This window comes from Pan paniscus, chromosome 20 (genome assembly GCF_029289425.2).
Source record: "Pan paniscus chromosome 20, NHGRI_mPanPan1-v2.0_pri, whole genome shotgun sequence".
NCBI classification, from domain to species: Eukaryota; Metazoa; Chordata; class Mammalia; order Primates; family Hominidae; genus Pan; species Pan paniscus.
In genome coordinates this window covers 55540816-55673729 of record NC_073269.2, presented here as the reverse complement: position 1 = coordinate 55673729, position 132914 = coordinate 55540816, and the positions used below count along the sequence as shown (strand labels likewise).

The window sequence follows — 132914 nt, the reverse complement described above, 5'->3', positions numbered from 1 at the left end:
GACCAGCCTGGCCAACATGGTGAAACCTTGTCTGTACTAAAAATATAAAAATTAGCCAGGCATGGTGGTGCGCACCTGTAATCCCAGCTACTCCAGAGGTTGAGGCAGGAGAATCGCTTGAACCCAGGAGGCGGAGGTTGCAGTGAGCCAAGATCGCACCATTGCACTTCAGCCTGGGCAACAGAGCGAGACTCCATCTCAAAGAAGAAAAAAACCTGAATAGAACGCAAATGCACAGCATTAAAATTGGTTGAGTGGCCGGAAGTCCAAGTCTAAGCCAAGACCGTGTGAGTGCGCCACTTTAATGAGCTACATAGAAATTCCTCGAGTTCTTTGTTAGGGTTCCCGGATTTTTGCCAGGTTTGAAGAACAGGAAATGCCCAGGAACGTGTCTTCCGGGCTGCAGTGTGATTAGACCCACAAAGGAAGTGCAGTTCTGTGAAAAAGTGCGCAGCACCCGGACTAGGAAAGGCGGTCAGGAGCATCACGCCCCCACCTGTGGCAGCCTGAGGGGGAAAGGAAGAGGAAACCGCGAGTGCAAAGGCCCAGAGGCAGCAACGCACTTTGCAGATTTAAGGAGCAGAGGGCGTACAGGGGAGAGTGAGGGAGCCAGGGCAGAGCGGGGACCAGGAACCAGCCCGGTGGCGTCAGACTTGACTGGGAATGTAGGGGCTGTCCTTAAGGCCTTGTGTTTAATAACCATTGAGTCACAAAAGCAGCTGCTGGGCAGTGTGAAAAACAGCACGGAGACAAGCAAAGATTAAAACAAGACAGGCCGGGTGCGGTGGCTCACGCCTGTAATCCCAGCATTTTGGGAGGCCGAGGCGGGTGGATCACGAGGTCAGGAGTTCAAGACCAGCCTGGCCAACATGGTGAAACCCCCATCTCTACTAAAAATACAAAAATGAGCCGGGTGTGGTGGCCGGCGCCTGTAATCCTAGCTACTCGGGAGGCTGAGGCGGGAGAATTGCTTGAACCCGGGAGGCGGAGGTTGCAGTGAGCTGAGATCGTGCCACTGCACTCCAGCCTGGGCGACAAAGTGAGACTCTGTCTCAAAAAACAACAATAACAACACCACCACCAACAAAAAACACAGCATTCCTGCCTCGCAGAGCAATGCCACCTAGGTTCTGTCCTTCCTGTTCTTTATGTGAGTACACATGAGGTTTCAACCAAAGTGAATCACAGTGCATGCACCATCCTGTTCAGTGAGTAATACTTTTCCACTCCCCAGGCTGGAGTGCAATGGCATGATCGAGAAGGCACAACTTGAGCAAAGTCACACGTGCTCGAGGGAGTGACAGAAGCCAGGTTCCCCCAGGAGCCAGTTTCCTCTGAGACACCCCCAGACTTTGTCCTGGACTTCCCCCATCCTTCATGCCCTCCCTCCCCTAGAGACCCACTGGCCTCTCCACCTCCACAAGCTCCCACCCCATCCCTCCATACCCAGAGTTCCATGTCATACCCTTTCCTTCCACATCCCTAATCCTTGTCCTCTTTCCCAAGACCTCTCAACCACCCGAGTCCTTCCAGCTTTCTCAGCCATCTAAGAACCCCAGTCTTGTTCATATGTTGAACAGATCACCGGTGCCCCCAGTAACAACCTGAAGGGTTTCTAATCTTGCACCTGTGTTTTCCCAAAGGAACCCAAACACCACTCTGTTCACAGACTCTTTGTGCAGTGCAGGGTGGGGAGGTCAAAGTCCTGGCTCCAATCTGTTCTGTCATTTTTTTTGTTTGTTTTGAGATGGAGCCTTGCTCTATTTCCCAGGCTGGAGTGCACTTGCGTGATCCTGGCTCCTGCCTCAGCCTCCTGGGTAGCTGGGACTACAGGTGCTGCCAGCACAGCCAGCTGGTTTTTGTTTGTTTGTTTGTTTGTTTTGTATTTTTAGTATTTTAGTAGAGATGGAGTTCCGCCATGTTGGCCAGGCTGGTTTTTTTGTTTGTTTGTTTGTTTTTTGTTTTTTTTTTGAGACGGAGTCTCGCTCTTTTGCCCAGGCTGGAGTGCAGTGGCGCTATCTCGGCTCACTGCAAGCTCTGCCTCCCGGGTTTACGCCATTCTCCTGCCTCAGCCTCCCGAGTAGTTGGGACTACAGGCGACCACCACCATGCCTGGCTAATTCTTTTTTGTATTTTTAGTGGAGACAGGGTTTCACCGTGTTAGCCAGGATGGTCTCGATCTCCCGACCTCGTGATCCGCCCGCCTCGGCCTCCCAAAGTGCTGGGATTACAGGCGTGAGCCACCGCACCCGGCTATCTAGGCTGGTCTTGAACTCCTGACCTCAAGTGATCCACCCGCCTCAGATTCCCAAAGTGCTGGGATTACACATTTGAGTCACCTCACCCTGTTCTGTCATTTAAGGTTCTAAAGTACTTGGAGAGGAAGCAAGAGCAGAACCACAGCTTCAGCCGTAGCAGAAGAAAGAGACGGGAAGTGAGACAAATCTTGTCTTTTTTGAGCAGAGTTTCCTTAGACACTGGTCTAAAGTTTAGAGCAAGACCTGGGCTTGGTGGCGCTGATGGCAGGCGTGCCTGCCGAGGGCTCCAGTTTCAAGAAGCTCACAGGCAGCACGTCCAGAAAATTACAGTTACTTGTAAAGATTTAAAAACGGGCCAGGCGTGGTGGCTCACACCTATAATCCCAACACTTTGGGAGGCTGAGGCGGGCAGATCATGAGGTCAGGAGATTGAGACCATCCTGGCTAACAGGGTAAAACCCTGTCTTTACTGAAAATATAAAAAATTAGCCGGGCGTCGTGGCATGCGTCTGTAGTCCCAGCTACTCAGGAGGCTGAGGCAGGAGAATTGCTTGAACCTGAGGCAGAGGTTGCAGTGAGCCAAGATCGCGCCACTGCACTCCAGCCTGGGTGACAGAGTGAGACTCTGTCCCAAAATAAAAATAAAAATAAAAAAATAAAAACGGGCCAGGTGCAGTGGCTCACACTTGTAATCCCAGCATTTTGGGAGGCCAAGGTGGGTGGATCACTTGAGGTCAGGTATTTGGGACCAGCCTGGCCAACACGGTGAAACCTCATCTCTACTAAAAAAAAATACAAACTTAATCGGGTGTGGTTGCACAGGCCTGTAATCCCAGCTACTTGGGAAGCTGAAGCAGGAGAATTGCTTGAACCCGGGAGATGGAGGTTGCAGTGAGCCGAGATCGCACCACTGCACTCCAGCCTGGGCAGCATGAGCGAAACTCCATCTCAAAAAAAAAAAAAAAAACTAAAAACAGGACGATGGCTGGGCCTGGTAGCTCACACCTGTAATCCCAGCACTTTGGTAGGCCAAAGCAGGTGGATTGCCTCAGGTCAGGAGTTGGAGACCAGCCTGGTCCACATGGTGAATCCCTGTCTCTACTAAAAATACAAAAATTAGCTGGGTGTGGTGGAGCACCCCTGTAATCCCAACTACTCAGGAGGCTGAGGCAGGAGAATTGCTTGAACCCAGGAGGTGGAGGCTGCAGTGAGCTGCGATAGCACCACTGCACTCCAGTCTGAGCTACAGAGCGAGACCCCATATCAAAACAATAGAAAATAAAAACAGGAAGATTTATTCTGACACTGCAAAGGCAAAACTATACGAACCAGGAACAAAGCTTTGGTTGCCAGAGTAGGGGAAGGAGTTGACCGCAAAGTGGGGAGTAGCAAGAGAGATTCTGGGGGGGTGTGAAGGAACAGTTCCGGATTTTGACTGTGGTGGTTACATGACTCTGGTTTATCAGAATTCAGAACTGTTCACCAAAAGGAGTGGATTTTACTGTATGAAGTTTTCAAATGCAGAAAAGGAGCTGGGAGATTTCATGTGAAAAACTAGATTTCCATTTCTCTTTTTTTGTTTTTGAGACGGAGTCTCGCCCTGTCGCCCAGGCTGGAGTGCAGTGGCCTGATCTCAGCTCACTGCAACCTCTGCCTCCTGGGTTCAAGCAATTCTCCTGCCTCAGCCTCCCATGGAACTGAGACTACAGGCGCCCACCACCACGCCCGGCTAAATTTTTTTGTATTTTTAGTAGAGACGGGGTTTCACTTATGTTGGCCAGGCTGATCTTGAACTCTTGACCTCGTGATCCGCCCGCCTCGGCCTCCCAAAGTGCTGAGATTACAGGCGTGAGCCACTGTGCCTGGCTAATTTTTGTATTTTTTAAGTAGGGAAGGGATCTCACCACATTGGCCAGGCTGGTCTCGAACTCCTGACCTCAAGTGATCCACCTGCCTCGGCCTCCCAAAGTGCTGGGATTACAGGCTCCATTTCTCTTTTTAAAGAGAAATGCATGGCCGGGCGCGGTGGCTCACGCCTGTAATCCCAGCACTTTGGGGGGTTGAGGCGGGAGCGGATCACTAGGTCAAGAGATACAGACCATCCTGGCCAACATGGTGAAACCCCGTCTCTACTAAAAATACAAAAATTAACTGGACGTGGTGGCGCAGCCTGTAATCCCAGCTACTCGGGAGGCTGAGGCAGGAGAATCGCTTGAACCTGGGAGGTGGAGGTTGCAGTGAGCTGAGATCGTGCCACTGCACTGCAGCCTGGAGACAGAGTGAGACTCCATCTAAAAAAACAAATCAGCCCAAGCAAGGTGGTTCACGCCTGTAATCCCAACACTTTGGGAGGCCGAGTCAGGAGGATTGCTTGAACCCAGGAGTTGGTGACCAGCCTGGCCATTGTAGCAAGACCCCATCTCTACAAAAAAGAATACATTAGCTGGGCATGGTAGTGCCCACCTGTAGTCCCAGCTGCATGGGAGACCGAAGCCAGAAGATGGTGTGAGCCCAGGAGGTCCAGCTGTGATCCCACCTCTGTATTCCAGCCTGGGTGACAGAGTGAGACATGTATAAAAGGAAAAATCAGGTTCACAATTCCCCTCCTAGTTATCTACCCAAGAAACTGAAAACAGGTCCACACAAAAATATGTACGTGATCTGGGAGGCCGAGGTGGGCGGATCACGAGGTCATGAGTTCGAGACCAGCCTGGCCAGCATGGTGAAACCCTATCTCTACCAAAAATACAAAAATTAGCCAGGCGTGGTGGCAGACACCTTTAATCCCAGCTACTTGGGAGGCTGAGGCAAAACAAATGCACATGAATGACCCTAACAGCACCATTCACCATAGCCCAGAAGTGGAAACAACCCAAAAGCCCGTCAGCTGATGAGTGGAGACAAAATGTGGTCTAGCCCGTGCCATGGAATATTACTCAGCCCTAAAAAGGAATGACGTTGGGCCGGGCGCAGTGGCTCATGCCTGTAATCCCAGCACTTCGGGAGGCCGAGACGGGCAGATCACAAGGTCAGGAGATCGAGACCATCCTGGCTAACACAGTGAAACCCCGTCTCTACTAAAAATACAAAAAATTAGCCGGGCATGATGGCGGGCGCCTGTAGTCCCAGCTACTTGGCAGGCTGAGGCAGGAGAATAGCATGAACCCGGGAAGTGGAGCTTGCAGTGAGCCGAGATCGCGCCACTGCACTCCAGCCTGGGCAACAGAGTGAGACTCCATCTCAAAAAAAAAAAAAAAAAGCAATGACGTCCTGACACGGGCTACAGTGTGGATGGATCTGGAAAACATGCTGAAAGAAGCCCAGCACGAAAGGTCACACGTATGATTGCATTTATAATGAGATGCCCAGAATAGGCAAATCCATAGCAACAGAAAGTAGTTAGTGGCTGTCCGGGGCTGGGAGTGCAGAGAGAGAGGGGATAGTGACTGCTGATGGGGCGTGGGTTTCCTTTTTTTTTTTTTTTTTTGAGACAAAGTCTGGTTCTATCACCCAGGCTGGAGTGCAGTGGCACGATCTTGGCTCACTGCAACCTCCGCCTCCCAGGTTCAAGCAATTCTCTTGTCCCAGCCTCCTGAGTAGCTGGGATTACAGGCATGTGCCACCACGCCCGGCTAATTTTTGTATTTTTAATAGAGATAGAGTTTCGTCATGTTGTCCAGGCTGGTCTTGAACTCCTGGCCTCAAGTGATCTGCCCACCTTGGCCTCATGAAGTGCTAGGATTACAGGCGTAGCCACCATGCCCGACCAAGGGTTAATTTTATGGCCTGTGAATTTTATCTCAGCTTTTAAAATATCAGAAGATCTGACTTCGTTAGAAGCTCCACCTGGCTCTTTGCTCCCAGCGTGTTGTCAACAGCATGGGGATTTGATCTGCTGATCTGCAAGTGGGGAGGTCACCAACGGAAGAACTAAAAGCAAAAACAGTTCAAAAGTTTATTCTAATAAGCGTTAGTCAGGATGTGGAGAAACTGGAACTTGTCTACAACGCTGGTGGGCACGTAAACTGGGGAAATGAATTGGCAATATCGATTAACGCTAAAAATGCGCCTAGCCGGTGCTCCACTACCTCACTCCTGTGTGTGTACCCCAAAGACATGCGACGATGCTCAGCAAAACACGAGCTAGAATGGCTGGGCGCAGTGGCTCCTGCCCATGATTTCAGCACTTTGTGGGACTGGGGTAGGAAGATTGCTTGAGCTTAGGAGTTTGAGACCAGCCTGGACAACATGGTGAAACTCCATCTCTATTAAAAATACAAAAATTAGCTGGGCGTGGTGTTACACGCCTGTAATCCCAGCTACTAGGGAGGCTGAAGCACGAGAATCGCTTGCAGCTGGCTGAGATCAGTGAGCTGAGATCAGTGGAGTGCAATGGCACAATGTTGGCTCTCTGCAACCGGAGTGCCACAGTACTCTGGCCTAGGTGGCAGAGCAAGACTATGTCTTAAAAAATGCGGGCCAGGGCCAGGCGTGGTGGCTCATAGTTGTAATCCCAGCACTTTGAGAGGCTGAGGTGGGTGGATCACCTGAGGTCAGGAGTTCAAGACCAGCCTGGCGAACATGGTGAAACCCTGTCTCTACTAAAAACGCAAAAAGTAGCCAGCCACAGTGGCCGGCACCAGTAATCTCAACTACTAGGAAGACTGAGGCAGGAGAATCTCTTGAACCCAGGAGGCGGAAGTTGCAGTGAGCTGAGATTGAGCCGCTGCTCTCCAGCCTGGGTGACAGAGCAAGACTCCATCTCAAAAAACAAAACGAAACAAAACAAAACACACACACACAAAACAAACAAACAAACCAAAAAACGCGGCCGGAAGCGGTGGGTGACACCTATAATCCCAGCGCTTTGGGGGGCTGAGGAGGGCAGATCTCGAGGTCAGGAGTTCAAGACCAGCCTGACCAACATGGTGAAACCCCCTCTCTGCTAAAGATACAAAAATTAGCAAGACATGGTGGTTCACGCCTGTAATCTCAGCACTTGGGAGGCCGAGGCAGCCGGATCACCTGAGATCAGGAGTTCGAGACCAGCCTGGCCAACATGGCGAAACTCCGTCTCTATTAAGAATACAAAAAATGGCTGGGCGCGGTGGCTCACCCCTGTAATCCCAGCACTTTGGGAGGCCGAGGTGGGGCGGATCACGAGGTCAGGAGATCGAGACCATCCTGGCTAACACAGTGAAACTCGTCTCTACTAAAAATACAAAAAAATTAGCCGGGCAGTGGTGGCGGGCGCTTGTAGTCCCAGCTACTTGGGAGGTTGAGGCAGAAGAATGGCGTGAACCCGGGAGGCGGAGCTTGCAGTGAGCCGATATCGCGCCACTGCACTCCAGCCTGTGCGACAGAGCGAGACTCCGTCTCAAAAAAAAAAAAAAAAAAAAAACACACACACACACACACAAAATTAGCTGGCATGGTGGCCTGTGCCTGTAATCCCAGTTACTCGGGAGGCTGAGGCAGGAGAATCGCTTGAACCTGGGAGGCGGAGGTTGCAGTGAGACAAGATTGCACCACTGCACTCCAGCCTGGGAGACAAATCGAGATTCGTCTTCCAAAAAAAAAAAAGACTATTTGTACATATTTGCTTAAATCTGTGTAGATTCTCCATGGAAGGAAACACTGGCTGTCTGTGAAGAGTTGAACTTAGTGGAAGGCGTTGTTTTTAGCTTGTAGCATCCTGTATATTTCGGGTTTTGCATCCTGTGAGAGTATGGCCATTATTTTAAAATAAAATATGCAAGAGTATTTTAAAACTAAAAAAATTCTGGAGAGAAGCAGTAAGTGTGACAAGATGCTGGGCAGTTTTTCACCATAAACTGTTCTGTGCAAGTAATTTGTTGCTATGTGTGGGTATTGTTTTCGATAAACAATGTTTCCAAACATGCAGCCCTCAGAGATTTACCAATATGCCCTTCCTCCCACATAAACCAGTTCTCCACATCCAGCCACTAGAGGGCAGTATGTTATCATACGAAAACGCTTGGAGTCAGACGCGCTTGGATTCAAATTCCAGCCCTCCCACACAGACAACAGCTATAAACCCTGGAAAAAACGTGGAAAACAATTACCCAAAGGCAAGGCACTGGAAGGTAAACAAAAGCAGACAGAGCAACTGGAGGGAACTTGACACTCAGAAAAAAGAAAGGCGAGTTTCTTATTTGTACAGCTTTTACTTGGGGGTGAGTTCTAGTTCATACCATGACTGGCAGCTAAAACACCAGAGGGAAATCCAGTCTTCCTAGCTTGAAGAACTACAGCAAAAGGAAGGTGAGAAGATAAATCCTGGAAAAGAAAAGCTGGAGAGAGGGTACCTTGAATGATTTCTATAAACTCTACTCAAGTATCTTTTTTTTTTTTTTTTTTTTGAGACGGAGTCTCCCTCTGTCGCCCAGGTTGGAGGGCAGTGGTGCAAACTCCGCCTACCGGGTTCACGCCATTCTCCTGCCTCAGCTTCCCGAGTAGCTGGGACTACAGGCCCCCACCACCACGCCCAAGCTAATTTTTAAAAAATTTTTAGTAGAGACGGGGTTTCACCGTGTTAGCCAGGATGCTCTCGATCTCCTGACCTCATGATCCGCCTGCCTCGGCCTCCCAAAGTGTTGGGATTACAGGCGTGAGTCACCGCACACGGCCCAACTCTACTCAAATATCTAGCTGACCCTGAACCACATCTGGCTGCATGGGTACACTCCAAAAAGCCCAGGTAAACCTAAAAAAAAAAGTGAACTGGCCAGGCGCGGTGGCTCATGCCTGTAATCCCAGCAATTTGGGAGGTCGGGGAGGGCGGATCACCTGAGGTCGGGAGGTCAAGACCAGCCTGGCCAACATGGTGAAACCCCGTCTCTACTAAAAATACAAAAATTAGCCGGGCGTGGTGGTCCATGCCAGTAATCCCAGCTACTCGGGAGGCTAAGACAGGAGAATCGCTTCAGTCCGGGAGGCGGAGGTTGCAGTGAGTCAAGATCACGCCATTGCACTCCAGCCAGGGCGACAAGAGCAAGACTCCATCTCAAAAAAAAAAAAAAAAATAGCTATTGGCCAGGCACAATGGCTCAAGCCTGTAATCCCAGCACTTTGGGAGGCTGAGGCAGGAGGATCATTTGAGCCCAGGAGTTCAAGACTAGCTTGGCAACGTGACAAAACCTTGTCTCTATTAAAAAATGCAAAATATTAGCTGTGCCCATGCCTGTAGTCCCAGTTACTCAGGAGGCTGAGGTGGGAGTATCACCTGAGCCCAGGAGGTTGAGGCTGCAGTGAACCATAATTTTGCCACTGCACTCCAGCCTGGGTGACAGAGTGAGACCCTGTCTCAAAAAACAAAAATAACTTTTTAAATTTAAAAATAGCCATTGATAGGGTGGCTGCAGAGGCTCACACCTGTAATTCCTGTACTTGGGGAGGCTGAGGCTGGAAGATCACTTGAGTCCAGGAGTTCCAAGACCATCCTGGGCAACATAGTGAAATGTCTTCTCCACAAAAAATTTAAAATTAACCCAGCATGGCCCGGCACAGTGGCTCAGCCCTGTAATCCCAGCACTTTGGGAGGCCAAGGCAGGTGGATCACTTGAGGCCAGGAGTTCGAAACAGCCTAGCTAACATGGCAAAACCCTGTTTCTACCAAAAAAGTACAAAAAATTAGCTGGGTGTGGTGGTGGGCTCCTGCAGTCCCAGCTACTTGGGAAGCTGAGGCACAAGAATCGCCTTAACCCAGGAGGTGGAAGTTGCAGTGATCTGAGATCACACCACTGCACTCCAGCCTGGATGACAGAGCAAGACTCTGTCTCAAAAAAAAAAAAAAAAAAGGTCAGGCGCGGTGGCTCATGCCTGTAATCCCAGCACTTTGGGAGGCCGAGGCAGGTGGATCCTGAGGTCAGGATTTCGAGACCAGCCTGGCCAAGATGGTGAAACCCCATCTCTACTAAAAAATACAAAAAAATTAGCTGGGCACGTGGCGGGCGCCTGTAATCCCAGCTACTCGGGAGGCTGAGGCAGGAGAATCGTTTGAACCCAGGAGGTGGAGGTTGCAGTGAGCTGAGATCACACCACTGCACTCTAGCCTGGGCGACAGAGCAAGACTCCGTCTCAAAAAAAAAAATAGCCCAGCTTGGTGATATGCACCTATAGTCCCAGCTACTCGGGAGGCTGAGGTGGGAGGATTGCTAGAGCCCAGGAGATCAAGGCTACAATGAGCTGTGATCTCACCACTGCATGATGCCTCACACACACACTGGGGCCTCACACACACACAAAGCTATTGTAAGAGCTATTATAACTATACTGAGGAATCTAAATGTTTATAATGCATAAAACGACAGGAAATGTCAGTGAATAAATAAAATAATAAAAAGGGATAACATGGAAATTCTAGAACTAGTAAGTACATTTGGCAAGTTCACAGCATATGAAGTTAATATCAAAATAATTCTTTTGTTTGAGATGGAGTCTTGCTCTGTCGCCCAGGCTGGAGTGCAGTGGTGCTATCTCTGCTCACTGCAAGCTCCGCCTCCCAGGTCCACACCATTCTCCTGCCTCAGCCTCTGGAGTAGCTGGGACTACAGGCGCCCGCCACCATGCCCAGCTAATTTTTTGTATTTTTAGTAAAGACGGGGTTTCACCGTGTTAGCCAGGATGGTCTCGATCTCCTGACCTCGTGATCCGCCCGCCTCGGCCTCCCAAAGTGCTGGGATTACAGGCGTGAGCCACCGCGCCTGGCCAATATCAAAATAATTCTATTTTATATATTGGAAGCAAAAACTTGAAATATGAAGTTAAAAAGCATTTTTATTTGCTGTAGCAGAGGAAAAAACCACGATACTTAGGGATTAACTTAACAACAACAACAAAAAACTGAAAACTACAAAACATTGATGAGATAATTAAAAGACTTAAAGCAATGTGGAGATATACCGTGTTTATAGATTGGTAAACTTAATATTACTAAGATGACAGTTCTCTCCAAGCTGTCTATAGGTTTACGGTCTAACCCTGGGTTATGTCTATCTCCTTTCCCAAGAGGGAAAAAAAATCTGTTAAATACGAGGGGATGGGCCTATGGGACTTTAGTCTTACAAAGGAGATATTTTTTCTTAGTTCCTTATGATTTTTTACATTAAGGAGCCTTAGTTTTAGACCAGTTTAGGTTAACAAAGAAGTGAGTAGAAAGTATGGAGTTCCCACGTGCCCTTGGTTTTCCTTATTAACATCTTGCATTAGTATGGTACATTTGTTCCAATCAATAAGCCAATATTGATATATTAACTCAAGTCCATGGTTTATATTAGAGTTCATTCTTTGTGCTGTACATTCTATGAGTTTTGTGTAATATATAATGGCATGCACCTATCATTACAGTATCATACAGAATGGTTTCACTACCCTAAAAAATCAGGGGGATTTTTTTAATGTAATTTTTTTGTTTTTTTTGTTTTTTTTTTTAGACAGAGTCTCGCTTTCTCGCCAAGCTGGTGTGCAGTGGCACAATCGCGGCTCACTGTGCCTGGCCTAATTTTTTTTTTTTTTTAAAAGACAGAGCTGGTGGCCAGGCGCAGTGGCTCATGCCTGTAATCCCAGCACTTTGGGAGGCTGAGGCAGGTGGATCACCTGAGGTCAGGAGTTCGATACCAGCCTGACCAACATGGAGAAACCCTGTCTCTACTAAAAATACAAAATTAGCCAGGCGTGGTGGTGCATGCCTGTAATCCCAGCTACTCAGGAGGCTGAGGCAGGAGAATCGCTTGAACCTGGGAGGTGGAGGTTGCAGTGAGCCGAGATTGTGCCATTGCACTCCAGCCTGGGCAACAAGAGCAAAACTCTGTCTCAAAAAACAAACAAACAAAAAAGTAAATTTTGAATTGAATTCTATCATGCATAAAAGGGCATACATCACATGTGGAGAACTGAATGAATTTTCATAATCTGACCACCCCTGGGAAGCAGTACCTAGATCAAGAATAGGCTATTTTCCAGCCTCCCTCTCCCAATAAGAAGCCCATGAGGTCCATTCTGGTCCCTCCCCCGCAAGGGTGAACAACATCCTGAGTTCTAATCCCCAGATTAGTTTTGCCTGTTCTTGAATTTCCTTTTTAAAAATTAATTAGTAAATTAATTTTTTTAGTAAATCAATTTTTTTTTTGAGACGGAGTCTCGCTCTGTCTCCCAGGCTGGAGTGCAGTGGCGCAATCTCGGCTCACTACAAGCTCCGCCTCCCAGGTTCAGGCCATTCTCCTGCCTCAGCCTCCCGAGTAGCTGGGACTACAGGCGCCCGCCACCATGCCCGGCTAATTTTTTGTATTTTTTAGTAGAGGCAGGGTTTCACCGTGTTAGCCAGGATGGTCTCGATCTCCTGACCTCGTGATCTGCCCGCCTCGGCCTCTGAAAGAGCTGGGATTACAGGCGTGAGCCACCGTGCCCGGCCATAAACTAATTTTTAAATAGAGATATGGTCTCTATAAATGGCGTGAGCCCGGGAGGTGGAGCTTGCAGTGAGGTGAGAGTGCGCCACTGCACTCCAGCCTGGGCGACAGAGCGAGACTCCGTCTCAAAAAAAAAGAAAAAAAAGATGCCATCTTTATAAAAGATCATCCCAGACTGGTCTTGAACTCCTGGCCTCAAGCAATCCTTGATTAATCCTTGGGATTACAGGTGTGAACCACTGCGTCCAACCCGACTCTTAAATAACTCAAAGCAGTTTATAATCCCTCCTCTGCTCATGACACTCCAGCGACTCTCATGTCACTCAGAATAAATTCTGTCTCTCTGGGTCTCTATCCCCATCTCTTTGGATCTCTGTCCCCCTCTCTCTGGGTCTCTGTTTCCCTCTCTCTGAGTTTCTGTCTCCCTCTCTCTGGGTCTCTGTTCCCCTCTCTCTCTGGGTCTCTGTTTCCCTCTCTCTCTGGGTCTCTGTCCCCTCTCTTTCCAGGTCTCTGTCCCTCTCTCTCTGGGTCCCCATCCCCTTCTCTCTGGGTCTCTGTCCATCCCTGTCTTGTGCCACCAAACAGGGACCACCATGACCTGCCTGCAGGGGCCTGCACAGTCTGGCCACTTGCCCCATCTGCTCTCAGCTCTGACCCTCTTCCGCTGGCTCATTCCCTTCCAGCCACTCTAGCCTCCTTGCTGATGCTGCCACACCAGGCCCACTCCTGCCTCAGGGCCATTTTACTTGCTCTTCTCTCTCCCTGGAATGCTCTCCCTCCAGATCTCTCCGTGGCTCCCTCCTTCACTCCATTTACCATTGAGACCTTTCCCAGCCTCTCAGTCATCAGAACATTGCCACCCTGCTACACGCTTCCCCTGCTTCACAGCGTCTGTTGCGCCGTGCCATATTTTAGGTCGCTGTCTCTCTTCCTTACAGAACTGGAGCTCTGAGAGGGCAGGGCTTCCTGTCTGGTTTGTGCGCTGCAGAGTCCAGGCTTTTTTTCCCTTTTTTTTTTTGAGACAGAGTCTCCCTCTGTCACCCAGGCTGGAGTGCAGTGGCGCCATCTCGGCTCATGACAACCTCCACCTCCCGGGTTCAAGCGATTCTCCTGCTTCAGCCTCCAGAGTAGCTGGGATTATAGGTGCCCATCACCACGCCTGGTTAATTTTTGTATTTCTAGTAGAGACGGGGTTTCATCATGTTGGCCAGGCTGGTCTAGGACTCCTGACCTCGTGATCTACCCGCCTCAGCCTCCCAAATTGCTGGGCTTACAGGCGTGAGCCACCGGGCCTGGCCCAAATTTTTTTGTTTGTTTGTTTTATACCGAGGAACGCCCTCCAATCCCTCCAACAGCCAGCACCCCTCCTTCAAATGCCTGGTCCCCTATTGCATGTCTCAGCCCCCAACTCCCAGTCACAGCCCTCAAACCGTCTCCAGGGCCCCCTTACCCTTCATAGAGACAGGCAGACAACAGACAGACACAGACACAGACACACAAGGTCCCGGCGCTGGCTTTTATTGCCTCCTGGCAGAGAGGAGGTGTCCCAGGCCGGGCCAGGCAGGAGAGGGCTGGGGCCAGGGGAGTTTCAGTCTATGTCGTGGAGGCTCAGATTTGGAGCTGGAGGGGTTGGTGGCGGTTTAGAGCTGAGCTTGGGGCCAGGGTCCCTGGGTCTGGGCTGGGAGACTCAGTCAGAACTAGGTATTGCTTATCCTCTGGGACTATGACAGCCCCTCCCTGGGGTTGGGGGTGTGACAGGGACAGAAGCCGACCCAGGGGGTCCCTGAGAGCCCAGGGGCAGGAGGATGCCTGGGACTGCATCTGCCTCCTGCGGGGCCTGGACAGGGAGGGGGCCAGACCACAGCGGCCCCTCCTCCGGTCATTGTGCGGGCCTCTGAGGCTGTGGCAGGTGCGCGGGGCTCACAGCTCGTCGTGGTGCCGGGTCAGGTCCTCGCCATAGTTGGTGGCCTGACTGCCCACAAACATGTTCCAATTACCCAGGATTTCTGCTTTGCTCAGCCGCCCGTCCTGGAGGGAGGGTCAGGGTTCAGAAGGGACAACACGGCCCTGCTTTCAAAAGCCCTCCCTGCATCCAAGCGTGTCCCGAAGTCTCTGGGACCCTTGTTCTCTAGGCCTCTGTCCCTTTCTCTCTGAATCTGTCCCCCTGTCTTGGTCCCTGTCCTTCTCTCTTTGGGTCTCTGGGTCTCTGTCCCCCTCTCTCTCTGGGTCTCTGTCCCCCTCTCTCTCTGGGTCTCTGTCCCCCTCTCTTTCTGGGCCTCCGTCCCCTCTCTTTTCCTCTCTCTCTGTCCCTCTTTTTTTATCCCACCTAAAAGGGACCCTGAGCTCCAGGCCCAGGTCTTGCTCCTTTCTGGAGTCTGGCCCGCAATGCCCACCCGCTCCTCGCTCCTGCCGAGGCCCCGTCACTGCACCTTGTCCGTGTCGCTCTCGTGCAGCAGGTGGTTGGCTTCCACCAGGGGCTGGTCCTGGGCAGGGGGCAGCACCCAGTGGCCCACCTCACTCCCGTCCAGGTGCCCATCCTTGTTCAGGTCCCGGAAGTCCCGGAACTGCTGCCTCTCCGTCTGCACCCACGCTGGTTCCTCCTCCCCGGGCTCGGCTGAGTACAGATCCGCTGGGGGCCAGGACAGAGGGGACAAGGTCAGGGGCAGCTCTGGGGGTCTAGTGGAGCTGGGGGCTGATCCTGGCTCTGATACTTCCTGAACCAGGCCCTTGAGCAACTCACTACCCTCTCTCTTGCCTCAGCGTCCTCTTCCGTTTCGATGGAATTAGTAACAGAACCTGACTTATAAGCAATCATTTGTGTTACAGGTGAAATTCATTTGATTGGTTGATTGCATGATTGATTGATTTCATTGACACACATGTGAAGTAGCGTGTGCATTGGCCAAGGCAGTGCCTGGCACATAGTAAGCAATGTCTATGCAGGAGGAACGTGCGAGGATGTTTCTGGCCAGTTAGCAGGTGACAGAGATGCCAGGTGCAGTGATGACTGTAATCCAACACTTTGGGAGACCCAGGCAGGAGGGTCATTTGAGGCCAAGATTCAAGACCAACCTGGGCAACATAGCAAGACCCTGTTTCTACAAATTTTTTTTTTTTTTTTGAGATGGAGTCTCGCTGTGATTACCCCACTGCACTCCAGCCTGGGCAACAGGGCAAGACCCCACCCCCTTTTTTTTTTTTTAAGATGGAGTTTCGCTCTTGTTGCCCAGGCTGGAGTGCAATGGCGCAATCTCAGCTCACTGCAACCTATGCCTCCCAGGTTCAAGCGATTCTCCTGCCTCAGCCTCCCAAGTAGCTGGGATTACAGGTGCGTGCCACCACGCCCAGCTAATTTTTGTATTTTTAGTAGAGGCGGGGTTTCACCATCTTGGCCAGGCTGCTCTCAAACTCCTGACCCCGTGATCCACCTGCCTCAGTCTCCCAAAGTGCTGGGATTACAGGCTGGAGTGCAGTGACACAATCTCAGCTCACTGCAACCTGCACCTTCTGGGTTCAAGTGATTCTCCTGCCTCAGCCTCCCAAGTAGCTGGGATTACAGGTACCCGCCACCACACCCAGCTAATTTTTGTAGTTTTAGTAGAGACAGGGTTTCATCATGTTGGCCAGGCTGGTCTTGAACTCTTGACCTCAAGTGATCCACCCGCCTTGGCCTCCTAAAGTGCTGGGAATACAGGCGTGAGCCATGGCGCCCACCCCAATTTTATACATTTTGATATGTTACTGGTTGGGGAGGAGTTAAGAAATAGGTGCCAGAGCCCAAACACCAAGGTTCAAATCCTAGCCCTGCCTCTTCCCATTGTCTTCAGCAGATCCCTTCAACCCCCCTGGGCCTCAGGTGTCATCTATATAATGGAGGATAGTGACAGTGTCTGCCTGGTAGAGCTGAGGAATGGAAGATGAAGTCTTAATGGGATGAAGTAATTGAGAAGATAGGCTGGGTGCGGTGGTTCGCGCCTGTAATGCCAGCACTTTGGGAGGCCGAGGCAGGTGGATAACCTGAGGTCAAGAGTTCAAGACCAGCCTGACCAAAATGGTGAAACCCCGTCTCTACTAAACATACAAAATTAGCCAGGCGTGGTGGTGCACGCCCGTAATCCCACCTACTCAGGAGGCTGAAACAAGAGAATTGCTTGAACCTGGGAGGCGGAGGTTGCAGTGAGCCGAGATCATGCCACTGCACTCCAGCCTGGGCGACAATAGCGAGACTCTGTCTCAAAAAAAAAAAAAAAAAAGAGATGGGGACAGCTGCTGGCATCTGGGGCCTGTGACCTCCTTGTTGTCAGGGTCTGTCCTGTGCACCGGAGAATGCTAAGGAGCATCCCTGGGCTCTATCCAGGAGACGTCAGTAGCATCCTCACCCCTCTAGAAGTGACAACCAGAAGTATCTCCAGAGGCCGCACTGTGCCTGGAGTCTCAGCTACTTGGGAGGCTGAGGTGGGAGGATCCCTTGAGCCCAGGAGGTCAAGGCTGCAGTGAGCCAAGATCACCCCACTGCACTCCAGCCTGGGCGACAGGGCAAGACCCCATCTCTCTTTTTTTTTTTTTAAGATGGAGTTTCGCTCTTGTTGCCCAGACTGAAGTGCAATGGTGCGATTGCAGCTCACTGCAACCTTTGCCTCCCGGGTTCCAGAGATTCTCTTGCCTCAGTCCCCAGAGTAACTGGGATTACAGGCTCCTGCCACCAGGCCCGGCTAATTTTTGTATTTTTAGTACACCATCTTGGCCAGGCTGGTCTCGAACTCCTGACTTCATGATCCATCCATCTCAGCCTCCCAAAGTGCTGAGATTACAGGTGTGAGCCACTGCGCCCGGCCCAACCCCATCTCTTAAGAAAAAAATATAAAAATGTTCTCTCAGCCAGGTGTGGTGATTCATGCCTGTAATCCCAGCTCTTTGGGAGGCCAAGGTGGGAAGATTGCTTGAACCCAGGAGTTCTAGACCAGCCTGGACAATATAGTGAGAACCTATCTCTATTTAATAAAGAGAGAGACACACACACACACACACACAGACAGATAGAAAGAAAGAGTGACAGAAAGAAAGAAAGAAAGTGAGAGAAGGAAAGAAAGAAAAATGTTTTCTCATGTAGGATGTGGTCAGAAAAAAATAAAAGAATAAACAATGTTTTCAAACTTAAAAAAAAATTCCTGGCCGGGCGTGGTTGCTCACGCCTGTAATCCCACCACTTTGGGAGGCCAAGATGAGCAGATCACCTGAGGTTGGGAGTTCTAGACCAGCCTGGCCAACATGGTGAAATCCCATCTCCACTAAAAATACAAAAATTAGCCAGGCGTGGTGGCAGGCACCAGTAATCCCAGCTACTCAGGAGGCTGAGGCAGAAGAATCTCTTGAGCCCGGGAGGCGGAGGTTGCAGAGAGCCGATACCACGCCACTGCGCTCCAGCCTGAGCAACAGAAAAAAACTCTGTCTCAAAAAAAAAATAAATAAATAAAAAATTCCTTGTTAGCATTCTCCTTGACTAAATTTTTTGCCCGCTAGGGGCAGGGACAGTGGCAGGGGCCCAGGGAGAACTCAGAACTCAGGGGGTATTGTGAGGATCCCCCCAACATCCCATGTAACAGGAAACAGTGTTTGCTGTGCAGACGCAGCTTCAAGACCAGCTTCCTGACCCCCATTCTCAACTAAACATAGCCCCTGAGCCTTGATTTTGTAGAAACTCCAGACCCCCAAGAAGGGATTTGTCTGTGTTATTGTCTGCTGTAGGCGCAACCACCCATATGCAGTAGGTGCTCAGTAAGTGTATCCTGGGCGTGACACACAGCAGGTGCTCAATAGATGCTTTTTGTGTCTGGTATAGAGTAGGTGCTCAATAAATGTTGGGTGGCTAAATGAACTCAAGCAGTGAGTGCCCCTGCCCCCATGTCTGAGGGCCACTGCTCTCTGATGATGGGCGATGTACCTCCGGCTACCCCCACCAACCCTGCCCATGCCTGAGAGAGGACAGGCATCCCAAGAAGAAATTGGGGCCCACTCACCGATGTACTCCTCCACCTGGACATAGCCATCTTTGTTTCTGTCCAGGTCCTCCAGGGTTTCCTGGGGGAGAAAGGGGCATTGAGGCTGGGGGCCGATGACCCTGGCTCCTGGGGGAGGCTGGACCCCTGGGGTAAGAGTGAGAGGTTCTCTTGGAAATTTAGCTCCGGGCAGCTGTGGGAGGCAGGCAGTAGAGCAGTCTCAACAGGTGGCATGTAGGAAATTTGCGGGCTTTCTGGGATGTTATCATCAAACAGGCACCACCTGCATTTACGGGGCAAAAGCCCGGAGGCCCCAATGTCCAGCAGTGCACAGGTTTGTTGCTCACAAGGGGAGCTGTCCTGGGTCCCTAATAACTTGCTCAAGCCCCAGCAAACACCCTCCAAGGGGAGAAGCTCCTTTATGTTTAGCAGAGCCTAGAACCTACCTCTGCTTTATGTGTGAACATGGTGCACTTTGGGGCTTCTTCTGACACACTGGTCACCTCCGCTCCTTGTTTTTGTGCCCTTCTGGAGCAAAACGACTTTTGTTCCCCAATTTATATCCAAACTCATTCACTATAAGACTGTGGGCTGGGCACAGTGGCTCACACCTGTAATCCCAGCACTTTGGGAGGCCGAGGCAGGAGGATCGATTGAGCCCAGGATTTTGAGACTAGCCTGGGCAACATGGCGAGACCCTGTCTCTACACAAAATTTAAAAATTAGCCAGGCATGGCCAGGTGTGGTGGCTCACAACTGTAATCCCAGCACTTTGGAAGGCCGAGGTGGGTGGATCACGAGGTCAGGAGATCGAGACCATCCTGGCTAACACAGTGAAACCCCGTCTCTACTAAAAAAAAAAAAAAAATTAGCCGGGCATGGTGGCATGCGCCTGTAGTCCCAGCCACTCGGGAGGCTGAGGCAGGAGAATGGAGTGAACCCGGGAGGCAAAGCTTGCAGTGAGCCGAGATCGCATCACTGCACTCCAGCATGGGCGACAGAGCGAGACTCCGTCTGAAAAAAAAAAAAAAACATTAGCCAGACATGGTGGCTTGTGCCTGGTGGCCTCAGCTTCTCAGAAGGCGGAGGTGGGAGGATTACTTGAGCCCAAGAGTTTGAGGTTGCAGTGAGCTGAGATTGAGCCACTGCCCTCCGGTCTGGGTAACAGAGTGAGGCCCTGTCTCAAAAACTAAAAAAAAAAAAAGAGGAAGGAAAGAAAAAAAAGCCTTCTTCTATAGAACAAAGCACATTTTGGGGCCAGGCACGGTGGCTCACACCTGTAATCCCAGCACTTTGGGAGGCCAAGGTGGGCAGATCACCTGAGGTCCGGAGTTCAAGACCAGCCTGGCCAACATGGTGAAATCCCATCTCTACTAGAAAAAAAATTAAAAATTGGCCGGGCACAGTGGCTCATGCCTATAATCCTAGCACTTTGGGAGGCTGAGGCAGGCAGATCACCTGAGGTCGAGAGTTTGAGACCAGCCTAACCAACATGAAGAAACCCTGTCTCTACTAAAAATTAGCCAGGTGTGGTGGTGCGCGCCTGTAATCCCAGCTACTCGGGACGCTGAGGCAGGAGAATTGCTTGAACCCGGGAGGCAGAGGTTGCAGTGAGCTGAGATCGCACCACTGCTTTCCAGCCTGGGCAACCAAGGGAGGCTATGTCTCAAAAAAAAAAAGAAAGAAAAGAAATTGTATAAGGTGGGGCACAGTGGCTGTCTGAGGGAAGGCTGGGGGCCTGGACCCCAAATGCGAGCACAGGGAGGGGGAGGCCAGACGAGGAGAGATCAGACCCCAGGGGTCTGAGATTGGAGGTGGGAAAGGTCACCGTCCTCTGACCTGTGTTTGCGGCCTGGCTTCCCCGGCAAGATGCTGGAGAGCCAGGTGACTGCCTGCCCCCAGGTCGGTGCTGGGAAGCAGGACCTGAACCGGAAGCCTGGGTCCCCGGAAGGGTGTGGGGGGCAGGGTTCCCCAGCCGCCACTCACAGCAATCACGATGTCCCGCATGTGAGGGAACTCCTCGGGGTGCAGGAAGGCTGTCAGCTCCTCTCGAGTGGCCATCGAGTCCCCATCCTGGTCGGCCACCCGGAAACGCCGCTCGTCCCGAGCCAGCATCTTTTTGTAGGTCTCTGCATCCTCCACGTCATGAAATTCTTCACCTGGGGAAGGACAGGTCTCAGTGAGATGAGCTTTAATGGAGGAAACGCCAAGCAGGTTAAAACAAAGACAAAGTAAATCCTACTGGGGTACAAAGATTTCTGTGGAGTTAATAAGTATATATCAGTAGGCTGGATGCGGTGGCTCACGCCTGTAATAGCAGCACTTTGGGAGGCTGAAGCTGGCAGATCACTTGAGGTCAGGAGTTTGAGACCAGCCTGGCCAACATGGCGAAACCCCATCTCTACCAAAAAAATACTTAGCCGGGCATGGTGGGGCACGCCTGTAATCCCAGCTACTCGGGAGTCTGAGGCACAAGAGTCGATTGAACCCAGGAAGCGGATGTTGCCGTGAGCTGAGACTGCACCACTGCTTTCCAGCCTGGGCGACAGAGGGAGGCTATGTCTCAAAAAAAAAAAAAAAAAAAAAAATTTTAGAAGGCTGGCACAGTGGCTCACACCTGTAATCCCAGCACTTTGGGAGGCCGAGGTGGGTGGATCGCCTGAGGTCAGGAGTTCGAGACCAGCCTCGTCAACATGGTGAAACTCCTTCTCTACTAAAAATACAAAAATTTGCCTGGCATGGTGGTGGGCGCCTGTAGTCCTAGCTACTCGTGAGGCTGAGGCAGGAGAATTGCTTGAACCCAGGAGGATGAGGTTGTAGTGAGCCGAGACCTTGCCATTGCACTGCAGCCTGGCCAACAAGAGTGAAACTCCATTCCATCTCAAAAAAAAAAAAAAAAAAAAGTAGGCCGGGTGCGGTGGCTCAAACCTGTAATCACAGCACTTTGGGAGGCCGAGGTGGGCAGATCACCTGAGGTCGGGAGTTCGAGACCAGCCTGACCAACATGGAGAAACCCCATCTCTACTAAAAATACAAAATTAGCCAGGCATGGTGGCGCATGCCTGTAATCCCAGCTACTTGGGAGGCTGAGGCAGGAAAATCGCTTGAACCCGGGAGGCGGAGGTTGCAGTGAGCCGAGACCACGCCACTGCACTCCAGCCTGGGCAACAAGAGCAAAACTCCCTCACAAAAAAAAAAAAAAAGCATATATTGATACTTTATATATAAGTTGTATATATATTTAAGTATATAATGTTATATAACATATTATTAGTGTGTGTGTATATCTATCTATATATATATATTTTTTTTTTTTTTTTTTGAGACAGAGTCTCACTCTGTCGCCAAGGCTGGAGTGCAGTGGTGTGATCTCGGCTCACTGCAACTTCTGCCTCCTGGGTTCAAGTTATTCTCTTGCCTCACCCTCCAGAGTAGCTGTGATCACAGGTGCACACCATCACGCCCAGCTAAGTTTTTTTTTTGTGGTAAGACGGGGTTTTGCCACATTGGCCAGGCTGGTCTCTAACTTCTGATCTCACGTGATCCACCCACCTCGGCCTCCCAAAGTGCTGGGATTACAGGCGTGAGCCATGGCACCCAGGCTATATAACATATTATATCCACCCAATAAATTAGCTAACTTGTGAGAGATTATATGCTAAGCTCTTTATGCACAATATTGCATTTAATCATCACAAAAAAGCACATACAGTGGGTTTTTCCATGTATTCTACTTTCTGAATGCAAAAATTGATTCTCAGAGAGAAGAAATAACTGATCCAAGCGTGTGGAGACAGGAATGGCCGACTTTGAGTTGACAGTGGGCCTTTTGGCCCCAGACTAAGGCTGTGATGGGGTAGCTTACAGGGACTGAGATGGCTTGACTGAGAGGAGGGGACGGGCATTGTAACTGGAGGGAACAATATGGGCAGAAGGTAGAGGTTTGAAGAGTGTGGTGAGTTCAGGAAAACCACAGAAAATCCATTTGGTGCAGAAAATGCAGAAAAACAAAGCCACAGGAGGAAACGTCCCGGCTGGGGAGTGGGACTGTCTCCTGGGGGCCCAGGAGGGGGAGGGAGGGGCAGAGTCAGTGCTGGGCATGAAGACCCCCGCCCCCGGAGCCCTGTGGAGGACAGGCTGGACGGGGAGGCTGGGGCCAGGGACAGAGAGGAGAGGAGGGAGAGAATGAGGGCTGTGTGTGTGGCAGGGGGTGGGGCACTGAGGCTGGGACTTGGGACAGAAAGGAGGGATCTGAGAGTCAGGGGCTGAGTAACTGGCTTTGGGGTTCTCAGGATGAGAGGTCACGGAAGTTAGGGGTCAGGATGACAAGGCATGGAAAGTAGGTGTCCTTGGCCAGGGATCTCAAGTACCCTAGTCATATTGTCACAGAGGTGGTGAGTCCCAGAATGAAAACCCTGAAGGGAACCTGGGTAGCTTAGTTGGTAGAGCATTGGACTTTTAATTTGAGGGCCCAGGTTTCAAGTCCCTGTTTGGGTGCGTTCAGTGGCTTTTAGCACCTAATTGTGACTTCATGTTTGAAAAAAAGATCGTTTTTAGCATGCAGCTAAATACCAGAAAAATAAGCAGACGAAAAACAAAAAAGAGAAGCCAGAGGTGAGAAACTGAAGATCTCACAGTTATGGGCTCCTAAAAGTGGGTAGAGCCTGGTTAGGGGCCAGGGACTCCGGGTAAATGGGTTCAGGGTTCTCAGAATGAGGCGGTCCAGAAGGTCAGGGTCACGGTGTATGGGGAGCAGGGTCGGGGGCTCGCCGCGTACCGGGCGCGTAGTGGCCATAGGTGGCGTTGCGCAGCTCCTCCCAACCCACACGCCCGTCGCGGTCCGTGTCGTACGTGTCCCAGGCCGCGCTCACCGAGTCCCGTATGTGCCGCTGCTGCGTGTGCGCGATCCACGCGCGAAGCTCGGCCAGCGACACCCAGCCGTCGCCGTCCCCCGCGCGGTCCATGCGGTCCACGATCCGCCTACAAGCCGGGGCGGGCACACGTCAGGCTCTGGTCCCGCCCCCCAGGCCCCGCCCCTCGCACGGGGCCACGCCCCCTGGGACACTTCGGATCCGGGGCTGAAAATACAGTCCACGGTCCGCGGGCTAACTGGGGACGGGCGCGGGTCAATTTCGGGACCAAGCCCACCGGAGGACCCTACCCCTCAGCCTAGGGTCCACCCCCAGGTCGAGTCACGCCCTTCTCCAGAATGAGCGGGCCTGCTGGGAGCACTGCGGGGGAGGGGCCTACTACGATGCAGGGCCACCCTCTCCGCGCCGGCCCCGCCCTCGGCCTGCACGTGCTGCACCTCTCGCTGGGCCGAGCTGGGGTGGTGAAGGGGAGCGCGGCGTCGCACTGTGACCCTTGCCAAGGGGGCCCTGTTGCAAGATTGACTCTGAACCCAGACAGCCACGGCCACACCCCCGATCCCCCGCTGTCTCAGGCCCCGACCCGCCCCATGCCCCTCCCCCTTACCAGGCTGCGCGTGTCAATTTCAGGCTCCTCTCCCTCCAGCCCTGCCCTGTGCTGAGCCCCGTGGCTTTCCCCTGCCTGCTCCCGGCTGAATCAGGCACTGCCTGAGGACCATCACCCGCAACCCCGGGGGCTCAGTCTCCCTCTGCCCCTCCCCATGCTCCTCCTGGCTCCTGTGCCCCTCCCTGTCGCATGTCAAGCCACTTTAGGTTCCATCTCTCCCCTTCTCTCGGGCCACGCCTATCAGCTCTCGGGCCCCTCTCCTCTCCCTTGGTGACGCCTTGCCAGGCCGGTCCTCTCCCAATCTCTAACAGAGACTACATGGAGCCCTCCTCCCTGTCACCGTCCCTAGGCCCCCGCGGCCCCCTCCCTAAGGTCGAAAATCCGAGACAGCAGAGCCCTCTCCAGGCCTGCCTGAGTCACCGCCCCACCTCCCGCACCAGGCGGTCTCTGCTCCAGTCTGTCTAGGGCCCCACTCTGTCCCCGGAATCACACCCTTCTCTGAGGTTCCTGGTGTTGTTAAGTGCTTGGGCTCCACAGCCAGACATTTTAGGTCCAAATCCAGCCACTTCCTCTTACTGGCTGTGTGACTGTGGGCAAGTGACTTAACCTCTCTGTGTCTCAGTTACCCCTCTGTAAAACGGAGGTAAAAAAAACGGTACCTACCCCAAAAGGGCGGTTGTGGGGAATAAATGAGTTAGGCCATGTAAAGCACTTAGGACAGGACAGGCGCGGTGGCTCACGCCTGTAATCCCAGCACTTTGGGAAGCCAAGACAGGCGAATCACTTGAGATCAGACGTTCCAGACCAGCCTGGTCCACATGGTGAAACCTTGTCTCTACTAAAAATACAAAAATTAGGAGGGCATGGTGGCACGCACCTGAAATCCCAGCTACTCTGGAGGCTGACGCGGGAGAATTGGTTGAATCTGGGAGATGGAGGTTGCAGTGAGCCGAGATAGTACCACTGCACTCCAGCCTGGGCAACAGAGCGAGACTCTGTCTCAAATAATAACAACAATAATAGGCTGGGCACGGTGGCTCACGCCTGTAATCCCAGCACTTTGGGAGGCCGAAGTGGGCAGATCACCTGAGGTGAGGAGTTCCAGACCAGCCTGGCCAACATGGTGAAACCGTCTCTACTAAAAATACAAAAAGTAGCCGGGCACAGTGGTGGATGCCTGTAATATCCACTACTCGGGAGGCTGAGGCAGGAGAATTGCTTGAACCCAGGAGGCGTAGGTTGCAGTGAGCTGAGATCGTGCCACTGCACTCCAGCCTGGGCAACAGAGTAAGACCTTGTCTCAAAAACAAACAAACAAACAAACAAACAAAAAACACTTTGGAGGCCGAGGAGGGCGGATCACAAGGTCAGGAGATCGAGACCATCCTGGCTAACATGGTGAAACCCCGTCTCTACTAAAAATACAAAAAATTAGCCGGGCGTGGTGGCAGGTGCCTGTAGTCCCAGCTACTCGGGAGGCTGAGGCAGGAGAATGGCGTGAACCTGGGAGGCGCAGCTTGCAGTGAGCCAAGATCGAGCCATTGCACTCCAGCCTGGATGACAGAGTGAGACTCCGTCTCAAAAAAAAAAAAAAAAAAAAAAAAAAAAGGCCAGGCGCCGTGGCTCACGCCTGTAATCCCAGCGCTTTGGGAGGCCGAGGTGGGTGGATCACAAGGTCAGCAGATCTAGACCATCCTGGCTAACACAGCGAAACCCCGTCTCTACTAAAAATACAAAAAAATTAGCTGGGCATGGTGGTGGGCGCCTGTAGTCCCAGCTACTCGGGAGGCTGAGGCAGGAGAATGGCATGAACCTGGGAGGTGGAGCTTGCAGTGAGCCGAGATCACGCCACTGCACTCCAGACTGGGAGACAGAGCGAGACTGCGTCTCAAAATAATAATAATAATAACAATAATAAAGCGCTTAGGACAATGCCTGGCATTGCCATTAGTGCTAAGCTAAATGTGCTAACCTGTCACTGCCCTTCTTCCTCCATTTCTCCTTCATGCATGCCCATCCAAGCACAATCTCCCAGCCAGCAGTCCTGGGGACCACCGCCACTGTCTCCACCCTGATCTGACCACCAATCTTGTCTTGTCTTCCACCTGGACTATCGCAGTCACTTCCTCACTGGGCTCCCTGCTTCTTGCTCCCCACAGTCTGTTCCCCACCTCGCAGCCGGCAGGATTCTCTCAAAACCTAAGTCAGCTCATGCCCTCCCTCAGTTCTACTCTCAATTGGAGAAAAGCCTAAATCTTCATCGTGGCCTAAAAGGCTTTGCATTGCATGATCTGACCCCCTTTGCATGGTCTCAGGCGATCCGCCTGCCTTGGACTCCCAAAGTGCTGGGATTGCAGGCGTGAGCCACTGCACCTGGCCCTCTCTCTTTTTGAGACAAAGTCTTGCTCTGTTGCTCAGGCTGGAGTGCAGCGGCATGATTTTGGCTCACTGCAGCCTTGACCTCCCAGGCCCAAGTGATCCTCCCTCCTCAGCCTCCCTAGTATCTGGGACTACAGGAGCACGCCACCATGCTGGGCTAATTTTTGTATTTGTTTTGTAGAGGCGGGGTATCACTATGTTGCCCAGGCTGGTCTTGAACTCCTGGGCTCAAGTGATCCCCCAGCCTTGGCCTCCCAAAGTGCGGGATCACACACATGAACCACCATGCTGAACCCCTTTGCTCCTTCTCTGCCCTCACCTCCCACTCTCTCCCCTTTCTCACTGAGTTCCAGCCACACGGGCCTCAGAACTGTTGTTCTGACACTCCAAGCCCACTCCTGCCTCAGGGCCTTTGCACTTAACTGTTCTGTCTGCCTGGAATGCTATTCACTCCGATACCCACATGGCTCAAATACCACATACCACCTTCTCATGGAGGCCTTGTCCAAGTTCCCTGTTTAAAATTGCAGCTCCAGCCGGGCGCGGTGGCTCATGCCTATAATCCCAGCACTTCGGGAGGCCGAGGTGGGCAGATCACCTGAGGTCAGGAGGTCGATACCAGCCTGACCAACATGGAGAAACCCCATCTCTACTAAAAATACAAAATTAGCCGGGCATGGTGGTGCATGCCTGTAATCCCAGCTACTCGGAAGGCTGAGGCAGGAGAATCACTTGAACCCAGGAGGCGGAGGTTGTGGTGAGCCGAGATTGCGCCACTGCACTCCAGCCTGGGCAACAAGAGCAAAACTCCGTCTCAAAAAAAAAAAAAAAGAAAAAAAAAGAAAAATTACCTGGGCCTGGGCTGGGTGCTGTGGCTCACACGTTAATTCCAGCACTTTGGGAGGCCAAGGCGGGCGGATTGCCTGAGCTCAGGAGCTCGAGACCAGCCTGGGCAACACAGTGAAACCCCGTCTCTACTAAAATACAAAAAAAAAAAAAAAATTAGCTGGGCGTGTGGGCGTGCACCCATAGTCCCAGCTACTCGGAAGGCTGAGGCAGGAGAATTGCTTGAACCTGGGAGGCAGAGGTTGCATGAGCTGAGATCACGCCACTGCACTCTAGCCCGGGAGACAGAGTCTCACTCTGTCTCCAAAAAAAAAAAAGGAAAGAAAAAAAAATTTGCTGGATGTGGAGGCGTTCAGTTGTAGTCCTAGCTACTAGGGAGTATGAGGCAGAACAATTGGTTGAACCCGGGAAGCGGAGGTTCCACTGAGCCGAGATCACGTCACTGCACTCCAGCCTGGGTGACAGAGCGAGACTCCATCTCAAAAACAACAACAAAAAAAATAAAAATAAAAAATAAAAATACAAAATTAGCTGGGCGTGGTGGCTAGCACCAGTAATCCCAGCTACTTGGGAGGCTGAGACAGGACAATTGCTTGAGCCCAGGAGGTGGAGGTTGCAGTGAGCCGAGATCGCACCACTGCACTCCAGCCTGGGTGACAGAGCGAGACTCCATCTCAATAAGTAAATAAATAAATAAATAAAAATTGCAACTCCCCCCCCCCACCAACAACCTCTCCCCTCCACACTTTCTGACTCTCTTGCTTTATCTTTCTTGGATGCATTTATCTCTATTTGAGCCACTTTCTACTTATTGACTTCTTGCTGTTTCCCTCACCACAGTGTAAACTTCAGGAGGACAGATGTGTTAGCTGTTGTGACTTCAGCACCTAGAGCAGTGCCTGGCACATAGCAGGTGCTCGATAAACCTTTGCAGGCTCAATCAGTGTCAGGAGGATGCACAGAAGAAGGCGGCTGCTCCCATCGCGCCCCCCTGCGCTCAGGCCCGGACACAGAGGGTGGACAGGGCTCCATTCCACCCAGCTCACCCTGAAACTCAGGGCTCTGCCACTCTCCTGCACTGGCCGGGCTCCTTAAAGGCCAAACCTCATTTTCCACACCAGTCCCTGCCATTTACAGAGCAGGAAACTGAGGCTTGGGGAGGGGAGATGTCTGGGACAAAAGAATAAGGAGCGCTTAGGAGGCAGAATCTAACCCAGATTTTGCTGCCCTCAAAGGTCCTCTTTTTTATTGTTGTTGTTGTTGTTTTTTAGACGGAGTCTCACTTTGTTGCCCTGGCTGGAGGGCAGTGGTGCAATTTTGGCTCACTGCAACCTCCACCTCCCAGGTTCAAGCGATTCTCCTGCCTCAGCCTCCCGAGTAGCTGGGATTACAGGTGCCCACCACCACGCCTGCCTAATTTTGTATTTTTAGTAGAGACGGGATTTCACCATGTTGGCCAGGCTGTTCTCGAACTCCTGACCTCAAGTAATCCGCCTGCCTTGGCCTCCCAAAGTGCTGGGATTACAGGCATGAGCCACCACGCCCGGTCTCAAAGGTCCTCTTTAGGCCTCAATTTTAACTTAATTTCTTTTTCCCAAGGAGAGAAGGTAGAATTTCATTTCTCACAAAGAACTGAAGTTCAGTCCACGCCATTTCTCTAACCCCTGGCCATTTCTCTGACCCCTGTCGATACCCCCGCGTCTCTCTCCTAAGCCCCACCTCTGGACACGCCCCAACCGAATGTCTCTCTTACCCCAGACGGGCCTGGCTTTCCTCTGGGGTGAGTTGGTCGAATTCTTTGGCCACTTCCCGTCCCAGGAAAGCCTCATGGTCGTACTGGAAGTTCCCGTGGGCGTCATCATGGGGAGCGTCGCTCAGGGGGGCCGCCAGGTGCACCCTCCCCTGGCCATGAGGGCCTGCGTCTGGGGATGGCTTCCCCTGGGCCCCGTACCTCAGTAGCAACAGAAGCAGCAGAACTGATGGTCGCCACATCATCGGTCCCTGGGGAGTGGCAAAGGCCAGGGGTCAGGGGTCACAGGGATGGGGACAGACACGGGATAGGAGAATGGCAGGGTGGAGGGGTTACCTAGGACAGGACAGGGAGTTGGAAGTTGGCTGCAAGCTTTCGGGCTCAAAAAGGGCGGGCGATGGGGGAAAAGAGGGCGGGATGCTTAGAGGTAAAGCCACCTATGGGGAGGACCGAATCTTCTGACGGAGTCTCAGGGGGGTCCCAGACCTGCCAGGGGGAATTACAGAGACAGACGTGGCGCACATCCCACGCAAGGTGCAGGGCATAGTTGTGGCCAGCGAGAGGTCAGGCAGGCTCCCCGTCATTGCTCCCAGTCCGGACCCTGGTCCTCGACCCGAGCCGCCCCGAGCCGCCCTCCCTGGACAGAGGCCCCCCACCCACTCCCTTTACCCTGTTATCCCACCCACTCCCTTTACCCTGTTATCCAGCTTCGCTCCGCTCTCCACGCTCCGCTCTGCGTTCCCGCAAATGTGCCCAATTCGGCCGCTCTCCAGTCAGGCCCCGCCTCTGGCAGCGCAGAGCCCCGCCCCCCGCCCAATGAGCTCGCACGAGCGTCTCACGGGGCGGGGCCAATGAGTGCACGGGGTGCCGCGGGCACTCCTCGCCACGTCCACAAAGGAAACCGCGGCCTGCCCGGGGAAGAAGGGTGGGCGACGCCGCAGTGACGCGGCCGGGGAGAACTACAACTCCTGGCAGTCGTCGCGGCACTCTGCCGTCCACCTCCAGCTGTTCTAGTCACAACGCCTCACGGGAAATGTATTTTTCCCTTTCCCTTTGTCAGGATGGTTTAAGAAAGAGGTGTACGTTTCAACACTTCTATACCAAACAAAACAACAAAACAAAAATAAACAAAAAGAACGAAAGAAAAGAAAAAAGGCCGGGCGCGGTGGCTCACGCCTGTAATCCCAGAACTTTGGGAGGCCGAGGCGGGCGGATCGCCTGAGGTCGGGAGTTCGAGACCAGCCTGACCAACACGGAGAAACCCCATCTCTACTAAACATACAAAATTAGCCGGGTGTGGTGGCGCATGTCTTTAATCCCAGCTACTTTGGGAGGCTGAGGCAGGAGAATTGCTTGAACCTGGGAAGCGGAGGTTGTGGTGAGCCGAGATCGCACCATTGCATTCCAGCCTGGGCAACAAGAGCGAAACTCCGTCTCAAAAAAAAGAAAAGAAAAGAAAAGAAAAGAAAAAAAAAGGGTGAGCAGAATCAAGGGGCCAGAGGAAATATCCCATTTCCTCCAAGAGTGAACAGTGCTCCTTGCTCCTCTTCGGCTCCAAGGATTCAGGTGGTCAGACAGTAGCCAAGAATTCCTCAAAATGCCTGGCATGGCAGTCATCCAGTAAATATTTGTAAAAGTTATGAATTAAAAATACATGACCTCAGGTTGAGCACAGTAGCTCAATGCCTGTAATCCCAGAACTTTAGGAAGCTGAGGCAGGTGGATCACCTGAGGTCAGGAGTTCCAGACCAGCCTGACCAACATGGTGAAACCCCGTCTCTACTAAATACAAAAAATTAGCCGGGTGTGGTGGTGCATACCTGTAATCCCAGCTACTTGGGAGGCAGGAGAATTGCTTGAACCTGGGAGGCGGAGGTTGCAGTGAGCTGAGATCACGCAATTGCACTCCAGTCTAGGCAACAAGAGCAAAACTCTGTCTTAAAAAAAAAAAAAAAAAGTGACCTTAGGCCGGGCGCGGTGGCTCACACTTGTAATCCCACCCCTTTGGGAGGCAGAGGCGGGTGGATCATGAGGTCAGGAGATCGAGACCATCCTGGCTAACATGGTGAAACCCCGTCTGTACTAAAAATACAAAAAATTAGCCAGGCATGGTAGCAGGCGCCTGTAGTCCCAGCTACTCGGGAGCCTGAGGCAGGAGAATGGCGTGAACCCAGGAGGCAGAGCTTACAGTGAGCCGAGATGGCGCCACAGCACTCCGGACTGAGCAACAGAGCAAGACTCCGTCTAAAAAAAAGAAAAAAGAAAAAGAGAAAGAAAATACATGACCTGATGTATAAAACTGGCAGGTTCCCCTGTGGCAGCATGTTACCTGTAGGAGAGATCCGAGGCCCAGCCGCCATTCAGTCCCCCAACTCATTCCCTTACCTCCCCTGCCTGAAAAATGATGAGAACACACTGATTCGGGCCCAAACTCGTGTTATATTATCGAGGTGGAAAACAGCCATATGTATTAGGAGGGGAAACTGAGGCAGACCACAGGACGGGGCTCCAGAGGGAGGACAACTAGGCCCAGAACCCCTTCTGGAGGCTCAGAGATGCCAGTGTTCCAGGAGGTCTCACAGCATGAAAGGGGCCTGACTACATTCGCTTTTAGCAGTCGGAATGGCGGATGGTCAGGCGGTGGCTGGAATCACATTTACATCCTTCAAATCAGCATCCTGGGCCTCCCCCGGGGTGGGCAGGAGGACCCCGGTGTCGTCTCCACGAAGGGAGATCCAAGGGGCTGAGGAGAGAGAGAGAGGGAGAGGTCATCAGAATCTCTGAGGCGCTCTGGGTCTGACTGGCGTCCCCCATTTCTGTGTGTGTCTCACACACTCTTCCTCAGTCTCTATCCCCTTCCTTCTGGGCCTTTGTCTCCCCTTCTCCCAATTTTCCGTCCCCCCTTTCTACATCTTTGCCTCCCTCCTCTGGGTCTGTCTCCCCCTCCCTCTGTCCGCACCTCTCTCTGTCCCCTCTGGTCTCTGTTCCCCCGTCTCTGGGTCTCTGTCTCCGTCCCCCTCTCTCTGCACCTCTGTTCTCCCATCTCTGGGTTTCTGTCTCCACCTCTCTCTGATCTCTGTCCCCCCTCTCTGGGTCTCTGTCCTCCCAGGTCTGTGTGCCCCTCTCTTGGGGTCTCTGTCCCTCTCTCGGAGGCTCTTCCTCCCGCTGCCCCCCACCTGGCAGCCCACTCCTCATCCTTCTCCACAACAGAGCTCCTCCTACAGCCGCTGCCGTGAGTAGCAAGACACCGATGACGATTCCCACCACGAGCACGGAGGACTTGGCTGGAGATTCTGCAGCCAGAGAACGCTGTGAGATGTGGAGCAGCCCCTCCACCCCACCCAGTCAGGACACAGAACTGGGGCGCTCCCAGTCCCTCCCAGCCTCGGAGATTCCAGCACCAAGTGTCTGATGGGCAGAGGTAAGGCCAGGCAGGCGATCTGGGCAGACTGCCCCCAGGTTGGACGTAAGAACCAGCTACAGCACGAGCGGCCGCGGTCACACCGGCAATGGATCAGCAGCGGCAGGGCGGGGCTGTGCCAGTGCAGTGGGGAGAGGCAGGCAGAGCAGTGGGAAGTCAGTCTCATGGGCCCGGGCAGTAGCAAAGCAGCAGGCAGTCAGTCTTGGTGAGGACGGGCATAGCAGACAACAAATGGTCAGATTCCAGGAAGACCCGCAGCAGCAGCAGCAGCAGCAGGATGGAAGATGGTCAGACTCAGGGAGGACTGGCCATGGTAGTTAACAGCTCTTCAGACTCAGTGAGGCCAGAAGCAGCAGGAGACGGAAGGCAGTTGGCCTTGGGAAGGACAAGCCATCAGGTTTTGGGGGCACTGACAGGCGCGAGGTTCAAGGCAGTCAGATTCAAGGAGGTGGCAGCAGTGGGGAGGAAGGTCAGACTCAGGAAGGACCGGCGCAGCAGTGAGACAAGGCAACGGGAAACCAGGAGCATCACCACCTGGCGGGGCCTCACCCAGCTCCACCCTGAGGGGCTGCGCCAGCCCCGCGTGCTGCACAATGCAGCAGTAGTGGTGCTCATCGCCACTTTTGACTGTTAGTGACGATGAGGCGTGGAAGGATCCGTCACTGTTGGGGCCGAAGTCACCCTGGCCGGTGCCAGCGGCCAGCCCATTCCGCAGGAACCGAAGTTGCAGCTCCGGAGGGTAGAAGGAGAAGGCGCTGCAGGTAAGCACGGAAAAGCCAGGGCTGCTGGGTCGGGCCTTCAGGCGCATGGAGGGGGGCTCTGCAGGAAATCAGGCAGACAGGCCTAAGTCGCGAGCCCAGCACTCCCAGAGCCAGGGCTGGATAGGGACAGAAAGAGGCCTCCATGTTTGCACTGTGCTAACTGCAGATAATACAGTGGTAAAAGGGGAGGCACTTCCTAGGTGACAGAGACTCAACCTATCCACCCCGAAGGTGTCCCCTCAAGATGTCACCTCCTTGGGCTGGGCATGTTGGCTCATGCCTGTAATCGCAACACTTTGGGAGGCCAAAGTGGGTGGATCACCTGAGGTCAGGAGTTCGAGACCACACTGGCCAACATGGTGAAACCCCATCTCTACTAAAAATACAAAAATTAGCTGGGCACCTGTAGTCCCAGCTACTCAGGAGGCTGAGGCAGGAGAATTGCTTGAACCTGGGAGGCAGATGTTGCAGTGAGCCAGGATCGTGCCACTGCACTCCAGCCTGGGTGACAGAGCGAGACCCCATCTCAGAAAAAAAGAAAAAAAAAAAAAGATAGAGGATAATTATGAAAAATTCCACAGCAACACATTTGAAAATTTAGATGAACTGAACACATTCCTGATAAATACAACCTTCTAAACTGACACAAGAGGAAATTTAAAACCTCTGTAGTCCTATAACTATTTAATTTTTTTTTTTTTTTTTTGAGATGGAATCTTGCTCTGTCTCCCAGGCTGGAGTGCAGTGGCGCGATCCCGGCTCACTGCAAGCTCCGCCTCCTGGGTTCACGCCGTTCTCCTGCCTCAGCCTCCTGAGTAGGTGGGACTATAGGTGCCCTCCACCACACTTCGCTAATTTTTTGTATTTTTAGTAGAGACGGGGTTTCACCGTCTTAGCCAGGATGGTCTCAATCTCCTGACCTCATGATCCACCTGCCTGGGCCTCCCAAAGTGTTGGGATTACAGGTGTGAGCCACCACGCCTAGCCTTTTTTTTTGTTTTTGAGATAAGAGTCTCGCTCTGTCACCCAGGCTGGAGTGCAGTGGCACGATCACGACTCACTGCAACCCCCACTTCCTGGGTTCGAGAGTTTCTTCTTCCACAGCCTCCCGAGTGGCTGGGACTACAGGTGCATGCACCACCATGCCGAGTAATTTTTTTATTTTTAGTAGAGACGGTGTTTCACCATATTGGCCAGGCTGGTCTCAAATTCCTGACATTGTGATCTACCTGCCTCAGCCTCCCAAAGTGCTGGGATTACAGGCATGATGCACCACACCCGGCCTATTTAAAATTTTTAATCCATAGTTTAAAACTTTCCAAAAACTAAAATTCCAGGTCCAGAAGACATCAATTAGTGAATTCTTCCAATGTAGAAATGATTCTATTCCTACACAAACTCTTCAGGCCATAAAACAGAGGAAACACTCTCCCAACATATTTTATGAGGTCAGCATCATCTTGACAACAAAGGACATTATAAGAAAGAGAACTTGGCCAGGCGCGGTGGCTCACGCCTGTAATCCCAGCACTTTGGGAGGCCGAGGCAGGCGGATCACGAGGTCAGGAGATCGAGACTATCCCGGCTAACACGGTGAAACCCCATCTCTACTAAAAATACAAAAAATTAGCCGGGCGTGGTGGCCGGCGCCTGTAGTCCCAGCCACTTGGGAGGCTGAGGCAGGAGAATGGCGTGAACCCAGGAGGCGGAGCTTGCAGTGAGCCGAGATTGCGCCACTGCACTCCAGCCTGGGTGACAGTGAGACTCCATCTCAAAAAAAAAAAAAAAAAGAGAACTTAAGGCCAATGTCTCTCATAAATATAGATTCAGGACAGGTGTGGTGGCTCACACCTGGAATCCCGGCGCTTTGGGGGGTGGAGGCAGGAGGATCACGAGGTCAGGAGGTCGAGACCAGCCTGACCAACATGGTGAAATCCCATCTCTACTAAAAATACAAAAAAATTAGCCAGGCATGGTGGCATGCACCTGTAATCCCAGCTACTCAGGAGGCTAAGGCAGGAGAATCGCTTGAACCCAGAAGGCGGAGGTTGCATTGAGCCAAGATTGCACCATTGCACTCCAGCCTGGGCGACAGAGCGAGACTGTCTCAAAAAAATAAAAAATAAAAAATTTAAAAAAATTAAAAAAAAGATTCAGAACTCTTAAACATAATATTAGCAGACAGGCTGGGTGCAGTGGCTCACTCCTACAATCCCAGCGCTTTGGGAGAATGAGGTGGGTGGATCACTTGAACCCAGGAGTTGGAGACCAGCCTGGGCAAACAGTAAGACGTAGTCTCCACTACAAATAAAAAAAATTAGCCAGTGTGGTGGATGTGCCTGTGGTCACACCTACTCTGGAGACTGAGGCAGGAGGAATCCTTGAGCCCAGGAGTTTGAGGCTGGAGTGAGTTATGATCACACCTGGGTATAGCCACTGCACTCCAGCCTGGGCGACAGAGCAAGACTCCGTCTAAAAAAAAAAAAAATTCATAAACTTTATAAAATGTATAAATTGAAGTCGATAAACTGAACTTCACTGAAATTAAGAATTTTTGTTCATCCAAAGGTTTCGTAAAGGGAATGAAAAAAGGTTGGGTGCAGTGGTTCATGCCTGTAATCCCAGCACTTTGGGAAGCTGAGGCAGGAGGATCACTGGAAGCCGGGAGTTCAAGACCAGCCTGGGCAACATGGAGAAACCCCGTCTCTGAAAAAGTTTAAAAATTAACTACGTGTGATGGTACACACCTGTGGCCCCATCCATTCAGGAAGGGTAAGGTGGGAGGATCGCTTGAGCTTGGGAGGTTGAGGCTGCAGTGAACTCTAATCCCGCTACTGCACTCCAGTCTAGGCAACAGTGCAAGTGCCTGTCTCAAAGAAAAAAAAAAAAAAAGCCGGGTGCAGTGGCTCATGCCTGCAATTCCAGCACTTGGGAGGTCAAGGCAGAAGGATCATTATGCCCAGGCTTTCTTTTCCTTTTTTTTTTTTTTTTTTTTTGAGATGGAGTCTCTGTCGCCCAGGCTGGAGTACAGTGGCACAATTTTGGGTCACTGCAACCTCCGCCTCCTGGGTCCAAGCGATTCTCCTGCCTCAGCCTCCAGAGTAGCTGGGATTACAGGTGCACACCATCACGCCCAGCTAATTTTTCTATTTTTAGTAGAAACAGGGTTTCACCATATTGGCCAGGCTGGTCTTGAACTCCTGACCTCGTGATCCACCTGCCTCAGCCTCCCAAAGTGCTGGGATTACAGGCGTGAGTCACTGTGCCCGGCCAAGCCCAGGACTTCTAGACCAGCCTTGGCAACAAATACCCCATCTCTACAAAAAATAGAAAATGTTAGCCAGGCATGGTGACGTGTACCTATAGTCCCAGCTACTTGTAAGGCTGAGGCGGGAGGATCTCTTGAGCTTGGGAGTCCAAGGCTACACGGCGCTATGACTGTGCCACTGCACTCCACTCCAGTCTGGGCGACAGAGCAAGATCCCAGCTCAAAAAAGAAAATAAAAGGCAAAGATTTCAGCAACTGCCTAGGACTGGGCATTACTGCCCAAGTTCCTTTCAGGGAGGGTGGATCTGGGCAATCGTGGGTCTTGGCTGGGATCTTGGTTTTGGTTGCTCAGCAGAAAACACATTTGCTGCTTCAGGAAAGCGCAGCAGCTTCTCCCTCCTGGAGCTGCCTCTCTGGCAAGTCGGCAGAATTTGCTGCACCGTCAGGTGGAATGGAGGGGCCGGGCTGACGGCCATCAGCAGTTCTGGCTTCTGCTTTATGTTCACTATTCTTTTCAGCAAATCTGTATCTTCCTGTGTCGTGCTCACAGCCACGTGCCTTCAGCCTCAAGGTACTTCCAATATAGACTAAATCCAAGCACAGAAAATCTGTCTGGCCTTTGGTTCTGTTTAACAAAATACCAAACCAGGCCAGGCATGGTGGCTCACGTCTGTAACCCCAGCACTTTGGGAGGCTGAGGCAGGCAGATCACCTGATGTCAGGAGTTCAAGACCAGCTTCGCCAACATGGTGAAACTCCATCTCTACTAAACATATAAAAATTAGCTAGGCATGGCAGCGCATGCCTGTAGTCCCAGCTACCCTGGAGGCTGAGGCAGGAGGATCACTTGAATCCAGGAGGCGGAGGTTGCAGTGAGCTGAGATCATGCCATTGTACTCCAGCCTGCGCAATAAGAGTGAAACTCCATCTCAAAAAAAAAAAAAAAAATCCATCCTGGCCAACATGGTGAAACCCTGTCTGTACTAAAAATACAAAAATTAGCTGGGTGTGGTGGTGCGTGCCTGTAATTCCAGCTACTAAGGAGGCTGAGGCAGGAGGATCACTTGAGCCTGGGAGGTGGAGGTTGCAGTGAGCCGAGATCGTGCTACTGCACTCCAGCCTGGTGACAGAGGGAGACTCCCTCTCAAAAAAAAAAAAAAAAAAAAAGGCCGGGCGCGGTGGCTCACGCCTGTAATCCCAGCACTTTGGGAGGCCGAGGCAAGTGGATCACAAGGTCAGGAATTCAAGACCAGCCTGCCCAACATAGTGAAACCCCATCTCTACAAAAAAAAAAAACAAAAATTAGCCAGGCATGGTGGCGCGCACCTGTAATCCCAGCTACTCAGGAGGCTGAGGCAGCAGAATCGCTTGAACCTGGGAGGCGGAGGTTGCAGTGAGCCAAGATCGCAACACTGCACTCCAGCCTGGGCGACAGAGCAAGACTCCATCTCAAAAAAAAAAAAAAAAAAAAAAAGATTAAGGCAATGGCCATTGCTATCCGCTAAAACCATCAGGAGAAAACCTGACAAAGAACTTCGTAACAACACCGGAATCCAGCGGTCCACAGAACAGCACAGAAGCAAGCAGATGTTTGCAGCCTATGCACACAGACATACGCACCAACTACCCAGAAAGTTTTCTTGCCATAAAAATTGAACCAGAATCTGACCAAGCTTCTAGATCGAGCTGCTCCTTTAAAGAAGAGAAGGAGAACTATTTCCAGCAACATCACAGGATGCAAAGGGCAAAATCCAGTCTAGGAGAAACTCAATAGGACATAAACTGACTTTCTTCAAACCACAATTACAGGGGAAAAAAAAAAAAAAAAAAAAAAATGGGAAACCTGTAAATCAAAAGACACTCAAGATCACAAGTAACTCAAATTACCTCAAAATGAATCACAGACCTAACTGTAAAATGCAAAACTTTAAAACTCTTAAAATACACAGGAGAAGATCTAGCTGACTTTGGGTTTGGTGATTACTTCTGAGATTAAACACCAAAAGCATAATCCACGATAGAAAAAAAAAAGAATAAACTGGATTTCATCAAAGTTAAAAACTTTTGCTTTGTGAAAGGCACAGTTAAAACAATGAAAAGACAACCTGGAGAGTGGAAGAAATATTTGCAAAACACCTATCTGCTAAAAAATTGGAATCCGGCCGGGCGCGGTGGCTCAAGCCTGTAATCCCAGTACTTTGGGAGGCCGAGGAAGGCGGATCAGGAGGTCAGGAGATCGAGACCATCCTGCCTAACACAGTGAAACTCTGTCTCTACTAAAAATACAAAAAATTAGCCAGGCGTGGTGGTGGGCGCCTGTAGTCCCAGCTACTCGGGAGGCTGAGGCAGGAGAATTGGTGCAACTTGGGAGGTGGAGGTTGCAATGAGCTGAGATCGCGCCACTGCACCCCAGCCTGGGTGACAGAGCAAGACTCCGTCTCCAAAAAAAAGAAAAAAACAAAAATACAGCTGAGCGCGGTGGCTCACGCCTGTAATCCCAGCACTTTGGGAGGCCGAGGTGGGTGGATCACCTGGGGTCGGGAGTTCGAAACCAGCCTGGCCAACATGGTGAAACTCTGTCTCTACTAAAGATACAAAAAATTAGCAGGGCGTGGTGGCTTGCGCCTATAATCCCAGCTACTTGGGACGCTGAGGCAGGAGAATTGCTTGAACCCGGGAGGCAGAAGTTGCAGTGAGCCGAGTTCGTGCCTCTGAACTCCAGTCTGGGCGACAGAGTAAGACTTTGTCTCAAAAAACAAACAAAAATAGCTAGGCCTGATGGCGTGCACCTGTGGTCCTACCTCCTGGGGAGGCTGAAGTGGGACAATTACTTGAGCCCAGGAAGTTCAGACTGCAGTGAGCTATGATTGCACCACTGGACTCCAGTCTGGTGACAGAGCAAGACCCTGTCTCAATAAGGAAAAAAAAGAAAGAAAAATTCAACAATCAGAAAAAGACACTGAAAAGACAACAAAATGTGTGGACCTTGCTGGATGCTGATTCAAACTTTAAAAAACATTTACAGTCAGGAATATGGGAACAAAAACTGGACATCTGATGCCATTAAAGAGTTAGTTAATTGGTTGTAGGTGTGATGATGGTTTTGGTATTAATTTTTTTTAAATGCCCTTACCTAGTAGAGTTACATACTAAAGGACTTATCAACAAAACAGTCTGGCTGGGCACGGTGACTCCCGCACTTTGGGAGGCTGAGGAGGGCGGATCACTTGAGGTGGAGGGTTCGAGACCAGCCTGGCCAACATAGTGAAATCCCGTCTCTACTAAAAATACAAAAATTGGCCAGGCGCGGTGGCTTATGCCTGTAATTCCAGCACTTTGGGAGGCCAAGGTGGGTGGATCACGAGGTCAGGAGTTCAAGACCAGCCTGGCCAATATGGTGAAACCTCGTCTCTACTAAAAATACAAAAATTGGCTGGGCGACGTGGCGGGCACCTGTAATCCCAGCTACTCAGGAGGCTGAGGCAGGAGAATTGTTTGAACCTGGGAGGCGAAGCTTGCAGTGAGCCGAGACTGAGCCACTACACTCCCGCATGACAGAGTGAGACTCCATCTCAAAAAACAAACAAACAAAGAAAAAAACACTGTGATGTCTGAGATTTACCAAAGCTTGATGTGAAGTGGGGTGGGGAAGTGAGTGAGGATGTGCATGAAATTCAAAAAACCATGGGTTGATAATTATTAAGTCTCAGTGATGGGATGCTCGCTTCCTTCCTTCCTTCCTTCCTCTCCTTCCTCCTTCTCTCTCCCTCTCCTCTCTCTTTCCTTCTTTCTTTGAGACAGAGTCTTGCTTTGTTGCCCAGGCTGGTGTGCAGTGGCTTATCTCGGCTCACTGCAACCTCTGCTTCCCGGGATCAAGTGATTCTCCTGCCTCAGCCTCCCGAATAGCTGGAGTTACAAGCACCCACCACCGCACCCGGCTAATTTTTGTATGTTTAGTAGAGATGGGGTTTCACTCTGTTGGCCAGGCTTATCTCAAACTCCTGACCTTAAGTGATCTGCCCACCTCGGCCTCCCAAAGTGTTGGAATTACAGGCGTGAGCCACTGCACCTGGCCACCATATTTTTTTTTCTTTTTGAGACAGGGTCTGGCTCTGTCATCTGGGCTGGAGTGCAGGATTGCAATCAGTTCACTACAGCCTCAAACTCCTGAGCTCAAGCGATCCTCCTGCCATAGCCTCCCCAGTGGCTGGGACTAGAGGCACATACCACCATGCCAGGCTAATTTTTTGAGTTTTTAGTAGAGATGCGGTCTTACTATGTTGCCCAGGCTGGTCTTGAACTCCTGGGATCAAGCGATCCACCTGCCTCGGCCTCCCAAAGTTCTGGGATTACAAGCGTGAGCCACCGTGTCTGGTCCGTTTTATACCATTGTTTCTACTTAAGTGTGGTTTGAAACTTTCCCTCCTTAAGCCAGGAGCGGTGGCTCATGCCTGTAATCCCAGCACTCTGGGAGGCCAAGGTAGGCAGATCACGAGATCATGAGTTCGAGACCAACCTGGCCAGCATGGTGAAGCCCCCGTCTCTACTAAAAATACAAAAATTAGCCAGGCATGGTGGTGTGTGCCTGTAATCCCAGCTGCTCAGGAGGCTGAGGTAGGAGAATTGCTTGACCCTGGGAGGCGGAGGTTGCAGTGAGCCAAGATTGCGCCACTGTACTGCAGTCTGGGCGACAGTGCAAGAGTCTGTCTCAAAAAAAAAAACAACAACGACAACAACAACAAAAAAAGCTGGGCGCAGTGGCTCACGTCTGTAATTCCAGCACTTTGGGAGGCCGAGGCAAGCGGATCACGAGGTCAAAAGATCGAGACCATCCCGGCCAACATGGTAAAACCCTGTCTTTACTAAAAAAAAACAAACAAAAATTAGCCAGGCGTGGTGGTGCACGCCTGTAGTCCCAGTTACTCGGGAGGCTGAGGCAGGAGAATCACTTGAACCTGGGAGGCGGAGGTTGCAGTGAGCCGAGATCGCGCCATTGAACTCCAGCCTGGGCGACAAGAGCAAAACTCTGTCTCAAAAAAAAAAAGAAATTTTCCCTACTTAGGAAAGAAAGAAGACAATTAAAGAAAAACTACCTGGTTGAGTCTCAACTTCTCCTTTGTGGCACTTGGAATGAATATCTGTGCACATCCCCAGCTGGTATCTATCTTTGTCCAGCAGCCTGGGAGCCACAGAGGGTGAATGTGTGTCACTTCCCTCTTTGCTCAAGGCCCAGAGCAGCGCCTGGCAGTGCAAATGCTCTTGGCCAACAGTTGAATGAGTGGGGATCTGGGGGCCTCCGGGGAGGAAACAGTGAACTCTGCCCTACAGAGCTGAGGGAAGGCTTCTCAGAGGAAGTGATATCCAGCCCTGACCTTGAAGAATAAGGAGGGCTGGAGTATATGCAGAGAGGGGGAAGGGTGGAACAGAGAGGTGCCAGGGGGAACTGGATGAGCAAATGCCCAGAGGGAGGAGATTGCTTATGTTGGGTGGCTGGAGCGTAGACTCTGATGGCTGCGTAGAGACAAGTGCTGCTGCGTGGGTCTGATGAGGACATTAAGGCAAGGAAGGCCAAGCACAGTGGCTCACACCTGTCATCCCAGCACCCTGGGAGGCCAAAGTGAGAGAATCACTTGAGGCCAGGAGTTTGAGTCTGGCCTGGGCAGCATAGTGAGATGCCACCTCTACAACAAATTTTAAAAATTAGCCAGGTATGGCCAGACGCGGTAGCTCACTCCTGTAATCCCAGCACTTTGGGAGGCTGAGGTGGGTGGATCACTTGAGGTCAAGAGTTTGAGACCAGCCTAGCTACCATGACGAAACCCCATCTCTACTAAAAGTATAAAAATTAGCCAGACATGGTGGATGTGCCTATAGTGCCAGCTACTCATGAGGCTGCAGCAGCGGAATCCCTTAAACCCAGGAGGCGGAGGTTGCAGCGAGCTGAGATCACGCTGCTTCACACTAGCCTGGGCGACAGAGATTGTGCGGAAAAAAAAAAATCAGCCAGTTATGGTGGTATGCACCTGTAATCTCAGCTACTCAGGAGACCAAAGCAGGAGGATCGCTGGAGCCTAGGAGTTCAAGACCAGCCTGGGCAACATAGTGAGACACCGTGTCTACAAAATATAAAGTTAACCAGGTGTGATGATGCTGGGCTGTGGTCCCAGCTACTTGGTTGGCTGAGGTGGGAGGACTGCTTGAGCTTGGGAGGTTCAGGCTGCAGTGAGCCGAGATGGTGCCACCACATTCCAGCCTGGGGTGACAGAGCGAGAATCTGTCTCAAAAAAAAAAAAAAAAAAAAAAAAAAGGCGGCCAGGAGCAGTAGCTCATGCCTGTAATCCCAGCACTTTGGGAGGCTGAGGTGGGCGGATCACCTGAGGTCAGGGGTTTGAGACCAGCCTGACCAACATGAAGAAACCCCGTCTCTACTAAAAATACAAAATTAGCCGGGCATGGTGTTGCATGCCTGTAATCCCAGCCACTCGGGAGGCTGAGGCAGGAGATCACTTGAACCCGGGAGGCGGAGGTTGTGGTGAGCCGAGATCGCGCCATTACACTCCAGCCTGGGCAACAAGAGCGAAACTCCGTCTCACAAAAAAAAAAAAAAAAAAAAAAGAAGGCAAGGAAGGAAGCCAGGAGTTTGTCCTGGGGGGCGCTGGGGAGCCATGGGAGGGCTGAGTGTAGAAGGACCCCTGAGGAATGGGGGGGGGCAGAGCGTGGGCTGCAGTGGGAGGCTGACGGAGGGTCCTGGCAGGGGAACTGAGGCAGGTGGGCATGACGGGAGAGAGGACAGAACAGCCTGCGGCTGCAGATCCGGCTCACCCTTCCACTCCAGGTTTCCGCGGCCCCTCTCCAGGTGCTCCCGCAGGCGGTGCGGGCAGGAGAATAGCAGGAAGGTGAGCTCCTTGTTGGCCGCCTTGTCCTGCTGCTGCCACCGCTGACTGATAGCCAGGGCCTCGGGCCAGTCCCCACCCCAGGTGCCCTGCTTGAGGTCGAAATTCATGAACTCCTCGCCGTTCAGGGCGAACTTGGCGGTGGGCACCGAGGTGTTGTCAGGGCCCAGTTCACAGCCCAGCAGGCCCTGCAGAGTGTAGGGACCTGGGGCGCCCAAACACAGGTAAGCGGGGCCCCGGAGCATGGACCCGGCCCCTTGCCCCTCCAGACCGGAATCTCACCTTTTCCCCCCAAAGCTTTGAAAGCTTCCAGAAAGAGCTTCTCCTTGATCCTCAGATCTGTGGTCTCTTTCTCCCAATACCAGGACACCTGGTTTTCCCAGACCCAAGCTCCACAGGGCTCCGCCTCGCCCCGCAGGCTATTGTAGCTCAGGTACTGCTGCGGGCCCAGCCAGCCAGACACCCAGAAGGCAGGAGTCCCCGGGGCAGGCGAGGACACCGCGGTAAGGTGGTACAGGAGGGAGAGGTGGCTTTCTGCAGACAGAAACAGAGCTGAAGGGAGCACACGGGCGGGGAACTAGACTGCAGTGGGACAGATACCCAGGGAGGGAGAAGAATCTATTATGGAGGAAGGGGGACAGATTCAGAGAGAGGGGACAGAAACCCGGGGGGGGGGGGAACAGAGACCCAGAGAGAGAGAGAGAGACAAGAGACCCAGAAAGAGAGGGGTACAGAGACCCAGAGAGAGAGAGGGAAACAGACACATGAGGCGACAGGTGGTTCCCAGCCTCAGGCCCAGCAGGAGACGTTGAGAAAGTTAATTGAGCGGAGAAGGCAGCGCCAGGGGCTCGCGGGGAACTCGGGTCCCGCTGGCTTCGCCCCTGCCTGCCTGGGGCCGCCTCCCGCCGCCCGCCTGCAGCAGGGCCCTGGCCCGGAGCGGCCCTCACCTGCGCCCAGGCTCCCAGGAAGGAGAAAGAGCAGGAGCCCCAGCGCCCAGGGCTGAGGCCGCGGGACCCCCATGCTGAGAGGACGACCTGGGGCGGGAGGGGGCACGTGACTCCTCCCGACCCCCGGCCCGCCCCTTCCTCCCGGGACACCGCGGGCACGGCCGGGACCAGGACGCCGAGGAGGGGCTCTGCGGGCTCGGTCCAGACTGACAACAATGCCCTCCTCGTACCTGAAGAACTTTCACCCCTGAACTGGATCTCAGTTGGTTAATTAATTACAGACACTTGATAGGCTGAGAGTCCCGGCCCCGAGCTCCGCCACGCCCCTTCCGCCCCCCTCAGGCCCCAGCCCCTCCTCCCTCAGACCCCGGAGTCCAGGCCCCCAACCGCTCTTCCCTCGGACCCAGGAGTCCGGGCCCCCAACCCCTCCTCCCTCGGACCCAGGTGTCCTGGCCTCCAACCCCTCCTCCCTCAGACCCAGGAGTCCGGGCACCCAGCCCCTCCTCCCTCGGACCCAGGAGTCGGGGCCCCCAACGCCTCCTCCCTCTGACCCAGGAGTCCGGGACCCCGGCCCCACCTCCCTCGGACCCAGGAATCCGGAACCCCGGCCCCTCCTCCCTCGGACCCAGGAGTCCAGGCCCCCGGCCCCTCCTCCCTCCTCCCTCAGACCCAGTGTCCAGACCCCCAGTCCCTCCTCTCTCAGACCCAGGAATCCAGGCCCCCACCCCTCCTCCCTCAGACCCAGTGTCGAGACCCCCAGCCACTCCTCCCTCAGACCCAGGGTTCCAGGCCCCCAGCCCCTCCTCCCTCAGTCGGGCCCTGGTCGGCTCACGTTCCCTTCAGCCTCGCTCCCTTCCTGCCTGCGGCCCTGGCCGGCTCCTGGCTCCCGTGACTGGAGACCCCAGTTCCTCTCTCACATCCTGTGGGAGGCTGCTGCTCCCTGACTCCAAGAACATCCAGCCCCACCCCCCAGTTGCAGGGCACACCCCAGGCCCTAGGCCCAGCCTGTTTGTTTCTCAAAACGCTTGTGGTTCTTCTTTTTCCTTCTCTGTGGTTCCCGTTTTTTACTTTGAGGGTGTCTGCCGCTCAGGGAATTCTTGACAAAACTGGGAAAGGAACTCGATGCCTCCGGAGTCCACAACTTGGAGGTCTCTGGATCCTCCTCCTACCCCTCTGTATCCCCGTGGCCTTCCCTAGCGCTCGCTGTTAATCAAAATCTTTTGGAAGCCTCCTTAGTTCCTCCTTCAAGCCCTTCCCCCGGCATCCCCTTTAAAAATTCCTGCAGGTGCTCTTTAATATCCTTCTGCGGGCCGGGCGCAGTGACTCACGCCTGTAATCCCAGCACTTTGGGAGGCCAAGGCGGGCGGATCACGAGGTCAGGAGTTCGAGACCAGCCTGGCCAATATGGTGACACCCCCGTCTCTACTAATAATACAAAAATTAGCTGAGCGTGGTGGCCGGCCTGTAGTCGCAGCTACTCGGGAGGCTGAGACAGGAGAATTGCTTGAACCCGGGAGGTGGAGGTTGCAGTGAGCCGAGATTGCGCCACTGCACTCCAGACTGGCAACAGAGCGAGACTCCGTCTCAAAAAAAAAAAAAAAAAAAAAAACCACATCCTTCTGCTAGGACTTCAGTGACCACATGGTCCCCATACAATGCTGCCTCACTCGAAGGCCCCTCCAGGCACCAGCCCCCGCCCACACTCCTGCTACAAAGCTTCCCATACACTTGTTTCATTGTGGTAAAATATTCAAAATATTTACCCTTACTGTCATTTAACACATTTACAGTGCTGTGCAACTGTCACCTCTATCAGTTCCAGAGCTTTTTTATCACCCCAAACAGAAGGTCTGTCCCCGTTAAACAGCCGCTGCTCCCAGCCCCCTGGCAACCATTCACCTGCTTTCTGTCTTGATAGATTTGCCTATTCTGCACATTTCAAAGAAATTGAATCATATAATATGAAGTCTTTCCTTCCTTCCTTCCTTCCTCGCCTCCTTCCTTCCTTCCTTCCTTGCCTCCTTCCTTCCTTCCTTCCTCGCCTCCTTCCTTCCTTCCTTCCTTCCTTTCTTTCCTTTTTTTTGACAGGGTCTGGCTCTGTCACTCAAGCTGGAATGCCGTGGAGCGATCATGGCTCACTGCAGCCCCAACCTCCCAAGCTCAAGCACTCCACCTGCCTTAGCCTCTCAAGGAGCTGGAATTACAGGCACTTGCCACCAGGCCCAGCTAATTTTTGTATTTTTGCAGAGATAGCGTCTTGCTATGTTTCCGAGGCTGGTCTCAAACTGCTGGGCTCAAGACAGCCTCCCACCTTGGCCTCCCAAAGCGCTGGGATGACAGGTGTGAGCCACCCATGCCTGGCCTGTTTTCAGCTCTATTGAGCATACATCTGGGAGTGGAACTGCTGGTCAGGTAGTTCAGGTTCTCTAGAGAAACAGAATCCACAGAATGTGTATATGCATACACAGAAAGAGATTCATTTGAGGAATTGGCTTCCAGGATTAGTGAACGTTCAGCTGGTTCAGAGTCTGATGGGGGGGCCAGGTGTGGTGGCGCATGCCTGTCATCCCAGCACTTTGGGAGGCCAAGTTGGGAGGATCGCTTGAGTCCAGGAGTTTGAGACCAACCTGGCCAACATAGGGAGACCCTGTCTCTATTTAAAAAAAAAAAATTTTAAATGTCGGACGCGGTGGCTCAAGCCTGTAATCCCAGCACTTTGGGAGGCCAAGGCGGGCAGATCACGAGGTAAGGAGATCGAGACCATCCTGGCCAACATGGTGAAACCCCATCCCTACTAAAAATACAAAAAAATTAGCCAGGCATGGTGGCAGGTGCCTGTAGTTCCAGCTACTCAGGAGGCTGAGGCAGGAGAATGGCGTGAACCCGGGAGGCGGAGCTTGCAGTGAGCTGAGATCCCGCCACTGCACTCCAGCCTGGGCGACAGAGCAAGACTCCATCTCAAAAAAAAGAAAGAAAGAAAGAAACCCCAAAGTCTAATGGGGGGGCCAGCAGGTGGGAGACACAGTTGCCTAGCAGGACTCCCTCTCCCTCTAGGCAGACTTTTCTTTTTTTTTCTTTTTTTTTTTTTGAGACGCAGTCTCGCTCTGTCATCAGGCTGGAGTGCAATGGCCTGATCTTGGCTCACTGCAACCTCCACCTCCCGGGTTCAAGCGATTCTCCTGCCTCAGCCTTCCAAGTAGCTGGGATTACAGGCACGTGCCACCACACCCGGTTAATTTTTGTATTTTTAGTAGAGACGGGGGTTTCACCATGTTGGCCAGGATGGCCTCAATCTCTTGACCTCGTGATCTGCCCGCCTCAGCCTTCCAAAGTGCTGGGATTATAGGCGTGAGCCACCGCACCCAGCCGAGACTTTTCTTCTATTCAGGGTTTCAACTGGTTGGATGAGCCTCCCTCAATTCAGGAAGGGGAACCTCCTTTACTCAAAGCCTAACAATCTAAACATAAATCTCAGCTGGGCACAGTGGCTCATGCCTGTAATCCCAGCACTTTGGGAGGCCAAGGCAGGAGGATCGCTTGAGTTCAAGGACCAGCCTGAGTAACAGAGAGAGCTTATCTCTACAAAAAATTAAAATATTAGCCGGGTGTGGTGGTGCGCACCTGTGGTCCCAGCTACTCAAGAGGCTGAAGCTGGGGGACCCCTTGAGCCCAAGAGTTGGAAGCTGCAGTGAGCCGTGATGGCACCACTGCACTCCAGCCTGGGCAGCAGCAAGACCCTGTCTCACAAACATATATGTAAATCTCATCCTAAAACACCCTCATAGAGACATCCAGAATAATGTTGACCGAATATCTGTTCACTCACTGTGGCTCAGCCAAATTGACACATAAAATTAACCAGGTAAATCTCTGTTCTCCTTGTCCAGAATGTCTTCATTTTTCTCATTCTGCCTGTGTCCTACTGTGTCCTACCTGATTCTCCCTGTGTCCTACTAGAAGGGAGATCCAGTGACACCCATCCCAAGGTCCACTCCTAAGAGACAGAAAGAACCTGCTTTAACTTCTTTTCTTCTTTTCTTTTCTTTTTTTTTTTTTTTTGAGACAGAGTCTTGCTCTGTCGCCCAGGCTGGAGGGCAGTGGTGCAGTCTCGGCTCACTGCAAGCTGCGCCTCCCAGGTTCACGCCATTCTCCTGCCTCAGCCTCCCGAGTAACTGGGACTACGTGAGCCTGCCACCACGCCTGGCTAATTTTTATATTTTTAGTAGAGACAGGGTTTCACCGTGTTAGCCAGGATGGTCTCGATCTCCTGACCTCGTGATCCGCCCGACTCGGCCTCCCAAAGTGCTGGGAATTACAGGTGTGAGCCACTGCGCCTGGCCACCTGCTTTAATTTCTTAAGAATCCTAATTACAGCACCCTCAGCTCTTCCCCAAAATACCCTGAGGCACCTGCCCTGTCCTTAGCTGTCCCCTCTAGTTTCCTTGGGATCATGTAATGTCTTCAGGACACTATTCCAGCAGCCCCTGGTCCCCATTTTAAGGTTCCTTGGACCCTGACAGAATCCTCAATGCCCTGTTACAGTGTCCCCCAGGAGCCTGCTATGCTTTTCCTGGAAGTCTGACTACCATCACTGTGGGGTCCTCTATAACCCAGCCTTAGCTCTCACGTCCCCACCCCCAGGGCCCTGCTGTAACATTACCAGGACATTCGTAAAGCTCCTTGGACCACCTATGATACTCACAGGTTTTGTGTTCCTTTTTTTTTTTTTTTTTAGATGGAGTCTGGCTCTGTTGCCCAGCTTGGAGTGCACTGGTGCGAACTCGGCTCACTGCAACCTCCTCCTCCCGGGTTCAAGAGATTCTCCTGCCTCAGCCTCCTGAGTAGCTGGGATTACAGGCACCCGCCACCACACCCGGCTAATTTTTGTATTTTTAGTAGAGACGGCGTTTCACCATATTGGCCAGGCTGGTCTCGAACTCCTGACCTCGTGATCCACCCGCCTCGGCCTCCCAAAGTGTTGGGATTACAGGCGTGAACCACCGCACCCAACAATTTTGTATTCTTTCTGGAGGCTCCAGGGAAGAATCGGTGTTTTTGCCTTTCCCAGCTTCTAGAAGCTACCAGCATTCCTTGGCTCATGGCCCAGTCCTCCATCTTCAAGGCCAGCAGCACGGCATCCTCTCCCCTCTCTGACCCATATGTCGGTCCTCACGTCTTCTCTCTCCGACACCAACCCGCCTGCCTCCCTCTCCAAAGGAGTCCTGTGATTATGTTTAGGGCTACTTGGATAATCCGAGATCGTCTCCCCATCTGAACCTAACCTAATCACATCATAAAGTCCCTTTTCCCATATAAGGCCACAGCCAGAGGTTTTGGGGGATTAGGGCATGGACGTCTCTGAGGCCATGATTCAGCTGGCCGTGGTCATCTGGAGTGTCTTTCCTTGCCCCATTCTGATCTCCTCTCCTTGCTGTTGTAATGGCCTGGGGCTTTAACCAGGAGGCCTCCCAGGGGTCTGCCTAGACATTCCCCATCATAGCCCTCCTTCCTGTCACGGAAGAAAAAGGTCTCAGTCAACGTTGCAGTGAGCCATGATTGCATCACAGCACTCCAGCCTGGATGACTGAGCGAGACCCTAAAGAAAAAGAAAAAGAAAAAGGCCCCAAGGCCCCTTAGTGCCACCTGGGAAACCCTTGCAGATGCCCTGGGTTCCTGCAATGTCTCTGGAGCCCATTTATAGCATCAGCTGGTTGACTTGCATCAGATCCTCAGGGCTCTGTTCTAATGAGCCCTGACTACACCCTCTCTCCCCCTGGGATCCTGCTGTCATGTCCCCAGGGCTCTATTAGAACCCCCTTAGACTGTCACCTGGGCTCCCCCAGGACAGCTACAATGTCCTGAAGTCCGCACTATAATGCAGTAGAAAGCCCCTGGCAAGGCTGGGCGCGGTGGCTCATGCCTGTAATCCCAGCACTTTGGGAGGCTGAGGCGGGCAGATCATCTGAGGTCAGGAGTTCGAGACCAGCCTGGCCAACATGACGAAACACCATCTGTATGGTGCAAAAATTTGCTGGGCCTGGTGGCCTGTGCCTGTAATCCTAGATACTCAGGAGGTTGAGGCAGGAGAATCGCTTGAACCTGGGAGGCAGAGGTTTCAGTGAGCTGAGATCGCGCCACTGTGCTCCAGCCTGGGCGACAGAGTGTGACCCTGTCTCAAAAAAAAAAAAAGAAAGAAAGAAAAGGAAAAAGAAAAGAAAAGAGCCGGAAAAGCCGGGCGCCGGTGGCTCACGCCTGTAATCCCAGCACTTTGGGAGGCTGAGGTGGGCGGATCACAAGGTCAGGAGTTCGAGACCAGCCTGACCAACGTGGTGAAACCCCGTCTCTACTAGAAATACAAAAATTAGCCGGACGTGGTAGTGCGCACCTGTAATCCCAGCTACTCGGGAGGCTGAGGCAGGAGAATCACTCGAACCCAGGAGGCGGAGGTTTCAGTAAGCTGAGATTGCGCTATTGCACTCCAGCCTGGGCGACAGAGCAAGACTCCGTCTCCAAAAAACAGAAGAGAAGAGAAGAGAAGAGGAGAGGGGAAGGGGAAGGGGGAGGGGAAGGAGAAGGGGAAGGGAAAGGAAAAGCCCATGGCAGGACACACTCAGCATAAAACAAAAATGTGGTCCCCTTGGTTCCAGTTTCAAGATGGTTCAAGTAGAGCACTCACCAGGTGCTGGTCCCTTCTGATCCGCTCCTCAGACCGCACGAGGAGCTGGCCTTAAAGCCGGCCCTGGCCCCTGCCTCTGTGCCTAGAATGGCCCCAGGCAGCTTTGAGCTGTGCACCCTGAACCACCTAACCTCTGCCCCTCCTCTCCACCCTTACACAATAGTGCCCCCTACTGACCTGGGGGGCAATCACACCTGAGTTCAAAACCAAAACACGACTCTTCCAGGTACACCTCTCCCAGCCAAAGGTTCTTTATCTGGAAAATGGGGATAATAATTGTGTCTTTATATTAGGGTGGTGCAAAAGTAATTGCGGTTTCTGCCATTAAAACCCCAATTGCAGGCCGGGCACGGTGGCTCACGCCTATAATCCCAGCACTTTGGAAGGCCGAGGCAGGCGGATCATGAGGTCAGGATTTCCAGACCAGCCTGGCCAACATGGTGAAACCCTGTCTCTACTAAAAATACAAAAATTAGCCAGGCATGGTGGCACTCGCTGAATAGTCCCAGCTACTTGGGAGGCTGAGGCAGGAGAATCGCTTGAACCTGGGAGGCGGAAGTTACAATGAGCCGAGATCGTGACACTGCACTTCAGTCTGGGTGACAGAGCAAGACTCCATCTCAAAAAAACCAACAAACAAAAAACCCACAATTGCTGGCTAGACACGGTGTCTCACGCCTGTAATCCCAGCACTTTGGGAGGCTGAGGCGGGTGGATCACCTGAGGTCGGGAGTTTGAGACCAGCCTGGCCAACATGGCAAAACCCCATCTCTATTACAAATACAAAAATTAGCCAGACATGGTAGTGGGCACCTGTAATCTCAGCTACTTGGGAGGGTGAGGCAGGAGAATCGCTTGAACCTGGGAGGCAGAGGTTGCAGTGAGACGAGGTTGTGCCACTGCACTCCAGCCTGGGCAACAGAGTGAGACTCAAAAACAAACAAACAACAAACAAAAAACCACAATTGCTTTTGCACCAACCTATTTCTTTTTTTTTTTTTTTTTGAGACGGAGTCTCTCTCTGTCGCCTAGGCTGGAGTGCAGTGGTGCGATCTCGGCTCACTGCAAGCTCCGCCTCCCGGGTTAACGCCATTCTCCTGCTTCAGTCTCCTGAGTAGCTGGGACTACAGGCACCTGCCATCACTCCTGGCTAATTTTTTTTTTTTTTTAGTAGAGACAGGGTTTCATCATGTTAGCCAGGATGGTCTCGATCTCCTGACCTTGTGATCCACCCTCCTCAGCCTCCCAAAGTGCTGGGATTACAGGCATGAGTCACCATGCCCGGCCCAACCTACTATTTCATTAGAGGCTTCAGCAGGCCAAAGGCTCCACGTGGCACACAGGGCATCCATAGTAGCCCCCAGTTCCTGTTAACGCCCCCACTCGGCAGCCAGGCTGGGCCCCCAGGGATCCCACTGGATTGCAGGCTCTGACACCAGGCCCTGGCTGGAGCTGTCTTGCTCACTCTTGCACCCATCCCTGGGGAACAGCACAATAAACATTTGTAGAATGAATGTCCCTGGGAAGGCTTGATGTGTTCCTCAAACTCATCTAGAACATCGTTGGTGTTCTGCTAGAATGTTCTAGCTAAATCTATACTGACCTCTGAAACATCCATAGGTCTTTTATTTTTACTTTTTTTCTTGAGACAGGGTCTCACTCTGTCACCCAGGCTGGAATGCAGTGGCATGATAATAGCTCACTGCAGCCTCGACCTCCCAGGCTGAAGCGATCCTCCCACCTCAGCCTCCCGAGTAGCTGGTACTACGGGTACTTACCACCACACCTGGCTAATTTTTAAGTTTTTTTTGTAGAGATGGGGTTTTCCTATGTTGCCTAGGCTGGTCTCAAACTGCTGGGCTCAAGAGAGCCTCCCATCTTGGCCTCCCAAAGTGCTGGGATTGCAGTCTGAGCCACTGTGCCTGGCCTGTCTTGCTATAATACATAATAGAGCCAGGACCTACTACAGTGTTAGACCCAGGAATTCCTGTTGGGCTCAGTGTAGTGCTGACACTCGGCAGTGGGCCTGCTTAACTACTGCTGGAACACACTCCAATTCCATTTCCAGACTCCACTCACACACCTTGGGACTAGTTCAATGAGCTCAGGTGCCTCCTATATAAATAATATATATATATATATATATATTTAGACGGAGTCTCGCTCTGTCGCCAGGCTGGAGCACAGTGGTGCAATCTCGGCTCACTGCAACCTTCGTCTCCCGGGTTCAAGCGATTCTCCTGCCTCAGCCTCCCGAGTAGCTGGGACTACAGGCGCCCACCACCACACCCAGCTAAATTTTGTATTTTTAGTAAAGACGGGGTTTCACCATGTTGGCCAGGATGGTCTTGATCTCCTGACCTCGTGATCCACCTGCCTCCCAAAGTGCTGGGATTACAGGCGTGAGCCACTGCGTCCGGCCGATCACATATTTTATATTATATAATTATAAATATAGCCATGGGCTGGCCTATAATTTAACCTGAGTGTTGCAACCATGTAATATCAGCAGGGCCTGTCACAGGAGCCCAAGGTCTTACTTAGTATTATAATAGCCCACAGGAGGCTGCAGCAATGATGGCCATCCGGCTCTAATATCACAGACCCATGACCTGCTGCAGGAGGTGCAGGGCCGCAATACAAGATAACCAAGACCTGCCCTGTTTTCACACGGTAGGTTTGATGCCTGTCTTTTTTTTTTCTTTGAGACAGGGTCTGACTCTGTCACCCAGGCTGGAGTGCAGTGGTGTCATCCTAGCCTGCTATAGACTCGGACCTCTGGGCTCAAGTGATCCTCCTGCCTCAGCCTCCCGAGTAGCTGGGACTACAGACCCAGCAAATTTTTTTTTTTTTGAGATGGGGTCTCACTCTGTCACCCAGGCTGGAATGCAGTGGTGTGATCTTGGCTCACTGCATCCTCTGCCTCCCAGGTTCAAGCGATTCTCCTGCCTCAGCCTCCCGAGTAGCTGGGACTACAGGCGCCGCTACACATCTGGCTAATGTTTGTATTTTTAGTAGAGATGGGGTTTCACCATATTGACCAGGCTGGCTTCGAACTCCTGACTCGTGATCCACCTGCCTTGGCCTCCCAAAGTGCTGGGATTACAGGCATGAGCCACCGCACCTGGCCTAATATATTTTAAATAGAGACAGGAGTCTCCCTTTGTTGCTCGGGCTGGTCTCTAACTCCTGGCTCAAGCGATCCTCCTGCCCTGGCTTCCCTAAGCAGTGGGAATACAGGTGTGAGCCCCGGCACCTGGCCTGACCGCTATCATTATAAACCCAGAACCCCACTATAAAAGCTAACTTTCCTGTGAAAAGGCAAGGCCATTGGGGCCCCCTATAATAAGTATTCGACAGAATATTCCAGAAGCATGCTAAAACAGACTCAACATCCCGTGACAAACTACCAGAGCTTGCTGTAATGGAGCCAGGATTCCGCAACCATACAATAAATATTAAAATAAAAACCGTGGGTCCATTACAGCAAGGGCTGCTTGCCAGAGGCCCTGGTCCTTAAGCCTGCCCAAGGGGCCCCACAGGATGCTGTAACATGACACTATGGGCCTTTCTCCAACACCAAGCCGAGGGCCCCCGGCATTGTTACTTTCCAGTGTACACTTAATCAGGACTGGATCTATCCCATTATCACACATGAGCATTGTTTTTTTTTTGAGACTGAGTCGCCCTCTGCTGCTTAGGTGGAGTGCTGTCTCGGCTCACTGCAACCTCTGCCTCCCAGGTTCAAGCGATTCTCCTGCCTTAGCCTCCTGAGTGGCTGGGACTACAGGTGCGCACTATCACACTGGCTAATTTTTGTATTTTTAGTAGAGACATGGTTTCGCCACGTTGGCCAGGATGGTCTTGAACTCCTGACCTCAAGTGATCCGCCTGCCTCGACCTCCCAAAGTGCTGGGATTACAGCCGTGAGCCACAGGACCTGGCTCACATGAGCATATTGATCCTCCCAATAGGGCAGGGAGGCAAGAAGCCATTTTACAGGTTAGGAAACTGAGGCTCTGTGGTGGAGGAGTGGGTCTCTTTTCCAAGGTCACACACGGCTAGGGAGCTACAGGGCCAGAAGTTGGAAAAGGGCCTCAGTGGGTCTCTGCTACCTCTGGGGCCTCTGGCTCAGCTTTACTGCTTCCAGTTATTGAACCCCTGAAGCCTAGGGGTCAAGGTCCGCCCAGCCAGAATGTGGCAACTTCACATAATTCATTCCTTCACCATCCATTTTTCCATCAGTCAGGAAGGACGTTGGTATTGAGGCTGACATACGTTATCAAGGACAGTAACTACCATGGCTTCCAAAGTTTTGCCAAAACCTCAGATGTGTGGCCTTCTGGCCAAGCGTCTGTGATTTCATATTGTTGAAGCATCCATGGTATCCCTGGGGGCTGCAGCTTTCTATATGTTTGCTGTGGCTGAACCAAGAAAGAAGGCATATGCAGATTTCTACAGAAATTACGATTCCATGAAAGATTTTGAGATGAGGAAGGCTGGTATCTTTTTTTTTTTTTTTTTTGAGATGGAGTCTCACTCTGTCACCCAGACTGGAGTGCAGTGGAGCAATCTCAGCTCACTGCAACCTCTACTGCCCGGGTTCAAGCGATTCTCCTGCCTCAACCTTCGGAGTAGCTGGGATTACAGGTGCCTGCCACTGTGCCTGGCTAATTTTTGTATTTTTAGTAGAGACGGGGTTTCACCATCTTGGTCAGGCTAGTCTCGAACTCCTGACCTCGTGATCCACCCACCTTGGCCTCCCAAAGTGCTGGGATTACAGGCATGAGCCACTGCACCTGGCTGGAAGGCTGGTATCTTTCAGAGTGCAATGATCTTGGAATATAAAGAATTTCTTCAGGTTGAATTACCTAGAAGTTTGTCACTGACTTGGTCCTGAACGATGACACATGAATATATGGGCTAAGAAACAGTTTCTCTTCATAAACAATTAACAAATTAAAAAATTAATTCATTCACTTAATTAAAGACAAAGAGAGTGAGGGAGGGAGCCAGGTGGAAACTCCAGGTCAGAGTATTCCACATAGAGGGAACAGATGGTGAGGAGGCTCAGAGGAACAGCAGGTCTGGTGGGCGCTGGGGGTGTGGGGCTGAGTGAGAGGGAGAGCAGGTGGGAGGGGAGACAGGGGAACCCGCTGACCTAGGAACTGTATCTCCTTGGGTTATCAAATAACCTATGGGCAGGGTGCAGTGGCTCACGCCTGTAAAATCCCAGCACTTTGGGAGGCCAATATGGGTGGATCATGAGGTCAGGAGTTCGAGACCAGCCTGGCCAACATGGTGAAACCCCATCTCTACTAAAAATAAAAAAATTAGCTGGGTGTGGTGGTGCATGCCTGTAATCCCAGCTACTCAGGAGACAGAGGCAGGAGATTCGCTTTAACTTGGGAGGCGAAGGTTGCAGTGAACCAAGATCACGCCATTGCACTCCAGCCTGGGCGACAAGAGCAAGACTCTGCCTCAAAAATAAAATAAAATAAAATAAAAATAAAAAAATAAAAAGAACCTATGGTCCTTATCCCCACTCTTCAGGTGGAAGGCCTGTCAAGGGGTCCGAGGGGGTCTTTTAAACTTGCTCTTTGCGATCTGGCAGGCCCAGCAGAGGTCCTTCCCCAGCACACACTCTGACCTCAGCACACCACCTGACGTGATGGGGTGCCAAGGAGACGCCCCAACAATCGGGGAGGAAACCGGGGAGCCGGGCTGTTGTTGTAAACACAGCAGCCCCACCCGAACGGAAACACCTGCGGCTGAGGGGAGGGGGCCGCAACCTCCTATTCCCCTCTGGGTCTCCGTCCCCTCCCTCTGGAGTCCACACTCCCTCTTTGCCCCTTGCTGGTTCTCTACTGCCCCCAGCATAGGGTGGAGTGGGTGTGCAGTTTCTGCGACTCAGGGCGGCGTCCCCCCAACCTGTCCCTGCCCCTTCCTGCCCTCTTTGATGCGGCCCCACTTCCTCTGGCAGGAACCCCCGCCCTCCCTGGACCTGGGTATAAGGCAGGGACTGGGCCCACGGGGAGGCAGCGTCCCCGAGGCAGCAGCGGCAGCGGCGGCTCCTCTCCCCATGGCCCTGTCTCCCAACCCTTGTACCAGTGCTGGGCTCAGACCCTGGTACAGGCCTGGGGGACAGGGACCTGGGGACCCCGGCACCGGCAGGCCCCAAGGGGTGAGGTGAGCGGGCATTGGGACCTCCCCTCCCTGTACTCCCATCTCTGCTGCGGCTTTTATGCGTCTCTCCCCTTCGGGTCCCACACATCCTCTGGTGCGCTCCTGCCTCACTGCCCCCACGCCATGCCTGTCGTCCCCACCTCTGTGTGATGCGCAAAGTACACCTGTTTCTCTTGTACCTGCCTCTCGCGGTGGTCTCTGTGCTCTCCCCAGCTCTGCAAAACCCCTCCTCCCCATGTGCCACAACCCTGGGCCACCGTGTCTGTCCTGTCCTGTTCCTCTCAAGGCCCCCATCTCTGTGGCCTGTGTGTGTTGGGCCATCTCCGGACGCTTCCTGCCCACTTCCTTCCCAGCAGCCTGGGCCCCGGTACCACTGAATGGGCTCCAGGGGAGCCTCATGATGCCACTTGCCCACACCACCGATTTCCTTACTGCGATTTTGAGGCAGCTGGCGCAGAGGAAGTTTCTAGAATCTGAGACCTGTAACTCAGCTACTCACTGGGACTTCAGGTGGAGAGCTTGGCCTCTCCCAGATGAGTTTCCTCATCTGCAGATAGGCCTGGTGCCCAACTAGGCGTGTGGTGTGTGCACGGGGGCCCCATCCTTGGCTATAAGCAGGGATAGGAGGCCCAGGCTGAAGCCAAGACCTTTACACTTCACAGCCAGACAACAGGGCCTCAGCACATCCCACTCTACCTGGGTGAGCCCATGCCCACAGCACGGGGGGGCTGCAGCTTCTTCCCCTCCCCACCCGAGGTGGTCAGGAAAGAGACAGACCAGGGCCTGGAGGACCCAGGGGCCTCCGCCCTCACTCACTTCCTCCCCAGAGACCGGAGGGGGCGGGGGGACAGCGCAACGCCAGGTAATCAGCCTTATTCAGACACCGAAAAGGTGACAAAGACCAAAGAAGGAGACCCAGGGGAAGGCAGGCATCTCAGTTCAGGCTCCACTGTCCTCACCCACAGACACGGGCAGGCGGCCTCTCTGACAGCAGCTCTGCCCAATTCCCCGAGGCACACCCCCACCCCCACCAATGCTCTGGTAAAGGCGCGGAAGATCCCAAGTCTGGCCTGGGAATGAGAAAATAACTTTATTTCATTGTGGGGAGCGGGCCGATGTCCAGCCTCAGAACTTCTGGAACTGCTTCTTGGTGCCGGCAGCCTTGGTGACCTTGAGCACGTTGAAGCGCACTGTCTTGCTCAGAGGCCGGCACTCGCCCACTGTGACGATGTCACCGATCTGGACGTCCCTGTGGAGGCAGGTAGGGCCATGTCCTCAGGAGGGGCCACCCCAGCAGACCCCAGGAGGCCCTCCCTCCCCTTCACCAGGCTGAAAGCTCTCTGCTTCGGCTCCACCAAACCCCAACCAAGCTCTACTCGCCAATTCAACCTGTCCCCTCCTTTCGTACAAATTTTGTGCCAAGCACCAAGCTCAACCCTGTACACAGAGCAGGCCACCACCCCTCCGAGGACCGCTGGGGTGGACGAGCTCCATTTCACAAGCAAACTGGAGGCCCCCAAGTTGTCAGCAGCCTCCCCACCCTTCCCCAGCAGAGCAGCAGGGGGATCCTGCAGCACTGACAACCACAGGTCCCTTATCGCTCAGCATCAGTTTGGGCCACCCTCCTCCTCACCCACAGGACTCCTCACCTTGCTCCCAAGATCCTCCCCGCCCAGAGGGCCACCAATATCAGCTGCCCACATCCCCATTCTGGTTATATTTGGCTGTCATCTGGCACTCACACTGCTTGAAGGTGCCCTCTGAGGGAGCAGGACTTTGTTCCTGGCTCACCACTGAACCCCAAACATCTCACACCAAACCTGGCACGTGATAAGCTCTAACTGAAACATGCTGAGGGAATGAACAAACGTTTAATTCCAACATTTCTGAGGTTCCCATCTGGTATAACATCCTAACCTTTTGGTTCCAACGCACCTGCCTATTACAGGTTCAGCACCCTAATCCAAAAATTCTGAAATGCTGCAAAATCTGAATTTGTGTGTGTGTGGGAGAGACAGGGTCTTACTCTGTTGCCCAGGCCAGAGAGCAGTGCTGCCATCTCGGCTCACTGCAGCCTCCACTTTCTGGGCTCAAGCAATCCTCCCACCCCAGCCGCCTGAGGACCTGAGACTACAGGCACATGCTACCACACCTGGCAAACTTGTATTTTTTGTAGAGAGGGTTTTGCCATGTTGCCCAGGCTGGTCTCAAACTCCTGGGCTCAAGGGATCCTCCTGCCTCAGCCTCCTACAGTGCTGGGATTACTGGCTTGAGCCACGGTGCCTGGCTAGAATCTGAAACTTTTTCAATACCAGCGTGACACCTTTGCTTTCCAATGGTTCAATGTACGCAAACTTTGTTTCACACACAGAATTATAAAATGCACTGCGTAAGACTACTTTCAGGCTATGTGAATAAGGTGTATATGAAACAAATGAGCTTCTTGTTTAGACCTATGCCACATCCCCAAAACATCTATGTATGCGAGAACATTCCAAAATCTGGTTCCAAGCATTTCAGGTAGAGATATTCACCCTGTAGAACGCTTTGATTCTGAAGAACATATGATATACAAATCCTGAGATTCTGGGGCTTCCCAGAGATGCCACCTCAGTCTTTCCCTCCCTCAGTTGGCCTTAAATTGGTCCGACCTGGAATCTGAAGGCTGAGAGAGCGTGGCCTGAGCAACCTGATGGGCCACTGCGCTCACCTGAAGCAGGGGGACAGGTGTACAGACATGTTCTTGTGGCGCTTCTCGAAGCGGTTGTACTTGCGGATGTAGTGCAGATAGTCTCGGCGGATGACAATGGTCCTCTGCATCTTCATCTTGGTCACCACGCCTAGGAGCGGGGGCCGATCACAGGTCAGGTCCCATGGGAAAGAGGGCCACAGGTAACCCAGGGCATGCTGGGACTCAGAAGCAGCTGAGCTGGGATCCCAAAAAGCCCCATTTCCGGCATCAGTTTTACCAAGTGGCTTTCTCAGCAGTGCCCACGTGGGCATCTGAAGACCATCGTGAAAACAGACATCATCTGCCAATTTACCTAGACCTACAAGTTTGCATTCCTAACCACCCCTCTCACCCAGGACCCAGGAGTCTGGGCCCCAAGACCCTTCTTTCAGTATTTCAGGCCCCAGACACCAGTAACTCCCGCACTTACCAGAGAGGATCCGCCCTCGAATGGACACATTACCAGTGAAGGGGCATTTCTTGTCAATGTAGGTGCCCTCAATAGCCTGAAAGGATAGGAAAGATAAAGGAGTGAGCCTTGGGCGGGCGGTTCCTTAAAAGAGCCAGGGGCGTGGCCTCAGGGAAGCAACTACAATTCCCAGCAGCCCCAGAAGCCACTTAGATGCAGGCAGGACAACTCGTCGTGGGCACACGTGCAGGAACGCCAGGGTCCCCTTCTTTCTTCTGAGGTTCCCCCGCACCTCCTTGGGTGTCTTGAAGCCCAGACCGATGTTCTTGTAGTACCGCGGGAGCTTCTCCTTGCCAGTTTCTCCCAGCAGGACCCTCTTCTTGTTTTGAAAGATGGTCGGCTGCTTTTGGTAGGCACGCTCAGTCTACAGATATGAGGAGAAAACTGATGAGCTGCTAAGTTTGAAGCCGGCAGCCAACCAGCCCTAGAGACCTTCCCAGAACCTCCCAGACCCCATGCTCTACATTTACTTGCAAAGCGCCGGCGTCCAAGGCCTGGTGCCCCAGAATCACCCTCTAAGACATGACCACCCTGACCTTACCTGTAATTCATACTCAGATCTAAGCCCGAGGTTATTTCAATTGATATACTCCAGAAGGCCTCTCAGGGCTTGCAAAATTCATCCTCTAAACCAGGATCAACCCTCTCACACCCTGGACACCTTTCAGCGAGGATCATTCTCCAAGACCCAAGATCGCCCACCCAGCATTCACTCCTTATGTAGTACATAAGGATTCAGAATTAAATAACAGACGGCAGGCTCCCTGGATTAGCCCTTAGGAGTCCGTTTCCACAGAATTACCCCTGAAGACCGGAGAACTCCAAAAAAACCTTCTTAAACTTGGTTTTTAAGAAGGTAAGTCCTAAAACGCTGGAGCCTCCATTAACGCCAGGAGCCCCCAGGAATTAGGAAGCACTCATCTAGAAACAAAAGCAAGCGCCCTCCACTCCAGTTAATCTCTAGAAAATAATCACGGACGCCCGGAATTAACCCCCGAACTTGGCCGCCGGGCTCTGCCCTCCCGGACGCGCCCCTGAAGGCCAAGGCGGACCCCGTAGCCTGGCATCCAACCCCGAGCCCGCACCTGAATGTCCGCCATCTTCCCGGCCGCCTGAAAAAAAGAAAGCTGCAGCAGCGTCCGGGTTTCCTTATCGATTACGCAGGGGCTGGAGAGGAAGTGACGTAAGGAGAAACGCAGCACGGCCTTGGGCGGGGCCTCGAGAGCGGCTCTGATTGACAGGCTGCACTTAAACCAGCGGGCGATTCGGGCACCGTGAAGGACTGACGGGCGGGAAGTGGTAGACGGTGTCTCGCGAGAGTCTTAGGCCCCACAACGCCGGGCGCGATTATTTAGGCAGGGAAGATGTGACCAGCCTTCAGCCCGCCCGTATTATCGCGAGAGTCGTACGGAGTCCATCCTGTTTCGGCGTGGCGTAGGCTCCCGTGGGATTTGGATACCGCGTGGCTTTGTTCGTTCAGCCTTCAAACCGGATGAGGCGGCTGCCATCTTTTTGAAGGGCGGGCGGCCGGGGAGTGCTAGGAGCATGTGTGGCGGCGTCGCCATCTTTGTTAGGGGTAGGAGCTGCCCACGAACTTCAGAGGTGCAGTGAAAGTTACTCTCGGCCTAGCGCGGTGGCTCACGCCTGTAATCCCAACACTTTGGGAGGCTAAGGCAGGCGGATCACCTGAGGTCAGGGGTTCAGCACCAGCCTGGCCAACATGGTGAAACCCCGTCTCTACTAAAAATACAAAAATTAGCCGGGCGTGGTGGCGGGCCCCTGTAATCCCAGCTACTTGGAAGGCTGAGGCAGGAGAATCGCTTGAACCTGGGAGGCGAAGGTTGCAGTGAGCTGAGATCGCGCCATGGCACTCCAGCCTGGCCGACAGACAGCCTGGGCGACAGAGCAAGACTCCGTATCAAACAAAACAAACAAACAAACAAAAAACGGGCTCGGTGGCTCACGCCTGTAATCCCAGCACTTTGGGAGGCCGAGGTGGGCGGATCACCTGAGGACAGGAGTTCGAGACCAGCCTGACCAACATGGAGAAACCCCGTCTCTACTAAAAATACAAAATTAGTCGGGCATGGTGGCGCATGCCTGTAATCCCAGCTACTCAGGAGGCTGAGGCAGGAGAATCTCTTGAACCTGGGAGGCGGAGGTTGCAGTGAGCCGAGATCGCGCCATTGCACTCCAGGCTGGGCAACAACAGCAAAACCGTCTCAAAAAAAAAAAAAAAAAAAAGAAAGAAAGTTACTCTCGCCGAGTGCAGTGCGCCTCGCCTGTAATCCTAACACTTTGGGAGGTCGAGGGAGGAGGATCGCTTGAGCTGGGGAGGTCGTGGCTGCAGTGAGCTATCATTGCGCCACTGCACTCCAGCCTGGGCGACGGAGCGAGACCGTCTCAAAAAAAAAAGAAAAAAAAAAGAAAAAGAAAGCTACTCTCTCCTCATTTCATCCGCAGACGATGATTTAATTGGTGCCAGGGGTTGGCGTGGAGCGATCCTTCTGCCGTTTTTCTGTAGATAACAGGATCGTCTAGTAGAACTTTATGTGATGGAAATTTTCTATATCTGCGCTGGTGGACACGGTAGTCACTGGCACTCGAAATGTGGCTTTTATGACTGAGGACATAAATGTTTAACTTTGTGTTATATCTAAATAGCCACATGTGGCTAAAGGCTACTGTGTTGAACAGCACAAGTCTATAGCTGAATATTACGGTTTTTTTGTTTTTTTTTTTTTGGAGACGGAGTCTCGCTCTGTCACCCAGGCTGGAGGGCAGTGGTGCGATCTCGGCTCACTACAAGCTCCGCCTCCCGGGTTCACGCCATTCTTCTGCCTCAGCCTCTCCGAGTAGCTGGGACTACAGGCGCCTGCCACCACGCCCGGCTAATTTTTTGTATTTTTAGTAGAGACGGGGTTTCACCCTGGTCTCGATCTCCTGACCTCGTGATCCGCCCACCTCGGCCTCCCAAAGTGCTGGGATTACAAGCGTGAGCCACCACGCCCGGCCGGTATTTTATTTATTTTTAGAGACTCCCTAGGGTGTCTCTCTGTCGCCCAGGCTAGAGTACAGTGGCTCAATCATAGCTCACTGCAGCCTCGACCTCCCCAGCCTCAGGTAGTCCTCCCACCTCAGCCTTGCAAGTAGCTGGGACTACAGGCATGTGTCACCATGCCCAGCTAATTTATTTTATTTTTAGTAGGTACAAGGTCTCGCTATATTACCCAGACTGGTCTCGAACTCCTGGGCTCAAGTGATTCTCCAGCCTCGGCCTCCCAAAGTTCCGGGAACAGGTGAGACTGCACCCAGCCTCACTCTATTCATATTTAAGTGCTCAGGAGCCACAAGTGGGGTTAGTGGCTTGTGTAGTGTGTATCAGTTAGTGCAGCTATAGAACATCTTAATAAAGAAAAAAAAAATTGGCCGGGCGCGATGGCTCACGCCTGTAATCCCAGCACTTTGGGAGGTGGAGGCGGGTGGATCACGAGGTCAGGAGAGCGAGACCGTCCTGGCTAACACGGTGAAACCCCATCTCTAAAAATACAAAAAATTAGCCAGGCACGGTGGCGGGCACCTGTAGTCCCAGCTACTCGGGAGGCTGAGGCAGGAGAATGGCGTGAACCGGGGGGCGGAGCTTGCAGTGAGCCGAGATCGCGCCACTGCACTCCAGCCTGGGCGACAGAGCCAGACTCTGTCTCAAAAAAAAAAAAAAAAAAAAAAATTCTTGTTAACTCAGAGTCTCCCTATGTTGCCCTGTCTGGACTCCAACTCCTGGACTCAAGCCAGTCCTCTCACTTCAAATGGTTGGGGTTACAGGTGTGAGCCACCACATCCTGTAAGAGTTTTTTTTGTTTGTTTTTTGTTGTTTTTTTTTGAGACGGAGTCTTGCTCTGTCGCCCAGGCTGGAGTGCAGTGGTGCAATCTCGGCTCACTGCAACCTCTGCCTCCCGGGTTCAAGTGATTCTCCTACCTCAGCCTCCCGACTAGCTGGGATTACAGGCACCCTGCGCCACGTCCAGCTAATTTTTGTATTTTTAGTAGAGGTGGGGTTTCACCATGTTGGCCAGTCTAGTCTCTAACTCCTGACCTCAGCTGATCCACCCGCCTTGGCCTCCCAAAATGCTGGGATTACAGGTGTGAGCCACTGCACTTGGCCAAGAGTTCTTTATAGCAGGATACAAGACCTTCAAAAAGAGATGACTTGTAAATGTTTTCTCCTAGTCTGTGGCTCGTCTTTCCTGCTGGTGTCTTCTCAGTCTTAAAAATTTTTATAAAGCCCACATTGCCATTTGCTAATGGATCATGCTTTTGGAGGATAATTGTGCCGTTTCACATGGAATTGGTGAAATTGAAGATTATGCTCTAAGTCTGGTTATTTCTGGAGTCGGCTTCTCTGGTGGATGAGAATCCATATGGGGACTCTGGCAGGGGTAGGCACCACCCATGTTCACTGATTCTCAGGGAAAACACAAGCCACTGTGGTCTCTTCAGACTTTTCTGGAAAGGTTAATAAGCCCCTGATGGAATGGTGTGGCAAGTTATAATCTGCCATCAACACAATGCACATCACTGTCCACTCATCTTTCTCTGGGGTAAGGTTGTACATGTAAGTATACAAGTACCAAACAGTTACTCCTGAATCTTGGCATCCAACCGCAAGGACAGCATGAATCTAGCTTCCTTTACTTCACAGCATGTTTACTTTTAGTGTTTAGGCTGTTTAGCGTGGAGACCTGGGTATGACGTATTACCGAACATGACTGCTAGACATCAGTAAAATGGGAACGGGGCCTGCCCCAGCAAGCTTTGACCAGGGACATTTTATGAAATTGCTACCTAGTACTAAATGCTCTGTATCAGTGCCCTTTCTGGGATTCAGACTGGCAGATCTAATGGGTTCTCTTAGTGCATAAAGCCTAGCGTTATCTGTTATTCTAGTGCTTATCATTTGCAAAATGCTAGTCTCTACAGACTGCCGGGACTACAGCAGCCTGGCAGCAGGGCATGGGTCCATACTTTGCAGCTGAATTAGAATGAGACAGCTTTACATTAACTAGGAAGCACCAGGCACTGCTGGCCACATTTTATGTATTTGGTTTGTAAATGGTGTCTATAAAGGATCATTCAATTTACAGCAAGTTACATATATTCTGTATATTAGCACAGCCCATTCTACCCTCTTCAAGCTCCTCACCCCCCATTTGCCAGGGGCCTGCCTCCACAGCAGACACAGTGCAAAGACGCCAGATTTCTTTAAAAGCAATTTATTTCTGATTACAAAATACAGGTGAGGAGCACGGGTGATGCCTGTAACCCCTTGGTTGTGCATCTTCCCAGTCTATTTCTGCTTCTAGAAATACCCTGTGTACAACAGCAAGCTCATGCTGTCCCCAAGTGCTTGCACATTCTAATAGCTGCAGAGTATATGACCAGGTGGAAAGTCCAACAGATGCCCCACTCACAAGATAGGGCCCTCCAATCAGTCTTCTGGCTCCCTTTCACTCATAGTAACTGGTTGCTCTTCCTATTGGTCATAGATAAATGACACCTGCACAATTCTCCAAGTGCTTTCAAGCAACTTCAGGAGGCAGTGACTAAGACCCTTTCCTTGCTCCCAGCTTCCTATGTCCCAGGCTGCCTGTGGCACCTGGACTGCTGCTGCCCCTGGGTCCCGTACATTCCAGGGCGACAATGGAGGAAGGGCAGGCAACGCATGAGGAATTAACAGTCTTTATTGGGCTCAGACCAGGAGTCCGTGGGTCTTGAGGACCTCTGTGTATTTGTCAATTTTCTTCTCCACGTTCTTCTCGGCCTGTTTCCGTAGCCTCTGCCAAGAATAAGTGCAGGTGGTGGTGGTCAGGAGGGGTTGCATTGCCCTCATTACACGGACTGCATCCCACCCCAACCCCGGCTGGCCAGTTAAGAGTACTCTGTGGGCAAGGCACCTGCCAGGCCTGTCCAGGAGTGAGATGCCCCCCTCAGCACCAGCCCCTGGCCTCACCATGAGCTGTTTCTTCTTCCGGTAGTGGATCTTGGCTTTCTCTTTCCTCTTCTCCTCCAGGGTGGCTGTCACTGCCTGGTACTTCCAGCCAACCTCGTGAGCCAGGCGCCCCAGATAGGCAAACTGCGGGGGCGGTGAACAAATGAAGTTGTAAGGATATCTAAGCCCCCACACCCTGAAGAGCCGGAGCTGGTGAGAGCTGGGAGGTGACTGACAGCTGGGCATATCATAATGCAACTGTTCTCTGAAGGCCTGTTAGAAAAGCACCCACCCAAGCCTCCTGGCATCAGCTAAGCCATTGGCATTGTCGCCATTCCCGCAGGGACATCCGCAGACCATCGTGAGATAAGGACATCATCTGCCAGGCTCCGGGTCCCCAGGTCCCTCAGCAGGCCTGAAATCTCCCAAGTAGATGGTGCAGCATAAGCTGGGACTCACCTTTCTTGTAGGCTTCAGACGCACGACCTTGAGGGCAGCAGGAACCACCATCCGCTTTTTCTGTTAGAGAAAGAGAGGGGCTTAAGAGCCCGGGAGGGACAGACAGGGAAGGAGGTCGGCTGGACTGGCGTCTCAGCCAGTGCTGCTTTCATGAGGATCAAACAATGTAGGTAGTTGCGGAACATCACAGACGCCACAGGTAAGGCCGCTGCCTGTGGGGTTTGGCACAGCTCACCTTGTCGTAGGGCGGTGGGATGCCGTCAAACACCTTGAGACGGTCCAGAGCGGCCTGGCCTCGCTTGGTTTTGTGGGGCAGCATACCTGTTGGGTGACAGATAGCAGGCCCAGTCAGAGGGCCTCATAAGGACGCCCACCCTCCCCACTGAGGTGGGCCCATGGGGTGGCCTCAGATGGTAGTGCATGTGGAGTCATCTCATGGTCGGGAAACTCGAATGTGAGTGGGAGAAGTTCTCATCACCGGCCGCCTGCCCGTCACCACCTGCAGTCCCCACGCTCTGCTCACCTCGCACGGTCCGCCAGAAGATGCGGCTGGGGGCCCGGAAGTGGTAGGGGCCTCGGGAAGGGTTGGTGTTCATCCGCTTGCGGAGGAAAGCCAGGTACTTCACTAGGGAGAGGGGAGAGTGTGAGGCCTGCCCAGTCTACCAGCACCCTCAAAACCCCACTTCCAAGGGCCTTCTCAGAAACCCCAAGTAGCCTCTCCCAACACGGCTGCAATTGCTTTCAGAGCCTCAACACCCCACAGGGAGACCCTCTCCAGTGTTCCTCCCAGGTCCTAACTTACACTTGTTTCTGTAGAAATTGCCAGAAATGTTGATGCCTTCACAGCGTACGACCACCACCTTCCGGCCTAGAGGGAGGGAAAGGCTTAGCAGGGCCGAGCCGCCTGAGGGTCCCACCATTGCCTATGCAGTCACCCTCCAGACACAGCGCAGTACTCGCCAGAGCTAAGTTCATGTTTAAATGAAAAACTAGCCTAATACATAATTACTTCTTGAGCCTGGAGTCCCCAACCCTGGGGAAGAGTGGCTGGCAGGTCTCAGAGCGGTGCATGGGGTTGATCTCATGGCCGTGAGACTCAAACGAAAGATGGTGAATGTTGCTCATCACTGACCTCCAGCGGGGGCCCATGACAGAGGGGCCGCGAGCAGCGACTTACCCAGCAGTACCTGTTTAGCCACGATGGCCGCCAGGCGGCCCAGGAGATGGCCTCGACCATCAAGCACCAGGACCTGTGGGAGACAAGGGCAGAAGGACTCAGAGACAAGGACAGCCTTTGATTGTCCTCACAAGCAAGCATTCCCTTCTTTTGTCCTACTGTGCCAACAGCGTGCCTTGCACCCAGCCATCAGAGCTGGGAACTATGCACGGAGCCCCGTTCTACAGATGAGGAACAGGGACTGAGAAAGCAAGGCTGCCTCAGGATCAGTGAGTGTGCAGTTTAAGAGGCCCAAACTCCCCTCATATCTGAGTTCTTCTATGAGTATTTTATGCTCAGATTGTATTTTGCAAAGCAATTGGATTTGAACGAAGACCAGCAAGGCTCTGCCCACTGACTACCCAGTTACAAGACCTTGTAACTAATAAACTGTAGGATTTGGTTTTGAGACAGGGTCTCGCTGTTGCACAGGCTGTCCTGTGATCCTGTGACCTCCCAGGATCAAGCTATCCTCCCACCTCAGCCTCATGAGTAGCTGGGACTACAGGCGCGCACCACCACACGCAGCTAATTTTTGTACTTTTTTTTTTGTTGAGTCAGGGTTTTGCCATGTTGCCTAGGCTGCTCTTGTACTCCTCGCCTCAAGTGAACCGTGTGCCTCGGCCTTCCAAAATGCTCGGATTACAGACTTGAGCCACTGTGGCCAATCAATTGTAGGATGTTAACACAATCTAATTCTCTTCTAATGTATAGGATGTTTCTACCACAAATTTAATTTGGAAGAAAACCGAATTTCAGGTGGGATGAGATTAGGCAGAGTAGTCAAAAGCCCATGCTAGCTCTGCTATAGAGCACTCTGCTTTCCCCGGTAAACTGCTCAGGCACCGAACCTCAGCTTCCTCCAGAGTAGAAATCCTGGCCGGGTGCAGGGGCTCACGCCTGTAATCCCAGCACTTTGAGATGCCTAGGCGGGCAGATCAGTTGAGGTCAGGAGTTCGAGACCATCCTGGCCAATATGGTGAAACCCTGTCTCTACTAAAAACACAAAAATTAGCCAAGCGTCGTGGCAGGCACCTGCAGTCCCAGCTACTCGGGAAGCTGAGGCAGGAGAATCACTTGAACCTGGGAAGCAGAGGTTGCAATGAGCCAAGATCGCACCATTGCACTCCAGCCTGGGTGTCACAGCGAGACTCTGTCTCAGAAAAAACACTAAAAGTAGAAATCCTCATTGTTTTAATGCAAAAGCATGAAGCACACACTGGTTGTTACACATGCTTTGTAAGCGTTGGTACAAAGACTCTAAAATCCAGACAGACTTCCTGAAGTCGTGACCTTGGCCCAAAATCACCAATTCCAATTTAATTTCCTCCTCTGTAAAATAAGGATACCAATATCTGCCTCAGGAATATGGTTAACTGAACTACGCAAAACATTGCAAACTGTGCTAGGCACAAAGACACATGCTTGGTGAACACAACTTGCCTAGATCGGCCTGGCTCTGAAATGTCACCCGCCCCAACAGACTACTCACAAAGAAACCTTTCCAGGGCCAACCCCTCCTTTATACTTAAGTAGCTACACCAGGAGCCAGGGAAAGGGCCCCCAGGTGTCAGGCCCAAAAGATGTCCCATCCTTGTGGAACCATTCATCACACCTCTCGACTTCCAGTAACAAGCCTCAGGACAATCGCCAATCCCCAAAACGACGGAAAACGAGTTCATTCCCGAGTGCCCCGCAGCCAACAGCTCTCGACCCCCCGCAGAAAGGCATTGAGAATTAAAAGAACCGGAGCTGCAAGGGACCCCGATTAACACCTCCACGTGAAATCAAAGTAGCCCGCGCACTGAGCGGGATAAAAATACCTTCCATTTTGGCCAAAACTCAGTTTCTCATTGCCCCGAGACCGCCCAGCCACACTTCCGCGTGTTCCTCATCGCTGAGGACACACAACGGTCCAATTCGGCCAAGACTCTACCCCAGGGCCCCCACCCACTACCCGAGTTCAAGGTAAGCAAAATCCAGTTGTAAAATACCTGTCCTGTGCTGGAAGCTCTATCACCCTCGCCTCGAGAAGGAAATGCCACATTGTAGCCAACTCTAGGCCTAAAGAGAGCCGCGGCATTTCCTACAGATTCCCCTTATCCCAAAAGACTTCCATTTTGCTTCATTATGGATGTTAAGCTCCGCAAAACATGCAGGAGGACAGAGAGGATGCGACCCCATTCCGGCCTGGATCCCACCCGGCCCCTTGCCGCCCCGGCCCGCGCGGAGCACAGACCTGCACCTCCGCCATCTTCGGCAGCCTCTTGGAAAAGGAGGAGGTCTTGTCGCAGGGTTTCTTATCCCTTGAAACAGGGGCGGCAGAAGTGACGCAACGCGGTTGCGCAGACCGCTTCCTGTGTTTTCATTGGTCGAAGCGTTCTGAGCGTGCGCAGAGATTCCCCAGGGAAGGCGGGCCCTCTTCCGAATGTCCAATCCGGACATTCTTCCGGTTGGACCTCCGCGGTCAGCGCTGTGCCCGGCGAGAGATCACGTGGGGCGCGGAGGCGGTGCTGCTGGGGCACGGCCGTCCAGCCTAGGCGGCCATATTTTTGAGGGGCTGTTCATCTCGTTCACACGCTCTGTCCGCCATGTTTGTGAGTGGAAGCGCCATTACCCCTTCAAGCGACTGAAGGCTGCAGGGCCTCTGGTGGCCCGCATGGGGAGACCAGACCCGCCAGGCCCGCCTTTCCGCACTCAGTCCGGGCTTACTTTATTTTGTGAGACAGGGTCTCGCTGTGTTGTCCACACCAGAGTGCTGTGGGGCGATCGTGGCTCACCGCAGCCTCCACTTCCCGGGCTCAAGGGATCCTCCTGCCTCAGCCTCTCGAGTAACTTGGACTACAGGGGCGCGCCACCATGCCTGGCATATATATATTTTGTTGTGGCCCGGGAACGGGGGGAGTCTTGACATGTTGGCCAGGCTGATCTCAAACTCCTGGGCTCAAGCGATCCTCCCGTTTCGGCCTCCCAAAGTGCTGGGATTACCGGCGTGAGCCCCGGCGCCTTGCCCATTCTAGGCTTAGAGATTTGGATTCCTGTGTCTGGTCGACTTCACTGTGACCTGGACAAACCCTTGGCCTTATCTGGGCCTCAGTTTATCCATCTGTAAAACAGATGGAGGTGGTCTTCCCCAGGGGCTCTAAGAGTGGATCAAGGAATGGCTTCTAGTTGCCTGGCTGCACCAATCCACTGAGCGTTCCTCAGAGGAACTTCTCACTTTCTGGACTGTCGGCCTTTGCTTCAGCTGGGTCCCTTGCCCAGGATGCCCTCCCCACCCCCTCCAAATCTGGCTTGTCACCATCGCAATGCCATTTGGCTCTGGAAAGCCTCTCTGCTCTCCCTGCCTGGGTGAGTTGCCCCCCGCGGGCTCTCACACTGCCTCTGTGCTATCTCCATAGGAGCCTATGGCATCCTGCACCCAGGCTCGCTGAGTCCCTTGTCTTCTCGTCCATAGCCAAGGAGACCTGGGGCGACTGGGCTGGTTCTGACTCAAATCCAGGCTCTGACATTGCCCAGTGCCGGCCCGGGGCTCCAGGGGACCTCAGAAAACAAGTATTGAATGAAACATTGCATTGCAATTCAAAAACCAAGATTCTGAAATCAAAACTACCCCATTCACACCCATCCATAGACAGACCTGGCCAGAGCTGGTAGAAAAGGATGATTTATATACAATTTCATGGGGACAAGGGCTTTGTACAGAGTTGGGTAAGTGGGGCCGGTGCTGGATTCTGGCGTTGCCTCCATCCTGGGGAGGGAATGAGAGGGGCCCAAGGAAGGGACCGGCCTCTAGCCAACTTCCTCTGTGTCCAGGCTATGCATCCTCTGGCTGGTGACTCCCCTCTGTGTGCCTCAGTATCCTCCCCTGTAAAATGGGATGATAGATGTCTGTCTCACTGGGTTGTTTAAGGATCCGCTGAGAAAGGAGAGGGAAAGTAGCTTAGCTTGGGGCGGGCCACAGACTCATGCCCAAAACAACTCCATTCCCAGCAAGCGCTTACTATGTACTAGGGCACTGCAGTCCAAGAGAACGTGGCCATGATAGAAATGTTCCCTATATTTCCCCGGGCGCGGTGGCTCATGCCTATAATCCCAGCAGTTTGGGAGGCTGAGGCTGGTGAATCACCTTAGGTTGGGAGTTTGAGACCAGCCTGACCAACAGGGAGAAACCCCATCTCTACTAAAAATACAAAATTAGGGCCAGGCACAGTGGCTCACGCCTGTAATTCCAGCACTTTAGGAGGTCGAGGCGGGCGGATCACCTGAGGTTGGGAGTTTGAGACCAGCCTAGCTAACATGGAGAAACCGTTTCTACTAAAACTACAAAATTAGCTGAGGCAGGAGAATTGCTTGAACCCGGGAGGCGGAGGTTGCAGTGAGTCGAGATTGCACCATTGCACTCCAGCCTTGGCAATAAAAGCAAAAGTCTGTCTCAAAAGAAAAAAACAAAAACAAAAAATTTGCTAGGCATGGTGGTGCACGTCTGTAATCCCAGCTACTTGGGAGGCTGAGGCAGGAGAATCGCTTGAACCCGGGAGGCAGAGGTTGCGGTGAGCCAAGATCATGCCATTGCACTCCAGCCTGGGCGACAAGAGCGAAACTCCCATCTCAAAAAAAAAAAAAAAAAGAAAAGAAAGAAAAAGAAACGTTCTCTATTTTTGCTCTTTAATACGGGAGTAACAAGCCACATGTGAATACTGAACACTTGAGATGGGGCCGGTGCACTACTCAGGAGGCTGAGGCAGGAGGATCACTTGAGTCCAGGAGTTTGAGGCTGGACTTAAACTTGTTTTGAGACAGTCTTGCTCTGTCTCAGGCTGGAATGCAGTGGCATGATCTCAGCTCACTGCAGCCTCTGCCTCCCGGGTTCAAGCCATTCTTCCTGCCTCAGCCTCCTGAGTTAGCTGGGATTACCGGTGCATGCCACCATGCCCAGCTAATTTTTATATTTTTAGTAGAGACGGGGTTTCACCATGTTGCCCAAGCTGGTCTTGAACTCTTAGGCTCAAGCGATCTGCCAAGGAGTTACAGGTGTGAGCCACCATGCTGGGTGAGATACAATAAAATTAATATCAGGTATTGGTTGGGCAGGGCGGCTCATGGCTGTAATCCCATCACTTTGGGAGGTCAAGGCGGGCAGATCACGAGGTCAGGAGTTTGAGATCAGCCTGGCCAATATGGTGAAACCCCATCTCTACTAAAAATACAAAAATTAGCCAGGCGTGGTGGTGTGTGCCTGTAATCCCAGCTAGTCAGGAGGCTGAGGCAGGAGAATCGCTTGAACGCGGGAGGCAGAGGTTGCAGTGAGCCGAGATCGTGCCATTGCACTCCAGCCTGGGCAATAGAGTGAGACTCCATCTCAAAAACAACAACAACAACAAAAGAAACCCCGTCTCTACTAAAAATACACTAAATTAGTTGGGCGTGGTGGCAGGCGCTTGTAATCCCAGCTACTCCAGAGGCTGAGGCAGGAGAATCGCTTGAACCTGGGAGGTGGAGGTTGCCGTGAGTCAAGATAGCACCACTGCACTCCAGCCTGGGTAACAAGAGCAAAAGTCTGTCTCACAAAAAAAAAAAAAAAAAAAAAATTATAATAAAAAATAAATTTAAGACAGGAAACAGATTGGACAGAGACTAGGTTGGGAGGAAAACTGCTCAATGTATTACCTTTTCTTAAAACAAAAGGCTGGGCGTGGTGGCTCACGCCCATAATCCCAGCACTTTGGGAGGCTGAGGCGGGCAGATCACGAGGTCAAGAGATCGAGACAATCCTGGCAAACATAGTGAAACCCTACCTCTACTAAAAATACAAAAATTAGCTGGGTGTGGTGGCACGTGCCTGTAGTCCAAGCTACTGGGGAGGCTGAGGCAGGAGAATCACTTGAACCCGGGAGGCGGAGGTTGCAGTGAGCCGAGATCGTGCCACTGCACTCCACCCTGGGCGACAGAGCAATTTAGATACTGGTCCTTGATCTTTTTTTTTTTTTTTTTTTTTTGAGACAGAGTCTCCCTCTATTGCCCAGGCTGAAGTGCACTAATTATTTTTGTTGTTGTTGTTGGATAGATACCGGTCTTAGCAATCATGATGATTCCCAGAGATAGCAACTGAGATTCTAAACTCTTCTGTGTGTTTTTTTTGTTTTTGAGACAGGGTCTTGCTCTCTCACCCAGGCTGGAGTGCAGTGGCACAATCATGGCTCACTGCAGCCTCAACCTCCTGGGCTCAAGCAATCCTCCTACTTTGCCTCCTAAGTAGCTGGGACTACAGGCATGTGCCACCACACCCAGCTACTTTTTAAAATTTTTTGTAGAGATGGGGTTTCACCATGTGGCCCAGGCTGGTTTAATGTATGTTTTGAACAACTTGACTATGTGAATCTGCTTTTGGCAACTGTAAATTTCATGAAATTTAAATATAGATGAAGCATTTCTGATAAAAATTTATTGTCTGGGCTGGGCGCGGTGGCTCACACTTGTAATCCAGCACTTTGGGAGGCTGAGGCAGGCGGATCACGAGGTCAGGGGATGGAGATCATCCTGGCCAACATGGTGAAACCCGGTCTCTACTAAAAGTACAAAAATTAGCTGGGTGTGGTGGCGTAATCCCAGGTACTCGGGAGGCTGAGGCAGGAGAATCGCCTGAACCAGGGAGTCCGAGGTTGCAGTGAGCTGAGATCGCGCCACTGCACTCCAGCCTGGGTGACAGAGCGAGAATCCATCTCAAAAGGAAAAATAAATAAATAAATAAACTATACAGTGGATGCTGAAGGCTTAGTATGACAAAAGAATGTAAAATATTCCAAAATGATGAATGATTCCAACTGATTAATGTCTCATTAATCATTGAGAAATACTGATTACATGTTGAAATAACAACATTTTGGATATACTGCATAAAATAAAGTTACCTGCTTCTTTTTCCTTTTTTAAAAACTGTGACCCCGGGCGTGGTGGCTCACGCCTGTAATCCCAGCACTTTGGGAGGCTGAGGCGGGTGGATCATGAGGTCAGGAGTTCGAGACCAGCCTGACCAACATGGTGAAATCTTGTCTCTACTAAAAACACAAAAAATTAGCTGGGCGTGATGGCGCGTGCCTGTAATCCCAGCTACTCGGTAGACTGAAGCAGGAGAATCGCTTGAACCCGGGAGGTGGAGGTTGCAGTGAGCTGAGATCATGCCACTGCACTCCAACGTGGCGACAGAGTGAGACTCCATCTCAGGAAAAAAAAAAAAAAAAAATGTGGCTACTAAGAAAGTGAAAATCGCACAGGTGGCTCACATGCCGTTTCCACTGCGTTGCTCTAAGAGCCTTGCCTGTGTCACTTCACTTCACCCCGTAACAACCCTATGGTGGAAGGACTATTATTAGAGCCTTTTGTACAGATCAGGAAACTGAGGCAGCAGAGTGAAGGGCACAGATGCTGGATCAAGACAACCTCGAGGCCGGGCGTGGTGGCTTATGCCTGTAATCCCAGCACTTTGGGAGGCTGAGGCGGGCGGATCAGCTAAGGTCAGGAGTTCGAGACCAGCCTGGCCAACATGGTGAAACCCCGTCTCTACTACAAATACAAAAATTAGCCGAGTGTGGTGGTGGGTACCTGTAATCCCAGCTACTCCAGAGGCTGAGGCAGGAGAATCGCTTGAACCTGGGAGGCGGGGGCTGCAGTGAGCCGAGATCATGCCACTGCACTACAGCCTGGGCGACAGAGCAAGACTCCATCTCAAAAAAAAAAAAAAGACAACCTGAAGTCAAATCTTGGTTGTCACCCTTGACCTGTGTGACTTTTGGCAAATTATTTACCTCTCTATGCCTTGGGATCATAATGGCACGAACTTCTCAAGGAAGTGAGTTCATTTGTGGAAAGCCCAGCATGGGCCAGGAACAGTGGCTCACACCTGTCATCCCAGCACTTTGGGAGGCTGAGGCGGGCGGATCAGCTGAGATCAGGAGTTTGAGACCAGCCTGGCCAACATGGCAAAACCCCATCTCAACTAAAAATACAAAAAATTAGCCAGGCATGGTGGCGGGCGCCTGTAATCCCAGCTACTTGGGAGGCTGAGGCAGGAGAATTGCTTGAACCTGGGAGGTGGAGGTTGCAGTGAGCCAAGATCCCGCCACTGCACTCCAGCCTGGGTGACAGAGTGAGAGTCCATCTCAAAAAAAAAAATAAAGCAAGCAAGCCCCACATGAGGCCTGCATTACCAAGGCACTATATGTGCGAGCAATTACTACAAAATGTTAGATTTGAAATGTTAGGGGACCCGCTGGGGCCTCCCCTCCTTCTTCCCTCCTGGCCCACCTGCCTACCTGCCTGCACCCTCCACACCTGTTCCCAGCTCCTTTCCTCCCTCTCACACCTCCCATGGCTCCTTGCTGCCCCACGCTGGCCCAAGTTACTGGAACACCCTGAGCTTTCTCATACCAAAGGGCTTCCAAAGGCAGTTCCCTCTTTCTGGAGTGCCATTTCCTTCCTGTCCCAGGAGGCTTGCAAACTCCCACATTCACAGATCTCCCCAGGGCCCCTTGCTCCTTCAGGTCCCCAGTGAGCTCCATGTCTTTCCCTAATCTGACTCCTCCCCCAGGTTCCCCCCTGTCCACCCTGTCACTGGACCAGGGCTATCTGTGCCAACTCAAGCCTGTCAGGCCCCAGGCCGGTCCCTCCTGATCTCTGACCCCTGACTCTCTGCCCATCCACTCCACTCCATCCCATGGTCCCAGCCCTGGCTCAGTCATGGTCCTCACCCTGGGCCTTCCCACAGCCTCCGGCTTGGTCTCCAGTCTGTCTCCGTGGCCCCAGAGGGGTCTTTCCTTTTCTTTTCTTTTTTTTTTATTGATACGGAGTCTAGCTCTGTCACTCAGGCTGGAGTCCAGTGGCGCAATCTCGGCTCACTGCAACCTCCGCCTCCTGGGTTCAAGCAATTCTCCTTCCTCAGCCTCCTGAGTAGCTGGGATTACAGGCGCACACCACTATGCCCAGCTAATTTTTGTATTTTTAGTAGGGTTTGTATTTTAGTGGGGTTTGCCATGTTGGCCAGGCTGGTCTTGAACTCCTGACCTCAAGTGATCCACCCGCCTCGGCCTCCCAAAGTGCTGGGATTACAGGCGTGAGCCACCGCGCCTGGCCCCAGAGGGGTCTTTCTGCACCTAGAGCTGCCCCTGCCCCTCCACTGCTCACCACCCTTCCATGGCCTCCTAATGACCCTCCCAACCTGCAGACACAAAGTCCAGGCCCCATAGCCCAGGAAGGACTCACCAGGATGAGGCCTTGGCCAGGTCAGTGCTCCACAAGCAGCAGGTCCTGGGGACTGGGGACGGGGGGCACCTGTGGGCCCCAAAGTGTCAGCCACAAGTGGGCCACCCTCTCGGCCCCCTCACCCCCTCTTCCCAGCCTGCTCACCTGCTCCCCAGGGCGGGGTGTCCTCCGCCGCGTCCTCTGCCAGTGCAGGCACCAGGCAGCGGCCAGCAGCAGGAGGCCCACGGGCAGCAGCAGTAGGAGGAGCAGAGGGGGCTGTGGGGCTGTCGGGGCTGTGGCCTCCAGGGGCCGGGGACTCCATGGGGGTGGCAGGGTTGAGGAGTCTGGGGAGAAAGAGGAGGCTGGGTGACCAAGGAGAACGGCTGGGGTAAGGAAGGAAAGAGAGGTCTGGCTGCCACTGGCTGTGTGACCTTGGATGGGCTGCTTGTCCTCTCTGTGCCTCAGTTTGCTCATCTGTAAAACTAGGATAATCATTGTACCTACCTCATCAGATTGTCACAAATTAAATGAGTGAATAGGCTGAGCGCGGTGGCTCACGCCTGTAATCCCAGCACTTTGGGACGCCAAGGTGGGTGGATCACTTGAGGTCAGGAGTTCAAGACCAGCCTGGCCAACATGGTGAAAACCCATCTCTACTAAAAACACAAAAACTAGCCAGGCATGGTATGCGCATCTGTAATCCCAGGTACTCGGAAGGCTGAGGCAGAAGATTCGCTTGAACCCTGGAGATGGAGGTTGCAGTGAGCCAAGATTGCGCCACTGCACTCCAGCCTGGGCGACAGAGCAAGACTCCGACTTAGAAAAAAAAAACAATAGGCTGGGCGCGGTGGCTCACATCTGTAATCCTAGCACTTTGGGAGGCCGAGGCGGGCAGATCACGAGGTCAGGAGATCGAGACCATCCTGGCTGACACAGTGAAACACCGTCTCTACTAAAAATACAAAAAAAAAAAATTAGCCACGTGAGGTGGCAGGCGCCTGTAGTCCCAGCTGCTGGGGAGGCTGAGGCAAGAGAATGGCGTGAACCCAGGAGGCAGAGCTTGCAGTGAGCCGAGATAGCACCCCTGCACTCCAGCCTGGGGGACAGAGCAAGACTCCGTCTCAAAAAAAAAAAAAAAAAAAAAAAAAGGTAGGCTGGGCACTGTGGCTCATGCCTGTAATCCCAGCACTTTGGGAGGCCAAGGCAGGCGGATCACAAGGTCAGGAGATCGAGACCATCCTGGTTTAACTCGGTAAAACCCCGTCTCTACTAAAAATACAAAAAATTAGCCGGGTGTGGTGGCGGGCGCCTGTGGTCCCAGCTACTCGGGAGGCTGAGGCAGGAGAATGGCATGAACCCGAGAGGCGGAGCTTGCAGTGAGCCAAGATCGCGCCACTGCACTCCAGCCTGGGCGACAGCGCGAGACTCCGTCTCAAAAAAAAAAAAAAAAAAAAAAAATTGGTAAACTGAGCTCCAGAAAGAGGAATAAGCTTGCCCTTGTCACAACCAATATGAGAAAGATGGGGTCTGGGATGCACTGTGCAGAGAGGAGGAGCGGCCGTGAGGACAGGAGGGGAAGGAGTGGGGGTGCCTGGAAGCCTTTACCGGGCTGACACTGCAGCTCCAGGCACCGGGAGAAGTTCTGGCGAGTGATCCAGGGCTTCAGCGCCACCAGCTGCTCGGAGGTCTCCTGCAGGAGGCGGGAGATGTTGGTCTGGACGAAGCGAAGACAGCTGGGGGGGGGCTGGGAGCAGGGGAGGGAGACGTCACCACCACGTCATCCCCCCACCGCCCCTCCGCAGGCCAAAGGCCCTTCCCTGCTGGCGATGCCCAGCAACAGGGCCCAGTGAGCTCTGGCTCTCAGAGTTTATTTATTTAATTAATTAATTTTTTTTGGAGATAGAGTCTCACTCTGTTGCCCAGGCTGGAGTGGTGAAATGCAACCTCTGCCTCCCAGGTTCAAGTGATTCTCCTGCCTCAACCTCCTCAGTGGTTGGGATTATAGGTGCCCACCACCATGCCCAGCTATTTTTTGTATTTTTAGTAGAGACGGGGTTTCTCAATGTTGGCCAGGCTGGTCTCGAACTCCTGACCTCAGGTGATCTGCCCACCTTGGCCTCCCAAAGTGCTGGAATTGTAGGCATGAGCCACCGTGCTTGGCCATATTTATTTATTTATTTATTTTTAAGACAGAGTCTCGCTCTGTCGCCCAGGCTGGAGTGCAGTGGCGCGATCTCGGCTCACTGCAAGCTCCGCCTCCTGGTTTCACGCCATTCACCTGCCTCAGCCTCCCAAGTAGTTGGGACTACAGGCGCCTGCCACCACGCCCGGCTAATTTTTTGTACTTTTAGTAGAGACGGGGTTTCATTGTGTTAGCCAGGATGGTCTTGATCTCCTGACCTCGTGATCCGCCCGCCTCGGCCTCCCAAAGTTTGGGATTACAGGCGTGAGCCACCGTGCCCAGCCTATTTATTTATTTATTTATTTATATTTTTTAGTAGAAACGGGGTTTCTCTATGTTGGCCAGGCTGGTCTCGAACTCCTGACCTCAGGTGATCCGCCCGCCTCGGCCTCCCAAAGTTATTTTATTATTTATTTATTTTTTGGGGACAGAGTCTCGCTCTGTCACCCTGGCTCGAGTACAGTGGCACGATCTCGGCTTACTGCAACTTCTACCTCCCGGGTTCAAGGAATTCTGCCTCAGCCTCCTGAGTAGCTGGGACTACAGGCGCGCACCACCATGCCCAGCTAATTTTTGTATTTTTAGTAGAGACGGGGTTTCACCACATTGGCCAGGGTGGTCTCAAACTCCTGACCTCGTGATCTGCCCGCCTCGGGCTCCCAAAGTGCTGGGATTACAGGCGTGAGCCACTGTGCCCAGCCTTTTATTTTATTTTTATTTTTTTGGAGATGGAGTCTTGCTCTGTCGCCCAGGCTGGAGGGCAGTGGTGTGATCTCGGCTCACTGCAACCTCTGCCTCCTGGGTTCAAGCAATTCTCCTGCCTCAGTCTCCCGAGTAGCTGGGACTACAGGTGCCCACCACCATGCCTGGCTAATTTTGTTTTTGTATTTTAGTAGAGATGGTTTTCATCACGTTGCCGAGGCTGGTCTCGAACTCCTGAGCTCAGGCAATCCACCCGCCTCAGCCTCCCAAAGTGCTGGGATTACAGTCGTGAGCCACCACACATGGCCTATTCTATGTTTTGAGACAGGGTCTTGCTCTGTCGCTCAAGCTGGAGTGCAGTGGCCCAATCATAGCTCATCGCAGCCTCGACCTCCAGGGCTCAAGTGATCCTCCCACCTCAGCCTTCTGAGTAGCTGGGACCACAGGTGGGCACCACCATGCCTGGCTAATTTATTTTTATTTTTGTGCAGAGATGAGGTTTCACTGTGTTACCCGGGCTGGTCTTGAACTCCTGGGCTCAAATAATCCTCCCACCTTGGCCTCCGAAAGTGCTGGGATTACAGGTGTGAGCCACTGCACCCAGCCCTCAGAGAGAGGTTTTTGTTTGTTTGTTTTGTTTTTGAGACAGTTTCACTCTGTCTCCCAGGCTGGAGTGCAGTGGCATGATCTCGGCTCACTGCAGCCTCTGGCTCCCAGGTTCAAGCGATTCCTGTGCCTCAGCCTCCTAAGCCACCATGCCCGGCTAATTTTTGTATTTTTAGTACAGCCGGGATTTCATCATGTTGGCCAGGCTGGTCTCAAACTCCTGACCTCAAGTGATCCGCCCACCTCAGCCTCCCAAAGTGCTAGGATTACAGGAGTGAGCCACCACGCCCGGCCTCCTCAGTTTAGAGACCCCTTCTCCCCGTTTTTTTTGGGGGGAAGAACCCCTCAATGGCACCCTTCATCATGGCCTAGGAAACCGGGGCCCCAGAATGGGACCAGACTGCTCCCCATCACCAGTGCCTGGGGACGTGTTGTTCTGTAGGAACAGGGCTCTGCAGGGTGGCGCTTCTCGCTCTACCTTCGTTGGGTGGCTATGGTCCAAATCGCCAATAAGGCCTAGCGGAGCTTTACTTCTAATTCGTAGGAAGGCATCTCCCTCCCCTCACTTGTCCCCTAAGTTGAGGGCTGACCTGAAAGGCACATTTGGTGACAAAGTGTATCTCCGTGTTCACGCGCTCCAGCAAGCCTTGCATCTTGGACCCAGCGACAGTCTTGAGCCGCTCCATCCAGCGCTGTGCCAGGACCAGCCGCCAGAGGGCCCCGCAGAGCTCCTCCTAGAGGGGAGAACCCACGGGTCTGAGGGAGGAGCTGGGCACGGGGCTGCTGGGTCTGAGGGAGGAGGGGCTGGGCCGGGGCTCCTGGGTCTGAGGGAGGAGGGGCTGAGGACTCTGATTCCTGGGTTTGGGGAGGGGAGGGCCTGGTTATCCACTCGCCTCGGTGGAGCATCTTGAGTCTGTGGTCCCCACCTCCATCCCAGGTCCCTCCCAACATGACTCACGTCCTGCAGGTTGGAGGCCACGGTGACCGGGTAATCTTGAAGCAGGTAGTCAGACTGCGGGAGAAAACAGGATCAGGCCTGGCTGAAAACAGCGAGAAACAGAACTGTGGGGACCCAGAGGTGGCAGCAGAGATCCAGAGAGAGAGGGACAAGACCAAGAGAGGGGGAGCCCAAAAGAAGCCACAGAACCTTGCCCTTAAAAAGGGATGACACCCCTAAGCACAGTGGCTCACGCCTGTAATTCCAGCACTTTGGGAGGCCAAGGTGGGAGGATCGCTTGAGCCCAGGAGTTCAAGACCACCCTGGGAAACACAGGGAGAGAGACCCCATCTCTACTTAAAAAAAAAAAGTGGGGGGAAGGGGGATCACATGAGGGGGTCCGGGGCAGCGCCGCTCACCAGCTCACGGATTTTGACAGCGAAGTCGGAGGAGATGGGGCTGTGTTGGAAGGAGCAGTCCTGGGTCCCACTGAGTCCCGAGCTCAGCAGCAGCAGCAGGAGGAGATAGGTCTGCAGGGGAGGGGGTGCTGGGGGAGCCCTCCGCTGTTCCACACACAGCCCCCTCCTCCGGGCTTCCCACCTGTACTGTTCTGTCTTCCCCGCTCCTCCTTCCCTGGGTGTCCTTCTGCCTCTTCCACACTTTCTGGAGACATGGCCCCATCTCTGCCCGTCTTTCCCGGTTTCTCTCTGCCTCTGGTCCAATGCTGTCCAGTTTGCATCCCCCTCTGCCCCACCCCTCTCTCTCCCCATCTCCCCCACTCTGCTGGTCTCTCTCCAACCACCTCATCTTCATGTCTGGTTTCCTCGCCCAGGTTCCTCCAGCTCTGTCCCTCCCTCTGCCTTCTACACCACTGTTGCCTGCTTCTCTCTTGATCTTGGTCCACGTCCTCTTCATTCGTTCTTGGCTCTGTCCACCTTCCCTCTCCTCTGTCCATCTCCCCCCTTTTCTGTCCATCTCCCCCTCCTCTGTCCATCTCCCCCCTCCTCTGTCTCTCTTCCTCTCCTCTGTCCGTCTCCCTCCTCCTGTCCACCTCCCCCTCCTCTTCATCTCCCTCTCCTCTGTCCATCTCCCCCTCCTGTCCATCTCCCCTTTCCTCTGTCCATACCCCCTCCTCTCCATCTTCCCTCCTGTCCACCTCCCCCTCCTCTTCATCTCCCTCTCCTCTGTCCATCTCCCCCTCCTGTCCATCTCCCCTCTCCTCTGTCCATACCCCCTCCTCCATCTTCCCTCCTGCCATCTCCCCCTCCTCTGTCCATCTCCCCCTCCTCTGTCCATCTCCCTCCTCCTGTCCACCTCCCTCCTCTTTATCTCCCTCTCCTCTGTTCATCTGCCCTCTCCTCTGTCCATCTCCCCCTCCTCTGTCCATCTCCCCCCTCCTGTCCATCTCCCACTCCTCTCTATCTCCCTCTCCTCTATCTCCCCCTCCTCTGTCCATCTCCCCATCCTCTGTCCATCTCCCCCTCCTCTGTCCATCTCCTCTCCTATCCATCTCCCCTCACATCTGTCCATCTCCCCTCCTATTTTCTCGTCATCTGTCCATCTGTTCTCCCGTCCATCTCCCCTCATCTCTGCCCCATCCTGACATTGTGCCTCCCCTCTCCCCTGATCTTGTCCCTGGGGTTTACGCACTGTTGGGCTCCAGGCTGGCGCCAGCACTGTCATTTCGGCCGGGGGCCCCTCATGCCTCCTGTCGCCGGGTCTTGGAAGGGACAGAAGAACAAGTCTCGGACCCTCATGCCCCAGCCCCTGCCCTGCCCGCCCCTTTGCCTCCCCGCCCCTCCCGCGTCCCATTGATGTGGCTGAGTTTCCGCCCCTTCCTCCCCCAGGCTTCCTGCGTCTGCCCCAGTTACGGTGAAAACTCTTCATCTCCACTTCTAAGAACCTCGTCGTCTGGTCCCCAGAACCCTCCCCAGGTTAGGGACCCGGGAACCCAGCCCCCCACCCTCTGCTCCCCCTGCCCCAGGAGTGGGGACCCTGGCTCCGCCCCTTGGGGACCTAGAGTCCAAGTCTCCTCACGCACCAGGCTTGCCCCAGTTGGGTGTGGAAGGGGCCAAGCCGGGTGACAGCCAGAGACCGAAAGTGAAAGGAAATTTTTGGGGGGAGACAGTCAAGGGGTGGAATCTGGGCCCAGGCGGAGCGCGCCCCCTGGTGGTGAGAGGCGGCCGCTCACGCCGCAGATGGCGCGTTCCCCGGACGCCCCGCAGCGGGGGCTGCAGTGGGGCTGACTCCCTGGGTGGCACGCCCAGTGCATGGTGAGCTGGGGCTGGAACCCGGATCTGTCTCTGGGAACTCGGAGTTGCTGTGTCTTACCGTCCTCCGGGCCCCAACTTTGCCCCGCCAAGGCTTGGCACACAGGACTCAGGATGCATCTTGTCACATTGGGCCTGGCAGGTGTCGCCCTAGCACTAGCTTTATCACTATGGGAGCTTGGCCAGCCCCTTGACCTCTCTAAGCCTCGGCTTCTCCAACTCCAAACTGAGGGGTGAGGTGGTACATGAGACAAAATAGAAGCGCTCTTCCACATCTGTGGATCTCTGAATCTCTGAAGCATTTTTTTTTTTTAGATGGGGTCTCACTCTGTTGCCCAGGCTGGAGTGCAGTGGCACAATCTCGGCTCACTGCAACCTCCGCCTCCTGGGCTTAAGCGATTCTTGTGCCTCAGGCTCCCGAGTAGCTGGAATTACAGGTGCGTGCCACCATGCCCGGCTAATTTTTGTATTTTTAGTAGAGACGAGGTTTCACTATGTTGGCCAGGCTGATCTCGAACTCCTGACCTCAGGTGATCAGCCTGCCTCGGCCTCCCAAAATGCTGGGATTACAGGTGTGACCCATCACGCCCATCCTGAATCTCTTGCTCACCTATCTGATCCGTGGCAGACTGTCCTGAAACATCTGCTGCCCCCCCCACCCCCCCCCCCGCAGGAGGGTTCAAGGTCCCATCCTGGGGAACTCGGACATGGCCACACTCACTTTGGCCAGTCACATGAGGGTGGAGGTGACAGGTCACTTCTGAATGGAAGTCTAAGGGACCGGGGAGTGGATGGTGGAGGATGCATGGAGAGAGCGCCTCTATCAGCCAAGTTTCCTGTGCCACTCGGAGGAGCACAGGGATCCTGCCAGCCCCGGATGAGCACAGGGAGTGTAAGCAACAAACTAATGTTGTGGTTGTGGCCCACGCAGATTCGGGGGTTATGTGTTACTGCAGCAAAGCCTCGCCCGTCCTGGCCTTCACCATCCATTTCCCTTCCCTGATCCCTCTGCCTGCCTCACTTCCTGTTCAGCCTGGGTTAGCTGCCTTGTCGCACCGAATGGTCAGACCTTCCATCTGGCTAGAAAGATTTAAATGAAGCAGAGAGGCAGAGATAGAAGCCCCAATAGCTCATGTGGCCCATGGACAAAGGACCTGCTCTAGCTCCTTCCTGACCAAGTCCTGGGGCCCCTCATTGTGTGTCCTGCCCTATCGCCCTATTGCCTCTAGGGAATCTCTGTAGCCTTCCAGAAGACTCCTCTCTCTCTTTTTTTTTTTGAGACCGAGTCTCGCTGTGTTGCCCAGGCTGGAGTGCAGTGGCACGATCTTGGCTCACTGCAAGCTCCCCCTCTGCCTCCCAGGTTCAAGCAATTCTCCTGCCTCCCAGATAGCTGGGATTTCAGGCGCCGCCACCACGCCTGGCTAATTTTTATAATTTTAGTAGAGACGGGATTTCACCATGTTGCCCAGGCTGGTCTCAAACTTCTGACAAGTGATCCACCCACCTCGGCCTCCCAAAGTGCTGGGATTACAGGTGTGAACTGCCACACCTAGTCTGGAAAACTCTCATTTTTTTTTTTTTCTTTGAGATGGAGCCTTGCTCTGTTGCCCAGACTAGAGTGAAGTGTGTGCTCTCAGCTCACTGCAACCTCTGCCTCCTGGGTTCGAGTGATTCTTCTGCCTCAGCCTCCTGAGTAATTGGGATTACAGGTGCCCGCCACCACACCCAGCTAATTTTTGTATTTTTAGTACAGACAGGGTTTCACTGTGTTGGCCAGGCTGCTCTCAAATTCCTGACCTCAGGTGATCCGCCTACTTCAGCCTCTCAAAGTGTTGGGATTACAGGCCTGAGTCACCGAGCCTGGCCTCTGAAAACTCCCTTTTATCCTAAACTAGTAAGAGTGGGTTTCTTACATCAAAAAGAATTCTACTTCAGGTGTGGTGGCTGATGCCTGTAGTCCCACACTTTGAAAGGCTGAGGCGAGAGGATCGCTTGAGGCCAGGAGTTCAAGACCAGCCTGAGCAACGTAGGTAGACTCTGCCTATTAAAAAAAAAAAAATTAGCCAGGCATGGTGGTGCGTGCCTGTGGTCCCAGCTACTCAGGAGGCTGAGGTGGGAGGTTTTTTTTTTTTTTTTTTTGAGACGGAGTCTCACTCTTTCGCCCAGGCTGGAGTGCAGTGGCTCGATCTCGGCTCACTGCAAGCTCCACCTCCCGGGTTCACGCCATTCTTCTGCCTCAGCCTCCCAAGTAGCTGGGACTACAGGCGCCCGCCACCATGCCCAGCTAATTTTTTTGTATTTTTAGTAGAGACGGGGTTTCACTGTGTTAGCCAGGATGGTCTTGATCTCCTGACCTCATGATCCACCCGTCTCGGCCTCCCAAAGTGCTGGGATTACAGGCGTGAGCCACCACGCCCGGCCGAGGTGGGAGGATTGAGCCCAGGAGGTCGAGGGTGGGTTCAGTAAGCTGTGACTGCGCCACTGTATTACAGCCTAAAAAACAGAGCAAGATCCTTTATTTAAAAAATCAACAGTTGTGCGCAGTGGCTTAAGTCTGTAATCCTAGCACTTTGGGGAGACCAAGACAGGCGGACCGCTTGAGGTCAGGAGTTTGAAACCAGCCAGGCCAAGATGGTGAAACCCCGTCTGTACTAAAAATACAAAAAATTATCTGGGTGTGGTGGCGCGAGCCTGTAATTCTAGCTACTCTGGAGGCCGAGGCAGGAGAATCGCTTGAACCTGGGAGGCGGAGGTTGCAGTGAGCCGAGATCACCCCGCTGCACTCCAGCCTGGCCGACAGAGAGACTCTGTCTCAAAAAAACAAAAAACAAACCAAAAAAACCCACCCACAACCAGAATCCTAAGGCAGTGGTGTGCTGAAGCGGCTCGTATTGGCTCATGGGAGCTGACCTGTTAACAATTCAGGATCTCTCAGGCAGTTGTTTAATCACCTGTACCTTGAAATCCTGCACGGTGGGAGCATTTACATTATGGAAATTGACAAAAGTCATATAGGAGGACTTTAATTTTATTCCAGAGAGTTCCTTTACTGCATATGGATTCTGGGGCCATGAAAAGGTAGAGAAAACCAGAGAACAAGAGCCACCAGATGGAGAAGACAAGAAGATATGAGAGTCCTAAGGCCCTGTCTGGGGTCCTCGGGGGTCCCCTTTCTCTGTTTCACAAACACAGCACTGTGCTGGAGCCGGCTCCTGAGCTGCTCAACCTCAGAACTAAAATGGCCTCGAGCCAGGTGTGGTGGTGCATGTCTGTGGCCCCAGCTACATATGAGGCTGACGCATGAGGATCCCTTGAGCCCCGGAGGTTGAGGCTGCAGTGGGCCGAGATTGTGCCACTGCACTCCAGCCTGGGTGACAGAGCCAGACGTTGTCTCAAAAAAAAAAAAAAAAAAAAAAAAAGCCTCATATCTGCCAGAAGTTGCTACACCCTTTCTTCTCGCAGAAGCACAGCTAGGGTTGGTCAGAGAGTTTATTGGGAGACACAGGAACCAGAAGGGGAAAGTCCCAGGTGTCCGTGGGGTGCATCTCCCCTTGGTGTGAGGTGTCCAAAATGCAGTAGGTGGCGCTCAGGCATCAGTCCCCCATAGGCAGCCACAGGGCCTTGGTCCGCGCCGCTCGCAGCCCCAGCTCTGGGCCTGCCCCCTCGGCCTCCTGGTCCCAGGCCCGCGGGCAGCCCCTGCTCGCCCACACCGGTTTGAGGTTTCCTGCCGAGGCCCACTCGACAAACTGGGAACCCTGAGGCGGGGGAAGAGACGGGGGTAAGCACTTCTGCGGGCTTGTTGCTAAGCACCTGCTTCCTCCGCGATGAAGACTGTTACTGACGAGGGGCTCCAGGCTGGACCCAGGCTCTGCAGCTACAATGCCCAGCTCCTCCCAAGCAAAACTTCCAGATGGTAGGGAAAAGCATTTGACCCAGTGGTTAGGGAATTTCCTCTCCCTTAACAGCCCATGTTGAAAGGAATGGGCCCCAAGGCTTTTGTCAACAAGTTCACATCTGTTACCAACGGGAGGTTTAAGAGAGTGGATGGTGGGGCGCGGTGACTCGCTCCTGTAATCCCAGCACTTGGCGTGGCTGAGGCGGGAGGATCGCTTGAGTTCAGGAGTTTGAGACCAGCCTGGACAATATGGCGAGACCCCGTCTCCATTTAAAAAGTAAAAATTGGTTGGGCACAGTGGCTCACGCCTGTAATCTCGGCATTTTGGGAGGCTGAGGCAGGCAGATCACGCGAGGTCAGGAGTTCGAGACCAGCCTGGCCAATATGGCGAAACCCCATCTCTACTAAAAAAAACCCCCAACAATTAGCTGGGCATGGCGGTGAGTGCCTGTAGTCTCAGCTACTTGGGAGGCAGGAGAATCACTTGAACCCGGGAGGCAGAGGTTGCAGTGAGCCAAGATCGTGCCACTGTATTCCAGCCTGGGTGACAGAGTGAGACTCTGTCTCAAAAAAAAATAAAATAAAATAAAATAAAATAAAAAACAGTAGACTCAACCAGTTGTGCTGGCTCACACCTGTAATCCCAGCACTTTGAGAGGCCGAGGCGGGCAGATCACTTGAGCCCAGGAGTTCAAGATCAGCCTGGCCAACATAGAGAAACCCCTGTTTCTGCAAAAGAAAAAAATTAGCTGGGCATGGTGGTGCACGCCTGTGGTCCCAGCTACTCAGGAAGCTGAGGTGGGACGGTGGCTTGAGCCTGGGAGGTTGAGGCTGCAGTGAGGTATGATTGCATCTGGGTGACAGGGTGAGGTTCTGTCTCAAAAAAGAAAAACAAAGCGTAGACTGTGGGCCTCCAAATCTAGGGTGTGGTCCTTAGCAACGGGCTGTCCACTGAGACGAGGTCTTTGGGCTAGGCAGCTCTCAGGCCCTTGTTGCTAAGGACAGCCTCTTCCTTAGTAACTTGAGTCCTAAGGGCGGGGCCTCAAAACCTTCTTGTCAAGGAGTTTCTCCCCTTAGCAACAGGAGTTCTAAGAGGGCGGGGCTGTGTTTCCAGAAAAGGAGGAGCCTGTTTGAAGTTTGAGATGCTGAAGATGGCAAAACAGAACAAAGAGCACCTGGGCTGATCCGAAATACCACATGGCCTGGACGTCCTGGTGCAAGGCCAGGCAGCGGGTCAGATGGTCCCGGTCTCCTGTCACCACGTTGGCCAGGCCTGCTGGGAACACGGTGGCCATGTCCTAGGGGATAGAGAGAGTGAAAGGTTGGGAAGGCCGTGGGGGCAGGGCAAGGAGTGGGCATTCAGGGGGTGCCCATGGGAGGGAAGGGGATGGGGGGTCATGCAGGAGAAAGCCCCAGGCCTAGGGTGAAGAATGGGCACTGGGTCCCCAAGGAGTGAAGGTTTGGATGCTGGGGCTGGGGGCAGCATGGGTACCACGGAGGGTGGGGTAAGAGACAAGCTCCAGCTGACTTTGGGGCGCCTTTTTCTGCTGCCCTGAGGCTACGGGGAGGAGAGGCAGGAAGGCAGGGGGCTATACCTGGCAGACCTCCAGGGCCAGCAGAGGACAGGCCGCACTGGGCACCATGACCACAGTGTTGCCGTAGGCCAGGGCGGGAGCCAGCAGGGACACAAAGGCAAGCAGGGGCCACTCGTCCGGACACACCACAGCCAGCACACCCAGCGGCTCCCGCAGGCGCAGCACAGGGCCTCTCAGCCCCGCTACCTGCAGGGACAGGTGGGTCACGTGTGGGGCAGGGGCGCCCCACCCCCAGTAAATGACAGATCCAGTTCCTCTACATTCTCCCCAACACTTGGTGTTGGCCCAAACCGCACCACTGTGGAAGCCCCTGCCATTTCGCAGACGCTGGTCAAAGTGAATCATTCCACGGGGGTTCGGGCGGTGAGAAACATCCTGCATAACCGCCTTTCTTTTTTTTTTTTTGAGACGGACTCTCACTCTGTCGCCCTGGCTAGAGTGCAGTGGCGCGATCTTGGCTCACTGCAACCTCCGCCTCCCGGGTTCACGCCATTCTCCTGCCTCAGTCTCCTGAGTAGCTGAGACTACAGGCACCTGCCACCATGCCTGGCTATTTTTTTTTTTTTTTTTTTTGTATATTTAGTAGAGATGGGGTTTCACTCTGTTAGCCAGGATGGTCTCGATCTCTTGACCTTGTGATCTGCCCACCTTGGCCTCCCAAAGTGCTGAGATTACAGGCGTGAGCCACTGCGCCTGGTCTATTTTCTTTTGTTAAAAATAAATATGGTGTTGGGGGGTGGGAGGCAAGGGGAGGGAACTTAGAGGGCAGGTCAATAGGCGCAGCAAACCACCATGGCACGTGTATCCCTATGTAACAAGCCTGCGCGTTCTGCACATGTATCCCAGAACTAAAGTAAAATAAAATTTAAAAAAAAGAAGGCTGGGTGTAGTGGCTCACACCTGTAATCCCAGCAGTTTGGGAGGCCAAGGTGGGCGGATCACGAGGTCAGGAGATCGAGACCATCCTAACATGGTGAAACCCCGTCTCTACTAAATATACAAAAAAAAAATTAGCCGGGTGTGGTGGTGGGCACCTGTAGTCCCAGCCACTCGGAAGGCTGGGGCAGGAGAATGGCATGAACCTGGGATGCAGAGGTTGCAGTGAGCTGAGATTGCGCCACTGCACTCCAGCCTGGGCGACAGAGCGAGACTCTGTCTCAAAAAAAAAAAAAAAAAAAGAAAGAAAGAAATATGGTTTGGCCCATGATATAGTTCAGACGTCCCACCCAAATCTCATGTTGAAATGTAATCCCTGGCCAGGCGCGGTGGCTCACGCCTATAATCCCAGCACTTTGGGAGGTCAAGACAGGCGGATCACTTGAAGCTAGGAGTTCAAGATCAGCCTGGGCAACATGGCGAGTCTCTTGTCTCTGCAAAAATACAAAAACACCCAGTCATGTGTGCTGGTGTGTGCCTGTGATTCCAGATACTCAGGAGGCTGAGGTGGGGGGCTCACTTGGACCTCGGAGGTTGAGGCTGCAGTGAGCCATGATCGTGGCACTGCACTCCAGCCGGGTGCCAGAGGGAGACTGGTGCCAACATGCCCAGCTAATTTTTCTATTTTTTGTGGAGACAGGGTTTCACTGTGTTGCCCAGGCTGGTTTCAAACTCCTGGCCTCAAGCGATCCACCCACTTTTGCCTCCCAAAGTGCTAGGATTACAGGCATGAGCCACCATGTCTGGCCAGGTATTTTTTGTTTTTTTTTGTGACACAAGGTCTCACTCTGTCATTCAGGCTGGAGTGCAGTGGCACGATCTCGGCTCACTGCAACCACTGCCTCCTGGGTTCAAGCAGTTTTCCTGCCTCAGCCTCCTGAGTAGCTGGGACTATAGGTGCCCACCACCGTACCCAGCTAATTTTTTGTATTTTTAGTAGAGACTAGGTTTCACCGTGTTGCCCAGGCTGGTCTCGATCTCCTGACCTCGTGATCCGCCTGCCTCAGCCTCGCAAAGTGCTGGGATTACAGGCGTGAGCCACTGCGCCCCCAGGTGTTTCTTTACAGCAATGCGAGAACCGCCTAACAGCCCACTAAATTGATTTTAGGGTCCAGGAATGGGTCGCTATCCATCATCTGGTGAACGCTACTCTACGAGGCGGGTTGTGTGCCCACTCACTGTACAGATGAGGGAACTGAGGTAGGGAGAGGTGAAGCCACTTGCTGATGATCCTGCCGTGGAAGGCGGTGGGGCTGGGCCCGAATTCCAAGCCTGGGTTATCTCACAGCCTCTGGTCTGAGCCCCACCCCGCCTGCCCAGCTGGCCCAGGTGCCCACAGACCCTTCACCTGCAGGGTGTGGCCTTGGGCCTGTACCCGGGCCCCCCACGCCCGAAGTCGCCTTGCGCTCAGCTCCACCTCCGCCTCCGCAGCCTTGAGCTCCGCTCCCTGCCTCTCCAGCCTCGAGGCCAGGGTAGACTTCCGGCGCTCCAGTGCAGCCGCCAGGGCCCACAGCAGGGCTGCCCGGGCTCCTGGGGACTGGCCCGCCCAGCTGTGGGCAGACAGCGCACAGTGGGGGTCGGCATCCTGGTCTTGGCTCTCCCGACACCCACCCTCTGTCCACAGCCCCTACCCTGGGGGCCCAGCCTCCCAGTCCACCAATTGCTGGGGGCAGGCTCCCCTCTCTGCCACACCATGACCCTTGGGCTTTCCTGTGTGACCCCTTACCCAGGGAAAGCCTGGTGAGCGGCCTCCACAGCACCTCGGATGTCCTTGGCTCCACCCTCAGCCACGTAGCCATGGAGGTTGCCAGACGAATCCCGGATGGGCCTGGAGCTTCGGGCCCCAGGAGCCTGGAAACGGCCCCCAACGAAGAGCCCATAGGGGGGTGCTGGGCTGGAGTAGGGTGGGACATGAGGAGGAGTCCTGGGGCCTCAATCTGCTCAGACCCTATGCTGTACCGCACTGGGAAGACCGCCTTGGCTCCCGTGAGCCTCTGAGGCACCCCAAACCCCTGTTCCCATGAGCCTCTGGGGGACCCTAAAACTCCTGCTCCCATGATTCACTGGGGGACCCTAAACTCCAGCTCCCATGAGCCTCTGGGGGACCTTAAACTGCTCCCATGAGCCTCTGGGGAACCCCAAATTCCTGCTCCCATGAGCCTCTGGAGGACTCAAGTTTCTGCTCCCATGAGCCTCTGGGGGACCCCAAACCCCTGTTCCCATTAGCCTCTGGGTACCCTAAACTCCTGCTCCCATGAGCCTCTGGGGGACCCTAAACTCCTACTCCCATGAGCCTCTGGCAGACCCTAAACTGCTCTCATAAGCCTGTGGGGCACCCCAAATTCCTGTTCCCATGAGCCCCGGAGGACCCAAAGCTTCTGCTCCCATGAGCCTCTGGGGGACCCTAAGTTCCTGCTCCATGAGCCTCTGGGGGACCCTAAGCTCCTGCTCCCATGAGCCTCTGGTAGACCCTAAACTGCTCCCTTGAGTCTCTGGGGGGACCTTAAACTCCTGCTCCCATGAGCCTCTGGAGGACCCCAAGTTTCTGCTCCCATGAGCCTCTGGGGGACCCCAAGCTCCTGCTCCCATGAGCCTCTGGGGGACCCCAAGCTTCTGCTCCAGTGAACCTCTGGGGGACCCCAAGCTCCTAGACCCATGAGTTTCTGGGAGAGTACAGACATTCATGGGGCAGAGCTGAGAGTCTCGGCAGGCCTGGGGTGGGGAAAGTGTGAGGCCACAACGTGGTACTCAGCAGGACTATGAGATGGCTTGGATGGACCTCGCGCCAGCCCTCCAGTCCACGGGGAAACAGGCATCAATTCCCCTCTCCCCGTTCACACTCCCAGACCACTGGCCCCCAACGACTCACCTGGGCCCTATTTCAGGCCCAGCTGGCAGGGTTGAGGGAACAGCGAGGCCAAAGGTGTCATAGTTCAGGTTCTTGGAGAGGCAGGACAGCCGGGCAGGGGTCCCTGAGGGCCGCAGATACTCATACAGCCCCTGTGAGAGGGACGGTGTCAAGAGGATGCAAGGGGCACGCGAGGCCGGATGCAAGTGTCAAGGGCATGGGGCGGCGGGGGGGCTGGTGACGGGGAGGGGATGTGCTCACGTCTGGGCCCCCGTGCCAGGAACACCCACTCTCCTTGCAGCCGCCTGTGGGCACTGAAGGGTCTCTGAGGCCGTGGGCGTTGATCCAGACAGTGCCCACCTGGAGCCTGTGGGGAAGATGAAGGTGTCCAACAGAGGAAAACAGACGGTGGCAGGCCGGGAGAGGGGTGAGTTAAAGGCACGGGGAGCGACCCAGGGAGAAGGGAGATGAAGACGGGAAGAATGAGGAGAGGAGTGAGCGCCCGGGCCACGCAGACTGACCCATAGCCCAGCTCCAGCGCCTGCCCCAGCCTCTCGCTCCACACACTGGCGCTGCCCCCGCGGGGCGTCCCGTTGGCCACCAACAGTGCCTCCTTGGCTGTGCGGAAGGGGGAGGCCACGACCACAGGCCACGGCACCTGCAAGGGGTGACCGGGAGGCTCAGCCCTCCAGGGCCCACCCACCAGGGAAGGAGCCTAGAGCAGGCAGCAGCCCCCATGCCCAGGTCACACGGTCACCCCAAGGGCTTCCCCAGGCACAGAGCTGCTGCCCTTGGCTGGCGGTGGGTAGCTCTGCAGCCTTAAGGGTCTCACCTCCACCTGGGCACATGGGGAGGCTGGGGGCAGGTTGGAGACCAAGGTTGGGGGATAGAATGGGCGTTCCGAAGGCACATCGCCAGCCTGGAACACCTAGGGAGAGAAATGATCTAGAAGTCGACTTCTGGTCCCTTCCTGCTGAGACCGAGGACTCCAGGACCCCAGCCCCTCCTCCCTCAGACCCAGGAGTCTGGACCCCCAGCCTCTCCTCCCTCAGACCCAGGAGTCCAGGCCCCAGCCCCTCCTCCCTCAGACCCAGGAATCCAGGCCCCAGCACCTCCTCCCTCAGACCCCGGAGTCCAGGCCCAGACCCTCCTCCTTCAGACCCAGGAGTCCAGGCTCCCAGCCCCTCCTCCCTCAGACCCAGGAGTCCAGGCTCCCAGCCCCTCCTCCTTCAGACCCAGGAGTCCAGGCTCCCAGCCCCTCCTCCCTCAGACCCAGGAGTCCAGGCTCCCAGCCCCTCCTTCCTCAGACCCAGTTGTCCACGCCCAGCTCCCTCCTCCCTCGGACCCAGGAGCTGGGTCTCCAGGCCCCTCCTCTTCTGACACCCTCAAGTCTCTACCCCCTGCCTCACCTGTGCACCCTGGCTCTGGGCCTCACACACAAAGCGCTGGACCAGGTCACATGCGGCAGCCCCCCGGGCCCCCATGTCCACAGCCCCATCCAGCCCTCGGCCACTCCGAAGCCGCCCCATCCGCTCCTGCAGCCGTCTCATGGCTTCATCCCACACAGACTCCTGGATGAGGAGCCTGAGGCCACCCTGTGAGGAAAAGGGGCATCAGGAGATCACACCATTGCACTCTAGCAAGTTGGTGATCTGAAGAGTGAAGACAGAGGCTGGAAAACTAGGGACATGGACACTCAGATAAATCAACAGAGTCCTAAAGAACAGAGAGGCCGGATGCGGTGGCTCACACCTGCAATCCCAGCACTTTGGGAGGCCGAGGTGGGTGGATCACCTGAGGTCAGGAGTTCGAGACCAGCCTGGCCAACATGGTGAAACCCCGTCTCTACTAAAAATACATAAATTAGCCAGGCATGGTGGTGCCCGCCTGTAATCCCAGCTACTCGGGAGGCTGAGGCAGGAGAATCACCTGAACCCGGGAGGCAGAGGTTGCCGTGAGCCGAAATCGCGCCACTGCACCCCAGCCTGGGCGACAAGAGTGAAACTCCGTCTCAAAATAAATAAATAAAATAAAATAAAATAAAATCAAATGAACAGAGACTCAGGACCCCGAAGACTGGAGACAGACACCAACAGCCTCCAGGGTGTGAGGGGACAGGAGTGCACGGGTCTCACCGGGCCGCGGTCGGACCAGGCGGCGTCCACGACACCCTCCACGGCCGAGTCTATGTCCGCTGTGTCCGTCAGCAGCAGCAGCGACTCCGTCCCCAGTGCCAGGCCCAGCTCCGCACACTCACCCGCCAGGCTCCGTCGAAGGGCACGCCCTTCCTAGGGACCCCCCCCAATTCAGCTGCAGGAGGAGCCTTGCAGCCCCCAGCCGCGTTCCACCACAACCCCTGTCCTGAAGGTACCTCCAGGGCTCCGCAGAAGGCCACCTTCTGGATTCCAGGCTGGGAGGCCAGGATGGGCACCAGGGAGGCAGGGCCACTGATGACATTCAGGATTCCTGGGAATGGGCCTAGCTCCCCTGACAGCTGGGCCAGGAGGAGGGGCGTTGGGGAGGCTGGGGGCACGAGGGCCACCACGGTGCAGCCTGGGGAAGTGGAGCAGCTCAAAGACTCAGGAGTCCAGGTCCCAGCCCCTCCTCCCTCAGACTCAGGAGTCCAGGTCCCAGCTCCTCCTCCCTCAGACTCAGGAGTCCAGACCCCAGCCCCTCCTCCCTCAGACCCAGGAGTCCAGACTCCAGCCCCTCCTCCCTCAGACCTAGGAGTTCAGACCCGCAGCCCCTCCTCCCACAGACTCCTTCCACAGAGTCCAGGCCTCCAGCCCCCTTGTCTCTCAGACTCTGGAGTTTGGGCCCCACGATCCCCTCCTTTCTCAGACCCAAGAGTCAGGACTCCCCAGGCCATCATTTACCCACAGCCAGGGCAGGGCAAATCCTCCACATCATCTCAAGGAAGGAGAATGTGGGTGGCAGGATGAGGCCAATTACTCCTGCAAGAAAAAAATGAGGCAAGAGGATCCCTTGAGGCTAGGTGTTTAAGTCCAGCCTGGGCCACATGGCAAGACCCCATGGCTACATTAAAAAAAAAAAAAAAGGCCGGGCGTGGTGGCTCATGCCTGTAATCTCAGCACTTTGGGAGGTCGAGGTGGGTGGATCACCTGAGGTGGGAAGTTTGAGACCAGCCTGACCAACATGGAAAAACCCCATCTCCACTAAAAACACAAAATTAGCCAGGCGTGGTAGTGCATGCCTGTAGTCCCAGCTACTCGGGAGGCTGAGGCAGGAGAATCACTTGAACACGGGAGGCGGAGGTTCCAGTGAGCCGAGATCGCACCACTGCACTCCAGCCTGGGCAACAAAGAGCGAAACTCCATCTCAAAAAAAACAAAAAACAAAAACTAGTCAGGTGTGGTGGTGCATGGTCGTAGTCCCGGTTACTTGGGAGGCTGAGGTGGGAGGATTTTGAGCCCAGGAGGTCGAGGTATCAGTGAGCTATAATTGCACCACTGTACTCCAGCCAGGGTGACAGAGAAAGACCCTGTCTGAAAAAGAAAAAAACAAAAACAAAAACAAAAGAAAAAGAATGAGGGGACCGGGCACGGTGGCTCATGCCTGTAATCCCAGCACTTTGGGACGCCAAGGCAGGTGAATCATCTGAGGTTAGGAGTTTGAGACCAGCCTGACCAACATGATGAGACCCCTCTTCTCTAATAAAAATATAACAATTAGCCAGGTGTGGTGGTGGGTGCCTGTAATTCCAGCTACTCAGGAGGCTGAGGCAGGAGAATCACTTGAACCCGGGAGGCGGAGGTTACAGTGAGCCGAGATCGCGCCACTGCACTCCGGCCTGGGCGACAAGAGCGAAACTCTGTCTAAAAGAAAAAGAATGAGGGGACTAGAGCTAGCACTGCTGAGTCATGTGGGAGGATAGGGCTAGGGACTCCAGGGTCTCACCCATGGGCTCCCAGCCTGCCAGTGCCTCCTCCTGGGTGGATGCCTGGATTGCATGGTAGTGGAGCAGCTGCTGGGCCAGCTGGACGTCCCCGTCTCGAACCTCTCGAACAGCCCGCCCAGTCACCAGGGATTCCAGGGTCCACAGCAGCCGCTGGTGCTTCTGGATCACCTTGGCCAGCCTGTGGAGAAAGCAAGAGGGTGCTCATTTTCCAACGGCCCTCAGACTCGCAGAGTCCTGGGCTGCTCCTATATACCTGGACTACAATCCCCATGAGCCCCTGAGGCATCCCCACCATTTACCTGGGGCAGAGGGCAGTGAAGATTTATGAGAATTATAGTCATGGAAACACAAACCCTGAGGATGCTGTGTAAAGGTCTTGGCCGCTGGAAATCCCTGAAGCTTTTGGGAAATTGAGTCTTAGCTTCTAACCTCAATTGTGTTTTGGGAAATGGAGTTTTTGTCTCTAGCTTCCCCCCAAGCAGCTAGGAGATGGATTTAGGGGCTTCACCAGCCCCTGTGAACTGAGCCCCAATGCACTCCAAGAATGTCCTGGGAAATAGAGGCTTTGTGGCTTCTAGTCCCAGTGAATAGTGGACAACGGATGCATGTTTCAGCCACGACTGCCTCCAGCACATACTGGGAATCTGAGCCTTAGCTGCAAATTAATTCAGTGGGATCTTGGGAAATAGCCTTTGTTCCCATGGTCTCGAGTGGATGCTGGGGGTCCCCACCTCCCGGGGTCCACACCTCAGCTGCATCACCTGGTCAGGTGCTGGGCCCGGACGACGCCGAGGTGCGCACTCCAGCTCTTAAATGCCATCCTGGCTGCCTCCACGGCTGCAGCCACGTCCTCGGCCTGTGCCTGCAGGCAACTGGCCAAGTTCTCTCCTGGGGAGAAAAGTGGGGGGACTCAGATGGGAGGAGTAGCCCATGTCATATCTGGAGGGGGCTGAGATTTTCGGAGCCTGGATCAGCCCAAGAGTGTAAAGCTGGTCCCCATTCTCTGCTGGGTCACGGCTATGATCACCTCCAGAGCAAGGAAGGGATTTTCGCAGACAGCAGTCTCACAAAGCCTCCACAGAGACCCGGAACCATAATTAGGGTGACTGGTTTCAGAAGGAACCAGACATCGCAGCCCATCTCCCACCACCAGCTGTTTCCTGCCCTTAGGGCCCTACGCAAGGGGAATGGGTGTTGGTGGGTAGGGCTAGAGGGCACAGATACCTCCCTTCCACTAATGACTGGGGGACATCTCGTACCTGTGATGGGATCCTGGCAAGGCACTGAATTTCTGTGTTCAGGCTTTAACCACTTCCCATTCACATAGTGGCCCAAGCACCGGTCCTGGGTGTCCAGCCAGGCCTGGGGGAGGTAGAGACAGTTTGGAAAGGGGTTCGGGAGGAGCTGGGGCAGTTCAACCCCTACCCAGAATCCTCTAGGAGGGGACGTCTGTCTCCCTCTGCCCCATCAGCTAATTCTTTTCCTCCTATTGCTTTAAAAAAAAAGTTTGTGGTAAAATAGAGCATTTCAAAGTGTATAGTTCAGCAGTTTAGTGGCATTCTGCACATTTACAGTGTTGTGTAACCATCACCACTCTAGTTCTAGAACATTTTTTCATTTTTTTTTTTGAGACTGAGTCTTGCTCTGTCACCCAGGCTGGAGTGCAGTGGCATGATCTCAGCTCACTGCAAGCTCCGCCTCCTGGGTTCTCGCTATTCTCCCGCCTCAATCTCCTGAGTAGCTGGGACTACAGGCGCCCGCCACCACACGCGGCTAGTTTTGTTTTTGTATTTTTAGTAGAGACGGGGTTTCACCATGTTGGTCAGGCTGGTCTTGAACTCCTGACCTCAAGTGATCTGCACGCCTTGGCCTCCCAAAGTGCTGGGATTATGGACGTGTCAACATCTTTAATTCATTCAATTAGGGTCTCAACTGAGTCCTTGGGCTGGTGCCACAACAGTGGCAACTATTTGGAGTCCACTTTGGGAGGCCGAGGTGGGCTGAGCCTAGGCGTTCAAGACCAGCCTGGGCAACATGGTGAAAGCTCATCTCTACAAAAAATACAAAAAGTTAGCCGGGTGTGGTGGTGAGTGCCTGTAGTCCCAGCTACCTGGGAGTCTGAGGTGGGAAGATCACTTGAGCCCAGGAGGTAGAGGCTGTAGTAAGCCAAGATCACGCCACTGCACTCCAGCCTGAGTAACAGAGCAAGGCTCTATCTCAAAAAAAAAATTTTTTTTTACCACATCTCACTCACCACATCTCCTCCATATTTCTTTTTTTTTTTTTCTGTTTGAGACGGAGTCTCGCTCTGTCACCCAGGCTGGAGTGCAGTGGCGCGATCTCTGCTCACTGCAAGGTCCGCCTCCTGGGTTCACGCCATTCTCCTGCCTCAGGCTCCCGAGTAGCTGGGACTACATGTGCCTGCCACCACGCCTGGCTAATTTTTTTGTATTTTTAGTAGAGATGGGGTTTCACTGTGTTAGCCAGGATGGTCTTGATCTCCTGACCTCGTGATCCGCCTGCCTCGGCCTCCCAAAGTGCTGAGATTACAGGCATGAGCCACCGCGCCCGGACTTCTCCTCCATATTTCTTTCTCATCCTGGTCACGTCTTCCCTGCTGCTAAATCCAAAGCACACTGCTCACTTGCTCCTTCTACAGACTCCCCTAGCATCTCTGATGTCACATATTCCTGATTTTTCTCTTACTGGCCCTTCTTTCTTTTTTTTTTTTGAGATGGAGTCTTGCTCTTGTCTCCCAGGCTGGAGTGCAATGGTGCGATCTCAGCTCACTGCAACCTCCGCCTCCTGGGTTCACGTGATTCTCCTACCTCAGCCTCCCAAGTAGCTGGGATTACAGGCGGCCGCCACCATGCCCAGCTAATTTATATATTTCTAGTAGAGACGGGTTTTTACCATGTTGGCCAGGCTGGTCTCGAACTCCTGGCCTCAGGTGATCCACTCGCCTCAGCCTCCCAAAGTGCTGGGATTACAAGCATGAGCCACTGTGCCTGGCTTCTCCTTTCTCTTTAAAGCAAAAAAGTTACTTAGAAGTTCCAAACTCAAACGCCCACAGGGAGAGAGACATCTGTGAGAAAGTCAGGGATATTTGAACATGAACTGGGCATCAGATGACATTAAAGAATGATTGTTGGCCGGGCATGGTAGCTCACATCTGTAATCCCTGCACTTTCCCACGCTGAGACGGGAGGATTGCTTGAGCTGAGGAGTTTGAGACTAGTCTGGACCTACACAGCAAGACCCCATCTCTACAAAAATAAAAGTAAAAAATTTGCCAGTCATGATGATGCACACTTGTAGTCTCAGCTAGTCAGGAGGCTGGGGCGGGAGGATTGCTTGGGCCCGGGAGTTTCAGGCTGCAGTGAGCTATGAACGCTACTGAACGCTAGCCTGGGCGACAGAGTGAGATCCTGTCTCAAACAAACAAACAAAAAACAAAAAGAATGACTTAATGTTAAGTGTGGTAACAGACCATGGTAGTTTTGTAACAAAATGAGCCCTTATCTGTTAGAAGAAAGGATTCAAATATTTATAGGAAAATACTGTGACATCCAGGATTTGTTTAAATTACTCCAAAGAAAATACAGAAGGAAACAGCGCTGGGATAAATGTTGATGATGGTTGAGGCACAGTGATGGGTAAATAGGAGTTCAAAATACATGCTAATTATTCTGTGCAAGTTGGAAAGTTTCCCCCCAAAAGAAAAATAAAATTCCAAAAGAATGTCCAGAGGGTTCCAGGAGGCCTGAGAAGAGGGCCTGGATGAGAAGAGGAGCTTACGATTCATGGAAAAGACAGGAGCTATTGGTCCCAGATGACTTTTGTCAGGGAAGTTGAGCCAAATGTTGACACATTTTGGAATTTTATTTTCAAGAGGACCTCCCGGATGTTTACATGGAATCAATTGTCCAGCATTTCACATAAAAAAAAAAATAAAGTTCAGGCCAAAGAAAACATGTTTGTTGGTTGAGTCTGGCCCAGAGACTGTACGGTTGAGAACTTTGCTGGTGTAGGCAAGACCATGGGTCTGAAATGCAAGGGCTCAAGTCCAAGTCTCAACTTCATTTTTTATGTTTTATTTTTATATTAATAGAGATAGGGCCTCACCATGTTGCCCAGGCTGGTCTCAAACTCCTAGGTGTGAGTGATCCTCCTGCCTCAGTCTCCCAAACTGCTGGGATTACAGGTGTGAGCCACTTGCCTGGCCTCAACTTCTTTTTTTTTCAGGGGGGACAGGGTCTTATTCTGTCACCCAGGCTGGAGTTCAGTGGTATGATCACTGCACCTCCCAGACTCAGGTGATCCTCCCACCTCAGCCTCCCGGGTAGCTTGGACTACAGGTGTGTGCTGCCATCCTCGGCTAATCTTTTGTTTTCTGTTTCCTTTTTTTTTTTTTTTTTGAGATGGAGTTTTGCTCTTGTTGCCCAGGCTGGAGTGCAGTGGCGTGGTCTCGGCTCACTGCAATCTCCACCTCCTGGGTTCAAGCGATTCTCCTGCCTCAGCCTCCCAAGTAGCTGGGATTACAGGCGCCTGCCACCACGCCCAGCTAATTTTTTGTATTTTTAGTAGAGATGGGGTTTCACCATCTTGGCCAGGCTGGTCTCGATCTCCTGACCTCATGATCTGCCCGCCTCGGCCTCCCAAAGCGCTGGGATTACAGGTGTGAACCACTGCGCCCAGCCATTTTTGTATTTTTTTTGGAGACAGCGTCTTGCTCTGTTGCCCAGGCTGGAGTGCAGTGGTGCAATCTCAGCTTACTGCAACCTCTGCCTCCTGGATTCAAGCAATTCTCCCACCTCAGCCTCCCAAGTAGCTAGGATTACAGGCAAACACCACCACGCTCAGGTAATTTTTGTATTTTAGTAGAGATGGGGTTTCACCATGTTGGCCAGGCTGGTCTCGAACTCCTGACCTCAGGTGATCCGCCCGCCTTGGACTCCCAAAGTGCTGGGATTACAAGTCTGAGCCACCACGCCTGGCCCAATGTTTTGTATTTTAGTAGAGACGAGGTTTCACTATGTTGCCCAGGCTGGTCTCGAATTCCTGAGCTCAGGCGATCTACCCGTCTTGGCCTCCCCAAGTGCTAGGCTGTGCCAGGGTTCTGATCCAGTTCCTTCCACTTGGACCATTGCTCTGGCCTCCTGCCCTCCCCCTCAAAGAAGCCTAAGCTCCTCTCGCCTGGGTGCTGGGGGACCCTGGGGGATCATGAGAGCCCCGTGAAGGAATTCTGAGAGTGCCTGGGGAAACGACAGAAAGTTTGAGGTGCCCTACTCGTTTGCAGGAACCCCACGAGGGTTCTGGGGGCCTCTGAGGGGTCATGGGAGTCCTAGGGAGGTTCTGAGGACCCCCAGGGGATCATGGGACCCTCACGAGGACTTCAGGGGTTCCTGAACAATCATGGGAACCCTATGGGACATTCTGAGAGCTAGAGAGATCATAGGAGCCCCGTGAGGGTATTGTGAGGGGCCATAAATAATTACAGGAAGTCCTGATGTGGCTGGGTGCAGTAGCTCACGCCTGTAATCCCAGCACTTTGGGAAGTCGAGGTGGGTGGATCACTTGAGGCCAGGAGTTCGAGACCAGCCTGGCCAACATGCTGAAACCTTGTCTCTAGAAAAAGTACAAATATTAGCTGAGAGTGGTGGCGCGCGTCTCTGGTCCCAGTTACTTGGGGGGCTGAGGTGAGAGGATGGCTTGAGCCCAGGATTGAGGCTGCAGTGGTGTGATAGCGCCAGTGCACTTCAGTTTGGGCGACAGAGTGAGACCCTGGCTCAAAAAAAAAAAAAAAAAAAAAAAAAAACCAACCCAAACCGGAAGTCCTGATGTATTCTAGGCTCCTGAGAGTTCCGATGAGGTCACATGAACCCCACGAGTATTGAGGGGTCCTATGGGATCACGGGGGCTCCAGGGAAGTTCTGAAGGTCTCTGGGTAATCAAAGGGATGAAGGGAGTCCCTCAGGAGGTCTGGGGTGCTCTGGAGGCCCATGGAAGCCATAGGATGTTTTGAAGAGTCGTGGAAAGACAATGGGGGTTGTGGGTCACTGGAGCCTCACAGGAATCCTAAGGGGTCTGGTGGGTGGCGTCAGGTTCTGAGGGGACCCTGAGGAATCACGAGAGCGTCTAGAGGAGTTCAGGAAAACCGCGGAAACACTACGAGGAGTTCAGGATCAAGGGGCAAGTGAACCAGTGGGGAAGACCGGAACAGACTAAAAGGCTGCCACCGCCAAGGCTCAAGGGAGCGTCCTACAGGGCGCGATCCTATTCGGCGGCGGGAATCACGGGGACTAAGAGAGGCGGAGCGGCTGAGCTACCGCAGTGGATGACGGGACTACGCGCGAAAAACCGGGCGCCCAGGCCTGGGGAACGCGGCGGGCAGCGCCGGCCGGGCAAGCTCTCACCAGTGCGCATGCGTGGCTCTCCGGCACCGGTCCGTACTCCAGCGAGGTGAAGATCTCGCGGGCGCGGGGCCCTGCACGCGTCGCAGCCATCGCCTACCCCGAACGCTTTCCGCGAAGACTGCGGGGCGCTCTGTATTAAGGGGAACCTTGAGGTCCGAAGAGCGACACCTCCCTTTCCTGCCCAAAGGGGCGGGGCTAATGGCAATGGGGTGGGGCTACAAGATACAGAGAGCAGCCACCCCCACACTTTTTGCCTTAGGACCCGATGGCCCCGCCTACGTCCCCCACGGGGAAGCGTATTTAGGAGCATGCGCACTGCTTAAAACGGGGAGGAAGGGGAGACGGCGATGTGGGTACTTTGCGAATAGTTAGGAGGGCTCCGGATTTAGAAGGATCGGCGTGGCCAGGCACGATGGCTCTTGGCTGTAATCCCAGCACTTCGGGAGGCCGAGGCGGGCGGATCACCTAAGGTCGGGAGTTCGAGACCAACCTGATCAATTTGGTGAAACCCCCGTCTCTACTAAAAATACAAGCATTAGCCGAGCTGTGGTGGTGCGCGCCTGTAATCTCAGCTACTCAAGAGGCTGAGGCGGGAGAATCACTTGAACCCAGGAGGTGTACGTTTCAGTGAGCCGAGATCGCACCACTGCACTCCAGCCTGGGTGGCAAAGGGATACCGTGTCTAAAAAAAAAAAAAGTAATAAAAAAAGGGTCGTCCTATTGATGCGTCTTCCCAGTGCCTTGTTTTATAGTAGCAGGAAGTGCAGGTTTTATTTGTTTTACCTTTTATTTTCTTGAGACAGGGTCTCCCTCTGTCGCCCAGGGCTGGAGTGCAGTGGTCCTATCACGGCTTACTGTCGCCTCGACTTTTCGGGTTTAAACATTACTCCTGCGTCAGCCTGCACAGTAGCTGGGACTACAGGCACGTGCCATCAAGCCTGGCTAATTTTTTTTTTTTTTTTTTTGTAGAGACAGGATCTTGCTATGTTGCTCAGGCTGGTCTCGAACTCCTGGGCTCAAGCGATCCTCCTACCTCGGCCTCCCAGCCTCAAAGTGCAGCTTTTAGTTCTAATTATATTGACTAGAGGTCTAGATCTGGACGTATTAGTATCTAGAGCTGGCAGGAAGTGATAATTCAAAGATAAAAAGGGTACCTTTTAGGATGGACATTCAGATTAAGGTTTGGAAAATGCAACCTTCACTGCAAAGTAAGGGGGCCAGTTTTGGTTGTGGAAAGAGTGGAAGTCTGGCGCTTTTTTTTTTTTTTTTTAAAGAGATGGGGTGTGGGACGTTATCTCATTGTATTGCCCAAGCTGGTTTCGAACTCCTGGCCTCAAGCGATTCTCTTGCCCTGGCCTTCCAAAGTGCTGGGACTACCGGTAGGAGCCACAGCGCCCAGCCGGAAGTGTGGCTTTCATAGATACAGGAAGTGTGGCATTCAGGGATCCGCCTTGGGGTTTATTTTTGATTGATGCGAGGGGCGTGGCTAGTCGATAACGCGATACCAGCTTGTGAATGAACACTGGGTTACTCGGAAGTGTGGCGTACTCCAGTCCTGTGTTTACCGATAGACCGGAAGTGTGGCTTCGTTTACAGTTCGGCACGTTGGACGGAGGGTAGTGCGTCTAGAGACACATATTCCCAACGGATTTGACGATGGTGTTCGGTCTTGAATGGAAATGTAGTCTTAGGCCAGTCTTAGGTTTCTGAACAGGATAGTAGGTATCCGGAGTCGATTGAGGGCCAGAGCAGGCACTGGGGTTCGGATCCTGGGCAAAGTTTCCCACGTTGAGGGTCTCGAGGACGCCTAGATCTCTTTCCCAGGGCCATGGCGAACCCGAAGCTGCTGGGACTGGGGCTAAGCGAGGCGGAGGCGATCGGTGCTGATTCGGCGCGATTTGAGGAGCTGCTGCTGCAGGTGCAGTGACCGGACCCCTGGATCCTTGAGTATTCGGGGATTTTGGCGGGGTGCTCAAAGATGGGATTGCAGTTCCCAGAATGCACTAAGGCGGGAACCAGGCCTCGGGGAATTGAGGTTGATGGGCTTCAAGTTTGCTAAGAAATGGGAGTGGGGGGCCGGGCGCGGTGGCTCACACCTGTAATCCCAGCACTTTGGGAGGCCGAGGCGGGCGGATCACGAGGTCAGGAGATCGAGACCATCCTGGCTAACACGGTGAAACCCCGTCTCTACTAAAAATACAAAAAATTAGCTGGGCGTGGTGGCGGGCGCCTGTAGTCCTAGCTACTGGAGAGGCTGAGGCAGGAGAATGGCGTGAACCCGGGAGGTGAAGCTTGCAATGAGCCGAGACCGCGGCACTGCACTCCAGCCTGGGCGACAGAGTGAGACTCCATCTCCAAAAAAAAAAGAAAAAAAAAAAAGAAATGGGAGTGGGGTTGGGGTTGTTCTTCTAGTTCTCAAAGGAGAAAGGGGACCTAAACCGTCTAATTTCTCGCGTTATCCACAGCTCTCATGCATAAGAATTGCTCCATTTGAGGAACAAATGAGGGGTCTGATGGCACAGACTCCAAGCCTGGAGGTAGTTTTCCTTTATACAGGCCTCCAAGGAGCTCCAGCAAGCCCAGACAACCAGACCAGAATCGACACAAATCCAGCCTCAGCCTGGTGAGAAAGGACACCGGAGAGAGAGGGACAGGAGACCCAGGGAGAGGACAGAGAGAGGAGGAAGGAAAGAGACACGAAAATAAAGGCCTAGGGTGGGGGTGGGGTGAGCAGACACCCACAGAGATCATCCTAGGACAGAAAGGAGTTGGAGGACAGAGTAGGAGTAGGTAGGGGGCCAGAGAATCAGAGATAGGAAGAGGCCAGGTGCGGTGGCATGTGCCTGTAGTCCCAGCTACTGGGGAGGCTGAGACAGGAGAATTGCTGGAACCCATGAGGCAGAAGTTGCAGTGGGCGGAGATCGCACCACTGTACTGCAGCCTGGGTGACAGAGCGAGACTCTGTCTCAAAAACAAAACGAAACAAACAACAACAACAAAGATAGGAAGAGAGGCTGGGCACAGTGGCTCACATCTGTAATTCCACCACTTTGGGAGGCCGAGGTGGAAGGATTGCTTGAGGCCAGGCGTTCAAGACCAGCCTGTGCAACATAGTGAGACCTCATCTCTACTAAAAATAAACAAAATTAGCTGGACTTGGTGGGTGCGTGCCTGTAGTCATAGCTACTCACGAGGCTGAGGTGGGAGGCTCACTTGAGCCAGGTGGAAGAAACTGCGGTGAGCCAAGATCGTACCACTGCACTCCAGCCTGGGTGACACAGTGAGACCCTGTCTCAAAAAACAAACAAGGAGAAAACAAAGAAGAGAGGGGGCCGGGAGCGGTGGCTCACGTGTGTAATCCCAGCACTTTGGGAGGCCAAGGCGGGAGGATCACCTGAGGGCAGGAGTTTGAGATCAGCCTGGCCAACATGGTGAAACTCCATCTCTACTAAAAATACGAAAATTAGCCGGGCGTGGTGGTGGGCGCCTATAATCCCAGCTACTTGGGAGGCTGAGGCATGAGAATTGCTTGAACCTGGGAGGTGGAGGTTGCAGTGAGCCGAGATCACGCCACTGCACTCCAGCCTGGGTGACAGAGTGAGAGTCTGTCTCAAAAAAAAAAAAAAAAGAGAAGTGAGGGATCTCAGGGGTGGGGAGTGGAACAAAAAAGGGGGACAGGGCAAAAGAAAAAGAGACAGAGCCTGGAGAGAGTGGATGGGGACTGGGACTTGTGCAGAAAAGGATTGTCATGACTAACCCACTCCCACCAGGTTTCTGCATAAAGACCAACTCCTCGGAAGGGAAGGTTTTCATCAACATCTGCCACTCCCCCTCTATCCCTCCTCCCGCCGACGTGACCGAGGAGGAGCTGCTTCAGATGCTAGAGGAGGACCAAGCTGGGTTTCGCATCCCCATGAGTCTGGGAGAGCCTCATGCAGAACTGGATGCAAGTCAGTGCCCTCAGAGGACCCAGGAGTCTGGCCCGCTAGGCCCCTTCTTTCCTAGAACCCAAGAATCCTGGGCCCAGGACCCTCCTCCCTCAGCTCCTGGAGATCTGGCCCCTCGATCTGATTCTTTTCCCTATGGCAGATCTCTAGTGCCCTGGACATCCCACACCCGGGCAGTCCTGGTTCTGCCACCTGGCCAGGCTGGCACTTTTCCATGCCCCACTCCAGGGCCGGGAGGCCTGGGCAGAGTGCTCTTCGTGCATTAGCGGGTCTCCTGGCTTTAGTCCTGAGCCTGCTGTCTCCTTCATTTTTCTTTCTTTTTTTTTTTTCTTGTGATGGAGTTTCGCTCTTGTTGCCCAGGTTCAGACAATTCTCCTGTCTCAGGCTCCCAAGCAGCTGGGATTACGGTGTGCTCCACCACACCCAGCTAATTTTTGTATTTTTAATAGAGACGGGGTTTCGCCACGTTGGCCTGGCTGGTCTCAGACTCCTGACCTCAGGTGATCCACCGCCCCAGCCTCCGAAAGTGCTGGGATTACAGGTGTGAGCCACTGCACCCAGCCTGCGGCTCTCTCTTTCATCCTGTTTTCTCCTCTGCCCTTCTCCCTTTCTCCATCTCTGTCTTGCCTCACCTCTGTCCCTGTTTCTGCCTCTATATCCTTTTTTCAATATGTCTCTTGAAGCTTTCTGGGACCAAGCTCTAGGCAGTGCCCCGGGGAATAAGGACCTATGAAATGCACATTCCACGTTCCAGAAACTCGCTGTCATGGGTGGGGCTCAAGGAGATGGATGCAGTATCAATAGGGTGTGATTCACGCTGCTTTGGAGGGGGGCACCCAGCACAGCCTTGAGAGGGCTCGTCACCCACATGAAGGGGTCAGGGAAGGCTTCCTGGAGGAGGGGGTGTGGGATAAGATTTGAAGGAACAGGAGGAGTTCAGCAGGCAGACAGAAGAAGGTTCTAGGTAGAGCGGCCCAGAGCTGGGAGAGAATGATTGGATTGGATCAGCCAGTAATGGAGAGTGACTGAAAGAAATTCAGTGGGCCGAGGTTGCTAGAAGAATGAGGTCTTCTCCAGAGGTGGGAGGGGCAGACCACACAGGGTCTCCAACGCCAGGCTTGTGGGGCTCAGACCTTCACTTGGGAGCACTGGGGAGCCAGAGAAGAGCTGTGAGCAGGGAAGGGATAGGGTCAACTCTAGTGACATCACACTGATGGACAGGAGATACGAGGCCAGGGAGGAGGCTGGGCGGAGAGTCCAGAGCGGAAAGTGAGTGCCCAGCTCTCGCTTCCTTATGTCTCTCTCTGCTTCTTACGGCCGCTGTCCCTGAATGTTTCTTCCCTGTCTGGGTCTGGGCTGTGGGCTTCCTGCAGAGGGCTGGGGGGTCCTCACCCCCTTTTTCTCCCCGCAGAAGGCCAGGGATGTACCGCCTACGACGTAGCTGTCAACAGCGACTTCTACCGGAGGATGCAGGTTGGGGGCGGGGCTGCGGTTGAGGCCTGGGCAGGGGTCTCTACCCCTACCCTCCCTGCCACCGCCTGTCTTTTCCCTCTCTGTCACCCCAGAACAGCGATTTCTTGCGGGAGCTCGTGATCACCATCGCCAGGGAGGGCCTTGAGGACAAATACAACTTGCAGCTGAATCCGGGTGAGGGGCAGGTCCTGGGCCCTCGGGAAAGAGTGGAGCCAGGAGCGGTTTGGGGAACACCCCTAGGAGAGGAGGGGCTGGCTTGGGCAGGGTGCCCTGGAGTCTGTGCTACTAGGAGGGGGTGGAGTCTGGACGCCCTGAGGGGGCGGGGCCAGGAACATCTCCAGGGGTGGGTTTTATTGGGGCATATCATGGGAGGGGCGTGACTAAGGTGGGCGGGCTTCCTGGAGCCAAGCCTGCGGGGTGTGGTCAGACCCCAAGAGTCCTGGTGAGCCGGTGGAGCCTATCCCGGGAGGCTCTTGGCCCCCACAAAGGGAACCCTGACCTGTACGATGTTTGACGGCGCTCCTGACCCTCAGAATGGCGCATGATGAAGAACCGGCCATTCATGGGCTCCATCTCGCAGCAGAACATCCGCTCGGAGCAGCGTCCTCGGATCCAGGAGCTGGGGGACCTGTACACGCCCGCCCCCGGGAGAGCTGAGTCAGGGTGGGCCTTCGGTAGATCCCCGGTCTGATGTTTCTTCAACGCTCCTGGGAATCCCTCCCTCCATCCTCCCACACTGGGTGATGTCCTGGGGCCCTGGGCACTGACAGAGGGAGGAGAGAGAACTCCTGACTGGGAAGGCGTCCTGAGGCCAATAGGGCTGGTTGGAGGGAGAAAAGGGACAGCACGCCAGGCAAAGACCTGGCAGCTGTGCTCAGCCCTGGACCTTGTTCCTCCTCAGCCCTGAAAAGCCTCACCTGAACCTGTGGCTGGAAGCCCCCGACCTCCTCTTGGCCGAAATTGACCTCCCCAAACTGGTGAGTTTTGCGCGCTGGACCAGAGCAGGGGAATGAGGTCTGGAAAGGTCAGGGACTGTCTCTGAGTGTGAGTGACAAGGGGTTGTTGCTGGACTTGTCAGTTGCGTCCTCTCTGCCAGGAGGCCCACAGGCCACCTTCTGGTGCTGTCCTGAGGGCGCCCAAGGGATTGTAAGTGCTCGGTCGTTGAGACTTGTAATTGCTGTCTTCTGTCTCTTCCTGGGAGATTAGACCCTTCAAATATAGTTTCCCAGCGTGTGAGGCTACCATGCCTGGTCCAGGTGATCATCCTGTTGCTGGGAAGGGTGACCTGATTCCGCCACCTCTCCAGGATGGAGCCCTGGGGCTGTCGCTGGAGATCGGGGAGAACCGCCTGGTGATGGGGGGCCCCCAGCAGCTGTATCATCTAGACGCTTATATCCCGCTGCAGATCAACTCTCATGAGAGCAAGGCAGCCTTCCACCGGAAGAGAAAGGTGCCTGGGGGAGGGGCTTGGGGAAGCTGGGACATTGGCGGGGCCTGGACTCTGTCTCCCAGGGAGGGGGGCTGGGAGCTGGACTTCTGGGTCCTGGATCCTCATTCTCTTTGCTCTGTCTCCTCAGCAATTAATGGTGGCCATGCCGCTTCTGCCGGTGCCTTCTTGATCAGGGTGTCTCCTTGTGCTTCTGAGATGTGGAGAAGAGGCTGCTGGCTTCCCTAAAGTTGAAATAAAAGATTTTTGCCTTTGTTCTGTCTCTGACTGGGGATATGTGGGTGTTGGGAGGGAAGAGGGACATTGGGCTGTGCCCCTCCAGTCCTATAGAGGTCACTGCCCCAGCTCAGGCCTCATCCTTCCCCCTGGATCCTCCCTGAAGCCTCCTGGCCTCCAGTCTCCCCTTGTTAGTCCTCCCCAGGCCCCAGAGCTGGCCCTGCACTTTCCTTCTTCACAGCCCTCCTGTGGCTCCCCAGCCGCCCTGGGAGAAGGTCCAAGCCCCTCAGCCAAGCACTCAAGGCTCTGTGTGATCTGAGCCCCGGGTCATGGCTCACTTTTATGTTTAAGAGACAGGGTTGTCAGGCACGGTAGTTCACACCTGTAATCCCAGCACTTTGGGAGGCCGAGCTGGGTGGATCACCTGAGGTCAGGAGTTCGAGACTAGCCTGGCCGACATGGTGAAACCTGGTCTCTACTAAAAATACAAAAATTAGCCGGGCATGGTGGCGCAAGCCTGTAATCCCAGCTACTCGGGAGGCTGAGGCGGAGGTTGCAGTGAGCCGAGATCGTGCCATTGCACTCCAGTCTGGGCTACAAGAGCGAAACTCCGTCTCAAAAAAAAAAAAAAAAAAAAAAGGATCTCACTCTGTCACTGGAGTGCAGTGGTGCAATCATGTAGCTCACTGCAGCCTGGAACTCCTGGGTTCAAGTGATCCTCCCACATCAGCCTCTGAGTAGCTAGGATGACAGGCATGCACCATTGTGCCCAGCTAATTTTATTTTTTGCATTTTTTTAGAGATGAGGTCTTGCTATGTTGCCCAGGTTGGTCTTGAGTTCTTGGCCTCAAGTGATCCTCCCACCATGGCCTCCCCAAATACTGGGATTACAGGCGTGAGCCACTGTGCCCAGCCTAGTTTTGACCTCTTCCTCTAACTGGAGCCCAGTCATACTGAACAGTGTCCTGACCACACCCATTTTCCCCCATCTCTTAGTTTCTGCTGTTCCTGCTACTTTGTATCCTCTTCCCAGTACATCTGCAGAAGTTTCTTTCTTTATTCTTTCTTTCTTTTCCTTCCTTCCTTCCTTTCTCTCTCTCTTTCTTTCTTTCTTTTTTTTTTGACAGAGTCTGGCTCTTAGGCCCACGCTGGAGTGCAGTGGTGCAATCCTGACTCACTCTGCAACCTCCCGAGTTCAAGTGATGGTTGCACCTCAGCCTCCCAAGTAGCTGCGACTACAGGTGCCACCATGCCCAGCTAATTTTTAAATATTTTTTATAGAGACGGGGTCTCCATCTGTTGCCCAGGCTGGTCTCGAACTCCTGAGCTCAAGTGATCAGCCCTCCTCAGCCTCTCAAAGTGCTGGGATTACAGGAACGCCCTGCCTTGATAAATATTTCTTGAGTTAATAAGTGATTGTTGAGGCCGGGCACAGTGGCTCACATCTGTAGTCCCAGAACTTTGGGAGGCCAAGGCGGGCGGATCACCCGAGGTCGGGAGTTTGAGACCAGCCTGACCAACATGGAGAAACCCCGTCTCTACTAAAAATACAAAATTAGCCTGGCGTGGTGGCAGGCGCCTATAATCCCAGCTACTCGGGAGGCTGAGGCAGGAGAATTGCTTGAACCCAGGAGGCGGAGGTTGCTGTGAGCCCAGATGGCGCCATTGCACTCCAGCCTGGGCAACAAGAATGAAACTCCATCTCAAAAAAAAAAAAAAAAAAAAAAAAAGTGATTGTCTATACCCTCCTCTTCTTTAGTGAATCCTAGGATCATCAGTAGATGGAGGAACTTCAGTGGTAAATGCTCAAAGCACAATGTGAGTTAGTGGGGCATGGTGGTGCACACCTGTTGTCCTCAGCTACTCGGGAGGCTGAGGTGGGAGCCCAGGGAGGTTAAGACTGCAGTGAGCTGCCCCTGGGCGACAGAGTGAGACCCTGTCTCAAAAAGGAAGGAAGGGAGGAAGGAAAGGAGGAAGGAAGGAACGAACGAAGAAAGGAGGAAGGAAGGAAAGAAGGAAGAAAGAAGGAAAGAAAAAAGAGAAAGAAAAAGGAAGGAGGAAGGGGAAAGGAAGGAAGATAGAGAAAGAAGAAGGAATGAAAGAAGGAAAGAAAAAAGAAGAGAAAGAAGAGGAAAGAAGGAAAGAAAAGGCAGGCAGGCAAGCACAATGTGTCTGCAATGGGGTGAATTGTGAGGGAGGGGGAGAAAAGATGGGGAAGAGGTCAGGGTGGGAGTGACTTCAGGTAGGGTCTTTCCGGCCGCGGAACGGATGAGCGAACGTGGGCGCCGTGTCCACCAGAGGGCGCAACGTATCCCTGCCCATCGTCTCAGAGAACTACATCTCCCAGCGGCCCTCGGAGTGCGCGGCCCTTCTCAAACGAGCGCTGAGGCTCAGAGGCCGCTGGGACTTGTGGTTGGAACGGTGAGCCGCTGGAGGGGGCCGAGTAACTCATTCCCAGGTCCTGAAAAAGTGTGGGGCTGGGTCCTTTCCTCCTTCCTCGGTTTCCATGGCGATGGTTTCGGCAAAGGCCCAAGTTTTGGCAGCGGCGGGGCCCGCTTCCCACTCCCTCCTCTTCACCATCTGCTCCACCCTCACACCTGGCCCCGAGCCGCAACCACCGCCTCCGCACCCGGGCCGGGGACTCTGCAGCCACTGGGTGGCGCGTGTGAGCGGCTCCCGCGCTGCTACTTCAGCCCCACGAGTCCCGGTTCCTACCTCCCTCCTGTCTCAGACCTGCAGCGTCCTCCGTTCTGGGGTCCCAGGGGTTTCTCAAAACTGTGAGACCCAGAGACCCAGCCAGTCAAGGCTGGAAGCGAGAGGCTGCGGCGGTCAGTGGCTTCCCGGCCACCCCGTCCTTGGCGCCCGCCCGACGCGCCGTCTGCTCCTCCCACCCCACCGCGGGCCGCATCATGAAAATTTAATACCAAATGCATTTGCGGCCCGACGCGGGGAGGTAGTGGGGAAAGGATCACCCTCCTGGGGCCTGGATCTGGAGGTGGACTCAGCGCCGGGAGATGGGCTGGTCTGAGGACAGGAGCGGGGCGGGACCCTGTCTGCGGGCCCGGGACAGGGAAGGGCCGGGCTCTACCCAACGGGGTGGCGCTGGAATTCCGGCGTGGAGACAGAGTTCGGTGGGCGGGGACAGATTCCGGGGGTGGGAGCAGGACTGGGAGGGCAGGGACAGATCCCAGAGGCGGAGGCGGTGGGCGGGGGACAGATCCCATGGGGCAGGGGCAAGACTGGGAGGGCGGGGACAGATCTCAGGGGCGGAGGCCAGAGCTCGGTGGGCGGGGTCAGATTCCGAGGGCGGAGGTAGGACTGGGAGGTCGAGGACAGATCCCAGTGGCGAGGGTCAGAAGTCGGAGGGCGGGGACAGATCCCATGGGGCCGGGGCAAGACTGGGAGGGTAGGGACAGATCCAGGGGGCGGGGAGAACTGGGTGGGCGGGGACAGATCCCATGGGGCAGGGATAGAACACAGAGGGCGGGGACAGATCCCAGGGACGGAGGCCAGAACTCGGTGGGTGGGGACAGATTCCAGGGGGCAGAGACAGATCCTGTGTGGAAGGGGTAGAACTCAGATGGCAGGAACAGATTCCAGGGGGCAAGGACAGAACTGAGAGGGCGGGAACAGAGCCAGGGACAGATCTTAGGAGAAGGGGACACAACTCCAACGGTGGGGAGAGAACTCAGAGGGCGGGGGCAGAACTCAGGTCAGCGACAGATCCTAGGGGAGGAGACAAATTCAGAGGGCGGGTGAGGATGCCAGGGGGTGCGGATCACAATTTAGGGGGCGGGACAGATCTCAGGGGGTGGAGACAGAACTCAAATAGAGGAATGGATCCCCCGGAGCTAGGGAAGAACTCAGAGCGCGGACAGATCCCAGAGGAGCGGATAAATAACCCAATGGGGAGACTATGGGGTCGCAGCTGGCACTGGCGGGGTGTGTGAAATATAACTGTGGGGGGCGGAAGCCAGAGGGAAGAAAATCGGGGTTAGGGAATGAAACTCAGGGAGAGAAGCAACAGGGAGGAGAGAGACGCCGGAGGGAGAATAGAGCTGGAGGAGTATGGGATTCAAAGGGGAAAGATGGAAACTAAGGAGGAGATGGAGCTCAAGGGTGAAGAACCCGGGTGGCAAAAGGGACTAGAGGGGGACGACAGGTGGATCGAAGTAGGCGTTGGACTTGAGGGGAAAGAATTTCCCTTGAATGAGAAAAGAAAGAACTCCCTGGATGAGACTATTGGAACTGGGGACGAGGTGGGATGGGGATGGAATTGCGGGGTGGGGGCGGGGAGGAGTGAAGGAACTGGAGGATGAACGCAGAGGGAAAGTCAGAGAAGACAGGATTGTAAGGGACGAAATTAGGGGGAACAGAAGTCGGGGAGAGAAATGATGGGGATGAGAACTCAGGAGAGGAGAGAAAATCTGGGTAGGAGCCAGGGGTGATGGAACAGGGATAGGGGGAGTAGCCTGGGAAAGGAACAAAACTGGGGGGCGTGAACTCGGAGGCGTGAGTTCAGAACCCACAGGCGTGGTCTTGGAAGGCTCAGGAGGGGACAGGACGAGGATGAAAGGGCTGCGAGAGGGGGCGGGTCTGACAGACGAGGGGAGGGGCCTGGTGGGGCCGGGGCGGGGCCTCCCGCGCCCCGCCCCCGGCGCTGAGTCCTGTGACAGCCCCCGGGCCGCCTGCACTTGCAGCCTCCTTCCCCCCGAGCGGAGCTGCGGGGCCGGCCGGGCCGGGGCGGACCCCGGGAACCCGGACGCGGCCGCCCGGGCCCGCGGGCGGGGGGATCGGCGGGGGGGACCGGCGGGGTGACCGGCGGCAGGAGCCGCCACCATGGAGTTCCGCCAGGAGGAGTTTCGGAAGCTAGCGGGTCGTGCTCTCGGGAAGCTGCACCGGTGAGCCTGGCGGGGGTCCCGGGAGAAGAGTGGGAGGATCTGAGGAGGATGCTAATTCCCACCTGGGCGCAGACTGACAGATGAACGGGCGATACCCCGGCATGGGGGTCCACCCATCTGTCCAGTTTTCTGCCGTGGGCTCCGACGGCGCTGTTCTCCCTGGTCGAGCCTTGTCCATTATCCTGTTCATTTTTCTGCACCCCACCCCACCCGGCTCCACTCTTTCTCTGGTGCTGTAAATGCCTCTCTCCCGGGTCTCTGGCTCCTCCCCCACCACTTCTGGGTCTCTGTCCCCGTCTCTTTCTGGATGTCTCTGCCCCCTTTCTCTCTGGGTCTCCGTCTCCCTCTTTTTCCAGATCTCGGCTCCCTTCTCTCTGGGCCCCTCCTCCCTAGATCTCTGCCTCTGCTTCTTTGCGTCTCTGTGCCCCTCTCTCTGGTTCTCTGGCCATTGCTCTCACTGGATCTCTATCAACTCCTGACTCAGAGTCTCTGTCCCCCTCTTTCTGGGTCTCTCCTCTTCCCTGGATCTCTGGTCCCCACTTCTCTGGGTCCCTGTCCCCGTCTCTGTGTTTTAATTCTCCCACCATGGGTCTCTCCGTCTCTCTGTGTCTTTTTCCGTTTCTGTCTGGCATGGAGTTTAATCTGCAGCTAAAGCGGATTGGGGCTCATAGCCCGTTGTCCTTGAGGGGGTGAGGCTGGGTGGAAGAGGTCACAGCACCCTGGGTCCCTGGGAGAGAAAGGAGTTAGAGGCCAAAAATTTCAGTTCCTGGGGTAGGACAGCCTTCCCAAAGGATATAGGCTGGGGCTGACAGGGACTCCCTCCCAACCAGGTTGATGACCCCAGTGACCCGAGTGTCCCTCAGGATAATCTGGACACCTCCCCACAGGCTCTCACCCCCAACCCCAGCTTTGGCTCTAAGTCAGATAAATTACTCAGCTGCGGAAAAGCCTAAAAATATATCTGGCCACAGTGCACGAAGGAGATGGCCTCATCAGCACCATGCCCCTGCCGCCGTGCCCTCAGGCCCTGTCCCCTTGGCCCACAGCCCTGACCCTGTGTTTCGCTGAGCTTCAGTCCACCTCGCTAGGCCATGGGGGTCCTTTGCTAAGTCTAACATCAGTCTTGCTTGCTGCAGATCACCGCTTAGCTCCAAAGTTACCCCACCCTCTAGTAACATGAGAGACAAGAATAAGGCTGGACAGAAGTGGGGGGAGGTGGGCAGGAGGATGGTGCAGTGACGGAGGTTGGCGGTGGAGGGGAAGCTGAGATAACCTCACCCCTTCTTTTTCCAATTTTCCAGCCCCTCCCCACCCTTTTTCTCGCCTCCTTTCACGAGTTTCTCAAAATACATCAGTGTGAAGTCAGGAGAATAAGAGAGAGAGAAAGAGACGTGCTGGTGGAGGGGGCTGGGGGGTGGCAGCGGGAGGGATGTGTTCCTCAGGCCCCTCCCTCAGTCTCTGCCTCTGTTTCTCATCTGTGCTAGGGTTTCTCACAGTCAATCTCTCTGGCTCTCACTCTCTGAGTTACCTCTTGGGTCCCCAGAGACACCCGGGCTCTGGCCAGGACCATCAGCAGGGAGTTTGTGCAGAGAAAAGCATTTGCTTCCAATGCCTGGGGTTTGCTCTGATGGTTGGAGGGAGAGGGGAATACCCCATATTAGAGACAACAGGTTGATCTCATTCAATCCTCTAGACAAAGATGGGGAAACTGAGGCTCCATTCTGGGGTTGGGGAGATCAGTGGATGAGTATGAGCCCCATGATTTGAACCCAGGTCAGTCTCCCTCCCAAGCCTAGAACAGAGCTCTTCCTTGAGATGAGTGATGCCACAGCTGGTGGGGAGCTTCCTTGCACCCAGGGTGACTTGGAACAAGGACATGGGGGAATGGGATGCCAGAGAAATGAGAACCCAAGGTGCCTCCTTTCTGAGAGCCAGGTCTTGGGCAGGGGGATGCCGAGGGCCAGTAAGGGATCAAGTCCCATTGCTGTTCTTGTCTGTGACCTTGGAGTGCCACTTCAGCTCCCCGAGCCTCAGTTTCCTTAGTTGTACAATGGGAAGAGAAGAGAGAGCAGAGGGACATAAGGAGACAAAGACGTGGGGGAGTGGACAGAGATCCTGAGAGAAGCAGAGAGAGAGAGAGGGAGACACAGAGAAGTTGAGACATCTCGATTTGGGGTAATGGCCTCCTAAGTGTTGCTTTTCCTCATCGCCAAGTCCCCAGGCCTGAGTTTGGGGTATCCAGGGAGGGGAGGGGGATTTGCATCTAGGGTCTCCCTTCTCTGTCCTTGTCCCCTGCAAAGCATCAGGGCCACCTTCATCTCTGTGTCCTTGGTCCTCTTGCTCTAAAATGATTGATATCACCTTGAAGTTCCCTCTTTATTCTCTTGCATTTTTGCCCTTGTCCCCATTTTATAGATGTGGGATACTGAGACCCCCTGCTTAGACAACCTTGATTAGAGATCTGACATCTCCTCATATTAACAAGGAATCTCACATCAGGGGCTGCAATCACATCTTGAGTTTCAGGGTCAAATATCATCCGATGTCAACCTGGGTCAGTCTAATCTCTTTGGGTGATGTGTGCTGATGGGTGGGGGGAGTTACTGCCATCCTGTACTATTCGTCCTAGTGGCTTCAATCCCCCCTATCTCTGGCTCTCTGTCTTCTTCCTCTTGGGGTCTCATTCCTACTCCTTCTGGGTTCTGTCCACTCCCTGGCTTCTCCCACCCCTGTTTCTTAACTGCCCCTCCCCACCTCCTTAAGTTCTAGGACGGGGAGGGGTTGCTGTGTTCTCGCAGCTCTTCCACCTCCCTCCCCCTGGACCGTCTGGCTGTTCCTTCCTCCCCCGTCCCAGTCTCCCTCGCCTCCATCTGTTCCAGCCCCTTCCTGGGATCCAGCCCGATCCCCTGGCTGCCTACCCACCTCAGAGAGGGGCCGCACCTCACAAATCACGTCCCCAGCCTGTCTATCCTCCGTCTCCCAGGCTCTCCATCTTTCTCTTGCATTCTGGATCTCTGTTCTCATCTCTCTGCATCTATGTCCTATCTCCTGGGTTTCTGTCCCCGCCTCTCTTTGGGACTCTGTCTGCTTCCTTCTCTAGGTTTCCATCTCTTCCCTCTCTGGGTCTCTGTCCCCCTATTTCTAAGTCTCTCTCCCCCTCTCTCTGGGTCTCTGTCTCCCTCTCTCTGGGTCTCTGTCATCCTCTGTGTCTCTGACCCCTCCATCTCTGGGTCTCTGTCCCCCTCTCTATCTGGGTCTCTGTTCCTCTCTCTCTGGGTCTCTGTCTCCCTTTCTCTCTGGGTCTCTGTCCCCCTCTTTCTGGGTCTCTGTCCCACTATGTCTCTGGGTCTCTGTCCCCCTGTTTCTCTGGGTCTCTGTCCCCCTCTCTCTCTGGGTCTCTGCTCCCCTGTTATTCTCTCTCCCTCTCTCTGGGTCTCTGTCCCCCTCTCTATCTGGGTCTCTGTTCCTCTCTCTCTGGGTCTCTGTCTCCCTTTCTCTCTGGGTCTCTGTCCCCCTCTTTCTGGGTCTCTGTCCCGCTATGTCTCTGGGTCTCTGTCCCCCTGTATCTCTGGGTCTCTGTCCCCCTCTCTCTCTGGGTCTCTGCTCCCTTGTTATTCTCTCTCCCTCTCTCTGGGTCTCTGTCTCTTCCTCTCTAGATCTCTGTCCCCCTTTCACTGGATCTCTCTCCCTTCTTCTGTCTGTGACCCCCTCTCTCTGGGCCTCTGTACAACTCCCCCCATCTCTGTCACCCTCTTTTTGGGTCTTTCTCCACCTGTCTGAAGGCACCTCTCTCTCTCTGCAGCCTCTCTCTGGGTTTGAGGCAGCCCTCCAAATACCCTCTTCGTCATCACAGACTTGATTCTGGATCCAGAACGGGCGGGGGCGAGAGTCACGCTGGGGAATGAGCCAATCCCCCTACCAGGGCCATCTGTCCCCTGCCAGGACACCACCCGCCACTCCCCCTCCCTACCCCCTAGGCTGGCAGCCTGGACTCAAGGTTCCCTAGGGATGCCTGGGACGGGCTGCTGGATTCCCAGGGTCCTGGACATCTCCCTACCCCCTAGCAAACGTGGCTGAGAAGCATCTGTTCTTTTGACACCTTTGCTGAAGCATCTCCTTAGCACCTTTTGCTTCCTCGAATAGACTCTTATCCGGGAGAGGCGGCTGGAGAGTCTTTGGGCCTCGGAATGGGGGCACAGGCTCTTTAATCCCAAAGGGTTGTCTGGGGTCTAAGTCTCCTGAGTTGAAGGATTTGACAGAGCTGGGAGAGGGGGACTGAAGACCGTCAATGTGAAGAAGGAGGGGGCTGGGGGCCTGAATTCCCGGTCTGAGGGAGATGGAGGATTTCTGGATCAGGGGGGCGAAGGGAGCCAGGGACCTGGACTCTTGGTGAAGGAGGAGGTGCGGGCTTAGAATTCTGGATGTTGAAAAGCAGGTTTTGCCCTGGATCCTGGTCTTGGGGGTGAGGGGGCTGGGGGCCTGGACTTCCGAGTCTCTGGCTCTTGCTGTCCCGCAGCCTTCTGGAGAAGCGGCAGGAAGGCGCGGAGACGCTGGAGCTGAGTGCGGATGGGCGCCCGGTGACCACGCAGACCCGGGACCCGCCGGTGGTGGACTGCACCTGCTTCGGCCTCCCTCGCCGCTACATTATCGCCATCATGAGTGGTCTGGGCTTCTGCATCAGCTTTGGCATCCGCTGCAACCTGGGCGTGGCCATCGTCTCCATGGTCAATAACAGCACGACCCACCGCGGGGGCCACGTGGTGGTGCAGGTAGCTCAAGGCCTGAGCCCTTGCAGAGCCCCGCCCCGCTCACCGAGCTCCGCCTACGCCCCCATGACGTCACATTCACCCACCAGACGTCCAGGCCACGCCCCTTCCGAAACGCTGTCGGAATAGCTCCGCCCAATCCGTGCGCCCCTTAGTTCTGACCTCGCCTTAGGGGCCGCCTCCGTTTCCTAAGCCCCGTCCTGATCTAAATGAAGTCCCGCCCTTATTTCCAGGGGCTTGATTGAAAAATGTAGAGTCCGCCCCAACATCAGGTTCCCTAGGGGTTGCCCCTGCCCCATTTTGGACCTACTAGCAATTTTGCTCACGCCTGTACCCCAAGCTCATGTCCCCGGGTCACATCTATTTAATCTCAGTCCCATCTCAGGTTCCTCCCTGAATGTGATCCTTTTTTGAAACCCTGCCACTGCCTACGTCCCACTGCATGTGTTGTGTCCCTTATCTAAAGACCCACAGGGTCTCCCAGGCTACAGTGCAGTGGGGCCATTGCTCTGTCGCCCAAGCTGGAGTGCAGTGGCACCATCACTGCAGCCTCGAACTCCTGGGCTCAAGTGACTCTCCTGCCTCAGCCTTCTGAGCAGCTGGGACTACAGGCGTGCGCCGGCATACCCAGCTAACATTTTAATTTTTATCTTTGTAGAGACAAGGTCTCACTATGTTGCCCAGGCTGGTCTCGGACTCCTGGGCTCAAGCGATCCTCCTGCCTCGGCCTCCCAGTCCTGGGAGTACAGGCGTGAGCCACCGTGCCCTGTCCTTTCTCCTATTTTAATTTCAGCATAGGCCTTGCCCCTGCATCAGAAAAGAGTCCTGATTTGTGCCTTTGTCCTACCTGAAGTTCCTCCCCTTGCTCCCTTCCAATCTGGTCCGCCCCCTTGGCTGCTTCGTGTCCCCGCCTGGACCCTGTGCAGGTCACTCCACAAACGCTCATAAGCTGGATATAAGTGGAGAGAGTCATCATCATACATGGGCCCCTAGGCTTTCATGGAGGCAAGGAAGCAGGCAAAGCAAGGCGTCTAGGTGGTGATGGACTCCATTGTTAAGGCAGCATAGGCCCTAGCAACGTGGAAGAGCGGAGTTTGTAGACTTTAATTGACAGAAAGATAGTGAGAGCTTTGATTGGCAGGCGTTTGGAGGTGGGAGGGGTTCCTCGTTGCTGATAGGTCGAGACGCTAAGTCTGTGGGTGCTGATTGGTGGAGCGGCAGAGCCTGGACAGGGCGGCTGATTTAATGTACATTTTGGCCCGCAGAAAGCCCAGTTCAGCTGGGATCCAGAGACTGTCGGCCTCATACACGGCTCCTTTTTCTGGGGCTACATTGTCACTCAGATTCCAGGAGGATTTATCTGTCAAAAATTTGCAGCCAACAGGTACAGTGGTGGGGTCTCAAAGTGGGCGGTAACTACAGTTGTGTGGGTGGAGTTAGAGGGCGTGGTCTTGAATTTGCGGGCTGGCTCTGGTAAATGGGAGAAGCCTGGATTTGGGGGTGGGTCTTAGAGAAAGGTGGGGCTTGCGATTGAGGAAGGTGTAAGTCAGAGAGGTGGTGGGACCTGGGGTCCCGGGGACCACTGGGCCTAGCTTGCTGTGGGCGGGAAAGGCAGAATCCCGGGCATGGCTGGATAGCTTGGATTCTTTTCTCTGACCCTTCCCATCAGAGTTTTCGGCTTTGCTATTGTGGCAACATCCACTCTAAACATGCTGATCCCCTCAGCTGCCCGCGTCCACTATGGCTGTGTCATCTTCGTGAGGATCCTGCAGGGGTTGGTAGAGGTAAATCCCCGCCTGATATGACCCTGCCCTCGCTCGGACCCTGCCTCTTCTCAGTGACCTTGGTTTTCTCCTCTTTAGGGGGTCACATACCCCGCCTGCCATGGGATCTGGAGCAAATGGGCCCCACCCTTAGAACGGAGTCGCCTGGCGACGACAGCCTTTTGTGGTGAGAGGAAGAGGGATCCTCACTCCTGAATCTGAGGGAGGAGGGGTTGGGGCCTGGACTGTTGGGTCTGAGCGGGGAGGGGCTGGGGGGGCTGAACTCCTGTGTCTGAGGGAGGAGGAGAAGACTCTGGACCTGGACTCCCAGGTCTGAGGGAAGAGGGGCTGGGGCTGGACTCCTGGGTCTGAGAGAGGAGGGGCTGGGGGCCTGGACTCTTGGGTCTGAGGGAGGAGGGACTGGAGGCCCGCACTCCTGGGTCTGAGAGGAGGAGCTGAGGGCCTGCACTCCTGTGTCTGAGAGAGGAGGGGTTGGGCCTGGACTCCTGGGTCTGAGGGAGGAGGAGCTGGGGGCCTGGACTCCTGGGTCTGGGGGAGGAGGAGCTGGGGGCCTGGACTCTTGGGTCCGAGCGAGGAGGGGCTAGGCCTGGATTCCTGGGTCTAAGGGAGGAGGGGCTGTGGCCTGTAATTCAGTGTCTGGAAAGGTGGAAGTGGTGGGGGTCCGCACTCCTTGATCTGAGGGAAGATGGGCCTGTTCTCTCCCCCGCATCCTCCCCCTTAGGTTCCTATGCTGGGGCGGTGGTGGCGATGCCCCTTGCCGGGGTCCTTGTGCAGTACTCAGGATGGAGCTCTGTTTTCTACGTCTACGGTGAGGGACCCGGATGCCTGGTTCCGGGTGGCGCTGGGGCGGAGCGGGGCCGGTCCTCACCTCGCTCCCATCCCCCTCCTGACCCCCCCAGGCAGCTTCGGGATCTTCTGGTACCTGTTCTGGCTGCTCGTCTCCTACGAGTCCCCCGCGCTGCACCCCAGCATCTCGGAGGAGGAGCGCAAGTACATCGAGGACGCCATCGGAGAGAGCGCGAAACTCATGAACCCCCTCACGGTCCGGGACCAAATCTTCGGGGAAGGGGCGGGGAGAGATAGCAAGCCACGAACCTGCACAGCGTGTAGATCAGGGAGGGTTCCTGCAGACTCTAGAGGAGACGGGACTGGAACGCAAAGAGAGGGCTAGAACCTAGGAGGCGGGTTGCAACCCGCGGAGGACGGGATTCTCAGGTGCTGGGGGCAGGGTTAGGTCGGGAGTTGAGCAGGATTAGAACCACTGACAGGGCATGGTTAAAGCCAGCAGAGAAGGGATTAGAATGTGGGGGGTTTTGCTTAGACCTTGAGTTGAGGCTGTATTTTGGGAGCATTTTTGATAAAAAGAGACTCCTAGGGCAGGCTCAGTGGCTTCCGCCTGCAATCCCAACACTTTGGGGGTGGAGACTGCAGGATCGCTTGAGCCCAGGAGTTCCAGACCAGCTTGGGCAACATGGCGAAACCCCCGTCTCTACTCAAAATACAAAATACAAAAAGTAAAAATAAAAATAAAAAAAGAAAAAGACAGGTTCCTGAGGGGCCCGGACACCTGCGGACCTGAGAGGCTACCATAGGGCCAGGACCCCTTCATCACTCAAGTGTCACCTTGAGGCTAGGATCCCTGGGTCCCCACTGCAACATGGTGTAGCCCGCGCCTTTGGGTCCATAGAAGTTTCAGTGCGGTCGGGATCCTTTGGTCTCTGCAGAACTACACTGTGGTCCCTGAAGGGACTCGGAGAAGCCCTCAGCCCCGCTCCCCGTCTTAGCGGCCCTCCCCTCGCCCCCACAGAAGTTTAGCACTCCCTGGCGGCGCTTCTTCACGTCTATGCCAGTCTATGCCATCATCGTGGCCAACTTCTGCCGCAGCTGGACGTTCTACCTGCTGCTCATCTCCCAGCCCGCCTACTTCGAAGAAGTGTTCGGCTTCGAGATCAGCAAGGTAGAGCCCAGGAGGAGAGGGCAGGGGGGCGCGGAGGGGTCGGCGGGAGGGAACTGGCGGCGATCCCGAGGCAGGGAGGAGCCGGTGGTGCACGGACCGGGCAGAGACGCCGAGCCGGCGGCCCCGAACCCTAGTGTCCCCTGTACACCTGTTCCCGCAGGTAGGCCTGGTGTCCGCGCTGCCCCACCTGGTCATGACCATCATCGTGCCCATCGGCGGCCAGATCGCGGACTTCCTGCGGAGCCGCCGCATCATGTCCACCACCAACGTGCGCAAGTTGATGAACTGCGGAGGTGAGTGGGGAGGGGCCTGGGCCGGCTCTAGGACAGCCTGGGTGGAGCAGAGCGGGATTGAGAGGTGATGGGGAGTGGTTACAGGCGGAAACCATCCAGCCTGCCCCAGGAGTCCCTTTCTATGCAAAGGGCCGTGGCCAACAGGGTGGAGCCGGGGCAGGGCAGGCCTGGATGAAAGGGACTGTCACGCGGCCGTCCAAGGGGCCACCGCGTGGAAGGGCAGGGTGAGCGAGACTTCCCGGGTGGAGCAGAGGCAAGACCGAGTTGGGCCTGGAGGGACAAGGCCTGCACAAAGTTGGGTGTGGTAGGACACGAACTAGGTGATGAAGAGGCGCTAAGAGTAAGGCACCTGGAGAGACAGGGTCTAGGGGGCCTGCTGTCTAACAAGTGAGATTTGCTAGGCGTGGTGGCGCGCGCCTGTGGTCCCATCTACTTGGGAGGCTGAGAAGGGAGGATCGCTGGAGCCCAGAAGTGCGAGGCCGCAGTGAGCTATGATCGCACCGCAGCACTCCAGCCTGGGCGACAGAGCGAGACTTTGTTTCTAGAAAAATTAAAATTACAATTAAAAATTAAAAAACAGGCAGGGCATGGTGGCTAACCCCTGTAATCCCAGCACTTTCGGAGGCGAAGGCCGGTGGATCACTTGAGCTCAGGAGTTTGAGACCAGCCTGGGCAACATCGTGAGACTTTGTCTCTTAAAAAAAAAAAAAAATCAAAAATTAAAAAAAACCCCAAAAACTCATGAGTGGGGATTGAGGGGAAGGTGTGAATGTGCACAGCAGGGATCCTGCGTGTTCGGGGAGTGGCCTAGTCAAGGGGTGGAGCTACGGGAGGGGCGATGGAGCTGGTGGGCGTGGTCAGGGCTGGGTCTTGGAGAAGTAGGGGCCTGGTTAGGGTGGGTGCGGGTGGCGTGGAGGGCGCGAAGAGGCCTGGGCGTGGAGGTGGCCAGACTGGGGCGGATAGAAGCGGTTTGGGGCTGGAGCAGGTCTGGAAGGGCGGTGTGGGGCAGCCTGCGCCCTGCTCCGGCCGACACTCAGGAGACGCGGGCCCCCCCTCCCCGTAGGCTTCGGCATGGAAGCCACGCTGCTGTTGGTGGTCGGCTACTCGCACTCCAAGGGCGTGGCCATCTCCTTCCTGGTCCTAGCCGTGGGCTTCAGCGGCTTCGCCATCTCTGGTGAGAACCGCGGATCCGCAGCTTGGGGGACTCTGGTCAGCTCTGTAGGGAACTTCCTGGCTCAGGAACGGGGCTTCTCAGCCTCACAAAAGGTGGAACATGAGTGGCGGGGAGGGGAGAGGGTTGAGAACGTCCCAGTGGGAATCACTCGAGTGAGATTCTGGTGTGACGCCTTCCGACTTGTCTTTCCGCCAGGGTTCAACGTGAACCACCTGGACATAGCCCCGCGCTACGCCAGCATCCTCATGGGCATCTCCAACGGCGTGGGCACACTGTCGGGCATGGTGTGCCCCATCATCGTGGGGGCCATGACTAAGCACAAGGTCGGTGCCGCAGTCCTGACTCAGTCTGCCTCCAAGTGTGTGCTTCGTACCTAACTGACCACGTGGTGGCACTGTCTCTGGGGTGCCATCCCTGCCTTTTCAGCCTCTCTGGGTCTCTGCCTCCCTTCCTCTAGGCCTCCCCCTCTCTCCGCCTCTGTTTCTCTGTCCTCCCATTTGACCTCAGCCCTATTGTCCCCTGCAGACTCGGGAGGAGTGGCAGTACGTGTTCCTAATTGCCTCCCTGGTGCACTATGGAGGTGTCATCTTCTACGGGGTCTTTGCTTCTGGAGAGAAGCAGCCGTGGGCAGAGCCTGAGGAGATGAGCGAGGAGAAGTGTGGCTTCGTTGGCCATGACCAGCTGGCTGGCAGTGACGACAGCGAAATGGAGGATGAGGCTGAGCCCCCGGGGGCACCCCCTGCACCACCGCCCTCCTATGGGGCCACACACAGCACATTTCAGCCCCCCAGGCCCCCACCCCCTGTCCGGGACTACTGACCATGTGCCTCCCACTGAATGGCAGTTTCCAGGACCTCCATTCCACTCATCTCTGGCCTGAGTGACAGTGTCAAGGAACCCCGCTCCTCTCTGTCCTGCCTCAGGCCTAAGAAGCACTCTCCCTTGTTCCCAGTGCTGTCAAATCCTCTTTCCTTCCCAATTGCCTCTCAGGGGTAGTGAAGCTGCAGACTGACAGTTTCAAGGATACCCAAATTCCCCTAAAGGTTCCCTCTCCACCCGTTCTGCCTCAGTGGTTTCAAATCTCTCCTTTCAGGGCTTTATTTGAATGGACAGTTCGACCTCTTACTCTCTCTTGTGGTTTTGAGGCACCCCCACCCCCCCCCCCCCCGCTTTCCTTTATCTCCAGGGACTCTCAGGCTAACCTTTGAGATCACTCAGCTCCCATCTCCTTTCAGAAAAATTCAAGGTCCTCCTCTAGAAGTTTCAAATCTCTCCCGACTCTGTTCTGCATCTTCCAGATTGGTTTAACCAATTACTCGTCCCCGCCATTCCAGGGATTGATTCTCACCAGCGTTTCTGAGGGAAAATGGCGGTTTCGAGTCCCCCCTTCCTTGCCCACTTCACATCTCCCCTACCAGCAGATTCTGCGAAAGCACCAAATTTCCCAAGACCCTCTTCTCCCTAGCTTAGCATAATGTCTGGGGAAACAACCAAAATCGCAATTTTAACAATATGCCTCTCCACCCCCGTGCACTTTTTCTGACATGGTTTTCAGGTCTAAATAGCGGCTGCTCCAGTCCATGAACTCAAAGGTTTGAAGCTACCACCATTGAACTCCCCCATGGTGGTTTCATGATGCCCCCTCCCCAATTCCTCGCACTTTATTCTCCTGGGTGGTTTCGAACTACCCTGTTTCTCAGTGGCCATTTGTTGTGTCCCTCAGGGGCTTAATGACTCAAAATCTGGGATCCTTCCCCTCTCAGACACCCCTCTTTCAGCTTAGAATTTGGGGAACCTATAGAGAAGTCACAGAATCCCATGAAAGGGAATGGGGCAGGAGACAGGGGTGTTTTTTCCCAGTGCAGGGTTGTGTCTTTGTGTCTCTGTCTCTGTGACTGTAAATCCTGCCCTGCCCCACTCCCAATAAAAGCTTTGGTGTACAGGCTCAGTTGTTCTTGGCTGTGGAGGTCACACAGGCATCCTGGTCCCCAGCCCCGTCCTCCCTCAGACCGAGGAGTTCAGGCCCCTAGCTCCTCCTTCCTCAGTTCCAGGGATCCAGGCCCCAGCCCCTCCTCCCCCAGACTCAGGGGTCCAGGCCCCCAGCCCTGCCTCCCTCAGACCCAGGGTTTCAGGCCCCCAGCCCCTCCTCTCCCGGAACCAGGAGTCCAGGCCCCAGCCCCTCCTCCCTCAGATCCAGGAGTCCAGGCCCCAGCCCCTCCTCCCTCAGACCCTGGGGTCCAGGCCCCCAGCACCTCCTCCCTCAGACCCAGGAGTCCAGGAACCCAGACCCTCCTTCCTCAGATGCAGGAGCCCAGGCCCCCAGCCCCTCCTCCCTCAGACCCGGGAGTCCAGATCCCCAGTCCCGCCTCTCCCAGACCCAGGGGTCCAGGCCCCCAGCCCCGCCTCCCTCAGACCCAGGGGTTCAGGACCCCAGCCCCTCCTCTCCCAGACCCAAAAGTCCAGGCCCCAGCCCCTCCTCCCTCAGATCCAGGAGTCCAGGGCCCCAGCCCCTCCTCCCTCAGACCCAGGAGTCCAGGCCCCAGCCCCTCCTCCCTCAGACCCAGGAGTCCAGACCCCCGCCCCTCCTCCCTCAGACCCAGGAGTCCAGGCCCCAGCCCCTCCTCCCTCAGACCCAGGAGTCCAGACCCCCGCCCCTCCTCCCTCAGACCCAGGGGTCCAGACCCCAGCCTCTCCTCCCTAAGTTTCAGCGGTCTCAGACTCCAGCCCCTCCCACCCCAGGGCTCAGGCCAGAGGAGGGGTCTAGCCATGGGAACATGATATTTATTCGGTCTCAGACCTTGTTCTCTGATCACAGCGCAAGCATCTCTGTATATTAGACCCTTTATCCGGGGGACTACTCTAGCTAAGCATGCCAGAAGCGCAGGGTTTTCCTTCACTGTGGGGATGTGCAGGTCCGGCAGAACTCGGTGGGGCTCACACGAAGTTGTTGGGGAGCGTGGCGGGGGACAGGGCCTCCAGACGCTGCGGGCGACCCCCGCGGGGCGGCGGGGGCAGCTTTGGTGGCAGAGGAGGTGTGGGCGGGGGCTGCTTGGTGGCGATGTGGGAAGGGACCCAGGTATCCGGAGCATAAAAGTAGAGGTCGTAGGGGTCTTTCGGGGCGTCCAAATGCAGAACTGTGGGTGCAAAGGGGCGTGGTCATCTCTGGGCTGACCCTCCAGGGCCGCTTTTGTGCGGCCGACCGATCAGGAGGCCGGAGAGAGGATTCCGATTCTGCATTTGAACTGAGTTTTCAATAAAAAGGGTGGGGGCCGCTCCAGAAACCAGGAGGCGTGGCGTCCGAGCAGCAGCGGCGGGGCCTGCAGTGGAGGGCGGGAAGTACAGGGCTCCGGGCCGCGTACCTGGAGGGGCAGGGGCGGGGCTGGCGGGGACGGCCGGCTCTGGGCCTGAAGCCGTTTCCAACCGCATTGGGAGCGGCACTGGGCTCTTGGGTGAAATTGCAGACATTTAGGGGGCTGGACGTTGCCATGGAAGAGCCGGGGCTTTCATTGACCTTGGGTGGGGGACCTGTGCTTTTTTGGCTGGGCGCCCTGTAGTGCCGGGAGAGACCAGGTTATGGAAAAGTGCAGGCATTCAAGGGGCAGGGCGCTCACCCGGTTCATCTCCGTCGTCCGGAAGCCGGTGATGTGCGAAGGGCCGCTGTCTAGCTGCCCGGCGGTAAAGACACCACAGCAGCACAAAGATGCCGATCAGCAGCGCGGTCCCCGCGAAGAACAGGCAGAGGGCCCCGCCTGCTGCGCCACGTGGTCGCCCCACCAGAGTCACGCCTGAAGGGGGATACCAGCAATCTAAGCTCCTAACCCCCTCCTCTCTCAGACCCAGGGGTCCAAGCTCCTAGCCCCTCCTCCCTCAGATCCAGGAATTCCTGTTCCCAAACCCTTCTCCCTCAGACCCAGGAGTCCAGACCCCAGCCCGTCCTCCCTCGCACCCAGGAGTCCAGGCCCCCAGCCCCTCCTCCCTCGGACCCAGGAGTCCAAACCCCAGCCCGTCCTCCCTCGGACCCAGAAGTCCAGGCCCCCAGCCCGTCCTCCCTCGGACCCAGGAGTCCAGGCCCCCAGCCCGTCCTCCCTCGCACCCAGGAGTCCAGGCCCCCAGCCCGTCCTCCCTCGGACCCAGGAGTCCAGGCCCCCAGCCCGTCCTCCCTCGGACCCAGGAGTCCAGGCCCCCAGCCCGTCCTCCCTCGGACCCAGGAGTCCAGGCCCCCAGCCTCTCCTCCCTCGGACCCAGGAATCCAGGCCCCCAGCCCCTCCCTCAGACTCAGGAGTCCGGCTCCTGCCCCTCACCGGTCTCCTTCACTCGCTCCACCACGATGATGGTGTTGACTCCCTCACCTCGGCTGTGCCTCTGGGGTGCCCGCAGAGTGGCAGGGGCCAACTGACTGGGGCGCCCTGGAAGAGCAGGGGGACCTGCAATCCGGGCTGAGGGAGGAGGGGCGTTGGACTCCTTAGGGCCAGAGTTCTGGGGGGCCTTCAGCTCAACCATTCCTGGAGAATCTGAAGTGGGCAATTTTGGGGAGTCGGGCTGGATGGCTGCAGGTGTTCCTGGTTTGGGATTCAGGGACAGCTCATTTAGAGCAGTAGCGTCATCCTTGAAGGGCACAGGTGTTTCTGGGTAGAGACTAGTGGAGATTTGAGGGTCGGAGGTCCTGGGTACATCTGTTGCATTTTGGTAGTAGGTTGTGGGGAATTCTGTTTGGGAAATTTCGGTGGGGCTGGGATTGTGGGTCACATGGGATTCTGGGTGGGGGGTTTTAGAAGGGTCAGGATGGAGAGCTTGGAGAAATTCAGAGTTTGGGGTCTCAGTGGAGTTGAGGTCATGCTTTTCTGGGGATTTGGGGTCAGGGGTCTTGGTAGGGTTAGTGTTTGAGGTCTCGGGGAGTTCTGCCTGTGAGACTTCAGTGGCATTAAGCTGCAGAATCTCTGGGGATTCTTGGGGTATAGTTTGCATAAGGTCAGTGTTTGGGGTCTCAGGAAATTCTGGGCGTGAAGTTTTGGAGAAGTTAGGTTTGGGGGTCTCAGGGGATCCTGGGTGTGGCATTTCAGTTGGGCCAGGTGTGGGGGTCTCAGAAGACTCTGGGTGTGCCATTTTGGAGAGGTTAGTTTTGGGCATGTCCAGGGATTCTGATATTGAGGTTGTGAGTGAGTCAGCTTTGGGGGTCTCAGGAGACTCTGGGTGCGGGGTTTCTCGGAGGTCAGGGTTGGGGGGCTCAGTGAAGTCAAGTGGGAAGCTTTCCAGGGAAACCGTATGAGGTGGTTTGGAAGGCTCAGGGTAAGGAGTCCCAGGAAATTCTGGGTTAAGGCGATCTCGTGTGGAATTTTCAGAAGCACCCTTCAGAGGGGAAGTCTCAGAGGGGTGGGCCATGTCCGGAAAGCCACAGCCCAAAGGCAGAGGGGCTGAGGGAGCGGCCTTGGACCTCAGGCCGGCGAGGAGGAAGACGAGGAAGAGGATCCGGCTGAATGATTTCATAGCTGTGGGAGATACCTATAGCTGCGGGGGGGGAGCGGGAAGGAAGGGGTTAAGGCCGAAGGCTCCCAGGAGCCCCGCCCACTCCCGGAGGCCACGCCCACTGGAACACAGGTGGACCACGTCCGTCCGGGGCCCAGCTTGGCGCCAGGGATGGGAAGAGAACTCAATCGCAAGTCCCTTGGAGGCTTGTGGGGCGATGGCCCAGGTAGCCAAGGGAGACTGAGGCGCGGGGCTACTTGGGAGTCGTAGTTAATTTCCTGATCTGTTTCAGCGAGGGGTCCTAGAAAAATTGGGAAAGAACGACACTTCTCCAGGCCCCAGATCTCCTCGACTTCGACTTTGGGGAGTGTCAGGGCTTCGAGGGGACGTGGGATCTCCTTCCTCTCCGAGGTCCCCCGGGACACCTTGACTCAACAGTTGTTTACACTACAGGAGGCTCCTAACGGCTGAGGGCTGGACTCATGGATTTGAGAGAGGAGGGAGACATTTGGGCTCTGGGTTAAGAAGGTTGCTGGGGGTTCAGACTCCTGGGTCTTGCAGGGTGAGGGGGCTGAGATTCCTGGCTCCTGGTTCTTTAGAGAGGAGAAGGCTGGAAGTTCAGGTGCCTAGAATTTTGAGGGAGCAAGGTTTGGGGGCTGGATTGCAGGGGTGAAAGGAGATAAGAGGCCTTGAGCTCTTGGTTCCTGAGTTAGAAAGGAATTGGGAGCTCTGAGTCCTCCAGAAATAGGGTCTGGGGTCTGGGCTCTGCAGAGTGGAGGGGTAGGGACTTGAAGAAGAGAGCTTTGGGGCAGGACTCTCAAGTCTGTTATTGAAGATGGAGCTAGGATTTCAGCATCTCCGGGGCCAGTCTGGACAGAGAAGCATAGGTCTGTGTTCAGGTGGAGGTGGAGGCGGCCGACACATCGATGGGACAGGCTTACTTGAGGTCCTGGGGTCTCTTACCTGCTCTGGTGTCCAAGGTAACAGCAGATAAGCAGAGCTGGATGCAGAGAACGGTGAATGTTGCAGAACAGATCTGGGCAGGGCGGTGGGAGGTAGGGTCTCAGGGGCACACAGGTGACGCACCTGACCCCCTCCCAGGGGATCCTGGGAGCCTAGCGACAGACTTAGACTCTTAAAGGGACAGAAGTAAAGGACATTTTCTCTGGGGTGGGGAAGGGAGTTAGAAACTGGATTGATCTAGTGGAGATGTGGCCCAAATTATTTTTTTGAAACCAGTGGTCCTGGCCCTCTACCCTCTCCTACCTGAAAACCCAGGGGTCTAGTTCCCTGGTACCTTCCTATTTCAAGTTCCCTAAGTTGTATCCCCCAGCTCCCTCCCCCTAGACTCAGAACTCCAGTCCTCTAGCTCCTTCCTTCCTCAGATTCAGGAATCCAAGTCCCCAGCCTCCTCCTCCCCCAGAACATAGGAATCTGGGTCCCTGTCCCATCCACTCTTAGACTCAGGAGTCCAAGCTTCTGCCACCACCTTCCTAGGAAACTAGGAGCCCAAGTTCCCACATCCCAAGTTGCTACTGCTCTGTAGGACTTCCAAGTTTTGCCCATCTTCTCCTCACTGTGTATAAAGGCCCCTCTTTTTTAATTTTTTTTTTTTTTTGAGACAGAGTCTCACTCTGTTGCCCAGGCTGGAGTGCAGTGGTGCGATCTCGGCTCACTGTAACCTCCCTCTCCCAGGTTCAAGCGATTTTCCTGCCTCAGCCTCCCAAGTAGCTGGGATTACACCACACCTAATTTATGTATTTTTGTAGAGAAGGAGTTTCGCCATGTTGGCCAGGCTGGTCT

The 132914-nt window shown here is 54.2% G+C and overlaps 9 protein-coding genes, 5 non-coding genes and 2 pseudogenes across 39 annotated transcripts; 3 read left to right on the top strand and 13 right to left on the bottom strand.

The window, feature by feature from the left end:
• Window positions 1-14190: 14190 nt before the first annotated feature.
• On the bottom strand, window positions 14191-30765 carry RCN3 (reticulocalbin 3). Its single transcript, XM_034945220.3, has 7 exons — window positions 29830-30765; window positions 29138-29385; window positions 23462-23664; window positions 20671-20843; window positions 18706-18766; window positions 15118-15317; window positions 14191-14716 (listed from the first exon to the last, which is right to left on the bottom strand). The coding sequence occupies exons 2-7, from the start codon at window positions 29377-29379 to the stop codon at window positions 14609-14611; spliced, it is 987 nt and encodes a 328-aa protein (XP_034801111.2). The 5' UTR covers window positions 29380-29385; window positions 29830-30765; the 3' UTR covers window positions 14191-14608.
• A 788-nt stretch (window positions 30766-31553) lies between these two features.
• On the bottom strand, window positions 31554-45688 carry FCGRT (Fc gamma receptor and transporter). Of its 5 annotated transcripts, XM_063600500.1 has the most exons (9): window positions 45257-45570; window positions 44425-44511; window positions 43760-44011; window positions 43407-43682; window positions 41678-41763; window positions 36677-36803; window positions 33105-33374; window positions 32311-32427; window positions 31554-31877 (listed from the first exon to the last, which is right to left on the bottom strand). In XM_063600500.1, the coding sequence occupies exons 2-9, from the start codon at window positions 44495-44497 to the stop codon at window positions 31768-31770; spliced, it is 1311 nt and encodes a 436-aa protein (XP_063456570.1). In that variant the 5' UTR covers window positions 44498-44511; window positions 45257-45570; the 3' UTR covers window positions 31554-31767. The 5 variants fall into 5 exon arrangements, 4 of the variants coding, with proteins under 4 accessions (XP_063456570.1, XP_063456572.1, XP_034800894.1 ...); XM_063600502.1 differs by lacking the exon at window positions 44425-44511 and having other exon boundaries at window positions 45257-45398; XR_010110918.1 differs by lacking the exons at window positions 31554-31877; window positions 36677-36803 and adding an exon at window positions 36064-36182 and having other exon boundaries at window positions 45257-45606.
• A 9138-nt stretch (window positions 45689-54826) lies between these two features.
• LOC129394696 (cytochrome c oxidase subunit 6C-like) lies at window positions 54827-55959 on the top strand (annotated as a pseudogene).
• Window positions 55960-56147: 188 nt separating this feature from the next.
• Window positions 56148-57523, bottom strand: LOC129394695 (uncharacterized; annotated as a pseudogene).
• Window positions 57524-58357: 834 nt separating this feature from the next.
• On the bottom strand, window positions 58358-62705 carry RPS11 (ribosomal protein S11). The gene is made up of 5 exons (XM_003814330.5): window positions 61572-62705; window positions 60719-60850; window positions 60448-60523; window positions 59997-60126; window positions 58358-58535 (listed from the first exon to the last, which is right to left on the bottom strand). Exons 1-5 carry the CDS (start codon window positions 61584-61586, stop codon window positions 58412-58414), a joined length of 477 nt encoding a protein of 158 aa, XP_003814378.1. The 5' UTR covers window positions 61587-62705; the 3' UTR covers window positions 58358-58411.
• On the bottom strand, window positions 60237-60323 carry LOC112437954 (small nucleolar RNA SNORD35). Its single transcript, XR_003026451.1, has one exon. It is a non-coding gene; the product is annotated as a small nucleolar RNA SNORD35 (small nucleolar RNA).
• A 3501-nt stretch (window positions 62706-66206) lies between the features above and the next one.
• Window positions 66207-71575, bottom strand: RPL13A (ribosomal protein L13a). 3 transcript variants are annotated; one of them, XM_003814327.7, is made up of 8 exons: window positions 70387-71575; window positions 68109-68181; window positions 67734-67799; window positions 67455-67556; window positions 67167-67252; window positions 66932-66991; window positions 66494-66616; window positions 66207-66319 (listed from the first exon to the last, which is right to left on the bottom strand). In XM_003814327.7, the coding sequence occupies exons 1-8, from the start codon at window positions 70399-70401 to the stop codon at window positions 66233-66235; spliced, it is 612 nt and encodes a 203-aa protein (XP_003814375.1). In that variant the 5' UTR covers window positions 70402-71575; the 3' UTR covers window positions 66207-66232. The 3 variants fall into 3 exon arrangements, with proteins under 3 accessions (XP_003814375.1, XP_034800773.1, XP_063455691.1); XM_034944882.3 differs by having other exon boundaries at window positions 68119-68181; window positions 70387-70419; XM_063599621.1 differs by lacking the exons at window positions 68109-68181; window positions 70387-71575 and adding an exon at window positions 67941-68066.
• On the bottom strand, window positions 66771-66856 carry LOC112437955 (small nucleolar RNA SNORD35). Its single transcript, XR_003026452.1, has one exon. It is a non-coding gene; the product is annotated as a small nucleolar RNA SNORD35 (small nucleolar RNA).
• Window positions 67057-67127, bottom strand: LOC112437952 (small nucleolar RNA SNORD34). Its single transcript, XR_003026450.1, has one exon. It is a non-coding gene; the product is annotated as a small nucleolar RNA SNORD34 (small nucleolar RNA).
• On the bottom strand, window positions 67332-67416 carry LOC112437950 (small nucleolar RNA Z195/SNORD33/SNORD32 family). The gene has a single exon (XR_003026448.1). It is a non-coding gene; the product is annotated as a small nucleolar RNA Z195/SNORD33/SNORD32 family (small nucleolar RNA).
• On the bottom strand, window positions 67983-68066 carry LOC112437951 (small nucleolar RNA Z195/SNORD33/SNORD32 family). Its single transcript, XR_003026449.1, has one exon. It is a non-coding gene; the product is annotated as a small nucleolar RNA Z195/SNORD33/SNORD32 family (small nucleolar RNA).
• Window positions 71576-71798: 223 nt separating the features above from the next.
• FLT3LG (fms related receptor tyrosine kinase 3 ligand) lies at window positions 71799-84650 on the bottom strand. Of its 19 annotated transcripts, none has more exons than XR_010110777.1 (8): window positions 83462-83738; window positions 82231-82341; window positions 81833-81886; window positions 81465-81608; window positions 78990-79128; window positions 77406-77474; window positions 75750-75871; window positions 71799-72015 (listed from the first exon to the last, which is right to left on the bottom strand). XR_010110777.1 is itself a non-coding variant. In XM_063599618.1 (8 exons), exons 2-8 carry the CDS (start codon window positions 83492-83494, stop codon window positions 71828-71830), a joined length of 738 nt encoding a protein of 245 aa, XP_063455688.1. In that variant the 5' UTR covers window positions 83495-83531; window positions 83853-84650; the 3' UTR covers window positions 71799-71827. The 19 variants fall into 19 exon arrangements, 17 of the variants coding, with proteins under 17 accessions (XP_063455688.1, XP_063455681.1, XP_063455689.1 ...); XM_063599618.1 differs by lacking the exon at window positions 75750-75871 and adding an exon at window positions 83853-84650 and having other exon boundaries at window positions 83462-83531; XM_063599611.1 differs by lacking the exon at window positions 75750-75871 and adding an exon at window positions 77550-77728 and having other exon boundaries at window positions 83462-83743.
• A 2902-nt stretch (window positions 84651-87552) lies between these two features.
• ALDH16A1 (aldehyde dehydrogenase 16 family member A1) lies at window positions 87553-104000 on the bottom strand. The gene is made up of 17 exons (XM_003814320.7): window positions 103691-104000; window positions 98534-98636; window positions 98036-98162; window positions 97274-97452; window positions 96232-96309; window positions 95727-95908; window positions 95491-95643; window positions 94765-94950; window positions 94188-94283; window positions 93877-94013; window positions 93617-93722; window positions 93377-93507; window positions 92234-92401; window positions 91856-92057; window positions 89572-89757; window positions 89152-89274; window positions 87553-87836 (listed from the first exon to the last, which is right to left on the bottom strand). The coding sequence occupies exons 1-17, from the start codon at window positions 103778-103780 to the stop codon at window positions 87675-87677; spliced, it is 2409 nt and encodes an 802-aa protein (XP_003814368.2). The 5' UTR covers window positions 103781-104000; the 3' UTR covers window positions 87553-87674.
• Window positions 104001-104235: 235 nt separating this feature from the next.
• On the top strand, window positions 104236-110811 carry PIH1D1 (PIH1 domain containing 1). 2 transcript variants are annotated; one of them, XM_003814326.7, is made up of 9 exons: window positions 104236-105608; window positions 106247-106313; window positions 107461-107640; window positions 109049-109110; window positions 109203-109284; window positions 109644-109773; window positions 110012-110087; window positions 110417-110560; window positions 110688-110811. In XM_003814326.7, the coding sequence occupies exons 1-9, from the start codon at window positions 105519-105521 to the stop codon at window positions 110727-110729; spliced, it is 873 nt and encodes a 290-aa protein (XP_003814374.1). In that variant the 5' UTR covers window positions 104236-105518; the 3' UTR covers window positions 110730-110811. The 2 variants fall into 2 exon arrangements, with proteins under 2 accessions (XP_003814374.1, XP_034801028.1); XM_034945137.3 differs by lacking the exon at window positions 110688-110811 and having other exon boundaries at window positions 104661-105608; window positions 110317-110453.
• A 4653-nt stretch (window positions 110812-115464) lies between these two features.
• SLC17A7 (solute carrier family 17 member 7) lies at window positions 115465-127593 on the top strand. Its single transcript, XM_003814324.6, has 12 exons — window positions 115465-115674; window positions 120191-120443; window positions 121706-121824; window positions 122110-122224; window positions 122303-122390; window positions 122946-123032; window positions 123124-123266; window positions 124032-124181; window positions 124342-124474; window positions 125538-125648; window positions 125844-125971; window positions 126174-127593. The coding sequence occupies exons 1-12, from the start codon at window positions 115613-115615 to the stop codon at window positions 126465-126467; spliced, it is 1683 nt and encodes a 560-aa protein (XP_003814372.1). The 5' UTR covers window positions 115465-115612; the 3' UTR covers window positions 126468-127593.
• An 822-nt stretch (window positions 127594-128415) lies between these two features.
• GFY (golgi associated olfactory signaling regulator) lies at window positions 128416-131132 on the bottom strand. Its single transcript, XM_034944857.3, has 3 exons — window positions 129950-131132; window positions 129260-129433; window positions 128416-128782 (listed from the first exon to the last, which is right to left on the bottom strand). The coding sequence occupies exons 1-3, from the start codon at window positions 131130-131132 to the stop codon at window positions 128583-128585; spliced, it is 1557 nt and encodes a 518-aa protein (XP_034800748.1). The 3' UTR covers window positions 128416-128582.
• Window positions 131133-132914: the final 1782 nt, after the last annotated feature.

What these genes read in the sequence shown, in the direction of transcription:
- RPS11 (XM_003814330.5), bottom strand. An exon ending in GCTTCAAGACACCCAAGGAG is followed by an intron (nt 60,524 to 60,718) that starts GTGCGGGGGAAC and finishes CTATCCTTTCAG; the next exon opens with GCTATTGAGGGCACCTACAT. An exon ending in CACCTGTCCCCCTGCTTCAG is followed by an intron (nt 58,536 to 59,996) that starts GTGAGCGCAGTG and finishes CTGCCTCCACAG; the next exon opens with GGACGTCCAGATCGGTGACA.
- GFY (XM_034944857.3), bottom strand. Translation starts at nt 131,132, where the DNA reads ATGAAATCATTCAGCCGGATCCTCTTCCTCGTCTTCCTCCTCGCCGGC. An exon ending in GGAGCGAGTGAAGGAGACCG is followed by an intron (nt 129,434 to 129,949) that starts GTGAGGGGCAGG and finishes ATCCCCCTTCAG; the next exon opens with GCGTGACTCTGGTGGGGCGA. An exon ending in GGACGACGGAGATGAACCGG is followed by an intron (nt 128,783 to 129,259) that starts GTGAGCGCCCTG and finishes TTGCACCCACAG; the next exon opens with TTCTGCATTTGGACGCCCCG.
- SLC17A7 (XM_003814324.6), top strand. Translation starts at nt 115,613, where the DNA reads ATGGAGTTCCGCCAGGAGGAGTTTCGGAAGCTAGCGGGTCGTGCTCTC. An exon ending in GCTCTCGGGAAGCTGCACCG is followed by an intron (nt 115,675 to 120,190) that starts GTGAGCCTGGCG and finishes GCTGTCCCGCAG; the next exon opens with CCTTCTGGAGAAGCGGCAGG. An exon ending in CAAGTTGATGAACTGCGGAG is followed by an intron (nt 124,475 to 125,537) that starts GTGAGTGGGGAG and finishes CCCTCCCCGTAG; the next exon opens with GCTTCGGCATGGAAGCCACG.
- RCN3 (XM_034945220.3), bottom strand. Translation starts at nt 29,379, where the DNA reads ATGATGTGGCGACCATCAGTTCTGCTGCTTCTGTTGCTACTGAGGTAC. An exon ending in CTATGGCCACTACGCGCCCG is followed by an intron (nt 20,844 to 23,461) that starts GTACGCGGCGAG and finishes GTCCTTCCCCAG; the next exon opens with GTGAAGAATTTCATGACGTG. An exon ending in ACGAGAGCGACACGGACAAG is followed by an intron (nt 14,717 to 15,117) that starts GTGCAGTGACGG and finishes CCCTCCCTCCAG; the next exon opens with GACGGGCGGCTGAGCAAAGC.
- ALDH16A1 (XM_003814320.7), bottom strand. Translation starts at nt 103,780, where the DNA reads ATGGCTGCGACGCGTGCAGGGCCCCGCGCCCGCGAGATCTTCACCTCG. An exon ending in TTGCCAGGATCCCATCACAG is followed by an intron (nt 98,163 to 98,533) that starts GTACGAGATGTC and finishes TTTTCTCCCCAG; the next exon opens with GAGAGAACTTGGCCAGTTGC. An exon ending in GGTATTTCGGATCAGCCCAG is followed by an intron (nt 87,837 to 89,151) that starts GTGCTCTTTGTT and finishes CCCCCGCCTCAG; the next exon opens with GGTTCCCAGTTTGTCGAGTG.
- PIH1D1 (XM_003814326.7), top strand. Translation starts at nt 105,519, where the DNA reads ATGGCGAACCCGAAGCTGCTGGGACTGGGGCTAAGCGAGGCGGAGGCG. An exon ending in ACTTCTACCGGAGGATGCAG is followed by an intron (nt 109,111 to 109,202) that starts GTTGGGGGCGGG and finishes CTGTCACCCCAG; the next exon opens with AACAGCGATTTCTTGCGGGA. An exon ending in AAATTGACCTCCCCAAACTG is followed by an intron (nt 110,088 to 110,416) that starts GTGAGTTTTGCG and finishes CCACCTCTCCAG; the next exon opens with GATGGAGCCCTGGGGCTGTC.
- RPL13A (XM_003814327.7), bottom strand. An exon ending in GGCTAAACAGGTACTGCTGG is followed by an intron (nt 67,800 to 68,108) that starts GTAAGTCGCTGC and finishes CCCTCCCTCTAG; the next exon opens with GCCGGAAGGTGGTGGTCGTA. An exon ending in GTCTGAAGCCTACAAGAAAG is followed by an intron (nt 66,617 to 66,931) that starts GTGAGTCCCAGC and finishes CCGCCCCCGCAG; the next exon opens with TTTGCCTATCTGGGGCGCCT.
- FLT3LG (XM_063599610.1), bottom strand. Translation starts at nt 83,698, where the DNA reads ATGAAGAGTTTTCACCGTAACTGGGGCAGACGCAGGAAGCCTGGGGGA. An exon ending in CTGTCAAAATCCGTGAGCTG is followed by an intron (nt 81,887 to 82,230) that starts GTGAGCGGCGCT and finishes TTTCTCCCGCAG; the next exon opens with TCTGACTACCTGCTTCAAGA. An exon ending in TCACCAAATGTGCCTTTCAG is followed by an intron (nt 79,129 to 81,464) that starts GTCAGCCCTCAA and finishes CCCTGCTCCCAG; the next exon opens with CCCCCCCCCAGCTGTCTTCG.
- FCGRT (XM_063600500.1), bottom strand. Translation starts at nt 44,497, where the DNA reads ATGGGGGTCCCGCGGCCTCAGCCCTGGGCGCTGGGGCTCCTGCTCTTT. An exon ending in TCCTGGGAGCCTGGGCGCAG is followed by an intron (nt 44,012 to 44,424) that starts GTGAGGGCCGCT and finishes TTCTGTCTGCAG; the next exon opens with AAAGCCACCTCTCCCTCCTG. An exon ending in CGGAAACCTGGAGTGGAAGG is followed by an intron (nt 41,764 to 43,406) that starts GTGAGCCGGATC and finishes TGTGGCTCCCAG; the next exon opens with GCTGCTGGACAAAGATAGAT.